Source organism: Pinus tabuliformis, chromosome 1_2 (genome assembly GCF_031772625.1).
Source record: "Pinus tabuliformis cultivar Carrire ecotype Pingquan chromosome 1_2, CPIR1, whole genome shotgun sequence".
NCBI lineage: Eukaryota > Viridiplantae > Streptophyta > Pinopsida > Pinales > Pinaceae > Pinus > Pinus tabuliformis.
Window position 1 is genome coordinate 200,898,042 of NC_142298.1, and position 144,179 is coordinate 201,042,220.

Sequence of the window (144,179 nt, forward strand, 5' to 3'; positions counted from 1 at the left end):
ACAAAGCAATCAGGTTGAACGTTAAGTACCTTCAAGTCTTCGGAGACTCTGAGATTGTCGTCAAACAGGTACATAACACCATACATTGCCTATCAGGTCATTTGAAACATTATCAATCTTTAGTACAAGATCTAACTGCACATTTCATAGCATTCAATATTTCGTCAATCCCAAGACTCCAAAATGCGAGCGCAGACCTGTTAGCTAACGTAGCCTCTAGACTTATTCCCTCCGAAGATTTTAGTCCAGATAGATTCTCAATAGAATTAATCTTTAGACCGTCCATCCCTGACAACATTACAAACTGGAGAGTATTCAATGACGATCCTGACATTGTAAATTTCCTCACTTTTGGAGGATCCTACTCCAATCAAATGATTGACGAAGACCATCATGATCGACAAATAAAACAAAATAGCACTGATAATGCTATACCTAAATCGGTGGTTAAGTTAGAAGACTTATATGATTTGAAAAGTCGGTTTAAAAGGTCTACCAATTCTAAGCTCTACAATTCAACTCTGAACTACGAATTAGTAAACCTAGGAACCGATGATAAACTACAAAACGTTAATCTAGGCCACGGCCTAGCTCCTGAAGAAAAATTAGCGTATATCCGTCTTTTGAGACAACACAAAAATGTTTTTGCCTGGAATTACGATGAGCTGAAGACATACGACACTTCTATCATTCAACATACTATCCCTATGATTGACAATGAAAAACCTGTCCAACAGAAACTCAGAAAAATCCACCCCAATTTAGAAAATCAAATAAAAACTGAGCTAAATAAGTTATTAAGAGCCAGAATAATTTTCCCCGTCAGACATTCCAAATGGGTCTCCAATATGGTACCCATTAGAAAGAAAAACGGAGATATTAGAATCTGTATCGATTTTCGGAATCTCAACAAAGCCTCTCAAAAAGACAATTTTCCCCTCCCACCTATGGAGCAGATATTACAGGCAGTAGCAGGCTCAGAATTAATGTCTTTTTTGGATGGATTTTCAGGATACAATCAAGTGCTGGTACATCCCGACGATCAGTTAAAAACCACATTCCGAACTAAATGAGGCACATACGCATATCGGAAGATGCCATTTGGTTTGATCAATGCCGGTGCTACATTTCAGAGAGCCATGGACATCGCATTCAAAGGTTTAGTCAATAAATCTGTAGTGATTTACCTGGATGATATAACAGTGTACTCCAAGAAGAGAAGCGACCATCTTAAAGACTTGAAACAAATCTTTCAATGATTTTTAAGGTATGGGATTTCACTTAACCCAAAGAAATCTTTTTTCGCATTAAGTGAAGGAAAACTTCTAGGATTCATAGTGTCAAAATCTGGTATCCACATTGAGCCTGACAGAATCAAAGAAACCTCTGAAATATCCATACCTCATAACAAAAAAGCCATGCAATCTTTCCTTGGTCAATCAATTTTGTGAAGAGATTTGTCCCAAATTTTTCACGTATTGTTTCTCCTTTGCAAAACATGATTAAAAAGAATTCAAATTTTAAATGGGGTCAAGATGAACATGAAGCATTCAACCTAATCAAACAAGCTATCATTAACGCTCCATATTTAGCAACCCTGATTTTTTCAGAATCTTTTATCTTATACACATTTGCCTCAAAGAAATCATATGCCACGAATCTAACTCAAGCAAATCAAGAGAAAGCGGAAGCTCCAATCGCATTTTTTAGCTCGAATTTACAAGGTGCTGAACTCATCTATTTAGACGTGGAGAAACAGGGATATGTTGTTTTCAAAGCGATCAAATATTTCAGACCTTTCTTACTTAAATCCCATACTAAGGTCATAGTACCGTTTCCAGCGGTAAGAAATCTTCTAATACAGAAGGATGTGGGTGAAAAAAGAGCAAATTGGATCACCGCTTTACAAGAATACGATCTTGAGATCAAACCAGCAAGCATTGTAAGAGGTCAAGGCTTCTGCAAAATGTTGGCTGGAGCATCGCAAATTCCTGAGAATTCATCTGAAGAGGTACATACGTATGAGGTAAGCCTAAACGATGCAGAATCATTATATGTTGACACCATTTATTATCTTAAGAACGGGTATGCTCCATCACACTTGGATCACACCAAGAAAAGAGCTATGAGATTGAAAGCTAAACAATACTAGCTCATAAATGATGTTCTGTTTAAAAGGAATTACGATTCTGTGTTTCTTAGGTGTCTTGAGAAAACTGAAGCCGAAAAGGTTTTGCAGGAACTCCACGATGGACCAGTGGGCGGACACTATGCTGGAGATGCTACTGCACATAAAATCTTACGTGCAGGATATTATTGGCGCACGCTATTCAAAGACTCACACAGTTACGTGAGGAAATGCCAAGTCTGCCAGACTGCTACAGGGAGACAAAAGAAACCGTCCATGCCACTACAGCCGGTAAACATCGAGCAACCATTCAGTTAGTGGGGCTTGGACATAATAGGTGAGATCGTTCCTCACTCTTCTAAGCAGCATAGATATATCCTCACAACAACAGATTATTTTACTAAATGGGTAGAAGCAGTTCCTCTCAAGACAGCTAATTCTGAAAACATTATTGAATTCATAGATCAATTTATAATCACTAGGTTTGGATTGCCAATGGCCTTAATGTTTGATAATGCCTCATACTTTTCTGGAAATACAATGACCGAGTTTGCACTTAAAAGAGGGTTCAAACTGAAATATTCGGCCAACTACTATCCGCAAGGTAATGGATTGGCTGAATCGACAAACAAAAACCATATCAGGATTATTAACAGAACAGTTGACTAGAGCCAAACGAATTGGCACAAAGTGTTGGTAAATTTTTTATGGGCAGATAGAATAACGAAGAAAGCTTCAATCGGCACTTCTCCCTTTAATTTAGTTTATGGGAAAGAAGTGGTTCTTCCAACTCACTTAGTCATCCCCTCTTTGTCTTTAGTACAACACATCGATGAGGTATCTACTTCCTCCATACAACTAAGACAAATGGAAATAATTAAATTAGAAGAACGACAAGAACAAGCTAAGAAAACCCATGCTCATCACCAAGCGCTGATAAAATCCTCTTTTGACTCAAGCATAATGACCAGAAAGAATTTTCAGATGGGAGATTTAGTTTTGAAATGGGATAAGGCTCATGAAGAAAAGGGCAAACATACAAAATTTCAGAAAATGTGGCTTGGTCCTTTTCAGATTGTAGAAGTCATAGGCCCATCAACGTTTGTGTTGCAGGATTTAGTAGGTAGAAAGGATTCTTTGCCTGTTAACGGACAGATCCTTAAAATATATTTTCCATAGAAGATCACTCTTCTATTTTGTAGGATAGTTTTAGTTTTTATTTGTTTTTCTCTTTCTTATAAATAAAACCAGTTGTAGATGGTTACTAAAGGGGTTCACGAAAAAGACACCAATTCTCTATCAGACTTTGAGCTTTTTCGCTTGTACAAGTAGCAAAATTTTTCGAAAAATCTGATCTTTATTATTGACTGGTAGAGTTAACTTTAGCCTAGAAATGATACTAGTTTCAACTTCAAAAAATTTGATGAAAGCAACCTTTGGTAAAAAATTGTTTTATATCAACACAATGAAAGGTATCAATAATAAAATAAATATTCTCTGTAAAACTGCTGTTTTCAAACTCTATTATTGTCGTCCAGAGCTTTCTTAAGGAAAAACAATGACTTCCTCCCTGCTAAAGGAAATCGCATCATTCAGAGGAACAATCCGAGAAAACACTATATCTCAAAGAATAAGAGGTCTCATCACGAGCCGGCTTATCATGATCACAGATATTATAACTTGCTGACGTTGCCAATACTGTCCACCAAAATAGGGCAACAACTCAAGATTTTTGCAATCAAAAGACAAGGGGTCTCATCACGAGCCAGCTTGTTCAACAAAGCTGTAAATCAAGTGAATGACTGTGTCATAATTTGGCCACCAAACCAAGACATTGTTCTTTAGAGAATAAAAAAGGGAAAAGTCTCAAAAGGGGTTTTTCTCTGAAAAGTTGTAAATAGCCTTAAGCAGGATAAAGGATCATTGTTGGGTAACGGGTAACCCTGTCGAGGCTATGGATGCTTGTGGGCAGCAGAGGCTCTACCTACGACAAATGAGCATACTTTAAAAGCCAGCACGCAGAGAAGACCTTATTTTATCTTTAAAATACCAAGTAATGTCTGGTGTGAATACAAGGACTAAGCCTGAGGAAACAAACAATTGGAATATGAAAAAGTTGAGACAAAATATCATTGATAGGATAAGGCGTAATGTACTCTACCTGTCCATAACAAAATTTATACGTATGAAATTTTTTCTGCTTCGGAAGTTAAAATTCAATAGAAAAGCAGAGATAACTGGTTCTTCACAGTGAATCGCCATTGTTGTGGCCACCAACAACCCCCCTCTTTGTTTGGTATTAGCGATAACACCAAGCAAATGGGGACCCTTAATAAAAATCCAAAAAAACATTTTATCAAATTTTTTTATTTTAACTCCCTAAAGCTGCATCGCATCGCGAGAAGAGAGTGAAACGTTTTCTTATGCGCATAATAAAGCTGCGAAGAAGTGATGTGAAATTCATCGCATCACATATATTGTGAAGCACTCTTAAATGAAAAACTTAAGGAATCTCCGACGGCCGATATGCGACGTCGCATATCGCAACATCGCATAAGCAGCACACAATGATTGGATGACTAAGCGCGATTTGCGATTCGCGATTTGCGATCTTGCGATCTGCGATATTGCGATCTGCGATGTTGCGATCTGTGATGTATGCGATCATCAATTCCTGCGATGACACATCTTGACGACGCGATCCTCGATAATGCGATGCGAGTCGCAGAAATCACCCATCGCAAAATTTCCTCGACATAGTATTCAAGGAAGGTTGTCTGTAGACCAAGATTGGGCGCGCGCCTTAAAAGAAATTAATGATTATACGCCAAAGTATCCAAGAAGGATTGTGTTGTGTTTTTCGAAGAGTCAGTTCATTATGGGTGTCATGATTATGCATTCATTAGAGCTTAAAGCTTTCATGTCAATCTTTTCATCATTACTCTTTTCCTTTGCGTAAACTGTAAGACAACAAATAACATAAAGCAATGTGCAGGAAACATCTAAGGAAAAGGGGAAAGCGTCAATGCTCGGAGAACGGAGAAGAGATGCCTTCACAAACGGATGCCGCATGCAACAGAACCACAGATTCCAGAGTATCACTCAACAGATACTGATGTCAATAGGCCATCCAAAACTCAGAATCAAAGGCGCACAAAAGCAGCATGTTTACAAAAGATCCTGAAGCTTAGACTGGGTAAAGCAAAAAAGAAAAAGGCTCTAAAAAGGGAAAACGCACCAGAAAAGCATGGAACAAAGAATGGAGGCAGTTTTCAATATAGAAAATTGTTCAGAGAGCAAAGTCCCTAACTTATTCACTCATTTGCAAGGTCGGAAACCGAAATAGCAAAAGCACAATCAGTTTGAGAGAAATTTGGGTTATTACCAAGTATACACACAGTGAATACACCAAGCCAGAGGAAGATTTTTGAAAATATCTTCTAGTTTGCCAGAAAGCGGTGCCAGTGCTTGTTATTTCTATTTTCGTGGCTCAAACGAAAGGAGAAGACGACCAGCCGACTCTTCCCAGGCGGATGTTGCATTGCTTACAACACTAAGGAGCAAATACAGAAACAGTTAGAAATTAGATTCAATTTTTAGAAATAAATTTGCTTTAGTAGAAGGGCGGTCATTTAAAACCGTGTCCTAAATTTATGTAATTAAGATTAATTAGTTAGCAGTATTTAGACCCTTCTCAGGCATTTGGAGAAGGGTCCAGAAATTTGTCAAAAAAACTTGTCCTCAGAACATGCACTTTTGCACCCTCGGAGGGGGTTTTTGATGAATGGATGGATCGAGATTTATCAATGTTTTCATTTGATGTCTGCTACTGATGTTGCACTTTTGTACTCTTAGTAGATGTTAGAACAAGTAGAGATAAATCGTTGTTGCTTGAAGCTTATGAGTGGAACCAGTCATAAATGGTACTTTTATCTCTTGACCATTTCTGCTTATATTCTTAAAGTGATATACAGTTTTCAGTTGTTTATATGTTAATGCATGAATGTGTGGGTGAATAACTTATTATGCGATATGCTGTTCACAACTGTTTTGCTTAGCTTTTTATACAGAGTGGTTTATCTTAATTTATTTCTATTCTTATGATAGCTGAATGATCTTTATTACCAGTTATTGTTCGAAATCTCTTTAGATCGCATAATAGAAGAAATACACCCCGGGTTAGCGTAGATTAGATGTGTTGTTTCTCATTAGATTACAATAGCATAGAGTTAGTTTAGAAGTTTGAATTTAAATTAGCTTTAAATAATCCTAGATCAGCATCATCCAACTCTACACACACACACACACCCCTTAGATTGAAAAACTGGTCCCATTATCCCCAGTCGGACCCGCTATACCAAACGGATAAGGAGTTGCCAACCAAGGTCCGGACCGAGTGGGTATCCCCCTTGCTGTCGACCCGATTTTCGGGGCTTCAACAGAAGGGCAGGATGAAGAATTTCCAGTAAATAAAGTGTCATATGTTCCACTTAGTCCCAATCTTATGGACTCTAAGAGAAGTAGTGACGAAGGGCAGGATGAAGAATTTCCATTAAATAGTGAGTCACATTTTCCACTTAGTCCTAATCCTAAGGACTATGAAAACAACAGTGACGAAGGGTAGGATGAAATATTTCCAGTAAATAGAGAGTCACATTTTCCTTAGTCCTAATCGTAAGGACCATGAGAGAAGTAGTGACAAAGGGAAAGATGAAGAATTTCTAGTAAATAGAGAGAAACATTTTCCACTTGGTCCTAATCCTAAGGACTCTGAGAGTAGCACTAACAAAGGGCAGGATGAAGAATTTCCAGTAAATAGAAAGTCAAATTTTCCACTTAGTCTTAATTCTAAGGACTATGAGGGTAACACTAACAAAGGGTAGGATGAAGATGATGAAGAATATCCTCCAAGTTAGTATTTCAAAAGCACAGATGATGGTAGTGAAGAATTTCCTGTAGGTGAGGATGGTAATGAATATTTTCCAAGCAATGATGGTGATGAATTCCTAACTATGTTTAGAATGATCATAGTGAGGATAATATTCCTCCTAATTATGATGAAAATGCTTATAAAGAGGATGATGAAATGATGGAGACGTTGTCAACAAATATTGTATCTAGGAGTAGGAGTAGACATTTTCGTATCAATCCAAGATATTCTAGTTATAAAAGGGGTAGGACAGAATATCTCATGAGAAGAAGTTCTATCAGTGATCTAATTCCACGTGAATGTTGTCAAAAGGATTTCTTGAAACACATGGATTTCAGGTTTTCATTGGAGAAAAGGAAGAGATGTTTTTCAATGAATAAAATCATGAAAAAATCATATTTTGTGGGGTGCATGCAATTTACATTGTCAGGTTATTTTCATCTGTCAAGAATCTAAGAAAAATTGGAAATATCTCCCACATTTTATTCAAAAGTACATCATGGACAAGATTTTGGTCCATTAGCAAATACTGTAATGTCACGGATGCAATACTTATTTTCAAGGCATGGAGAGTGTATGTCAAATAGAGACACAATACATATTCTAGATAATTTCTCAAGATGAGAAATATACAAGTTATACAAAGAATATGCAAAAGTTGTTGAAGGATATGGTTATTCTATTACATATCAATACTTTGTGAAGATATGGAGGAAATAATTCAACAAATTATGTATTTGCAAGAAGACAAGGATGGGGGTTTGCAGTACATGTGCTTCTCTTAAATAAAAAAGGGATAAATTTCAAGGTGCAGAAAGAGGTAAGAATTCATAAAATTATTTCTAAAATTTGTATAGCTATGAACTATGAAAATCAATTTATTAATAGAATTCTTTTATGTTATGTGTAGATTCCATTGTCAATTCACTTCAAGAGCATCACGATCAACAAACAAGTGAAAGGAAAAAGTTGTACAAGCATCAAAAGAAGTGTTATGATAATCCAAATAAATATTTATGTTTGATAATTGATGGTATGGACCTAGAGAAAACACTTCTACCACATTTTGTCCGCACGCCAAAAAATTTACAGGAGGAAAATTTTATCTAGTTTTACTTGGTTGATTTTAAAATCTTCAATGGGAAAATGTCGTCAATGCTTTACTTCATAGCTCCAAATATTCATAATGATGAAAATCTGACAATAACCATAATTCATGATGTGCTTTCTCATTAGTCTGGTAATCTTCATGAAGTTTTGTATCTGCAATTGGACAAAATTTATCATGAAAATAAAAATTAGATTGTTTTTGGATATATAAACATTCTTGTTGAATTGGGAAATTTTCATAAGGTAAAGGTTGGTTTCCTTCTTGTTGGGCACACTCATGACCATATTGATCATATTTTCAGTCATTTTTTAGTAACATTGAGGAGAAAAGATATTGAAAGTTTTCCATCATTAATTGAATGTATTAAGAAATCATACATTCGACAACCTATTTTTCATGTGTTGGAAGACACTATTGACATGCAAAGGTTTATTCTGGGATCGCATGGTGAGGAGAAATGCATTGAGAAACTTAATGAAATTACCTTCCAACATCAATTTCATTTCAAAAAATTTGATGGGAAAACACTTATATGGGGAAAGAAGTATTCAACTACTATAGAATGGGGGCAGTCATCAGGTTTGGTATTTTTGAAGTTCATTCCATATCATCCAATATTTATATAAAATATATTATTATTACAATCAATTGTTGAAATTCATAATGCACGAAGGAAGAAGAGAGATATAAATTATTTTGAATGCCTGGAAGAAATTAAAAAATATATTAGATATACATATGATTACTTTAATGTTGTTGGTTCAGTTTGGTAAGAGTCTTTTTTCAAGAATCAGAGTGATTTCATTTCAAGATCAACAAATGAAGATATAATTTTGAAGACTCCATTTATTTGGCCACAAATGTATCAAATAAATATGAGGAAAGAAACATTGATGAACAAAAACAATCTCAAGGTATTATTAATTCTTCACAGGTAGAGGAAAAAGAAATGTCTATTGGTTCCATAAGATCTTGTGCATAAGGTGAAGCCATGGAAGACCTTTATAGTGGAAGGCCTTTATAGGGGTTCAGTACAGGATATTAAGGAGGGTTGCATGATCACAGTGTTAGCAGGTGGTGTTGAAAATAACAACAAGATGCTAAAAATAGCATTGCTATAGATAGCATTTCAAGATATATTCCAATTTTAATTTGTCCTTGAATTAAAATTCGAATTTACTCTCACCAGCTATTTGAAAAATAATTAATTAATTGATCTTGAGTTAATTAGTTGGTTAAAATCAAACATGAAGTCTTTGTGAAGACATGCAACAATTATCCCTTTGATTGAGGAAGTTATCCCTTAATTAAGGAGATAAGGATGAGTTTTATTTGAGTTGTAATTAGTTAGCTCAGTTAAATATGTTAAGTCTAGTTAAATTAGTTCCAAACAGTTTGTGGAACTACTTGTGAGTTCAGTCAATTAATGCATGCATGCATGCAACTAGTGTTCTCCAGATAAATGAATATTATCTCATAAATAACTCATGCATGTCAGTTCAGACAAAGACCCAATTGAGATTAAAGGGAGGGACAGTGTACTATTAGTTGCTAGAATATTCCCATGTGAATATATCTTGCATGTAGAAGGAATTCATTCCTTGAGGATTGCGCAGTTACTACAGAGGCATGAGCAGTGTGTGAGGTGAGAATCACACAAGTGGCAATTGGAAGACCCAAGAGAAACCGCATAAGGAAATAGGAGGCTTGGAGGACTGAAGGAAGGCATATGTGTTGTCTATTCGGTCTATGAACAACAGTGAGGGATTGTACTGAGAGATGGATAGCTTGATAGCTAAAGCTTTGTGTAATCCTAAGATATTTCCACTTGTATGATAATACATATAGCGGGGTTTTTAGCTAAGGCTTTCCCCAGAGTATTCTTCTGTGTTTCATGTGTGATTGAATCTTCTTCTCTATTATATGTAATCTGTTTGATCTTGCTCAAAATCGATTAAGCTTCTGCAAGTTTGATTGTAGAAGTAGATTAAGTATTTTGCTTAGTACATTGTATAATGAATTTAATCTACAATGAGAATTTCTACATGGTATCAGAGTAAAGGTGATCAAAGTGGAGAACAATATACAAAGAAGGGAGAAGTTCAAAGTTTTGAAGTTCTTGATTGTAGGTACAAAATAAATTTCTTATCACGTCTCAAAGTTCACCAATGGAATTCAATGGATTGAGACTCGAGTATTCCCTGAATGGAAGCTTGAATAACATAGCATGGGAGGATCGCATGGAAGCGGTATTTGAGGACAATGGTTTGAAGGAATTCATTGATCAATAAATCCCCAAGCCAGTAGCAGCTAATGCCCAATAATTGGTGTAATGGAAGAAATGTGTGGCAAGAGTGAGGAGGATTCTTCTAGAGGGAGTTTGATACCATATTGTCTCGAGTATCCATGGGAAGGAGACTTCGTTTTCAATGTGGAAGACATTGAAGGATCTATATCAGAATAGCAACGACCAGAGGAAGCTGGTATTGAAGGACAAGCTTCAGAAAATCAAGTGTGAAAAGGGTGACACGATCTCTACATATCTGAACAAGCTCACCACCTGCAAAGATGAGCTTGGAAGTGTAGGAATCACGACAGCTGATGATGATATGGTGAGTCTTTCTCTCCTCGATCTTCCTAAGAGCTGGAATAACTACCAGGACTAAGTGAATGGAAGAGAAAAATTGCCAGATTGGGACGACTGTTGTCGGATCTAATGCAGGAAGAGATCAGGAGAAGCACCAGAGATGGTTCTTCATATAAGCATGATGATGAAGTAAATCTAGCCTTAGCAAGTAAGGCATGGAAAGGGAAAGGGAAGGCTTCCCATTCCAAATTGAGTTCTTCCCATGGTGGGAAGAATATTTACAAATCTAAAGTGTGATGCTTTAATTGTCATGAGTTGGGTCATTATGAAACTAATTGTCCATTGAATAAATCCAAGAAGGGATCCTCGAAAGGATCAGATGGTGAGGCACTGGCCTCACAGTTCGAATTGGATTTTACCCTCATTGCATGCATGGTTTCATTGATGGTGGGTTGTGTTTGGTACCTGGACAGTGGAGCCTCATTCCACATGACTGCGATAAGAGTTTATTCAGTACGTTGGAGGAGAAAGACCTCCAGATGCACATAGAGATGGACGATGATGGAAAGTACCATGTTTCAGGTGAAGGTATGGTTGTGCTTCAGAGGGAGCATGGAGCTCCTCTCACCTTGACTGATCTAAAGTATGTGCCTAGACTGAAGAAAAACTTGGTATCGGTCATGATGTTGGAAGACAACGGTTATGATGTAGTCTTCAGTAAAGGAAAGGCATTCCCGAGACACATAGCCACAGGTCAGACCAAGAGGATTGGGATTTGAGTGAAGAATTTCTACAAGCTGGAGGTAGGTGACTGTGTTGCATTAAGTTCCAAAGAAGAATTAGTGCAAAGCCAAGATATTGGCGAGTTATGGCATAGAAGGTTGGGCCACTTGCATCATGGGGCCTTGAAGATAATGCAGAAGATTTCTATCGTACTTTCCAAAGGTAAACTTGAGCAAGTGGATGCATGCAAAGGTTGTACCTTGGGTAAGTATGCAAAATCTTCCTTTCAGGATCAAGACAGTCGAGCTGAAGCAATCTTGGAGCGAGTTCATACAGATGTGTGTGGACCATTCTTGACAACCTCCACTACTAAAAAAAGGTACTATGTTATTTTCATTGATGATTTTTCTCATAGATGCTGGATCTATTTCATGCAGAAGAAGGATCAAACCTTCTCAAGGTTTTGTGAGTTTAAAGCTTGGTTGAGAAAGAATCAAGAAAGAAGATCAAGGCCTTGTGAAGTGAAAATGGTGGAGAGTATGTCTCTCAAGAGTTTAAGGACTTTTGTGTAGCAAAAGGAATTAAACGGGAGATGATGACACCTCATAACCCATAGCAGAATGGGGTGGCCGAGAGGAAGAACAAAACGATTGTGGGGGCAGCTCGGGCGATGCTACATGACCAAGGCCTACCACTTCATTTGTGGGCTGAGGCATGCAACACAGTGGTTTACTTGTACAATGGAAGCCCACATCACATACTTGGGATGAAGACACCAGAAGAAGCTTTCTCCGAGAAGAGACCAGATCTGGGTCACTTCAGGATCTTTGGCTCATCGGTTTATTGCCATGTGACCAAGGATGCCCGGAGGAATCTAGAGATGACATCAGAGTTGGGGATACTTGTGGGGTACACTGATACTCCCCAAAACTATTGGGTGTATTTGCCTACCAGTCAAAGGACAATGGTTCGCAGAGACCTTAAGTTTGATGAGTTGAAGGCCATGAGAGTTTCTCTTGAGAGGGAGCTCAAGATTCAGGCAAAGGAGGAACTTTTGGTTCCTAAGGAGGAGGAGCCTCAGACTGATGTGAGGTAGTTGCATGTAGAGGTTTTAGGAGTGGAGACATCAACTCATGCAGAGTCTTCCATAGATGGCGGAAGCGCACAAGAGAAAATGACAAATTGTTGTCGGATGTGAGAGAGAATGTGAGAGAACCATCTTCTCAGCACAAACAGAGGAGGTCACCTAAGCAGTAAACTGGTTACATGGCCCTTGTTGGGGAATGTGTAGAGACCGAACCATATTCCTTTGAGGAAGCAGTGCAGCAGCCAGTTTGGGTTGATGTTATGGTGGAGGAGTATGACTCCATAGTTTGGAATAGTGTTTGGGATGTGGTTCCAAGACCGGAGAACAAGTCAATTGTGAGTTCCCATTGGCTTTACAAGGTAAAGCATGCCACTGATGGTAGTGTGGAGAAACATAAGGCAAGGTTTGTTGCCTGTGGTTTCTCAAAGGTCGAGCGGATCAACTATGATGAGACCTTTTATCTTGTAGCAAGGTACTCATCTATCAGATCGATGTTGGCACTATCAGCACAGATGGGTTGGAAGATCCATCAGATGGATGTGAAGACTGCATTCCTCAATAGAAAGATTGAAGAAGAGGTGTACATAGAGCATCCGGAAGGATTTGAGACCTTCGATCGTGAGTCGCATGTGTGCCGACTTAAGAGAGCTTTGTACAGGCTGAAGCAAGCACCTCATGCTTGGTACACCAGGATCAACAACAACTTCACCGGGTTGGGCTTCACAAAGAGTGAAGCGGATGCGAACTTGTACCACATCATGGTGGAAGGTAAGCAGCTGATCATTTTTCTTTATGTTGATGATCTGATATTGACAGGTGATGATCAGTTGATCATGTCTTACAAGGAGGACCTTGCAAGAGAGTTTAAGATGAAAGACATGGGTCTCATGCACTACTTTCTAGGCATGGAAGTGTGGTACAAGGATGGGGAAGTGTTCGTGTCTCCCATGCAGACTCCTCTAGTAGGTAACTGGAGGAAGGAGGATGCTACTTTAGGTGAGGTAGTAGAGGCTAGTGTATATCAACATCTTGTGGGTTCATTGATGTATTTAGTGAACACACGACCATATTTATGCTTTGCAGTGAGCCAGCTGAGTCAAGCTATGGTTTAGCCTACCAAGCTGTTTTGGAAGGCAGCGAAGCATGTTTTGAGATACCTCAGAGGCACATCTCAATTTTGATTATGGTACAGATGGTCAAAGGGAGTGAAGCTACAGGGTTTCACAGATGCAGATCAGGCAAGGAGTCCATCAAATCAGAAGAACACATCAGGAGGAATTTTCAACCTTGGTTCAGCTGCAGTTTCTTGGTACAACAGGAAACAGAGGTCAATTGCACTTAGCTCAGTAGAGGTTGAATACACGGCTACAAGTCAGGCAGCATGTGAGGCCATTTGGATGCAGAAAATTCTAGTTGGTTTGTTTGATCAGAGGATGGATCTAACTATGATCTATTGTGATAATCATAGTTGTACTAAACTATCTGAGAATCTAGTATTTCATGACAGGTTCAAGCATATTGACATTCGGTATCATCATCTCAAAGACTATGTGGCGAGGAGGATCATGTTGTTGCAGTATATTTCGACTGAGGAGCAAGATGCTGACATTTTGACTAAGGTATTTTCAAAGTGTAAATTCGAGTTCCATAGAGACAGGATCAGGGTTACAGATAATGTCTTTCTTGTTGAGAGAGAGTGTTGAAAATAGCAACAAGAAATGCTAAAAATAGCATTGCTATAGATAGCATTTCAGGATATATTCCAATTTTAATTTGTCCTTGAATGAAAATTGAGAATTAAAATTCGAATTTAGTCTCACCACCTGTTTGAAAAATAATTAATTAATTCATCTTGAGTTAATTAGTTGGTGAAAATCAAACATGAAGTCTTTGTGAAGACATGCAATAGTTATCCCTTTGATTGAGGAAGTTATCCCTTAATTAATGAGAAAATGATGAGTTGTATTTGATTTGTAATTAATTAGCTCAGTTAACTGAGTTAATTCTAGTTAAATTAGTTCCAAACAGTTTGTGAAACTAATTGTGAGTTCAGTCATTTAATGCATGCATGCATGCAACTAGTGTTCTCCAGGTAACTTAATATTCTGTCATAAATAACTCATGCATGTCAGTTCAGACAAATACCCAGTTGAGATTAAAGGCAATGACATTGTACTATCAGTTGCTAGAATATTCCCATGTGAATATGTCCTGCATGCAGAAGGAATTCATTCCTTGAGAATTGCGCAGTTACTATAGAGGTCAGAGTAGTGTGTTAGGTGAGAATCACATAGGTGGTAGCTGGAGGACCGAGGAGAAACTGCACAAGGAAATAGGAGGCTTGGAGGACTGAAGGAAGGCATATGTGTTGTCTATTCAGTCTATGAGCAGCAGTGAGGGATTGTACTGAGAGCTGGATAGCTTGAGAGCTAAAGCTTTGTGTAATCCTGAGATATTTCCACTTTTATGATAATACAGATAGCAGGGTTTTTAGCTAAGGCTTTCCCCAGAGTATTCTTCTGTGTTTCATATGTAATTGAATCTTCTTATTTTTTATATGTGTTCTGTTTGATCTTGCTCAAAATCGATTAAGCTTCTGCAAGTTTGATTGTAGAAGTAGATTAAGTATTTTTCTTTAGTACATTGCATAATCAATTTAATCTACAGTGAGAATTTCTACAGATGGAGATCCACATGGTTATCAATTCTAGGTTTTCAGTGTTATAAAGGTCATTAAATAAAATTAAGATGTTGTAGGTATTGAAGTACATTGATATGCCACAAATACACACCCATTCAATTGTGTGTACAAGCCAAAGAAGTTAGTTGATTAAAAATTTGATAGAAAGAGAAAAAGAAAGGGTACAAATATTATTTGGTGCCGCACAAAGCTCTTAAAATTGGAGGAGGTTGACATACTTGTTTATGACTTCAATTTAAAAAAGAGAGGAATTCTTCTCTTCAAGAGGATAGAGATTTTGAAGAGGTTGCTATCAGAAGAAACTGTGTTGAGATGGGATTCTACTGAACCCAGTCGTAGATATAGAAGACTTTTGAAACGTGAAATGGTGGGCATGCATGTTGACTCAGATGGGGCACTAATTGATGAAAGAGAAGAATATGGGTCATCTTCATTTTCTTCCAATCATTCATCTAAAGATGTTGTAAATTATGATGGTGTGTAGAACATATTAGTGATTTTGAATAATTGTCTAAGACAACTTATGTAGATGATGTTTGCATGGTAACTTGAAATAAATATTTTAACTTTCATATGATCTTACATGAAGTTATGAGTCATTTCTATGTTTGTTGGATTATATGTTTTTATTGTGATGAATTCATTTGTTTAGATTATCCACAATGCAACAATAACTTGGGGAAATATTTTTTGTTTCATTCAATCTACAAGTATTGATATTTTGATTAATTTAATCATATATTTTGTTCTTAATGTCATGGTTTAAATATGTTTAAAACTTAAAGTTTTTCATTCCATGGTTGAAAATTTGTCAAAATTTTAAGTTTTTTTAGTTATGATATTTTATCTTTAATACTATGGTTATGTTGAAGCCCCAAAAATCAGGTCTACAACAAGGGGGATACCCGCCTGGTTCAGACCTTGGTTGGCAGCTCCTTTTCCGTTTGGTATAGCGGGTCTGACTGGGGATATGGGACCAGTTTCCCAATTTCAGTGTGTGTGTGAGAAAGATGAATATTTCTGTTTATAACAGTTTCTAAATGGAATACTTCTACTCTAATTCTAATCTAATAATAAGGAAAATATATTCTAATAAACAGAAATATGTAAATCTACGCTAACCCGGGGTGTGATATTTCTTCTATGCGATCTAAAATGATTTCAAACAACAACTGGTAATAAATATCATTCAGCTATTATGAGAAAAGAATTCAATAAAGATGAACCACTTCGTATAAAAAGTTAGACGAAACAGTTGTGAAAAACATATCGCATAATGAGCTATTCATACACTAAGCATAAATAAATAGCTATCACCGTACAAAAGTGCCAAATGATAACTCAAGCATTCATACATTAATATATAAATAACTGAACTGGAAATCACTCTAACACAAGGCAGAAATAGTTAAGAGATAGAAATACCATTTATAACTAGTCCTACTCATGAGCTTCAAGCGATAACGATTTATTTCTCCTTGATCAAATATCCACTAAGAGTACAAAAGTGCAACATCAATAGCAGATATCAAATGCAAACATCAATAAATCCTGTTCCATTCATTCATCAAAACCTCCTCAGAAACAAAAGTGCATGTTCCGGGGATAAGTTTTTGATAAATTTTAGGACCCTTCTCTAAATGCATAAGGGTTTAAATACTACTAACTAATTCTAAAAATAAATTATTACAAAAATATAGGATGTGGTTTAAATGTCCGTCCTCTTTTCAGGAAAATAAAACAAAATTAAAGCTAAAATTAAATCTAACCCTAAACTACTTCTATATTTGGTCCTTGAAATCGCATGCATGCAAAATCTGTTTGAGAAGAGTCGGCTGGCTGACTTCTGCTTTTAGCTGAGCTGAGAAAAAAGAATCAACAAGAGCTGGCACCAATTTTTGGCCGAATTAATGATACACTTAACAGTGATCCACTAGCTTTGTGGCTTTACCAAGTATGCCCAGTAATAATCCCAGTTCAACTTGGTTAACCCTTGGATTGCTTTTGCCTTTTCTTGAGCTCTATGTTTCCAATCTGCCTCTAGTTGTTGTGCGTTAGGTAAATATCCTGGAGTGGTCTCTGCAATCAAATTTGTCCTGTGCAAATTTTCATTTACACAATCAATAATACTGCTTGCTGTCGTGGCTGCTCCTTCTGCTGCTTGCTCTGCCTCCCTGATTTTCTCGTCCCATTTGCTAAAGAGTATTTCTTTATGGTTTTCATTGATCCTTGGTGCACCTGCTCTTTTTCCATCATCGTTTTCTTGCCAAGCCAAGTATTCAGTCACCCATTTATCAATTAGATCATAGTCACTTCGTAAATCTACCACTTGATTAGTGATCTTATCATTTATTTCATAGTAATAGTTCCACTGCGATATCTTTTGGCCCAATGCTTCTTGCTGCTGTAGTAATTGTTCATTCAAGGAAATGGACTCTGTGATAAATTCTGTGAGTTTAGGATTGTCCTTGTGCATCTCCTGTAGATCTTGTAACTGCTTTCCTTTCTCATCCAAACTTTTCTGATATCCTATCTGCATTTGCTGGAAGTCCTGCTGCAACCTCTCAAGCTGTTTCTGTGCTTCGTTGTTGGCATTAGCTTGTTGTAACTGTTGTTGCAATACTTGTATATGGTCTTCCCTTTCTTTTAGAAATTTCTGTACCTCAAATGCTTTATCAATAGTCGTAGAGGTGTATGCTCCTGCGACCTGAGATAGTTTGGTGAGATTCTTAGTAGGATTGCTAGTGGGATATTGCCACATGACATCTAATTGTTCTGCGTATTGAGGGAGCACGTTTTCCAATTTCCTTTTCTTCCTCTGTCTTTTTAGTACTACTTTGTGTTGTGGGCTATAAAACACATCAAGGGGAGGAATTTCTTCTATTTTGAGCATAAGCTCAGAGGATGGGGCAATAGGAATATGATCCATATCTGAGACATCGTTGACTGTTCTTGTGACTACTTCTTTTGTTACCTGTGCATTGGTCACAGGTGTTTTTATCGTTTGTCCTTCAAGATTGATCAAGTCATTGAAGGTTTCCCATTCTTTGTCTAGTTCGGTTGTGACTGGCGGTGGCGGAATGACGAGAGGCGGAGGATCTCTTTGCGGAGAGGCAAAAACCTATTGCTGTAGAAGTTCTGTTGACTGGGCAGTATCCTTTACTGACCCTTCGCTCTTATCCTGTTCACTTCCGGATCTTTTAGAATGTTCAGACATTTCTTAATCAGACTTGGATTTAGATTCATTAGTGCCTAAACTCCCGCTAAGATAACGCTTGAAGTTGGTTCCCTTGCGGGTTTTAGGCGTAGTTTCTCTAAAGGAATACTGGCTAACCTTCTTTCCCTGTATATTTTGAAAATTTGAAATTCTTCTGGAGAGAATTGCAATTGGGCTGCATGTAGAATTTCTTCAAGTGTGATTTTCTGTTGGAATATATCATCGAATAAATCCTTTTCTCCAGAGAACACCTTTATCTTGACTGTAGTGGTGAAATTCTGGGCAACCTCATTAGGGTCAAATGGTCTTCCTGAAAATTTGAATAACTGTAAACACATCATATTCTTTACTTCTATAAATGCGTGACCAACATCAAATAGCAAAAAGGCCCCATAGGCTACAGGAAACTATGGCCATATAGCTTTCTTTTTGTCTTTAAAATCTTTAGTTAGACCGCTTTCCCCACAGGTTTGATAGGCAATCTCTCGAGCTAACAGTTTATCAGGGACATACAAAGGTAGGACATGAGGGGAAGCAAAACTTCCAAATATCCTGACATAAGTAAACAATTCCTCCTTGAACCATCTTGCGACAGGGAGGATGTCTACCTATGCTTCAGGAGAGCATCTCGGAGCATCTTTATCATATAACATTTTGTACAAGGGCAGCATAATTCCATGACAAATCTGGTAGAAGTATGGAGTGAACTTAGAGTCCCATAATTCTTTGTGATAGACATGAATGGGTAGGGGGTCTTGAGTTGTCCACTTCCAACCCATAACAGGAAATTTAGAAACATAACATATCGCATCCATTACATATGCAGATAGGTAAAAAGGAGGATAAATTCTCTGAGCCGCAGCTCTTTTGGACCGGTAAGTGACAATGGCCGTGACTAGGTTATCAGACAAGATTTTGGCCCAATCTACAATAGTGGCATTTGTGGTGGCATCCAATAACGGTAGCCATTTAGATGAAAATTTGTTGATATATGGCATTCCAAATATTCTACAGAGCATGGCAACAACAAAGCAATATGTGGAGGTAAGAGAACCAGTACTGTACATACTGTGTTTATCTTTCTTCAGCGGTTCATCCCTCCTAGACCAGTCTTTGGTGGTTTCTCCTAGGTCCTGATTTTCCTTTAAAAATTTCTCCGTAAACTACTTATTATAAGTTGCCTGTGGCTCCGGTAGATGATACATGAGCTTTAAATCCTGCGCAGTGAATGAACCAATGAGTCCTTGACCCTATATTTTGAACTGCCTATTTCTAATTTCTGCGCTGTCTAGTATCCACTTGACCATGTCCGTGTATGGGAGGATTTTTGGCCTTGCTGCTATCTGGCGTAAGAATGAGAAAGCTAGCTCTGTAAGGGATGCTTCAGAAGAAACATTTGAGCTCATGGTAGAAACTACTTCCATTACTCTGGGTTTCTCCTCTTCGAGCAGATTATACATGCCTTCCCACGTAGCAATTCCCACGTCTCTGTATATAGGGGCGCCATTTCCTTTTCTTCTGAGCTTGGGGCTTTGCTTTTCTTTCCCATTTTATCCTATGTATTGCTTTGTATTGGCCTTTGTTCTCCGTTCCTGCAATTCACAAATGAAGCGAACATGAATGACAAGGAAGGGTGATGGGAAAGTTTTAAATGCCGCAGACATACCAAGTATACCACCTTACGTGAGATGATTCTTTGAACAACACACACCCATATTCCATTAATAACTGACAACTAACTCATTTATTAGCATTAAAGCGCATAACCAGGTGTTAGCTTATGGAAAATACTTTTCTTGAATAGCGTGCCCGAAAGATCTGCGATGGAGCGATTTTGCGATTTGCTTCGCAACATCGCAACATCGCAGAATCGCAAAATCGCAAAGTTGGCAACTCATGACATCGCATTATCGCTTTATCGCAAGATTGCAATATCGCTATATCGCCATATCGCAATATCGCAGATCATAGAAATGTTATGTATGGCAATCTTTGTTAACCTGTTTTCTGCGAAATGCGATTTTGCGATCGGCGTCATCGCATATCCGCAAATTGAAGTGTTTCAATGTGAGTTGTGCTGAATGCGATGCGATATCTATTTATTATCACATATCGCGATCTCGCAAATGTTGGAATTGTGCTTGTAAGGTGGCATACCGCTATCTTATGCGATGCGATATTTCCTAAGGAAAGATTTTCATTTTACCTTATCATAAAACTTAGCTTTTTTATATTTTCCAAGGGAGGTTTCCTAAGCTTATGATGGTAATTTTATTTGAAAAGGAAATTTAACCACTACATTGATTTCTTAGATTTTTAACTAAGGGTCCCCACTTATTTAGTATTAGGAATAACATTAAATAAGAAGGGGGGTTGTTGCTGGCCACAACAGGTTGAAAACAATTAGAGTTTTAGGGATTTTTAGTGTCATGATATTATCTCTTTAATGGCATCAATGAAAATTGTTGGAATTTTAAGGTGTTTCGGGTCCAATTATTTTATCTTTAACGTCATTACTAAAAAATGTTGAAATTGTACCCCAAAAATAAAAATGTTATTCTACCATCAACACTTTTCTTTTTTAGTGTGTTTTTTTTATTTTTTTCACAAACAAATTGGTTTTTACTGCCATTTTTAAAAAATGTTGAAAAGTAACCCTTAAAAAAAACAAAATCATTCCAGAATACACACTTTTCATTTTTTTCGCAATTTTTCATTTTTTTTGGGGGCTTTTTGGCTAGAGTTCTCGTTTTGAGTTTACAATTCCCATTTGAAAGTTTAAATTGTTAAATACTTGCATAAATGAGAGCTTGACACAATTGTAGCATGTTGGATGTAATGCAAATGCTCATCCAAAAGCTTAAAATGCTTATCACAATATCCATGAAGGAAATGCATCCTTTTACAATATGCCATGAATTTGACTCTCAAATTCCCATGCAAATTGACTTAACAACAAGACAAAATAGCACAACGTGTCAAAGAAATATTTTTTCATATAAGTGATTTATTCACAACATCACTTTTACAAAATAGCCAACTGTGGGGGTCATGCAACATTTGAAATACAAAAGAAATGCAACATTTAATTAGAAAAATAATCCGACCATTTCTTACCCAACAAGGCTCAGGAGTTTTCTCAGGAGTTTTCTCTCTGCATTTTGCTTTCTTTTGGAAATGCTTCAGAGATGGATATATCGTGCCTATCACTTTCATCTGACTTCTCTACCTCAGGTGATTTCTTGAACATTTTTTCCTTCTTTCGATGAAGATGTGGATCTAGCTTCCAACATTTCTTGATCCAATTCCCGCTTATATTGCAATGAGTGCAAACGTTTTCGTGAGCATTTCTTGGAAAAAATGTATTTAAACTTGCAGGAGGATTTTCCTTCCTGATCTCACTTTCAATCGACATATTCATCTTCTTGACTAATGATTTCCTTTTTTGGAACTTGGCTACACAATGGTTAGGTGCTTGACAAAAAGTGCAAGGAAAAACATTCGACAATAGAATTCAAATAATCATGTTGTTTATAGTCGTAGAAATCCTTCGAATAATCAGGAAATTTATACCTTTCATGATGACCCTTTTGATTATGAGCTTGGTGAGGAGAACTTGGAAAACAAGGAGAAATTGACTTGTTTCTTCTTTTGAAGAGTTCATCTCTCTTTGGAGATGTTTTCGATCCACACCATCATCATGACATGATTATCCTTCATCTTGCAAGAGTTCTTTCTTCACAAATTTCACACTTGAAGAATTCCTTGAATTTGCAATTTTGGAGCATTCTCCATCTTCTTCTTAGACATAGTCTAATCCTTCATGTTGAGGTTGTTCCCTCACCTCAACAGGATTAACAAATCCATGACCCTTACCTTTGTACCCCATTTTGGTCAACAATTTCATACCAATACCCTTGGTATGTTTCTCAAATGATGAAAAAGAAGAATTATCATTGTTAAGAGAATGAATTGAACAAAAAGTATATTTTACCTCCTTTTCTTCTTGAGACTCTTGGTCTTCTTCCTGGAGCTTAGCCATATCCTCCTTCTTATATTTTGTAGATGAAGTGATAGATGAAGATTCATGAAAACCACTCTTGTGATTTAACATATAAGCAATGTTCTTCATTTGACAAAGGGTACAAACATCAATTATTCCATGACCACAAACTTGTTGAGCCTTGGGGAAAGCTTTGGTAGATGAACATTCCCTAGTTTTCTCTTCAATGACATTCTGCAACATTAGGTGCAACTTCTTCTTTTCATCCTTTGTTGCCTCAAGAAATCTTCTTAGTTCCATGCTCTCCATTTAGAGAAAATAATTCATCTCTTCCAATTCTAAGAGTCTTTCATGCTGCAAAATTTCACCCATACTTGCAATATAGTGGGAACCTACTTTGATACCATGTAACCTGAAAATGAAACTTGATCATCCTCCGGCACTTTTCAAGTTTGATAAATATGGGTCTTTAAAAGTTAACTTAGTTCATAATTTGCTCAACCATGAATAGTTAAGTTTTCTATGAACTTATAGATGAAACAAAATCATGTGAAACACAACATGGTAAAAATGAACAACCATGTGATAATGGATTTCACCCCTCTTAGGCTACGTCTTCAGGCCTTACTACAATGGCTAGGCCAAATTGATCTCAGCGACAAAAAGAGTACACCATAAATCTTTGACTCGTAGAGTAAACCTTCTTCTAGAGTGGCACTTGTTTCTCCTTCAAAGAACTCTCACTCACAGGTTGAATCCCTTTAGCAAACAATGATGGTGTCAAAAGAAAAGTACTCTCTCACAATAGGTCCTTGTACTCATTCTAAGATAAAAAATCATAAAACCAATGACTTCATCATGAAGTGTTGAAATGGTATTTTCTCACAAAAAATATAAGAATGGATTAAAAATGGCTACTCTAATGGAGAAACATCTGCTACAGATGCACTTAGAATATTGGAAAACCCATGTCTAGGTTCTTTCCATGCTAAAAAAGGTTTCCAAATGACCTCAAAATAATCTTTATCTGCAACACTAAAGGAATTGACTATACAAAAAGTCCAACATATAGTGCTCAATTCACAAAATCGATATTTTCATTGAGTTTAGAACACCCAAAAACCCCTATGTAGGCTCTTCTTTGTTGGCATTATGAGACAAGTGTTCTCCTTGATGGCAAATCACACAGATGTCAAATCATAGTGCAGAAGGTCAGTAGCAAGGAATTGATGAGCAGAAGGTTAGCAGCAAGGAATTGATGAGAAGACTACAAGTATGAAGAGAAAATACATATACGCAGGTTCATTGTGACCAAGCCACGTATACACGCGGGTTATACGTTACAAAGGCGCGTATGCGTATACACGCACTTTCATGCAAGGAAAAGCACGTATATGTTGGAGAACTTACTTTTGGTCCGTGGTAGTTAGTCCTCGGTATTTGAACCTATGGTTTTGGACCATGGTGTCTTGTCAGAAGTGTTGATCCCAAGTATTGGGCCCATGGTATTGATTTATTATGGTTTTGGATCGTGGTATTGAGCAAGGCCTAAGACTATAAAAGGAGAAGAAGATCATTAGGCAAATGCATTGAAAAAGTCTTGAATATCTGAAGAAGTATGAGATCCAGTATGCAGGTTATGGGTTGATGATGCATTGCTTGATCTGAGCTAAGGAGGGATCTCACCGGTTGATGGAGAACAAGAACTAAGGAGAGATCAGGATCAAATGGTTTGAAATGAACTATCTTTATATGGTTGATTATGCTTATTCTAGATCTGCATACTGATGCATGTGATGTTCTATAAATGTTATGAGTATGACTGATGTCTGGTACAGCTGCAAAGTTATAAGAAAATATTTTTAGATCTATACGCGGGTTGGCCTCGGAAAAAGAGTGTATGTACGTGGGTTTGATTCATTGTAGTAGCGTATACATTTTGAAGTTTGATGTTCGATGTTGCAAATGGGTCTGATTGATTTTGCAGAGTTCTGTGTCTGCTCTGTGTTCTGGTGATTGTGTTTCAGTGTTTCAGAAATTGATGATGCTAGTAGTGATTGTTTTGAGCTTCAATGATAGTTATGGGTCCAGTATGAAAATTTGATGAAACGTGGCCTTCAGATTATAGTGTTGTGCTTCAGAAGTATCGAGTCTGAAAATGTATGAAACGTGGTACCTAGAGGAGAGAAGATTGTAGGCCGGTGCCTACATACTAGTATCTTAGCTAGTACAAGAGCAAAGGGGGTTGGAGATCCCTTCCAGGAGAGTCTGGAGAACGAGAGAAGATCGTAGCCTTCTGCAGGCTGTAGCCTGCGTGCTGGTAAAGGACTGCACCAGTGCATTGTAAAGGAAGTTTCTTAATAAAGGAAGATAGAAACAAATTGCAGCAGGTGGTTTTCACCCACATTGGGTTTCCACCTTATATCATGGTGTTCATGTGTGCTTCTTGTGTGTGATGATCTGTTCTATTTTACTGCACCTGCTTACTGTTCATATGGTTAATGAAGTTCTGATGCACTAACGCTTAACGGATTAACTGAATCATAAGTATTTTGGATATACGCTAGTTGCTTTAGACACAGTTGCGTATACACGCGGGTTCCCTTGAATGAAGTAGCGTATATGTATCTAAGTATGGAAATAAGAAGTTTTATTGATTTGATAATACTGATTCACCCCCCCCTCTCAGTATTATTTCCAACAATTGGTATCAGAGGAGGTCCTTTGGTAGAAGCTTGATCGCTTAAAGGAGATCCATGGAACAATGGGAAAGAAGCTTAAGAAGAAAGCACATAAGCAGAAGAAGACATCTCAGAAGAACTATGATAGTAGGAGAATCGATTGGGGATTAGGTGTAAGAAGCTCTTCAGATTCAGAATCAGAATCAGAAACATTTTAGAATGAAGATGAACTAGCAGGTATGAATTTGATATCCTCTGATGCTCTAGCTATCCATCCATTTGGAAAAGATGAAAGTGATAGTGAAACAACTGAATTTGCTCTTATGGGTGAACAAGAAAGATATCAAATAGAGGCAGAATTTAAAAGTCTGACAAACAAAATTAGAACTCAAGAAAAACTTTTGAACATAAAGGATGGTGCCTTCAAAGAAGCTGCTACTAGACTAAAGACTCAACGAGAGTTATTCAAGGACAAATATCAAAAGTTGCAGGATGAAGTAACATCTCTAAGAAATGAAGTCATTGAAAAGAACACAACAATCAAGGAGCTCAGAGATCGATCCAGTTATTATGAAAGTCTTGAAGCTATGACCCTCTTGCTAAAGGAAGAACTTGAAGAAACAAAGAAGCAGAATAAAGATCTACTCCAAGCTATTGAAAAATAGGAAAACAAACTTATCAACTTAAAATATCAGCTGGAATGTGCCTTCAGAATTCGTCAAATGCAGCAGGATGTGAATGAAGAACAAAAAAAAGAGATTCTCAAACTAAGGCAACAAATGGAAGAGGAAATAAATGCTGAATAAAACATGAAGAAACAATGTCTGGAAAAGGAAGAACAACTTCAAGATGAGGTAAATATCTTGAAAGGTAAATTAGAAGAAAAGGATAAACTATTACGATTTCAAGATAGTACTAAAGCCTTGGATGATATTCTTAGTGGTCAAAGGTCTCCTACTATCAATACTGGTCTTGGTTTTCATGAATCTGTTGAAGGTGAATCTAGTTCACAAGGTGAGGCAAGGAACTCTAAAGAGAAATCTCAAATGATCAACAAGGAGATAAGAGAGATGAGAGGTCGACAATCAAGGAAAGAGATTCTTTAAAGAAAATCTTTTACTCCTATCCATGGAAGTAATAGTCGGCCATTTACTCAGATGAATAATATTGAATGTTATTAATTTCATAATCTTGGACATGTTCCAGATAGATGTAGAAGAAGAATGGTTCAATTCATCACATAAAAAGATCATCACATTCCAGGTACTTTAATGGATATTGTTTTTCTTGCAATATGTTTGGTCACAAAGCTACTGATTGCTACGGGAGGAATATGAAACATGTGAGATGTTATCCATGTAAGAAGCTTGGACATATAGCAAAGGAATGCAAGAAAAAAGGACGGACATCACACCAAAAGGAGAAAACATCATCACACTTGAAGATATGGAAGAAGAAGGAAGTACAGTCAGAAAGATGTGGCACAGCACAATGTACTCAGATACAGCACAACACAGACATAATAGACTCAGAGGGAGCTGAAAGTATAAAACTTCAGTATCCTGAATCTCATACGCAAGTTCCATAAAGGGAAGTCATGTATATACGCGAGATAGACACTGCAAAGTCGCGTATATGTTAGTCTGAGGAAAAGCAGTGGGGACAGGCTCAGAAAAAGGATCTGATATGATTTAGTCCATTATTTGCTCTATTGGTTAATAGTTACAGTCTGCTGAGGATGTGTGGAAATGTTTTGATACTTGTAAGATGTCTAGAAGTGTTTTGATCCTAACTTGATGATGATGATGTCTTGATGCTTATTGCTGATATATGCATGATCAGATCTAACAGATGGCACAGGTTGAGGGGCAGCATATGCCTTTAATAATTCATTGTTGGCATTATGGTTAATAGTCCTTTGTGATGATGCTTATATGGCTAAATGATATATCTTGCTATGATGTGGTTATGAGTTTTCCATATGATTCTTGGGGTTACATAGTTGATGTTCAAATGATATTTGTGGATTGATGGTGCATATATATGGTGATCAGGATAAGGAGAAGTACAAATCTTGAATACAGAACTTCATTACTTGATGATGAGTCTCTCATATGCTGCTGTCATCATATGCATAAAGATCATGATGCAAGGTTCCTATAGCTCTTGGTGCTCATAGTTGATGATATAAAGAAGTTTTGACAAATGAGGTTGAGCTCAAGATACATAGTGCTGATACATGGATGACTACTCAAAGTTGCTTTGTTGGAGACATGATGATGAGTTCTTATCTATATGATACTTACATATGTTGATTGATGCAGATGTTCCCAAGTAATGATACTTGGATCATGTAGATCTTGATGTTGATGAAATGGATATGGTGGTTTCACACATGATATAATGTGAATGACTCTGAATTATGTTCAAAGGGATGAATTGATGTAGACATACCTTGTTATAGGTTGATGACTTATACTCTACAGGACATTTACAGTTCGTTGATCTGAAATTGGTTGTACGCGAGTTTCACAAGGAGTATTCGCGTATATACGCTAGTTTCTGTGGATAAAGTCACATATATGTTGGTTTGAATAAAATTAGTGGGCCAGACTCAGGGTGAGAAGAGTCTGATATGGGTCTGACAGAGACCATCTGGCACAGGTTTAGGGGGAGCAAATTAACTTCTAATAATGCATTGTTGGAATTACCTTAGAAGCTTTTGGTTCTAGTTCACAACTGTTGTTGGTTTCAGGTGGAACAAAGGCAGATGGAGAATAGAAGGAGATCATGGTTGTTGATTTGAAAAGTGTTTGACAGATGTTGCTGCTATCTGTTATTGGTGACTTTCATAAGTCTTGCTCTAGATATTTCGTCTCTATGTCATGTATCTCTTTTATGGTGTCAAGGTCATGTAACAGCCTATATTGGTTTCCCCACTATGCATGGGATGAAGATGTAATGTTCTTGTTTTATCTTGTGTAAACTTTTGATGTATCCCCACTTGGTTGGGTGGATGAGCCAATTTTTGTATATCCTCACTTGGTTGAGAGGTGGATGTATGTATGAGTCTTTGGTGATAGGAAGGTCATTTATGATAGAGTCATGAACATATTTTTGCAGATCTTGCCTATAGTCAGGGAGAGCATGAATAGCACACTTCAGCGGTGCAGAGACTCAGCATGTACTCAGGGGGAGCATGGACAGATTGGTACACCTTGGCATATACAAAGGGGGAGCTCATTCAAAAATTTCAGCATACACTCAGGGGAGTATGAATAGCGGAATGCTTATCTTCGAAAGAGAATATATTGGTTCACCCTTTGCCCTTGATGTCAAAGGGGGAGAGTTATTTGGTGTTGTTGCCATCAAGTCCAAAGGGGGAGATTGTTGGCATTATGATGCATGTGTTGTACTTGATGGCAACCCTCTCATAGAAGAACATCTCACTTAATGAATCATCAGAAGAGATATCAGATGTGACTGAATGCATGGGATGCAGGACTGCTCAAAGGAATCAGATGATAGTTCTAAGTGTGACAAGTTAGCTTTGCCATCAAGTCCAAAGGGGGAGATTGTTGGCATTATGAGACAAGTGTTGTCCTTGATGGAAAATCACACAGATGTCAAATCATAGTGCAGAAGGTCAACAACAAGGAATTGATGAGCAGAAGGTTAGCAGCAAGGAATTGATGAGCAGACTACAAGTATGAAGAGAAAATACATATACACAGGTTCATTGTGACCAAGCCGCGTATACACGCGGGTTATATGTTACAAAGGCGCATATGCGTATACACGCAGTTTCATGCAAGGAAAAGCGCGTATATGTTGGAGAACTTACTTTTGGTCCATGGTAGTTAGTCCTCGATATTTGAACCTATGGTTTTCGACCATGGTGTCTCGTCAGAAGTGTTGATCCCAAGTATTGGGCCCATGGTATTGATTTATTATGGTTTTGGACCATGGTATTGAGAAAGGCCTAAGACTATAAAAGGAGAAGAAGATCATTAGGCAAATGCATTGAAAAAGTCTTGAATATCTGAAGAAGTATGAGATCCAGTATGCAGGTTATGGTTTGATGATGCATTGCTTGATCTGAGCTAAGGAGGGATCTCACCGGTTGATGGAGAACAAGAACTAAGGAGAGATCGGGATCAAATGGTTTGAAATGAACTATCTTTATATGGTTGATTATGCTTATTCTAGATCTGCATACTGATGGATGTGATGTTCTATAAATGTTATGAGTGTGACTGATGTCTGGTACAGCTGCAAAGTTATAAGAAAATATTTTTAGATCTGTACGCGGGTTGGCCTTGGAAAAAGAGCATATGTACACAGGTTTGATTCATCATAGTAGCGTATACATTTTGAATTTTCATGTTTGATGTTGCAGTTGGGTCTAATTGATTTTGAGAGTTTTGTGTCTGCTCTGTGTTCTGGTGACTGTGTTTCAGTGTTTCAGAAATTGATGATGCTAGTAGTGATTGTTTTGAGCTTCAATGATAGTTATGGGTCTAGTATGAAAATTTGATGAAACGTGGCCTTCAGATTATTGTGTTGTGCTTCAGAAGTATCCAATCTGAAAATGTATGAAACGTGGTACTTGGAGGAGAGAAGATTGTAGGCAGGCACCTACGTACTAGTATCTTAGCTAGCACAAGAGCAAAGGGGGTTGGAGCTCCCTTCCAGCAGAGTCTGGAGAACGAGAGAAGGTCGTAGCCTTCTGCAGGTTGTAGCCTGCATGCTGGTAAAGGATTGCACCAGTGCATTGTAAAAGAAGTTTCTTAATAAAGGAAGACAGAAACGAATTGCAGCAGGTGGTTTTCACCCACATTAGGTTTCCACCTTATATCATGGTGTTCATGTGTGCTTCTTGTGTGTGATTATCTATTCTGTTTTACTGCACCTTCTTACTGTTCATATGGTTAATGAAGTTCTGATGCACTAACACAATGGATTAACTGAATCATAAGTATTTTGGATATACGCTAGTTGCTTTAGACACAGTTGCGTATACACGCGGGTTCCCTTGAATGAAGTAGCGTATATGTATCTAAGTATGGAAATAAAAAGTTTTATTGATTTGATAATACTGATTCACCCCCTGTCTCAGTATTATTTCCAACATTCTTAAGCTTAAAAAGGCTAAAGAATGACCAAGTTAGGCCTCTTTCTCCATTTCCATACTATTTGTCCTGTAAAATAATAATATTGGCTAATTAAGCAACGAATTCTACCTTTTCTCTAACCGTCGAGTGATAATTCCAGTTAGGACCAGAAGAATTCTCGCCAAAATGGTGCAATTTGTTACCTCATTTAAATGCACCAATAGGCCTTAGCACCGAATTTTTAGCCCCTATGGGTAGTCATATGTACACATATGGTCGTGTCTTAGTGCCTCACACTAGCCCTTCTGCCTTTGGCTTTGTCACTGGTCATGTGGCTGCATGGGAAACGGCTAGGGATTAATGCCCAGCCTTCCTGCCTGCTCTATCACTATTTGTTAAGTGCCAGTCGTGGGTATTAATGTGACTTGGGGGCTAGGCTAACCACCTACCCCCTCCGCCTATGCCTCTGTAGTGGTCATGCATGTTCTCTATATGGCTCGAGGCCAAGGCTAACCCCCTACCTCACCACACTCATCACACCCTCGGTCATTTCAATACATGAAACCTAGCATTGGGGCCAAGTTCCCCACCCCCTTCCCCCAGCATGCCAATCACTATAATTCAAATCTAAATGAGGCTCTAAACAGGTTAAGAACCATTGGTGTGGAATGACAATAAATTGTGGTATTTTTATATGGGAGGTATAAGTCTTGAACCCAATCGAGGCCCTTCAACCCTGTTGCAAAATTTTTGGCCAATAATATAGGGCCATGTGGTGCCCTCTCATTGGGCTACATGGTGCCTCCTAATTGGGCCACCCAACAACCAATCAACCATTCAAAACACGATCCCTCATATAGTACGATCATGCCACATGGATGTATGTGACTAGCCCACTTTTCTTTCAAACCTTCGCAATTAGTTGATAACATCATCATATGGCCTGCCCAGTTAGCATCCCAATCATCCCTGCAAGTTTACTTTTTAGTTGTTTTCTGAAAACTTTAGAACGTGATAAATTTCACATACAATATTGTATTGAGGTGATTCAAGTGGCGTTGGAATCAAAATGGTAAACACTATGATTTAACACTGGTTTCAGGCAATTCTAAGAAATTTTATTTTTGAGAAAATTTTAACCCCTTGAATCATTCTAGATCAGGCTAACAGGTTAGTCTATTACAGAGACATAAATGACTAATACTTATTATTTATTTCATAGTTTCAACCTCGTCTTTCCTTTTTACACATAAATTTCTCATATTGCATTTGTTTATGTCTATTTTTTTCTTTGAGCTAGAACTTGCAAAATTTCATTATGCATTGGACAATTTTAAAATTCAAGGGACTTGGTTGTTGTCTAGATCCTTGTTCACTATGGGCTTGGTAATTTGTTTGGCCTAGCATTTCAAATTCCATTTTCTAGCTCAACCACATCCAAATCCTTTCCTAATAGTTTTTCTCCTACCAAAGGAGGTTGATTGTGTTAATGTATAATGAGGCATAAAAAATGCCTACAATTATTCTTGCTTGTGAAATACGAGTTTAAAAGTTTTGAGGTTTTAACCTTCAATTTCAAGAGTTTGTGTGCTTTGAAAGAAAAAAAGGTTATACCTCATTCTCATTTAAGCTTTGATTCTTAAAGAGGTCTAGTATTTTCTCCTTTGTATGCATGTTATTGTGATAATGGTTGAGAACTTTCGACATTTCTAAATCACATTTCTTGATTAATTTTATTTATCTAAGAAGCTTCGATCTTTTAGTGGATCTGCAATAACTTTTATGCAGAAAATGAAGGAATTCAAACAATAGAATCTCGAAATTGAAAAAAGGCCATAAAAAATATTTAGTTTATGAAAACATGGATAATTTTCCAACTAGTTCCAATTGATAAGCATAAGGCAAAATATTCATCCTTGATGCACATCCTTAAGAATATTAAGTAATTATTATTACTAAATTTATTGATTAAGGCCTTTATAACTTGAGGAGCGTCCTAAAACAACTAAGGGATAAGGATACATTGCTTCTTGTCCTTCTTCTTAAGATAATTTAAAAATAAAAGTTATATTACAAAAGATGTAAGGATAGTATATAAAACATGATTTTAGAGAAAAGTAGCCATGTCATTATTGTCCAGAATCTAGAGTACTTGAAATGGAGAGTTTGAAAAAGATGATAAAACCAAGACCAAGACCTGCTAGCCAAAAGGGGAGCAAGGATCAGATTTTTCAGAGTCTACCACCGAACTAGAACATCCATATGATCTCAACCTTGGGGGTGGTAATTATGTCCTTCTTGATCTCCTTATTACATGCTAGATATTTGGTTCATATAGGCTTTGTTTTATCTTCCCCAACCACTGTCATGTCTCGAAGATACCTCAAAGTTGGAACTCACTCCAAAATCCCCTATAAAGGGATCAATCTCTTCAACCGCTACTTGCCAAATTTCTAGGGACCAAAATATTTTGTTGTGTCTATTTTCTTTTGTTTTTGTATCAAAATATTAGAATCTCAATCCTACAGCAATGAAAATCCATGGCTCTTTTCTTATAAAAAGAATTTTAAGAACCTGGCTATCTGTAATGGCACACTTATGTGACTTGGAAGAAAGGATCTCTTTCAAGCATGACTCCCTTAGCTTGCAACATCACTCCCTTGGGTAGCCATCAATTCTTGAAAAAATTGGCAAACCTTTAATAGACATCCCCTAGTGCTCAGACACTCACATATTTAAAAGGGACATTAGAAGGTCAAGGGAATATACACCTAAGAAAAAATATATTAGGTGCCTTATAATGAACTCAAATCCAAATTGAAGCTAAGCAATATATATAAAATTACCCATGTATGATTGAAGAGCTAATCCCTAATTCTATGTCATCAAAACTTCGTAGAAATCCCACTCTTAATTGGCGAAATATTGAATGTAGAACCATTCCAAGAACCCTTAGAGATGTAATCCTATTAATACTAATGGTTGAAGACCTCATAAAAAATTTAATCTGGACTTAATCAACTTGGAGGCTTAAGTCCAAGCTCGCAACCTACCAAGACGTACTTGCAATGATTTGGAAGGTTGGTTAGAAGTTTCTCAGCATTTTGGTTTCATTTTTGCATGAAAAAATAATTGTTTAAGCTCTCAAGGAGGGGTTTCCAAAAATATTTCATTTATGTTTGAATTCCATAACATCAAGTATGTCTAATCTGCATATTATATTGATTTGTTGTAACAAAAACTGCAAGGGTAAATTTTGTCGAGAGATGATCAAGTTTACTCTTATCATGGTTATGTGCAAGATGAGCCTCTCATTAGTTCTAGTGGACTATTGTCCAATTGTAGGTTGGTTGAAAGCCAAGGGATACAATAGGCACCATAGAGATATTCTCACAATCTAATCCATCTGGAGGTAAGCATAATAGAAGTAAATGCCATAAACATTCACATGTTTTCTTTGAAAAAGTCAGGATTGCTTCTATCCAAATCAAAGCTATAGATGGACTTGGTATTGATGTTAATTAAGAACTCTGGATGGACTTGGTCTTGACGTTAATTAAGCAATCATAATATGCTCAATGGATTTTCACTAGATGTATTTGGAGCAAAGAAATATGAAATGTTAATATTCTAAACCCCAAAAGAGACATCCATCTTCAAGACAAATAATTGATCAGATAAAATCCTATAGGCTTTTGGAACCTTGGAAAATAAGGTTGTTGTGAGAAAGGATATGACAATTAATGAAAATTCAAACCTAAATAAAGTTTATGATGGTTGGTTTAACACTGGAAAATCAATGGATTTGCAAGGAGTGGGATAGGAACTCATTATATAATAATGTGCACATAGAAAAGAAGGGAAAAAAATGACAATATCACATCAAGGGATGATGATGAGGTTTTTGGTTTAGATGTTCAAGTAGGGAGGAAAAGGATTGAAGACATGAAAAAATAGTTCCCAAATAACAATAATGGAAAAGAAGGTGAAAGGCTAGATAGTGAAGGTGAGAAAAATATATTCAACAATGTTTGAATTGCTATGTGATGACTTTATTAATGTTCAAATGGTGTCAAATTTGAAGTTGATAAAGAAGAAGAGTGTATTAAACCACTCATGGTTCCTATGATGAAGTTAGGCTTCTATAGTGAAGTTGGATGTATCCAAATCAATGCCAACAATTGCAAAGTAGTATGATTGGTGAATGAATGTGAATGGAGCACACACTAAACCACATGTAACAACATTTTTAGATGTGAATGTTACTCTTAACATGTTATTGTAGACTCCTAAAACCTAGTTTGAGAGTTTTGAAATATCACATAGATGTGAAAAAGGACAAATATTCAAAAAGGAAATCAACTTCTTCATCTATGGTATATGGGTTGAAATATTCAACCAACCTCAACCCTCATCCCACTCGTGAGTCACTAGTCAAACAAAAACTTGGTGGCACAACTTGTTCAAAATCATCCTTGCCATATATTGTTCACTTCTAGTTGCAAAATGAACATGACTCTCAAAAGTATAGTTATTAAAATTTCTAGACTAGCATCGACTTGAAGGAGATGTTAGTTATGTCTGGAACTTGTTAGTTCACCTACCTTTGAGGTCAGATTGGTTAGTTTTGTTCTAAATTGGGCCAAAAATATCAAGGCCTGACTATGCACCTTCATTCCCAAAACAATAAAAAGGTCAAGCACAAAAAGAGGAAGAGGGTACCCCCCTTCCCAAACTCTAACTGTAACACCCTCCTCCCACATCTACCCAAGTAACCAGCCAACCAAGGTAAACATGTGACGAGAAGTCACTATGATATGATTTCACTCCCTATGTGTCAGTTAAGGTAGCGGAAACGACAGAAACACACCATACATACTTTCCACATCAACAACAGAACTCCCAGGAGTCATCCTAACCACTCAGGTAACCAGTCCCTAGGCCCCGCTGATTTTTTAGACCATTAAACTCCTGGACGCTCCCTTGATATGACAATCATGCATCTAGGAGTCTCTAGAAGCTCCCACAACATGGGTATGCATGCATCTAGGGTCTTTTCTACCCAGTGTTGTGCCTGCATCTCTAGGATTTGAGACATTTTTTTAGGCCTAGAGCCCAGGTCACTGTCCAAAACTCAATGACACTTTCAGAACTAAAAGATAACAATAGAACAAGGATGTAATTGCAATTACTTGAACAAGAACTTAACTCAACCCCTACTAGACATGACAAGCAATTCGTTGAACATTTCACAAATATGTAATCTACAAGTTTAAACAAGAGATCTGAGCATAGGGGTCTCATACTCATCTAAGAATCTCTAAGAAGCATTGGTGTCTCATCACATTAGCTGCAATATCATCCATTATGCCATAGATACATTTTCAATTCATTTACAAGTAAAAACATGATGATATCCATACATAGCCACTATGATAATGCAAGTTCATAACCAACATAATAGCATCATAAATACCAAGGAAACATAACCATATAATCCACATATAAACTAGTATAATACTCATGAATTAACAAAGATAAATAACCTCATATTAATGATGTAAAGGCCAACCAGGTTCCTAATCGTAGACATGGTTGAGCCAAATCTTTCTTCAGCAAGTCACCCCCATGCCATATTCCAACCATGAATGTGGTATCTCAAAAAACACATCAATAAAAACCATCCAGGGCTTCCAGAGGCCAAACCACCTCAAAACATCAAACAATGATTCCACCTCATTGTTGGACATCACAAAACCATCATCATATTGGTATCTACCCAAGCCTTTCAAGGCTCCAAAGTGTTTATTTCAACCATTGCTTCCAGGACTAGTAACTCAATCCACATTTGTCGTCGGGCTTCTAGAGTGTTTTTCCAACCAAGGATTCCAGGACTAGTAACTCAACCCACCAAGTGCTTCCAAAGTGTTTTTCCAACCAAGGCTTCTAGGAGTAGTAACCCAACCCAATTTGTTATAGGGATTCTAGAGCATTTGTCCAACCAAGGCTTCCAAGAACTAGTAACTCATCCCAAGGTAAAGGAAACATGAGAACCAACAAAAAAAAGAAGAAATGAACCCACAACACCATGGCTATCCAGGAAATGGCAAGGCTAGTCAAATACATTATCAAGCCACGAAATCGTCCATGAAAATGATATATCATGACCAATAAACCACATGCATATGCCATGCATGCCAAAATTAGTGAGGAAACATAATTGCAACTTCATACCTGCAAGAAAAACTCATTGTAGCTATTGATCCTAATGTCCTCTTATGCTTTCCTGTTCTTCATTTGCATTCTAGCTCCAAAACTCAAAGTATGCCACACTCCTCCAAGAGGGCTCCAAGAAAACTCTAAGTGTCCAAGAGTATGAGAGAGAGAGAATATAAGAGACCTCCACCAAAACCAGTCAAGCAAAGCTTTCCAATTGATCCACAGAAGCCTTTTTTATCAATGAGGCCTCTATTTTCTTCAATTTCCATTATTTTCATTCAATTTCCTCCTCACATGCAACTTGTGACCTTTCACCACCCTTTTCTCCTAATCTCCATATTTTCATAAAGAAATGTTCCAAAATCCCATTTTTCCTTTCCAGAGCCTTTGTCATTGCCTTTTCTAAGTTCCTTAGCCATAATAAACCAAAGTGACACCCCACTAGGATGTTTCTGCCTACCATTTAGATTAGAATAAGTGTCTAATCAACTATGGTTATTATTTTTCCTTTATTAACTTTTATTACATGCATTTTTAACCAAGGTTGTTACAGAACCCTCTCCCTTGAGGGAACACCATCCTCAGTGTTCAATGACACCTATAACCAGCAAGACCATTGAAAACAAAACATACTACCAGTGGAGCTTTATAACATATCTTGTTGCAGTATTTACAATGACCATCTGCTAAAACATGACAAACATACTATTTACTGGAGCTTTACAAAATAGATCATTACGGTATTTACAATAATAACCACATATATACACATACACATTTTCTTCACCAGAAAATAATCATATTTTTTATGGACCTTTATAGATCCAACTCGATATAGTATTTCCAATAATATACACATATGCACATTTTCCCAACCAATAAATAAAATGATATGATGCATGCATCTGCAACAAGGGAATCCAGAGGCTCGCACCTCCACCCTCAAGGTAATACCAAGATTCATCTCCTTCCCAGGAATTCCAAAATCCACTGCAAGTTCAAATCTGCATCCAATTTCCAACGCTATAATCCTATGCCACTTTTCCTCTCAGTGAACAGTTACCAGGTCATTATTCTAGGGCACACTCCCAATGTGCATTTGATTCCATTAGGTAATGCTAAGAGCCAAAAAAATCCATTCTCGACCTTCCCTTCTTTGCTACATAGTCCCTCAGGAAATCCAATCACCCCCTTCTGTGAAAACACACACCTTTCAAGTTCCTTTGGTACCTGCATCCCAGGAAATCCATCCCTTGGTAAGGTTTCCTCACATCAGAAGGTCCAAAAACCAAGTCATATCTGCCTCAAACCATCATACTAGTCATATCATGCACATGGAAATCAATGGAAATTATTGGGTACTAGTGTCCACAATGGCCCTACTCCTGAATGCTTTACCAGTATACTACTTCATGTTTCAATTACTTTCACTGACGCTGCTAAATCATTCAGTTGATTTCAATCATCCAACCGTGAATTTCCATGCTTCCTATACCAAGCACATAATTTCCATTAGATTCAAAATAAATTGAAATAACTTCAAATCATATGTCATTGGTGGCCCTTCAACAAGGTAAAATTGCAATTTTGTTTGCTTCTTGTCACAACAAGTCAAACTAGCATCTTTGACCAAATCATCATGTATAAACACATCACATCAAGTTAGCTCAAAACACAACCATCATAAACCAAAATCATAAATCACATGTAACCATCATAAACTAGAATCATAGATCACATGTAATCATCATAGACTAGAATCATAAATCACATGCATAATAAAACTAAAATAAAATATCGATGCTTATCCTTCGTCGATCCTTACTTTTACCTTTGTTCTTTTTGTACATACACTAGATCAGTTGCCACACCTAGAAAACACCGAGTGCCTTTTTCCTTTCTTCAATCACATACACATACACAATGTACATCACAACACATACATCCACACACAATGTATGACAACACGCAATGCATACACCTACACCTGATATACAACACAACACATACATCTATACCTGATGTACAATGTGACACAATACATGTACCTACACCTGGCATACAACACAACATAATACATCTATACCCAATGTACAACACCACATAATACATGTACCTACACTTGGAATACAACACAAGAAAATACATCTTTACCCAGTGTACAACACCACACAATGCATGTACCTAGACCTAGCATACAACACAACACCATATAGGTACTACATAGAGTACATCATAATGCGTACACATGTCACAAACTACACAATGCACATACATAGTACCGCATGCCAACAACACAACATGTACGACATGAACACAATACCACATGTACACCAATACCATATGTACAACATGTACACAGTACCACCTATACAAAGAACCACCTGCACAATGGGTGCACAACATCACATGTACACGACACCACCTGCACAATGTGTACACAACACCACATGTACATCTTACCACATGAACAACAGGTACATAATACTAGAAGTACACAACATCACATGCACATGTACATGACACCACATGTACACAACACCATATGCATGACATGTACACAACACCACCTGCACACAACACCACATGTACAACATGTACATCGCACCACATGTTCATAACACCATTTGTACAATCATGAACACAACACCATATGTACATAGCACCACATTTACAACATGCAAAAAACACCATATGTACATAGCATTGCATTTACAACATATACATAACACCCTATATACATAGCACTGCATATCCAACATGTACACAACACCATATGCACACAACACCACATATCCATCATGTGTTCAGTACAATATGTACACATCACTGCATATCTAGCATGCACATAGTACCATCTATATCCAACACCACATATGCAATGTACACACAACACCATACATACAACATGCACATAACATTACATGTACACAATACTACATATATTACATGCGCACATCACTATAGGTACAATCACTGAATATACAACATGCACAACATATACACAATAGTAGTACTACACATCCAAAACCACATTGTCTCTACTAGGAAATATTGCTTCTAGTGTCTCTCTGCCATCCATGCTTATCCTAACATGTCACAGATTTCACTTCTTTCATTCAGTTGATGTATCCCTCAGAGTTACCTGTCATAACATAAAAATGGGCATAATATAAGCATACAATATAATTTCATATCCACGTGATATTGACCTTGTATATTTGTCAGGACTACTCTCCCCACTTAATTTCCCATAAGACCAGGAACCTCGTCATGCCACTCACCTACATAAGCAATCATTCCTCCACAATATTGATCCCTAAAAACCTCGTCAAACAGTGACATAGATACATGGATACATATATACATATACATAAACATTAACATAAAACAATCATGATCATGTCAGACAATAACATACATACACACATATATACATATATAAACATCAGCATATTCATGATCATAGCATAATTACCAGATAGCATAAGGTGAAGGCTAAGAGAACTCCATTTATCTGTGGACACCATGCAAAACATTGAGAACAATTGTTCCCAACCTAGCCAAGGCATCCGATCCCTGAAATCCATTTACTTCGCCTTTCCTGTTACCTTTATCATGATTGTACTGCCACTGTCCATTGACACCAATGGACCCAACCAATCCAACTGATTGTCTTATTCTTACCTTTAACTTCCCTTACTCATGCATTGAGCTTCATTCAGGCCTTACATTACCTTCTAGGTTTCATTCATCTCTCCCAGAGCTCCATTAATTTTCCTCTCTCCCAACTAATTCCCAAGACACTAAAGACATAAAAGGAAAGAAAAAACACAAACAAGAAGAAAACCATGAAAACCAATATCAATACGACATACTAGACATAAATGAAAACCAAGCCCAAACAAATCACAAAGAATCGAAATGACAAGACTCTCAACATACACCATGAATCAATCCCCATGGTTCCCAGTGCTTCCAAAGGAAAGCTCAACCTGAGGCTTCTTCAGAATTTCATGGCAATCTCTTTTCCATGCAATCCCTTGCATAATATTTCCATAAACACATAATTGTCAGTGTGTAAATATAACACTACACTAGTTACCTTACCTTGTTGTGTCAAGCACGTTGCTTGCAACTGAACACATCCATGCTATCTCTCAAGGAACTCCAATCCTTTGATGAATCTAGCCATAACTAGAACCAACTTTTATACCTGTCAAATACATATTTATGAATATAACACATATCCTCATAATTTCAAACAAATTCAAGGTTAAGAATACTTCTTGTATGTAAAGCACTCATTCATTTGGAATTGTGGTTTCCAAGCATAGCCAAAGGAATTTTCACCCAATTCCTTTCTTTTACCTTTTCCTTGTTGTAATTGGGCCTTACTATGCACTGTTACATCACCCAACTGTTAGTCATATAAACAAATAAACTATTACCTTTTCAAGCTAATACCAAGCATGTTTCCTTGCAACTGCTCACACATGTTAGTCTCATGTTCCAAAGATCAAGACATCATGCATATTGATTTGAAATCAACCTTTACTAAGTCTAGAAACCATGTCACTCAACAATCAACTCAAATTCATCAGTCATAGTACATAATGCTACAACTATCACCTACTTACACTCAAGTACTTATCAACTGTGTCAACACATATCTCTAAGTAAAACCATCTTAAAACAATATCATTTCTTGATGCAATCTTATAGACACATACTCATATCTTTTGATTAATCAAACATTCAACAATAGATAGACAACATAATAGACACTGACACTCAAACACCAAATAGACGACATAATCAAACATTCAAGCACAAATTAGACAACATAAGCAAGCTCATACCTTAATATATCTTAGGGGAGGCTATCTTTTCTGCACAATCAATCTAATTAGCATGATATAACTTCACAACACATCATCTCAAACACAAATAAGATCATGATATCCATAATAGTCACTAAATAACATGTTCACGTCATAAAATTAAACAATTATGATTCATACATAATAATCACATATGCAGAATCTGTCTAGATTAGTATGACATAATATCACAACATATTAACTCATATTTGAATGTTATAACCCTAACCATTTGTATAGACCAATCCAAATTAGTATGATACATATAACATCAAGATCTTAATGTAATAACTCTAATCATCAAGTTACTAGCATATAAAAACAACAAATTATATATCATGCTCATCAACAACATATAACATAATCATCAGGTTAACTATCATAAAACAACAAGAAGTTAACCTATAACATTGTTAGGTCCCTATACTACTAGTGTAACCCCTTATTGTTATTATTACAACCCTTTATTATATTGTTGTGCCAATGTAGTCCCCATATTGTTATTATTGAGCCCCATAGAAGCCCACTATTATTATTATTGTTCCCTTACATTATTATTGTTATGTTGGCTCGGATTATATTATGACCCCTTAGACTCATATATATAGAAAGGAGGTCTTGTCATTTGTATCATCCAATAATTGTTAATTTGTGTAATGTAAAGGAGGTTTCCCCCTCGAAGAGGCTAAATTCTAAGGCATTGATCTATCTTTTCTATCTTTTTGTGAGTTGGTTTCATAACATTTGGTATCAGAGCTTTGGATTCTAGGGTTTTGTTGCTCCAAATAGGTCAATCATGGAATTTTCGCTATAACATTTTTTTATGAAGTTTCTGAAGCTAAACAAAAAACCATTTGAGAAGAAATCATTCTGAACCTCGGTTCTAAATTTCAAACCTTGTCTTGCTATACTTTTGGAGATATGATCTGAGGAAGTTAGGGTTGTTACAAGCTCCAGAATTCCATATCACTCAGGCCATCGTGGCATTTTCGCTATAACGTTTTCACTACGAAGTTTCAAAAGAAAAAGAATCCATTTGAGAAGAAATCATTCTGAATCTTGGGTATGAATTTCAAATCTTGTTTCACTATATTGTCAGAGATATTGTCTGAGTAAATTAGGGTTTTTGCAGACTCCCGAATTACATTCCAAATAGGTGACCTTGGAAAAATCATCATAAATTTCTCTACGAGCATCAAATTGAAATTTCGTAAGGAATTACATAAAGATGACAGACTGTAGTTTTCTATGTATTGGTTTCAGGTCCTAAGGCTGAAACAGTGACACGTGGTAGTTCGTACAAGTTCTCTCTACTAAACCAGTCTATAATCCGTTCATCGTGGGAGATTTGAAATAACTCTTCCTTGCAAAATCCAATCTTGATCAGACTTGCAGGGCTTGAAATAGGACTCAGAGGGCTACTACAGGACACAATTTCAAAACTTGGAGATCTAAAAGTATATAGTTATAGTCATTTCAAGATCAAGCTCCTAAAATCAAGAAAAGGCGATATGTGGAAGTTTGATGGCAAGGATCCATTAAATTGGATACTACAGATGGAGCAATATTTTGATCTACATGAGGTGAAAGTGTTACAAAAGGTACGTATTGCATCTTTATATTTAGAACTAGATCAATTTTTATGGTATAAAGGGCTTTGTTCTCGTAAACCACTTGTTACGTGGTCAATTTTCATAGAGGAAGTGATAGCACATTATGAGGATACAAAGAGAAACACCTTCTTTAGCCAATTGATAAATATAAAAAAAAAGTGTTCAATGGAAAAGCACATTGAGGACTTTCAAAAATTGAATATAAGGGAAAATGATATTCTAGAGAAGCAGAGGATTGATGTCTCCATAGGGACTTTAAATGATAGCATTCAACATTAGGTTCGTCTTTAGGAACCTGATTCATTGGAGAGGGCATTCAAGTTGGCAAGAAAAGCGGAAAGCAAAATTATGGAAACAAGGAAGTCTACCCCTCACAACTATAAATATGGAAGTGTTTTTTCTCCTAGCCTTCCACAACCTACAAGGTTGACACCACAACAATTGGAAGAAAAAAGAGCAAAAGGGATTTGTTACAATTGTGATAACAAATACATTAAGGGTCATAAGTGTGCTGAGAATAAATTATTTTACATTGATTGTGAAGAAGAGTAAGAAAAGGATCAAGAAACATCAAAAGAAGAGGATATACACTAGGAACCAACCCCAAAGAAAGAAGAACTGAATCCGACCATATCTTGTAAAGCATTGGCAAGAATTACCACTCCTCAAACTCTCAAGATAGAAGGACATATCAAGAAGAAAAGGTTCAAGAAGTGAAAGATCACATCGAGAAAGAAGAAATGAATCTGACCATATATTGTAATGCATTGGCCGGAATTATCACTCCTCAAAAAATCAAGATAGAAGGAAATATCAAGAAGAAAAATGTTCAAGAAGTGAAAGATCACATCGAGCATCAAGAAATGAATCCGACCATATCTTGTAATTCATTGGAAGAAATTTCCACTCCTTAAACTCTCAAGATAGAAGAACATATCAAGAAGAAAAATATTCAAGCAGTGAAATATCACATCGAGCATCAACAACAAGTTCTCCAACTTTTAAAGGATAACGCCACTTTGGTGCAAAATCAAATGAAACAATAGGCATATCAACAACGCAGTGAAATAAGTTTTGATGTAGGTGATTGGGTATTTTTACGGCTACATCTTAAGCAAGCTATTTATGAGAAGGAAATGTTGGCAATACTACATGAACTTAAGAAATGGAGACCTTACCTAATGGGAAGACACTTCAAGGGAAGCAAAATGTTGTTGCAGATGCACTCTCAAGAAAGGATGAGGATGTGGAAGCATTGTTTTGTGATATTTCTATTATCCAACCAGATTGGATAAAAAAAGCAAGGGGTGAATGGAAGAAAGAAGAATAAGTGTGGCCTCTCATTCAAAAGTTGCAGAAGATCCCAGTTCAAACAATATTGCCATAACTTGACGAGGAAGGAAAAATCGTATTGGAGCCTGGAGCAATCAAAGAAACAAGAACCCAACAACTACGAAATCAATCAATTTCAGAGTATCTCATCAAGTGGAAGAAATTACCCGTTGAAGATTCCACACGGGAGGACAAGAATTTTATACAGAAGCATCAAGAACTACTCAAGCATTGAGGACAACATTTTTTGAAGGAGAGGGGCATGTTAGGTCCCTATACTACTAGTGTAACCCCTTATTATTATTAGTACAACCCCCTTATTATATTGGTGTTCCCATGTAGTCCCCATATTATTATTAGTGTGCCCCATAGAAGCCCACTATTATTATTATTTTGTCCTTACATTATTATTTTTATGTCGGCTCTGATTATAGTATGACCCCTTAGACTCCTATATATAGAAAGGAGGTCTTTTCATTTGTATCATCCAAGAATTGTTCATTTGTGTAATGTAAAGGAGGTTTCCACCTCGAAGAAGCTAAATTCTAAGGTGTTGATCTATCTTTTTGTGAGTTGGTTTCATAACAAACATACTCATCAACAACGTATAACATAATCACCAAGTTATCTAACATAAAACAACAATAATAATGCATACAACCACATGTTACTATCATTCATGATTATCCGACACATGTGCATATGACTACTCTAATCAACTAGCATCTGTCATGTATGTAACCATATCATCAATAGAAAGAAATGCATACGCATATCCATAATTCATATAACAATCCTTAACCTACATAATTGCATGCCCAACATACAAAATTGTATGATGGCATGCTCTTGCCTCGAGGTCCAGTGAGCAACTTCACTTTGATGGTCTGTATCTCCTGCTCTATCTTAGTCAACACATTAGAATCATAACATAACAACTACATCATGATGACATAACTACTTCCAATGACCTCACAATGCATATATAACCTATTATGCATGCATAACCATAACCATAACAATGCATGCACAACAATCTATATACATTGACATGCATAACAAATGCATATACATCCATACACTCATGACGACACATTCCAAAACATCACCATCAACCTTCACATAGCGACATCAATACAACCATGACCGACACCATGAAAATGCAACAATTACATGGAATATAAGCATAAGGAACACATATGCAACCAACATGAATGCATGACCAACACACCACCCATCTAGTCTAAGGGGTGAACTTGGCTCTACCACACTGTAACACCCTCCTCCCACATCTACCCAAGTAACCAACCGACCAAGGTAAACATGTGACAAGAAGTTAGTGTGATATGATTTGACTCCCTATGTGTCAGTTAAGGAAGTGGAACCAACGAAAATACACCATACTGACCTTCCACATCAACAACATAACTCCCAGGAGCCATCCCAACCACTTGGGTAACCAACCCCTGGGTTACACTACGTTTTTAGACCTTTAAACCCCTGTATTCTCCCTTGATATGGACAATCATGCATCCAAGAGGCTCCATACACTCCCACAGCATGGGTATGCATGCATCTAGGGGCTTTTCTTTCCAGTGTTGTGTCTACATCTTGAGGATTTGAGCCACTTTTCCAGGCCCAAATCTCAGGTCACTTCCCAAAACTCAATGACACTTTTAGAAATGAAAAAAAACAAAATTATAAGGATTAAATTGCAATTACTTGAACAAGAACTTACCTGGAGCCCCACTATCCATGACAAGAATTTCGTCAAACATGTCACAAATATGTAATCTATAGGTTTAAACAATATATTTTGGCATAGGGGTTTCATACTCATCTGTGAATTGCTAAGAAGTATTGATGCCTCATCACGTTAGCTATAGTTTCATCCATTAGACCATAGATACATTGTTCATCCATTTACAAGTAAAAACGTGATGATAGCCATACATAGCCACTATCATAATGTATGTTCATAACCATCATAATAGCAACGGAAATACCAAGGAAACACCATCCATATAATCCACATATAAACTAGTATAATGCACATGAATTAACAAAGAGAAATAACATCATATTAATGATGTAGATGCAAACTAGGTTTGGGACTTCCATGAACCACCCGACTGTAGACATGGCTGAGCCAAATCTCTCTTCATCCATTCACCCTCGTGCCATATTCAAATCATGAATTTGTGATATCATAAAACACATCAATAAAAACCATCCAAGGCTTCCAGAGGCCAAACCACCTTAACCCATCAAACAATGATTCTGCCTCATAGTCGAAAATCACAAAATGATCATCAGATCTATCTCTACCCAAGCCTTCCAGAGCTCCAGAGTGTTTGTTCAAAGGAAGGCTTCCAGGACTAGTATCTTAGCCCAAAAATGTTGTCAAGCTTCCAGAGTGTTTGTCCAACTAGGACTTCTAGGTTTAGTAACTCAACCCACCAAGGGCTTCGAGATTGTTTTTCCATCCAAGGCTTCCAAAACTAGTAACCCAAACCAAGTTGTTGTAGATATTCTATAGCGTTTGTCCAACCAGGGATTCCATGAACTAGTAACTCATCCCAAGCTAAAGGAAACATGAGAATCAACTGGAAAAACAAATAAATGAACCCACAACTCCATGTCTATCTAGGAAATAGAAAAGGCTAGGAAAATCCATTGTCAATTTAGGCAATCCTCCATTCCAATGACAGATCATGACCAATAAACCACTTGCATATTCCATGCATGCCAAAAAAAGTGAGGAAACATACATGAAACTCGGTACCTATAAGAAAAACCATTATGTTCGTTGATCCTGATGTCCTCTTGCGCTTTCATGCTCTTCCTTTTCCTTCTTGCTCCAAAACTCCAAGAATGTCATGCTCCTCCAAGAGTGCTCCAAGAAAACTCTAAGTGTCCAAGAGTATGAAAGAGAGAGAACAGAAGAGAGCTCTACCAAAACTTGTCAACCAAAGCTTTCCAATTGATCCTCAAAATCCTTTTTATCAATGAGGCCTCTATTTTCTTCAATTTCCATTGTTTTCCTTCAATTTCCTCCTCACATGCATCATGTGACCTTTCACCTCCCTTTTCTCCTAATTTCCAAAATTTCTTAAAGAAATGTGCCAAAATGCCATTTTATCTTTCCAAAGCCTTTGCGGTTTCCTTTGCCAATTTCCTTACGCATAATAAACTGAAGTGACACCCCACTAGGATGTTTTTTCCCACCATTCATCTTGGAATAAGTGTCCCATCAACTATGGTTATTATTTTTCCCTTTTTGACTTTTATTAGATGGATTTTTAACTAGGGTTGTTACACTAACTTATGAATATATATATCTATGTCCTACCCTCTATCAAACCCTCATGTAAGCAATTCTAAATGGCATTCAAAAAATTTCAATCACAATCCCTGAATCTCGCTGCAACTGCAATAATTTTCATGAAAATTTTAGAATTGCTTTTGGCCAATATGGGGAATAGTTGCATATCTACAAAGCCCTAATAATTCCAACAACAAAAAATACATGTTTTCTCCATAAAATCATTGTTTGAGAAGGACCGTAAATGGTAGCCACTTATTAATGTAGATAAATCAATAACTTTGTAGTCTTGGATACCTCCTATATGTAAGAACCACTTATAAATTTAATCTAATAAGTAAATATTTCCTTTCATAACCATGCAAGACGTATGAATTCAAAAGCTAAGTATGTTCAGCTTTAGGGGAAAACTTGAGTTGATCTCATTACAATTAACAATACAGACTACAAGAAATAAAACATTCCACAGAATTCCTAGATGGTCATAATTAGCCATGTTAATCTGAAATGAAACCTCCCTAATAAATTTGCCACTTTTATCTTTGGCGAGCTTGCAATTATAAGAGCATCACAAGAAAGGGGATCTACATAGAACCAAAACATCTCTAAGCAATGTTAATATTAGAGTAAGACATTGCCCTCACATCAATCTACAGACTTGCACTCCAAACCTAGCTCTTATATTAACAAAATCTTTTGATCAGTGTGGTGTTTCATAAACCATTGTTGTCTTACAATTGTTACCAATGCTAGATTATTACACTCATATTCACACCATTTTTTTTGTATTTTGCTTACCCTAGAGAAGATTTGTATTGGTCAATACTAAAAATCCATTTAGAGCTGACCTCATTTCATAAATTATGATCTTTCTGCAAATTTAAGTTCCCATGAGCCAAAATGATTTTGAGGATATGTTGCATGATAAAGGAAGCATGAAATGTGTTATATGTTGTTGATTTGTAAATGTGTTGATATGGTAGTATTATCAGATTAACATCAACATACATCGAGCTTATGGAGAGAATTCAATGGAAATTTGTCTCCTGTAAGGATCATGGCATGGGGTCTGGATTTCAAAAGATGAGTAAAATCGTGAGGACATGCAACACAATAAGCAACTAGTGTGGATCTTCCTTGCTTGTAAATTTGGGAGCCTCAGTAAGCATGAACCTATGTTTGATCATTGAGATTTGCAAGGATTCCAATAAGGTTTTCACAAAGGAAATTGTTAATTTGTTTTAGTTTTATGGGATGCCACTCAGAAACAAACCATGTAATATTTTGTAAGATATCGAAACATTGATTTGAAACTGAAAATGCAATAAAAACAATAATATCTTCTAGGTCGACTACAAAAGGTAGTTTCAAATAATGATCAGGAAAGTATTCTAAATGGATATTCCATAAGCCCCTTTTTTGAGAAAGGAAAAACATCCTTTAAATCTTAATTATATCATAGTATGCACTAATAGTTTACAAGTTTTCACTAAATAATATATAACTGAGGCTCACATTAACCTAGCAATCATGTGGGCATAAGTTTTTACCCTAATATTAAAAAAAATGGTCTACAATAATTCAATCGATGACATTGCAAGTGATGTGCATTTACTATCTTCTAGTGTTTGTGAAAATTAGTTCCCTATACCATCACCACTAGTGCCAAAAAACCCCAAAATAAACATTAATGGCAAAAAAACATCATTATTTTCAATAAATGTGAGGGTCAAAGCAGAAAGTTGAAGATACTTACTTAGAAGAAGAACTGGAGCATGCATGGCTATAATTTATGGCCTCTAATGCTCCGTCAAGGGAAAACTGTAGACTAGAAAAAAAATGCCAAACATAAAAATGCTTCCGACAATGAGCTGGGAATAATGATAATTTTAAGGGTAGTTTGGCTTCATCTGGGTATTAGAAGCCAAAATGATAATTCATGAAGTTCTTCAATGAAACACGATTTGATCCAGAGACATTAATACCCTTGCAGCACCCAAAGAAAGAAAAACAAGAAACCTTGGAGGATATAAAATGAGTAATGAAATTGGTCTCTTTTGTGTCACTTTATTTATGGAATGCTTCTTTTTGTTTTGGAATTTTACATTAATATTTTCATAGGGTTTATGCCCTCTTACGTTTTCCATTCTTATTGACCACATTTCCATAGGTTTCTCTTGCCATTTTTATAGATTTTAGACTAATGTATCTCCATAGTATTTTTTAAATTTAATGGTTTACATGCTTATATTTGTAAGGTAATGAGTCAGAATCTCTCAAAGTGTAATTCTAAAGGTGTGAAATAATGAATATTTTATGTTATTTTGGTTAACAATATGTTAATATTATGTGTAATTTAAACAATCTCAAATAAATAAATCATTAAACATAATCATTTTCGCTTAGTTATCATTGAGATTATCTAAGAATTATACATATTTTCAAATCACTCATTCATTCTTCCACAAGAATTAAAATTTGATGGATGTGACCTTGCAAGTTGTCTTTATTTTTCATATTGTCTATATTATAACTCTAACTTGAAGTATATTATTTGATTCATTAGTTGGAGCTTAGACAAGTGGACATTGTCTACACAATTCTTTTGGAGTATTTATCTTTTAGTTGACGGATGTATGTTTCACCCAAAATATATCTGATCCTCAAAAATTATAGAATGAATGAATCATGGAGACATATCTAAAATAAATTAATTTTTATTCTCGCAGATAAAATTAATGAACATTTTTCTACCTCCACAGAAAATCTATGCAAGCATATATATACTGGCGATCCTTTTTAATCTTCCACATTTATCTCAAACACCCATATTATGAGTAAGACATAAATTAACCTACCATATTAACATTAGATTGGCCCACTATCTGACCAACTACAACACAACCAACTAGTATACAAAATAACCACATAGTGTATGATTTTTTAAACAAATAATTTTATTGTTAAGAATATAAAAAACTTGCTACACTAGCAACTGTAAAGAGGAAAAATTCCTATAAGCCAATCATTTAAAAAAATAAAGAATAATGGAAAAAAATTATATATGCAAAAAAATATTGGAGAGCCTTTAATGGGACCAAATATGAACAACAAGACAAAGATAGTGTTATATGTATTTTGTGTTCTTTTGAGAATCACATTATCAAGATGAAGGTTTGCCTAGGAATTATCACTCTAAGATTCCTACTCAAATGTAATTCAAAGAAGAATGTCAATACAGTGTAACCATTTGGTGACTCACTATGGGGTATAAAATGGATGAATGGCATAAAAATATTGCTACACCTAGCAATGGTAAACAAGAAATTTGGCTATAACAAGCCAATCATTTAAAAAAAAGAGAAAGAATAGTAAAAAAAAAGTTATATATGCAAGGAACAAGTTTGAATATCGTTTAATGGAGCCAAATAAGAACCATGAGACAAAGTTAGTGCTAGATGTATTTTGAATCCTTTTTATAATCACATTGTCAAGATGAAGGCCTAGGAATTATGGCTCTAAAGTTACTTCTCAAATGTGCTTTAAAAAAATGTCAAAATCGTTGTAAGCCTTTAGTGACTATATCTTAAATATAAAATGGATGAGTGACACAAATAAACTACTAAAAATATCTCTAAAGTCTTTGGTGATCCATTAAGAGTACTTGCAAATTCATTTTAGACGATTTCCTTCACATGGTTTTAGAGAACAAAGTGTGATAACATATGCTTTATAAAATGATCAGGGTTCCTTTAGCTACCAGAATCATACAAGATATTTTACTTATGTGATTTTGTTAAAATTGCATTTAAAATACCATAGAAGAACATATGTGCATGCTTAAACAAGAGGAAACATGACAACAATCAGCAAGTCAAAACACAAGATATTTGATAATAGAGTTCATCCAGTGTGGACTGCGTCTCTGGGCCCGATGTCAAGATGGTTTTGGCTACTTTGTATAATGCTAGAAATGATGATGATGTACATGGACAACACTTTGTCTTATCAAGGTCATATTCCCTCAAACAAGAGTGGCTTTTCTCTCCACGAGACGTTTCGCTTACAGGAATTCTCACTCAAGAAGGCTTCCTCTCAGCATGACAAACTAAAATGATCTCACACAATGTGGCAATGAGCATCCCTTCAACATAGTTACATAGGGGTCCCCACAACAATATATAGCATGACAAGCTCAATACATCTCACATAATGTGGCAAAATCGATCCCACAACATAGCAAAAAACAGGGATCTCAAAACATAATACATCATCTCAGCAATTATGAAGGAAAACATGACATGATTAATTCATGTACCTATACCTCTAAAGTTTACTGAAAAATGGAAGGCTCGGCTACAAAAACTAACTGCATGACTGAATTTCTATCATCGAGAGGTGTAAAATCAACTATCCATTTGTCAAATTTTGACACCGTCAAAATTTGGGCCTATAGGAATATTTTAGATTCCTTGTGATTCTCCAAAGATTTTGTTCTCTGGGATGAATGGTTATCTGCAACTCAAATCACAAATCTAATCTTGCGATCATGATCCTTGCGAGATTCTAAGAATTTTGAGTATAAAGTTGGCTGCATTCTAACTCTAGCGAATTTTAGCGTCCAAGGAATCCGGAAGATTCCCTCAAGATTCTTCAAAGATTATACTCAATTGGGAATCTACAAATATACTACTCAGATGTTGATTCTGATTTCACGATCGTGTTCCTTGCGAAATTCCAGTTAAAATGACTGTAAACTTCATATCATTGTGACAAAATGAAAATTTACCTCCCCATGGAATCTTTCATGCATCAAGGAATATTTTGTCTCAAAATCCGTGCCATCATTCTACCTCTTGGAACTACGTCAAGGTTCACACAATCACGGTTCCAAAATTTCATGGTTCCTCACTGCTCCTCCACTAGTGTACTACCTGTTTTGTGCTTCGTTCCTCTATCAGTTCTCCCCAACACATCTGCAAAGGCAAGCTCAAATACCCATGTTTGGGTAGACTTTACCACCTAGAATTGTTATGGTGAAATGGTAAAAGGGGAAATTGGTTGGAGATAGGTTGGGGGATCAAATTCCTACCTTCTCAAAATAGGTGCATTGTTCTTTTATTGCACTATTTGATTGGCATGCAGTCTTCACTTAATGGTGAACGATTATGGTTCATCGCTTGCTTGGGGGCTGGCCACGTGGGTTGGGCAGGTTCGACCCCCACTAGTCCCATATCTTGTCATCGGTTGTGGTCCCATGGCTCATGGGGTGAGATTCTCGATCAACCAAACCCCGTCCCATTTATATACATTGTCGTCATTTGTTTTGGATACCAAGTCCAAGGGTGGCGGGGGTGACAACCCACCCCCCACCAAGATTTCCATTTGTATAGTTATATGGTTAAGATTAGGGGTGGTGGGGTTGGTGGCCCACCACCCTTTTAATATATATTTTTAACTTTATCATAACCACTTAGAATATTTCTTGAACCATAGGAGTTATTGGACAAATTAATGATACCATGAATTTCCTCAGAGTTTGACCAGATTCTGGTGCCAGATGTCAACTAATTTGTTGCCTCTTTAGTCTACCACTTGTCCAAGTCAACCCTAAACTTTGACTGACTCTATCTCCTCCATATGAACTCAGATTTGAGTGTCGTTCACATCATTGGAATCAGGGTGATGAGCGCTTCGATCTGATGCTGAGTTTGTTGAGATTTTTCCACTTTGAATTTTGACCATTTCTTAGCCCTCTTGGACTTTTGCATTTGTCTGGATCCACCTAGATCAATCCTCCCCACTGAGGATATTTTGGTAGTCCAAAAACATGAAAATAATCTGCAAATTCTTTGTACCTTGTTTGCACTACAAGTGTCCTAACTGGTCACCCTTCCTTATCCTTCACCTTTGTCCTTCAGAGCCATAAGTGATGAGCTGACACCTGCACCCTCTACAAACCTGTAGTACAATTCTACAAGTTACATGCTTAATTTACTTGACCAAATAATGACCCAAGTATCCCATACTTTCCATGATTTTATAACACATACTCTGTGGTCAAGTTTACATCAAAATGGAAATAATACTCGAGCTATGAAAACAAGGCCAAAATATCATTGTTCATTCAACAAGTGATGGAAAAACCTCATCACTTTTACAATATAAACTACAACAAATGATTTACAAAAATACGGCCATGACAAGCTAACACATCTAGAAAAAACCATCTCTCACTTATCAAAGTGAATGGGTCATCTCCCTATGGGAGATTCACTTGTCGATCAATTCTTTCAACTGGTTTCTACACAAACACTTTGTCCTTAAGGTGCTTCTCTGGATGGAGCCTCCAACATGTGGCTCTTTGATGACCACATCTTTTGAAATGATTATAATGAGTTTTCTTCTTCCAAATCTGCCTAACATTCTTCTTTCCTTGCTATGGAGAATTCCTTTCACGCCTCATCCTCTTCCATGCTGCCATTCTCTTCTAGCACTCAGCAATCACATGGTTATGTAAACCACAAAAAGTACATGTTTTTTGATTCCATGATTTATGTTCATCATTAACAACATGCTTGTAATCAAAATTAACATTAGAATACTGAGACTTTTTATACCTTTCCTAGTTGTCTCTAGTGTAATTATGGCAATGAGAGCTTGCCTCATCTCTTTCCCCACAATGGGCACTGCCATGGGATGATGGTGATGTGTTCCCATCATTCTCTTTCCTCGACGGTTTCAACAATGTCTCGGAAGCATCTGACACTTTTGAACATTCTCCTTTGGTGTATACCAAGCTTGCGAATCAAGGTCTTTGCACAACCTCGAATGGTTGAATCATGCCTTGGCCATTAACACCAAGTCCTCCTCCTTTGTACCCCATCTTGGTAAGGAGTCTCATGCCATTTCCTGTAATCAGTATCTTCACATTTCCAATATAAATAACATCATGTGAAGATGAATCTAAAGAAAAATCACAATTGTTTACCTCAACTGTTGATTCAAAAACAAGTGGTGAGGGCTTCTCCATGCCTTCGCTACACTTCAACTCCTCCAACACATCTGTCGTGGCTTGTAGTTGATGTTGCAATCTCTGCTTCTCCTATTACTCTTCTTGTAAAAGCCTCCATAATTCAGCATCCTTTTCTTGAAGGTTTCGATCATTTCACTTCAATTCTTCCAAGGTTGCCTCTACGGCTTGCAACTGAAGCTGGAATCAATATTTATCCTCTTTCTCTTCTCGTCGAACCATCTTCAATTCAATGTAATCTGCTTGAAGACTCTGGTTACTATCCTCATTCGAATGATGAGAAGATGATGACATCTAGGAATGTACATTGGAAGGTGTGGATGGAGCATCATTCTCTACTTTCTTTCTCCTGTCTCTCATAAGATTCATACAACATGTCCACCATTTTGGACATCTTTAGCATGGCCTCGCACATTTCTTTGTCATCCTCCACTTTTCCACATTCAATCATTGTTCACATTCGCAATCCACATAAGCGAGAAGACCGCTCTAATACCAAACTTGATCTAGGTTCCTTCAGCTACCAGAATCATCCAAGATATTTTACTTCTATGATGTTGTTAGAATTGCATTTAAAAGAGCATATAAGAACATATGTGCATGCTTAAATGAGAGGAAACATGACAGCAATCAACAAGTCAAAACACGAGACGTTTGACAATGGAGTTCATTTAGGGTGGACTACATCTCTAGGCCTGGTGTCAAGATGGTGTTGGTAGCTTCATATAATGCTAGAAATGATGATGATGTACATGGAAAATGCTTTGTCATAGGAAGGTCATATGCCCTCAAACAAGAGTGGCTTGTCTCTCCACCAGATTTTCCCCTTACAAGAATTCTCACTCAAGAAGGCTTCCTCTCAGCATGACAAACTAAAATGATCTCACATAATGTGGCAATGAGCATTCCTTCAACATAGTTACATAGGGATCTCCACAATAATAAATAGCATGACAAGTTAAATACAGCTCACATAATGTGGAAAAATCGATCCCACAACATAACATCAAACATGGATCTCAAAACATAATACATCATCTTAGTAATTATGAAGGAAAACATGACATGACTGATTCATGTAATTACACCTATGTAGTTGACTAAAAAATGGAAGGCTAAGCTGCAAAATTGACAACACCACTGAATTTATGTCGTTGAGAGGTGTAAAATTGACTATCCATTTGTCGAATTCCAACACTGTCAAAATCTGTATCTGTAGGAATCTTTTAGATTCCCTGTCATTCTCCAAAGATTTTGTTCTATGTGTTGACTAGAGATTTGCAACTCAGATCAAAAATCTAATCTCTCCATCATGATCCTTGCGAGATTCTGAGACTTTTGAGTATAAATTTGGTTTCATTTTGACTCTGGCGAATTTCAACCTCTAAGGAATCTAGAAGATTCCCTCAGATTCTTCAAAGATTTTGCTATGCTAGGAATTTACAAATTTTTTGTTCGGATGGTGATTCTGATTTCACCATCGTGTTCCCTGTTAAATTCTAGTTAAAATGATTGTAAACTTCATATCATTCTGACAAAATGAAAATTTACCTCCCCATGGAACCTTTCACGCATCAAGGAATATTTTGTCTTGAAATCAGTGCCATCATTCTGCCTCCTAGAACTGCATCAAGGTTCCACACAATCACGGTTCCAAAATTTCGTGGTTCTACACTGTTCCTCCATTAGTGTATTGCTCGTTTCATGCCTCTCCTCCATCGGTTCTGCCCGGGTGCATCTGCGAAGGTGAGCTCAAATACCCATGTTCAGGCGGACTTTACCACATAGAATGGTTGTGGCGCAGTGGTAAAAGGGGAAATTGGTTGGAGAGAGGTCGTGGGAGCAAATCCTGACCTTCTCAAAATAGGTGCGTTGTTCTTTTATTGCATTGTTCGGTTGGCACGTGGCCTTCACTTAATGGTGAATGGTTATGGTTCTTATTTTGGGGACCACCTGCTTGGAGGGCGGCCATGTGGGTCATGAGGGTTCAACCCCCTCTGGTCCCATATCTTGTCATCGATAGTGGTTTTGTATAGTTATATTGTTAATATTTGGGGTGGCAGGTTTGGTGGCCCATCACCCTTTTAATATATATTTCTAACTTTGTCATAACCACTTAGGATATTTCTCGAACCATAGGAGTTATTGGAAAAATTAATGATACCATGAATTTTCCAGAGTTTGACTGGATTCTAGTACTGGATGTTGACTTCTGCCTCTTTAGTCTACCACTTGTCCAAGTCAACCCTGAACTTTGACTAACTCTATCTCCTCCATACGAGCTAAGATTTGAGTGCCGTTCACGCCATTGAAATAAGGGAGACGAGCACTTCTATATGATGTTGAGTTTGTTGAGATTTTTCCACTTTGAATTTTGACCATTTCTGAGCCCTCTTGAACTTCTGCATGTGTCTAGAGCCACCTGGATCATGAAAGGAGGCCCAATGATTAAATGAGGAAAAAATTGTGATGGAAGAAAATAAGGATGGAATGAAATTTATCTTTAAATTCAATGTTTTCTAGGAAGTTTCAGGGAGTGGCAGGGAAACACAAGGGAGAAATAGGTCAAAATGCATGGAAATGTAAAAATAAGAGTTTGTGATAGAAAGTTTCAGTTAGTTTTAGGTGTTCTAAGGAGGGAGTGGCAATGTATGCTAGGTAGTGATAAAGCATGCTAGAGGCTAGGGTGGCATGCTAAGATGTGCTAGTTGTTAGGGTGTGCCAACATGTGCCAAGGAGTGCTAGGGAGTGATAAGGAAACACAAAGGAGCACTAGGTCAAAATGCATTGAAATGAATGAATAAGAGTGTGTGACAAGGAGTGTCAGCAAGTTATAGTTGTGCTAAGGAGGGAGTGAATAGGTATGCAAGGAAGTTTCGATGAATTCTAGAGTGTCAGGGTGACATGCCAAGATGTGTTAAGTGCTAAGGTGTGCTAATGCGTGTTAGGGTGTTAGGGAGTGCTAGTGAAATACAAGGGAGAACTAGGTCAAAATGTATGGAAATGAACAATAAGTGTGTGACAAGGAGTGTCAGCGAGTTCCAAGTGTGCTAAGGAGGGAGTGACAAGGTTATATTCTAGGAAGTGTCAAGACATGTTAAAGTTCCAGGGCGTGTCAGGTAGTGCTAGGGTGTGCTAGGGAGTACCAAATCATACCAAGGAATGTAAGGGATTCTAACACATGCCACATAATTCCAAGGGATTTTAAGAGGTGCTAGGTGTTATGGCATATCAAGATGTAAACTATGTTGCTTAGTTGTTTTACGGTCACGGTTGGACGTGAGCCTTGTCTTGGTCACTTGTTAAGTGGGATGAGTTGAGATAGGACATTAGTAGCCTAATATGAGTTATAGGAAATTCTTAAGTGAACAAGGCATAGTCTAGTTGTAGTAACCATAACTTGGTCAAGTTGTTGTAGTCGAGGCAGGACTTGGTTGGGTTCCCAAGTCACAAAAAGAGTAAGGGTAGTTGTGATGGCATGATAACTAGGGAGTGTCAGGTTGTGCCAAGGAATGAAAAGGTGTGCTAACACAATCTAAAAAATGTTAATGCATGTCAAGTATTGTTAGGGAGTGCAAGGGAATCACAAGGGAGAATGAGGTCAAAATGAATGGAAATGGAAGAATAAGAGTGTGTGTCAAAGAGTGTTAGCAAATTCCAAGTGTGCTAAGTACAAAGTGTGTTAGAAGAAGTTCAAAAAAGGATTTAAAGGACGCAAGTCTATGATTGCAATAAGGGGTTGGACAAAGAAGTTTCAAACAAAGGGAGACCTTGTACTATGCACAACATTATTTTTCTAATGGATTGGTTGGCTTCCCAAGTCATAAAAAAATTAAGGCTATCTATGAGGGTGTGACAGTGAGCGAGTTCCAAGGTGTGCCAAAGAATGCGTGGAAGTTCTAAAACATGATAAATAGTTCCAAGGTTACATGTTAGGCATGCCAAGACATGTTAAGTTCTAAGGCATACCAATATATGCTAGGTGCTAGGGTGTGCCAATGGATGCCAAGGAAATTTAAGGAGTGCCATGGAAAAACAAAGGAGAAATAGCTTCAAATGCATGGAAATGAATGAATAAGCATGTGTGACAGGGAGTGTCAACGAGTTCTAGGTGTACTAAGGAGGGAGTGACAAGGCATGCTTGGTAGTGCCAAGGAATGTTAGAGTGTCAGGGTGGCATGCCAATATGTGTCATGTGTCATAGTGTGTCAATGTGTTCCATGGAGTGTTAGGGAGTGCTAAGGAAACACAAGATAGAACTAGGTCAAAATGCATGAAACCGAATGAATAAGAGTGTTTTATAGGGAGTGTCAGCGAGTTCCAAGTGTGCTAAGGAGGGGGTGACAAGGTTATATGCTAGGTAGTGTCAAGGCATGCTAGACTTCCAAGGCCTGTAAGGGAGTGTTAGGGTATGCTAGGGAGTGCCAAAGCATGCCAAGGAATGAAGGGGATGCTAACATGTGCCACATAGTGCCAATGGATTCTAAGACATGTTAGGTTTCGTGGCATGTCAATATGTAAACTATGTTACTTAGTTGTTTTATGGAAACACTTGGACGTGAGCCTTATCTTCACAACTTGTTAAGTGGGATGAGTTGAGATTGGACATGAGTATCCTGAGATGAGTTATAATCATTTCTTAGGTGAACAAGACATAATCTAGTTGTAGTAATCATAAATTGGTCAAGTTGTTGTAGTCGAAGTAGGACTTTGTTGGGTTCCCAAGTCGCAAAAAAAGTAAGGGTAGTTGTGGGGGCATGATAGATAGGAAGGGCCATACCATGTCAAGGAATGAAAAGGTGTACTGACACATGTCAGATAATGTCAATGCATTCCAAGGAGTGTTAGGGAGTGTAAGGGCATCACAAGAGAGAACTAGGTCAAATTGCATAGAAATGCATGAATAAGAGTGTGTGGTAGGGAGTGTCAGTGAATACTAGGTGTCCCAAGAATGAAGTGTGTTAGGAGATGTTTAAAATAATACTTGTAGGAGGTAATCATATGGTTGTGATAAGGGTTTGGGTATAGCAGTTTCAGAGAAAGGGAGACTTTGGTCTGGGCATAACATTGTTTTGTTAATGACTTCGTTAGGTTCCCAAGTCGCAAAAAAAATAAAGCTATCTATGAGGGCATGACAACTAGGGAGTTCCAAGGTGTGCCATGGCATGCTAGGAAGTTATAACACATGCTATAAAATTCCAAGTCATGTTAGGCATTCCAAGACATGCCAAGTGCTAAAGCATACCAAGATGTGTCAAGTGTTAGGGTGTGGTATCAATGCATTCTAGGGAATGTTAGGGAGTGCCAGGGAAACACAAGGGAGTACTAGTTTCAAATGCATGGAAATGAATGAATAAGAGTGTATGATAGGGCATGTGGTCAAGTTCCAAGTGCAATAGTGAGGGAGTGACAAGGTATGCTAGGTAGTGCCAATAGATTCTAGAGTGCTAGGGAAGCATGCCAAAATGTGAAAAGTGCCAAGGTGTGCTGATGCATGTCAAGGAGTGTCAGTGAGTGCGAGGGAAACACAAGAGAGAACAAGGTCAAAATGCATGGAAATAAGTGAATAAGATTGTGTGACAAGGAGTGTCAGTGAGTTTTAGGTGTGCTAAGGAGGGAGTGGCAAGGTATGATAGGTAATGTCAAGGCATGTTAGAGTGAGAGAGAAACATTCCAAGATGTACCAAGTTCCAAGGTGTGCCAACACATTCTAGGATGTTTCAGGGAATGTCAAGGAAAAAAAAGGGAGCACTAGGTCAAAATGCATAGAAATGAACGAATACGAGTTTGTAACAGGAATTGCTTGTGAGTTATGGGTGTGTTAAGGAGGGAATGACAATGTGTGCTAGGAAGTGTTAAGGCATGCTAGAGGCTTGGGAGGCATGCCAATATGTCTTAGGTTCTAGAGTGTGCCAACGCGTTCCATGGAGTGTTATGGGAGTGCTAGTGAAACACAAGGGAGCACTAGGTAAAAATGCATGGAAATGAATGAATAAGAGTGTGTGATAGGGATTTACAGCAAGTTCTAGGTGTGCTAAGTATGGAGTGATGAGGTATGCTAGTAAGTGCCAAGGAATGCTAGAGTGTCAAGGCGACATGCCAAGATGTGCCAAGTTCCAAGGTGTTCCAATGCATGCTAGGGAGTGTTAGGGAATGTCAGGGAAACACAAGGGATCACTATGTCAAAATTCATGGAAATGAATGAGTTATAAGTGTGTGTGACATGAAGTTTCGACAAGTTCCAAGTGTACTAAGGAGGGAATGACAAGGTTGTATGCTAGGTAGTGCCAAGGCATGCTAAACTACCAGGGTGTGTAAAGAAATTCTAGGGTGTGCTAAGGAGAGCCAAATAATGCCAAGGAATGTAAGGGATGTTAACACATTCCACATAGTTCCAAGTCATTTTAATATGTTTCAGTTGCTATGGCATGTTAAGATGTAAACTATGTTTCTTAGTTGTTTTATGGCCATGGTTGGACATCAGCCTTGTCTTGGTAACTTGTTAATTGGGATGAAATGATATTGGACATGAGTATCCTAAGATGAGTTATAGGTATTTCTTAGGTGAAAAATGCATAGTCTAGTTGTGGTTTTGTAACTTGGTCAAGTTGTTGTAGTTGAGGCAGTATTTAGTTGGGTTCCCAAGTCGCAAAAAAAAGTTAGGGTAGTTTTCATGAGGGCATGATAGCTAGGGAGTGTCAGGAAATGCTAAAGAATGAAAGGAATTCTCACACATGCTGGATAATGCCAATTCATGTTGAGGAGTGTTAGGGAATGCTAGGGTATCAAAATGGAGAACTAGGTAAAACTTCATGTAAATAAATGAATAAGAATGTGTGTCAGGGAGTGTCATTGGTTCCAAGTGTGGCAAGGATAAAGTGTGTTAGGAGAAGTTCATAATATGATTTGCAGGATGTAACCCTATGATTATGATAAGGGACTGGAAAAAGTAGTTTCAGACAAAGGGAGACTTTGTGTTGGGCACAACACTTTTTTGTCTTTGGCTATTATTTTTATACAAGATGTGGCACACTTTGGCCGCATGCTCATGTTTTTAACTATTTTGGGTTCTTGCATATTGCAGATTGTTGTGTATAATGTTTGGGGCACTTGGATTGTGTCTGCTTATATATTGTGTGCATTATGCATATTTTGGTTCTTGCAAACTCTCATTTAATGCTCTAATGTTTATATGAATTGGGCATAAATGTGAAATTTTTCATAAGTGTATGTTGTGTTTCTTAGTTGTTTTATGGCCATGGCTAGATGTGCTCCTTGTGATCCTGGTAACGTCTTAAATGGGACAAGTTAAGCTTGGTCATGAGTATCCTAATATGATTTATAGGTAGTTCTTAGGTGAACAAGGCATAGTCTACTTGTAGTAGGTGTAATTGGTCAAGTTGTTGCAACTGAAGCATGCCAATGTCACATGAACTGCAGTAACCAAGTACTTGATTGGATTCCCAAGTAAAAAAAAATGTAAGGCTATCTATGAGGGAATGAGTGCCAAGGCATGCTAAGGAATGCTAGGGCATGTTAACATGTGTCATATAGTGCTAAGGCATGTCAAACATGTTAAAATGTGCCAAATGCTAATGCGTGCCAAGATGTGTAAGGGTGTGCCAGGAGTGTCAAGGCAACAAAAGGGAGAAACAAGTTAAAATATAAGGAAATGAACACATAAGAGGGTTAATAATTCATCAATTTACCTTTTCCAAGAGGGGCATGCTAATCACACGAACAATAAGTGCCAATACGTGCCAACTGTCATGTGTTAGTGCATTCTAAGTGCCAAATATTCCTTTATTACTTCTCTCCTACTTTCAAATAATTGATCTCAAATAAATTTAATCTTAAACAATTCCATCATATGCCAAAGCATACCAAGGCATCTCAATGTATTCCAGACATGTTAATACTTGCCAAGTGCCAATATGCATTAGGGAGTATTCTTACACATGTTATGGAGTGGCAGGGCATGTAGAAGCCCACTAAGGTGTGCAAAGAGTGCCAATGCATTCCAAGGAGTGTTAGGGAAACACAAGGAATAAATAGGTCAAAATGCATGCGAATAAATGAATATAAGGGTGTACCGGGGAGTGTAAGCACCAATGTTTGGAGGTGACCTTGAATGGATTCCTTGATGTTGAATAAATAAAGGAATAAGGTGCCATGGAGGAAGCACGTGCACTAAATAGGGAAAAATAGGATTTGAATCAAAATGCAATAATTAAGAAGTGGTGGATGAATAGAACGAATGGGATTCATCATAATACTATGGTAATGAATAAGAGTATTAGTGAGGATGGAAACATAGAGGCATGAGTAAAATAATTCAAAAGGTTTCAAAGGTGTCGAGAGAATACCAAATATTTGTTCAAAGAAGGGGATTTAATAATTGGAAATATCCCAGAGAGAATAACAAGTGGGGAGAATATGTCTAGCATGGAAGAGAAAAGAGAAGTGATGGTATAAGGAGGAGAGCATGTTTAGTTAAATGGATTATGATTGTCCAAATGGGAGCCTCAGTTTGTAAAGTGTTGACTAGACTATGGAGAGAGATATCATCACAAAGGAAGAAGAGGAACAGACACCTGGTAATGTGCTCAATTTTTTTGAGCTAGAGGAAGGTCAAGTAGTAGACATGCTACCACCTAAGAAAAGTAGATCCAATCCAAACCAACCCCCCTATGAATTTTAAAAGTCTATAGGTAGTTGTTAAATTGTAGCAAGGAAAGGATCATTTGACGTATACCTTAGCCAAATTAGGAAATTGGAATTTCCACTCAACAAGATTGCTTGAGTTGCAGTTAGCGGGACTCACATGGCCATGTCACTTAGTTAATTCATTCAATTCAAGTTGGTGGGAAAGAAGTAAAGTTGTGCATGAGTTGATTGCTAAGATCTATAAATCTAGTGGAGTTATAGTTAGTGAAACTCAATTATTTGAGATCTAGTGTAGAATAGATTCAGTATGAGTTCAATTGAGTAGTTGTAACTATTGTTAACTCATTGATCTCTCAATTAACTATTCAATTTACTAAAAATATCCCTGGTCATGCATGAAATTCAAATTTCCTAGTGAAGTGGAGGAAAAAGACATAATTGTATTTATTATTCTATACTATAGAGTGTACAGCGTTTGCATTGAACAGGTGAGCCATTTCTCTTGATATTTGTGCAAGGAAATAGGAGCTTACCTATTATTTAGGAGCAAGAATTGTGCAAGGAAATGGGAGGAAGAAGGAGGCTTATTTTTCCTAAGTATTCAACATAGCAGACTCAGGAGATGGAGATAAATTTTGTAGTGCAGGTTGAACTTCAAGCATTGAAGTTGTCATTCTAATAAATAATTTTTTTCTCATTTGATATAATACAAATAGAGTAGGGGTTTTTCCCAATTGGTTTCCCAAGTAAAAATATTGTGTTCATTGTGATTGAATGATTGTATGTGTTTCTATTATCAGTTTTCCATCAAAAAAAATTAGTAGAAGAAATTTGTGTCTATTGATTTCAATGTGATTTTATTAGTAGCTAAAAATTTCGAGTTATTTCTACATGGTATCAAATTTGTTGAAAACTAAATAGAAACTAGGATCCTAATCATCCCTCAAAGAAATTTCAAATAACAAAGTTTGAAGTGTAGGAATTTGAGTGCAGGAATTTGAATTCTACAAGGGCAGAAACAACATCTTAGAATTGATTGAGGCTTGAGTATGCATTGGAGGGAAATTTGAATTTCATTTCTTAGAAACACATGATGCAAGTTGTGTTGGATGACAATGGATTTTTTGAGTACACATAAATGGATATTCCAAAACCAACACATCAAATGCACAGTAGCTGGCTCAATGGAAGAAATACACAACAAAAGCTAGGAGGATTATCCTGGGGGGAGTCAAATACCATGTGGCTTTGAATTCGCATGGAAAGGATACTACTTATGTAATGTGGAAAAGCCTCACATATTTATTCTAAGGCAGCACTGATGCCAAGAAATTGGTATTAAAAGATAAGATCAAGAACATTCAAATGCAAAAAAATGAAACCATTGTTCAATACCTATCCATATTCACTCAAGTCAAAGATGAACTTGGAGGATTAGGAGAGATTGTTCCATCATCTAATATTGTGAACTTAGCACTCCTTGGTCTTCTAAAGTCATGGAATAGCTATCAAGATTTATTTAGTGTAAGATACAAGCTCCCAAATTGGGAGAGACTTTGGTCTAAGTTGGAGTAGGAGGAGATTATAAGAAACACTAGAGATGATGTCTCATCCATATCTAGTAAGGAAGAAGATTGTGCTCTAGTTGGAAAAGGAAATAATTCCAAAGGAAAGAAGGCCCAAGGTGAGGCAGAATCCATCCAAAACCATGGAAAGAAGAAAGACCTTAGTAAAATTAAATGCTTTCACTACCATGAGTATGGACACTATGCATCCAAGTTTACACATAATAAATCTAGTAAGGAACCTGCAATAGAAGTAGGAGGTGATTCTCTCACATCAAAATTAGAGTTGAATTTCACCCGCATTTATTTGATTCCAAGCACAGGAAGAGGGAATGAGTAGTACCTAGACTATGGTGATTCATATCACATGACAGGAAATAAGGAGTTCTATAGCAACCTAGAGGAGAATGACCTATATTTACCTATAGATCTTGGAGATGATGGGAGATATAGTACCAAATAAATTGGCATTGTCACCTTTCAGAGGGATTCAGGCTCCCATCTTTGCCTAGAGAATGTAATGTATGTTCCTGGCTTGAAGAAAAATATAGTTTCTACAATTGTACTTGAAGACAGAGGATATGATGTGGTGTTTAGTAGAGGGAAGGAATATCTGAAGCATGTTTCTACTGGAAAAGTAAAACAAATTGGTGTTCGAGTTAAAAATATATACAAGCTAGAGGTAGATTTCGCCATGCATGCAACTATACCTCCAGAAGTGAGGTGGGGTGATGTAGATCCTTAGTACCAATGTTACGAAGATTTGGGAAGCGTCCATACGGGAGAAGTAGCAGTTGTAGTATGCTCTTCCCATGGATCATTACCCTCACTATAGGGGCCCACAATATTTAGTAGTAGAAGGATAGTGGAAATTGACGCAGTTGGACCTTGAGTGGCAGTTGCAGAGCCTAGTAGCAATCAGAGACTCAAGAGATGGTTGCATATCAAAGACACAATTGATTCAGTATTTTGGATGCTCTCAATTGCAATTGTTGCAATAGAAACAACAATAGTGAGAGGGATTTATAGTTTTGTTAAAGTAAATTCCTCAGGAGGAGTAGGATTGGGGTTGTACAGAACCATTTTCCTGCTAAGAGGGAGTGTTAAATTGTATCAAGAAAAGGCTTCATTTGACTTGGGCATTAGTCAAATGAGGAAATTTGAAATTCCACATCAACAAAATGACTTGAGTTATAGTTAGCAGGAGTGACATGGCCAAGTCACTTAGTCAAGTTAGTCAATTCGAGTTTGTGGGAAAGAAGTAGAGTTGTGCATGAGTTGATTTCTAATATATAGCCACCTAGTGGAGTTATAGTTAGTGAAACTCAATTATATGATCTCTAGTCTAGAATAGAGTTAGTATTCAATTGAGTAGTTGTAACTATTGTTAACTCATTGATCTTTCAGTTATAGCCATATTCATGCATGTAATTCGAATTGCTTAGTGGAGTGGAGGAAAAAGGAATAATTGTATTTAGTATTGTATACTAGCGAGTGTAAAAAATTTTCATTGAGCAAGTGACCCATTTCTCTTGGCATTTGCACAAGGAAATAGGAAATTCCCTATTCTTTAGGAGCAGAAATTGCGTAAGAAAATAGGAGGAAGCAAGAGGCCTATTTTGCGTAAGTATTAGGCAAAGTAGACTCATAAGGTGGAGATCAGTATTGCAACACAGGTTGATCTTAAAGAATTGAAGTTGTCATTGTGATAGATCATTTTTTTCTCATCCGATATAATAAAAACAAAGGAAGATTTTTTCCCAGTTGGGTTCCCCAGTAAAAAGATTGTGCTCATTGTGATTGAATAATTGCATGTGTTTCTATTTTCAATTTTCCTTCCATATAATTTTGTAGAAAAAAATTGTGTTTATTGATTTCAGTGTGATTTCACTAACAACTACAAATTTTGAGTTATTTCTACAGTAATCCCAACTTTTTCTTCTACTTTTGACTTGAAAGCACCTTTTCTTAGTAGTTTGGGGTATAGTAGTAGTGGAAAAAATAAATAAAGGTAGGAATACAAGTAGACTAAGTGGAATATGTTATGTTTGAATTTAGTTGAAGTTGGGGAGTAGGCTTAATTATTCAAACAGGTCCATAAGTTTTTATCTTGGTGAAAAATCCAAGCAACAATATGGTTATAATAATTCCAAGACCCTTTTAAAGGGTGATGGTGATGAAAAACCACATTGGTTCTTATGTGGACTCATCCGCAAGGTGAAAGGGATTGTAGTGCTAGATTCTAATAGCACAAATTTCATGTTTTCGCCTGAAGTGTACACCCAAGGTGCAACACTCAAAGTAGGGGTTGTCACTCTGATCCCTACTCACTCTGTTTAATCTGTCTCCTAAAGGAAGCTAAGGGGGTAGTCCCTAAAGTTGAAATGGATAAGGAACTTGTTGAGGAGAAACAAGTTTAGGAGATACAAATGAATATATTAGAAACTTGATTAGGAATAAATGGCAAGTTATATTATTGAGCACAAAAAATGGATTAAATTAGATCTTTAAAATATGTCACCGAGAGACCAATTCCCTGAATTCCAAAATTAAATTAAACACTTCCACAACAACGATTAATGTATCAAGTTACCACATAAACAAATTTTGCAAAGATGAGTTAGCATCAATAGAAAACAAAGAGATGAGAAGTGAATTAAGAGAACAAATGTAAAGAAAGTAAACTATAGCAATGCGAAACTTGAAATTATGAGTTAAGCTCACAATATCAACTTCCAATGATCAAGATGAAATGCAAAGATCTATCTAATATGATATGCATGATCTTGGTCAATTTTAGTTAAGATGCCTAGTCTAGGTGAAGCCTTCTCCTCAATTGTTTTGAAGCTAATCACAAACAAAGTTGTAGAGAGAAGTGTTGGGGAAGGAGGCTACGGTCTCATTAATGATACCTCCCCAGAACCTCTAACCATCCAAGTGCCTCCATTCCTACAAGGTATTTACCACAAGAGAACTGCAAGGTCACCTATGTTAACCATGAATGAGTGTCTAACTTCTCATATTGGATGAAGAAGGTGGCCCTAAGTTTCTATCAGCCAAGATTAGGCTTGGAGGTAAATTTTAACAATGCAATTCTACCTCTAGGATGAGAAAGTCGTATGGAAAAATTAAAATTTCTTCAATGATAACTCTATTATGAAAATTGCTCGAATAAGATAAATATAGAATCACGTGTAACCAAAATCAAGATATTTCAAGTACCACTTATCAAATCCAAGGTCACAAGATGCCTTTTATAGTTAGAGAGACACTTCAAAAAATTACTCAATGAAGCTATGATAGCAATGCTTCTTGATTACTTATATGTGCTTATTAGGATTATTCCTTTTACTTATTAAATTTGGCAATTAGAGCAAGGGGAATCTTGAGATTACAAGAGCATAATTATAAGCCAATCTAGATAAGATTGCTAACAATGATATTGGAAAATGAAATGCAACAAGAACTTCAAAAGCTACTATCCTCTAATCATGCAATTCAAGACTATAAGAGAGAACCAAATAAAAAGAATTAGAATCCTAACTAGCAAAAATAAGATATCCCTGACAAAATCACAAGAGAAAATCCAAAACAATAGCCAATACCAATCTATTATTTCTTCGGTTATCAAATGCCAATAGTGCACAAAAATATCAACTTCAGAGATGGAATAATTTCATCGGACCTCATTGAAAACACTGTCAACAAAAGATCATATGTTGTAGCTCGAGATCATTGTATATTAGTCCTCAACTGAAAAATAATAAAATGATATCATCCACCAAAAAAGCAAGGAAAAAGAGCTCAAATACTTATTGTGATTCTTATGATCATTATGTGATAAATTTAGTGTTCTTTTAGGCTTATTATTGTGATTTTGAGTGAGATTAAGGTATGCAATGTATTGGTTCAAATCTGATATGTTTATAATAGTCTACAAGTGTCACTTTTGGGAGAGGATTGAAACTTAGAGCCTTGCATCCTTCCCGTTGGTGGTTGATACACCAGTGCAAACACTCAGGTCTAAATGTCTAAACCACCAAAAGATATGAAAACCCTTCAAGGATATATGTTTTGCCTGCATCAAAAATGTGTTAGCCTTAGACTCAGATTCAATAAGGAACAAACTTCAAAATAGCTTGCGTCTACGGCTAAAGAAACCTCTAACCTTTTGGCTAGGTCATATGGGCCAAAATAAGGCTTTCCATCAAGATTTCGGGGCTTCAAACCCCTGTGACTACCCTAGATTAGTCTTTCTCAGCCTGCAATTTTTTTTTAGTAAGCCTACAATACAAACAAAAAATCAGATTGGTGCAAAAACAATGATTGTAACCACAAACTTTTTACATGTTTTTTTTTAATGGTAAATCCTTGTTAAAACCCTTATTTATAGTGGAATAAACTTTTTCCAAACAAAAATTTAGCCTTTCAAACCCTTCGGCCCTCAAGGAAAAAAATTGTTTGGCTAAAAATTTATCCAAAACCCTGCAATTTTTTTCTACAAAAAATTTATATATGAAACTTTCTTAACTTTTCAAAATTTTGCAAGTGAAAGTGGTTTCAAACCCTTGGTGATCCCTACAAAATAAAGAGTTAGTAGCTAAAAATTGAAATAAGCTAGATCTATATCAAAAAGGCCTAAATAAGCTTGTGGCTGCCAAAAAAAGGTGAGTGTTGAATGAGGTTCAATAATGGTAGATATAGGACTTAAGAGGTTATATCTGGCTTCAAAACCCTTGTGGCCCTCTTCTACAAGCTAGACGATTTCCTCCAAGGTGAAAATGTTTCCAAATTCTAGCCATTAGTCTAGGTGAGGGCTAAAGCTTTCTAGAATTTGACCTTTCTCTTTGATCTTGAAGAGTAGCACCTGCCAAATGACCAAGAGCCCTATATGTCCCTCTAGAGTTATAAGAAAATCAAATAAAGAAGCAAAACCACATACAACTATATACAAAAATGAAAATATGAATAAGGGTTAGAAAATAATATACATATTATTTACAATATTCACAAATTAACTTTTATCTCTAATTAGTAGATCTAACATTATTGCACAATTAAATTTGAAAAATAAATGAGTGGGATAATATTTTATATTGGTGTTTTGGCCAAGATCTCTGCAATAAAATCGTTAGATAAGCCTTGGAAATTTTAACACAATGGACTCTTGAGTTTCCTGTCTTGGGAGTTGGCTAGTCCAACCATAGACTTCCCCTAACACCCAAGATTTGAATGCATTGTAGTCTCTACAAGCTTAATATCATGTTATTAGTTTCAAAAGGGGCTAGATACATGTTAAAACCCTCAAAATCTAGAGATACCTGCTAAATCAATCAAGTTAGAATGCTTTTCTAAACCCATTACCTAATACAAGATACATGTGTAAATAGATAATCCAATTTTTGGCTAATGAAACAATAACTTATGAAATTTAATTCAATATATTATTAAGCACATGATCTAGAAGACATCACCACAAGAAGAAGAAGAAGAACACCATCACAAATAAACCCAACTAAAGGTCCTTATCAGTCGAGCCCCTACCGGTGATGGCGGCCTTAACAGTCGAGCCTGCTTATGCATCCTTGCTTCGGGCTTACAAGACTCGATAGCCTCTAGCAGATCTTAACTCAGGGCTCGCTCTATATTTTATGAGTAGTACATGTTATAATGAGGATGAAAATAGCTTCATTGTATAGAAAATAGAGAAATCTAGATCCCCCTCTATGTGGAAAATGGATAGGTCCAAGGAAGTGCACAAAATTGACTTCATCCCAAAGAGTAATGGCACGTCGATGCTTGATTCATGCCATAATTAAAACCTATCCCTTGATATGGAAGAAGAAATTCGAATTTGATGGTAAAGCCTTTTCTGCCTGGTCCAAAAATTATTATTTTGAACCTTTTTCCTCAAAAAAATGCCTTTTGACTTAACCACCTTGGTCCATAAGTTCAATTTTTCTTAAATTTTTTACTTTTCCCTTTATGGAAGACATTAGAAAATTAATTTCTTTTGAACCCATTGTTAGTCCCCTAAATTGTACCCTTTTTGACCATCTTTCTGTCCTAAAACCATAACCATTTACCCCTGTTTTACCTATCATTTACGCCCTCATCTTGCACTAGTGCAAGAACGATGACACATTTCACATTTACTTTATATTTTACATTTTTAATTCAAACTTAGCATTTATTAATTATTATTACATGATTTCTCACTTGTAATTACTTTTGTAACTCATCGATATCTCCTATGTTACTTAATAGTTAATGCTTACCTTGACCGCTGATTTTAGTGCAGAATGGATCTCACACCAGTGCCAGCACCGCGATTATCAAATCTCGCACCAGTGCCCGCGACACGAATCTTGGTAGCAAATCCAAACCCCCTTGATTGCTGCCTATTTTTGCACCGCCTTAGCCATGATCGCCAAACACATTTGAAGGCAGTCGAGTCCTAGCTATGACAGAAAGGCAATCTAGAGTATCTGAGGTCGGCTTTGGGAGAAACGAATAGCTGAAGATAGCCATGGCCTGTTTTGTTAAAACGCCTAATTTTTAAGGCCGCAATCTTATTTTGTAAACAATTATGCAATCTATTGTAACGAAATTCTACAAACAACATGTAACGAGATGAATTATCCTCTTGGCCTTCAGCTGAGGATCTAAATAAGAAGAAATGTAGATAGGACAAGTTAGAAAAAGGAATGATTAAGTGTATAGAACAGAGATAGAACCAAGAAGGCGGTAACAGGCCTATCTTTTGTTATCGCCCAATCTGGGCTAGATTGTAATCATGTATGTATTTGCTTTATGACTTAATAATAAGAGAGAGAGTTCTGCCTTACTATTCTACATTGTATCTTTCATGTTTTGAATCCTGATATATTGAGCAAATGCTGAGCAATGTTTTTAATTAAAAGGGAAACGCGCTGGTTGGCTAGGGCCCAGCTAACCCAGCACATTCTCCCTCTTTTTTGTTCCTTTTAATTTATGTTTTAAAAGGTCAAGTGTGATTTACTTTACAGCCTTTAAATTCATGTTTGAGTGACAGCAGATCTGCCACATGAAGTAATTAAATTTCCTTTTCTTGCATCTGATTTCAACTGGTTTTCCCCACCTAGTCTGAGCAGGAGAAATTACCTGCACCAGTGCACGTTGGTGTGCTATTCACTTTCTGCAAATCTGTTTGATTTAGTTTTCTGCCTAGTTTAACGCATAAGGACATTCTTGCACCAATGCAAGATTGTGTGATGCAGTAATTATTTTTAAGTCATTTGTAATAGCTTTCTTACCTTCACTGATATTTCATAATAGGATAGATTACAAGGATTGTTTCTTTCTTTCTGCAATTTGATAAACTTAGAAACAATCACCCTTTTATGCAATTTGGCTTTCTAACACTTGCAGTAGTTAAGCATTGATTTCAAGGATTAAAAGTTAAAGTGTAAGAAGCTCTGGTCTGGCACAAGAACTATTTTCCTGTTGCTTGGACTAAGTTCTCTGGACTTGAGAAAGTTTGGCCCTTACACAAAAGAAAAAGAAATTTCAGTACAGACATCATTTTACACCCTCCGCATAAATCTCTATTCCTGCACTAGTGCAAGAAGCCTGCACTAGTGCAAGATAAATTCTTGCGAGAAGGAAATATTTATACAAGCAGGTTTGAAGGGCCCATCTATTGAATACTACTAAAGTGTCTTTGCTGAAATAAACACACACTCAATAGTTAGTCAATAATTAGCTAGAGTGATTTCTCTTTTCTTCTAAATCTCTTTTGCAAATGCATTTTCTTTTGTTCCAGTATTAGATTATTTATGGTGATTCAAGTTGAATTTTCCTTTGTAGTTTGATTCTGCAACCTTTCCTTTAAAGAAAGTATGGATTGATATTGGATACATTCATACCATCTCTGGCATTGCTTGTGCTTCGTCTCTAAGTTTATGGATCCCTCGGGTTGACAATTTAAGTGTTGAGGAGTTTACTTAAGTGTAATTCCTGCACCCAAACTTTTGATGCCATTTCCGGGGAGGTGATTTGATTTGGTAAGAATTTTTTGATTGTACAATAGAGGTAATTTTCTCTTTCAGCATTGTTTGGGAAATATTTCTCTTTTGAAGGAATTTTACTGGTGTTAATTGATTTCTGGCAGCATCTTTTTATTATAAATTACTTTTTGTTTTTCTTTCTTTGAAATGCATTCCTGGGAAAGGTAGGGGTTCAAAGCCCACTAAGGACTAAAAGAATTTTGAAAAAAATTCTCATATTGGGTCTCCTTTTGTGAGCAGGAAGCCCAATCAAACCCATCACGCAGGAACACTCCACCTGGATTCTAGTGACAACAACTTAGGTGTGGTTCAACCTGTCGAGTGTAAGAAAGAGACAATGGCAAATCACGAAATCTATGTGGAAGGGTCTGGTGGAAACCAGGATCAGGTAAGAAAAGAACAATCCACTTTTGTGTTTCCAATTGTGGATCCTGATACTGTGGCACAAATGAAGAATATTACACCATCTGCTCTCCCCCATTTTCATGGTAAAGTTCATAAAGACCCTGACTCTTTTCTATTCGAGTTTGATATTTTGTGTAGAAGTTATGATTATTCAATTGATGCTCAGAAGTGAAGATTATTTCTTGCTACCCTCAAGGACTCAGCCTTGCGCTGGTTCATGGGGCTAAGAGGAAACTCTATAACCTCTTGGGAATAGATGAAGAGAGTATTTCTGTCTAAATATCAGGAATATTTCAAAATTCGAGACATGCAGGATGAAATTTTTACAATCATACAAGATGATGATGAAACTCTTGAAGATTACTTAGAAATATTTCTATATATTTTGCAAAGGTAGAAACTTAAGCTTGATTCCAGCACTATTAGAACCTTGTTCTTAAGAGGACTTATTGATAATGCTAGAAATAATCTAAATCTACTAGGACAAGGTGATATCTCGCAACAGACTTTTGATCAAGTTTGTGAACTATGCAGAAATTTTCAAGAAATCAGTATAGATCTGGTAGAGGAGCTCGAAACAGGAATAGAAAAACTGAATCTACCAATGCTATGATTATTGGACTAGAAAATAAAATGGAAAACATGAAAATCAACATAATGAATGTTGTTTCTAAATAGTTAGACTCTTTAAAATTCCAGCAGAAACTTATAAAAGAACAAGAGTCATTATGTATTTTCTATCCTGAGTGTAGAGATAAACTTCCTCCTAAAGAATGTCCTCTTAATCTAAAAGAAACTAATAAGTGTGCTATTTGTGAAGAAGACCATGCCACAAAAAAATGCCCCTCTATATCAGGACTTAAAGCTATATTTACAGGGGGAGTAGCCTGAAGCTGAATACTTGAATGTTATGGGAGCAAGAAGAAGTTGGCCTCAGGTAGGTACAAGTATGGCTCCTGAATTTTCTCCACACTATTTTGATTATAATTCACATGCATATTCTTATCCTAACACTAATCAACAGTGGCAGTATGGAAATCAATATCAGCATGGGCAACCTTCTCAACCATGGTATCTAGGTTGGAGAGGGCCAACTCATTCCCCATATTCCTACCAGCCACCTATGCAGTCATATCCTCATACACAAAATTCAATGCCGCAACTTCCGAGTCATTCTAATCCACCATTGCCTTTACCTCCACCCTTCGACCTCCTCAATTTCCTGCTCAACCTATGCCTAATCCTAACAATAATAAAGTAATGCAAATGATTTATGTAACAAACCCACCTTTATCATTTGAGTACCAGTCTATTCCAGTTGAGGTTCATGATATTTAGTTGAGATCGGGAAGGACTGTAACATCAGAAAATTAGAAGCGACCCGCAGTGATTGTTAAAGAGAAAGGAGAAGAGGAAACTCCTAACCATTCTCTGAAAGCAGTCACCAAACAACCCTTACCTTCTGGACCCTTGCCACCTTCTTCCAACCAGCCTCCCTTCCCAGAGAGGCTAGTTATGGAAAAAAGTGAGCCTATTTCTGAGACTAGCTTGGCATCAGAGCTTCAGAATCTTTTTATTGAGATACCTTTGCTTCAAGCCATCAAATATATCCCTATTTGTACTAAGATTATTAAGGAACTCTGTCTCAAGAAACCCAAGAGGAAGAAATTGGAACCCCAAACCATTCAATTTGTTGGCAGGGCCGTAGAGTTGATGACAGGATGTGTATCTATGGAAAAATATATTGATCCTGGAAACCCTATTGTCTTAGTTCAAATTGGTAATGTCCTTGTCTCTAATGTCCTTATAGATCTGGGGGCAACCATTAATGTCATGACCAAGCAAACCATGGATCAACTTCGGTTATCCCATCTTCGTCCTACTCCCACTGTGCTTGAATTAGCAGATAGATCTAAAATTAAGCTAGAAGGAGTATTGGATGATGTGATCATCTCATTAGACTCTTGGGAATATCTTGATGACTTCATTGTGCTTCAGCCAAAGAACCCAATAGGAGGACATCCCTTGATCTTAGGTCGACCATGGCTTGATACCACCGATGCATATATTGGATGTCGTTCTGGTGATATGTATATTTCACATGGAGACTCTAGGAAGAAAGTTGCCCTATATCCCCCTGTCAGATCCATTCATGACCTTCGAGATACTTTGTGGTTGGATCAAAGTAGTAATGACAAGGCTCAGTCCATCTCCCTTATCCATCATTATACTGGGTCCTCGCAAGAAGATGAGATTCAAGACTTCCTGAATAATCTAGACACTATGCCTAATTTTGAGCCCTTGAGCTAAATTTTCAGCCTAGATTTTCAAGAAGATCATGATCCTCATTCTTGTTATAGACATTTTTGTGCCTTACAGCTCTAAGCATGAAATGTCCATAAACCAAGGGATCCTAAGTCCCTAAAAGTGTTGTTCCTACCCCTAGAGGAACAAGTTCAACCAATTAATGCTTCTCCCAGAAGTTCTCCACCAGAAACTGCTCAGAATCAGTCAAATCAGGATCATTTCAACTGCTCCACTAGTTAGCTACGTTGCATAGCACCCCACTACACTAGCTAGGTGCGTTGCAATGCACCTAAATGCACTACCAGGGTGCGATGAGCGGGAAATGACAAATGGCAGTGTCATTCCGCGAGGTGGACAGGCAATGGAAGCTTCCAGAATCTTCCCCAGTGACACTTGCCACACTGAGTTCGACCAAGGATGAGTAAGAGGCTCTCAGTATCCAAGTGGAAGCAAGAACTGACAGAGAGAGGCCACTAGTCAAATCATAAGCTGACTCATCCTCTTTGCATAGATCTATATATTGATCCCTCATCCCAGAGATCCAGAGAGGCCGGAATTTTGTACTTTGCAGAGAATTGCTGTTGGTTTTGAGATAGAGATCAGTGCATTGGGTGATTTATGCTTTGTTGGAGGTGAAGAGGGGATTCCTTTGCTGGGGGGTTGATGTTGGATTAGGAATCATCGGTTGTAACTCCTCTTGGACCTTCTTGTTATATCAATAAAACTATTTGAGTTTCTCCTACATGCTTGTGTATCAATGATGTTTTGTTATATTTGCATGTTTAGCTTAAATCTGATCCTAAGCTATTTATGAATGTAAATCCATGTCTTTGTGTAGTTTTCCTCTTCTGTGATCTTGCAGGAACTTGGTGAAGCTGGGCAAGTAAGGGAGCAGGTAGCTGGAAGCTGTCAAAAAGGAGAGAGATTGGATCAAAGGACTAGCGCGAGACACAGGTTGGTTCATCCTATTCCTCTTCGTTTACAGTTCATAAAGAAGAATACGAAAGTAGTTTTCCTTGTTTGTTTCTAAGGTACTGTCACACCTTAGTGGGATAGGGGCGTTCTGAGTAAACACTTTTCCCGTTAACAAAATGGCGACTCCGCTGGGGATCGTGTCTAGTTAGTTTGTTTGTGTTTCTCTTGTTGTTTGTTTCATAAACACAGAAGTGGCAATCGAACTGCATTTGCCATTATCAAATGCAAAGTAGACACCTGCTCCTTCAATCCATTCACTGGATTTGTTTATGATTTGAACAGCTGATTCACAAATGATCTGATTACCCTTTGTGATTGCTCTTAGACCTCCTTTAAATCCACCCTCTGATTGTGCATTACTGATTGCTTTTACTCAGCCAAAATCCATAGATTAAACTGCAAACCGTGACCCAGAACCCGGATAGAAGTCTCGTTTCTGCCCCAGCGCAGGCACTGTGAAGAGACTCTACATTTCAACGCAGTTCCCGAGAGGGCTACCTGCACTGCAATTCAGTTTCTCTGTGTAACAGGTACACTGATCAGCCTAGCCCTGTGCAGCTGAGGTTCTTTGCTTCATTTTTTTCAGTTTTGTCTCTGATTTTGCAGCCTGTGATCAGTGTGTGTCTGTTTAAAAACCCCTTTTCTTTGCCTTAATTCCGCCTCCTTTGTACAAAAAGACTGTAGATGTTCTTTGTGTGTTTGTTACATCATTTACAATTTTCCATTGAAAAAGTAGAATACTCATACTGTCGTCCTTGGATTTAGATCTGTCGTAAGTGTCGATTTTGATCTTAGGAGAAAGTTTGTTTGCTGTTGACAGTTGATTATGCTTTTACTTTTGCCTTTGGTTTGAATTTGTCACTTTCTAGTTTCGAAACGAGTGTTTATTTCAAAATCATAAAGTGTCGTAATCTTCTCTACCTTTTGATTTCGAAAAGAAGCTTGTTTGTGTTTTTCACTCGAAAACAAATTCAGATTTGTACATCAACTTTCTTTTTAGGCATCAATATTAAGAAAGTGAAAACAAATACATGCATATGTGCATTTGCATATTGATAGTCTGTTTGGCTTGATTTAGGGAAAGTGCATTTACAGTGTGCTCTTTGCTCTTTGAGAAAAGGTTGTGTCTTTCTTTTCCCCTTGTAGCTAGGATTTTCATTGCTGAAAAGAGATAAAATCTTGCTTATCATCTTTAGATTGCATTTTAGGAATTACATCTACATCTCATGGTGATCCAAAAAGGCAAACTTCTAAGAAAGATCAACTTAAAATAAATTGAATGAATCTAACAACGCATTGGAACTTAACGCACAACATTTAGAGGTCTAGGCTAGAGACGTATTCCGGCGTCGTAAAGCCTGGTAACTGTTGTCCTCACTGATGGTTGGGTGATTCCTCCACTTTGAGACGATAAGTGCCAGTACGGACTTGTGCTCCCACGTACCGTCGAGTATATATTGGGGGACCCCTATAGGCTTGAAACCTTTTATCCATAGGAAGCCGTGTCGACCGCCCTACTGATCGCAATGCACCGAACACAGCATTCGGGAAGATTGACTGTCGTACCGTAAAAAGTATTCTGCAGTTTTGCGATTGGTTTGGTACTCCCTCTACCTAGATCTCCAGAGCAGTCCCTTTCATTCCTTTTCAGACTCCTTAATGGAAAAGGTCCATCTAAGCACTTTTCACTTCAGGCTCATTAAAAATCGAAGGAGACTAGAGTCATCTTTTGTTTTTTCTCGACTCTTTAAAATTGAAAAAACAAGTTGTGTCCAAGCGTCTTAAAATTTATTTTAAAGGGAATATTCATACCCTTTTCCTACGTTGATCTTAGGTTGAGAAAATGGAGTCTACCAACCAAGGAATTCCCCTTGGTGGAAATCCTAGTCCCTTCTCCTCTTGGGGAGATGTTGGTGCACCCCATATGGCCACATTGTCGCTTCCAGGACTGACAATTGGCTTGCCAGTCTGGCTCTTCTCAACCAATGTCGTTCAGAACACCACTATTCCCGAACAATCGAATCAGCAACCAGACGAGTCCAGAGTTGCCCGCCAACCTTCTACTTCCTCTAATTCTTCCTCTCCCCCTTCCTCTTCGCTTGATGGGGCTGGCAAAGCCAAAAGTCAAGTTCCTAAGGAGAAGAAGGAGAAGAAGAAGAAGGAGCCAAAGGCGAATGGGGGAAAACGAGTGTCGTCTAACGAAAATCCACACACTGCACCGACCAAGCCTAAATCGCCATGTGTCATTTGCAAAGGAGACCACTTTCACAGAGGTTGTCCTTGCATCCCTCGGATACTAAGGGACTGGTCTCCTCGTTTGCACAATCCGGTGTCATCAACCTCTGATGATCATGTTGAAAGCACACTGTCAACTAGCGAAAGTGAAGCCCCAGGACAAAAAGGGAAAGCTAGATTTCCCTGTAAACTGTGCAAAGGCAATCATGCCGTACACCGTTGTCCCTTCTTAGATGAAGCGAAAAGAGTTTTGGATGATCGTCCAGTTTCACCGTTACGACTCCCTCCTAGATATAAAAAACTCTTGCCGAGTCCGTCGCTAGTTGAGAATCCAGCTGGCCTGCTCAAGTGGTCGGCTGAAGCGCCTATCATCGAAGATAGACCATCTGAATCCATACCAGACGAAATTCAAAGGGTCAAGATGGCAGTTGACCCGGTCTTGCCTTCAGAGGTTTTATCTTCGGATGATACAGTCACTGAGGAGAACAAGGATGACACCGTCCAAATTCTCTTCATCAACACAGACTCCAACGAACATGGGGGCAATCTACCCATTCCCTTACCGCAGGAGGGAAGTTCGTCAGAGCCATACCCGGCTGTCTACTCGGTCCCACCTCCAAGCAAGCTAGTTGTCTCCTTTGACTGGAATCAACTAGGCAGACCCTGTTTACCAGCAAGCATACCATTCTGGATTATCGTTCAAATATATAGAATGGTCATGGTTGGTACCATCATAGATGAGGGGGCTTCTGTAAGTATCCTTTCCTCTACTGCTTGGAAAGCGCTTGGTTCGCCACCTCTTTTTCTTGAGATGAGAAATCTGACAGGCTTTGATAAAGGAACCAGTCGACCTTTAGGGATCCTTCCCGATGTGCCCATAACATTGAGAAGGAAGACGGTTCAAATGAACGTAATGGTTGTTCAAGGACCCTTGGATTATAACCTACTCCTTGGACGAGACTTTATTTATTGCATGGGAGCCATCATCTCCTCACTCTTTAGAGTAATGTGTTTTCCGCACGAAGGAAGAGTGGTCAAGCTCGTGGACCAGCTCTCATTTCCCGGATCATGCATAGCAAATAGTCATATACCATCCCTAAATGGTCTCTTCACGCAAGAAATATCTCAATCTCCAGTCTGCCCTCCCGATGAGTGCGAGTAATTCGGAGGGATATGATTGAAACCCAGGGGACATGCATCCTGGTTTGCTTCGGCAGGAAAACTTCGGGTATAGGGTAGGTTTCCGCGGGAGAATATGACTAGTCTGTACCCCATCCGTCGGTGGAAAAGGGGTTATTCTAGAACAAGATTCTTTTGTCAAAGTTATGTGAGTTGATAGAACTGAGTCAATCACCCTTGTTTATCTCGGTAGACACCGCCGAAGAAGTGTTTTGTTTGCACCGTGAATAGAACAATCTTTGGGTAACCTGTAAGAGGTAGGCCTTTCCTGATAGAACAAATGTTTTGTCTGCAAATTGAGGGGTAACCTTGAAACCATATTTTATACCTGCGGGCATGCAAACCTTTTGGAGTGCAAGCGAGGGGCGGCTATTTATTTTTTAAATTTTTAGGACCTCTAACCCTTTAAACTCGTAGGATTAGTCGTCACCTAACTTGCATAAAGAAAGGATGTGGGGCAAAAATCTAAAAATTGCCATTTTTATATGAGACATTCTTATCATATGACTGGATTAATCAAGCAGTTTTAGCACATAGTTCAAGCTCGTTAAAAAATAAACATAAGACATGAGAAAGTTTTTCCACCCGCGTTTAAGCTCATTAAAAAATGAACTATTCCCCGGTAAATAACCACCGTGAATGAAGATTTCAGCCATTAAAGCCTTGGTCGTGTTTGCACCGTCACCTCCACTTTTCCATTGGTCGATCATTCACCTCCATTTGATTGTTTACCCATTTTGAGGAACAACTGCGAAGAGTGATTTCACTAGCCATCCTTGTGACACTGCCGTGATTGGAAAATTCCAACCCTTACCTGGAATCAGCTGCTACCCATCTTATCACTCATTCCTCAAAAGACGAGTCTTCTTTAAGCTCTTTTCAACTGACTCGTAAAATATGAAAATATTGTCGAGTTTTGGCCTTCCAGCTCATTAAAGCGACCGGAAGTGCTATCCCTCCTCTAGATTTTAATATTTTTAGACCTGAGGGATTATTGCACAAAAAGATCGAGCGCTTGTGTTGTTCGGCTCGTTAAAACTATCGAAAATTCATCCCTTCTGTATTGTTTTATACTTTTTTGGACTTAAGGGATTAGATGACGAAAAAAGAATTTTGGAGTTACATTTACGTAACTTTTCAGACTCTCTAAAAATGAAAAGGACCGGGTTATCTTTGTCGTTAAACTCGTTAAAAAGATTAATAGCGACAAACTTGTCTTTTGACGAGAACGAGTTTCACTATCGCTAGGCTCGTTAAAACATAGCGATGGGTTTGCCCGAAGGGCAAATTATAGAACAAGCATATGTTATCCTCCTCAAGCTTGACAAAAATAAAGAGGTACTGGTCAGCAATGACTGGGGAAAAATTGGGAAGAAACTCAAAGAATCTTTATTGGTAGCAAGTCGCTCTTGAACATGACACTTCCACTCCGTGCCTGAGTTGGGTTGGGTTGTTTCATTCACCGGTCACATCACCATGGTCACGCCATACCATCCACATTTGGGGTAAATGCTACCAATCCATCACATAAGTGTCGCCAACATGTTCAAGAGAAGTCATCCAGAGAAGTCACCCGTGTCCCATCCACTACCATACATTATACTTCATTCCTTCATGACCGCCATCCTGAACCATATATCATCATATTGTTTTCACCTCCATCAAAATCATTTGCTCCGTTCCGTGTCATTGATGTGGTATTCATCAAGGCCCTCCTTTGACGGATCGCTTCTTGTCGACATCAGCTCATTATCCAAGAAGTTGATCTAGGAACACCCCATTCAGTACTTTGAAGCTTGCATGCCTCAATGGCAAGTTTCTCACTTCCGGCGACAGGTATACATCAATGACCTTCGACCGAAAGATTTTGCGTGGTGTTCGACGCCAAGTCCTTTATTCACACCACGTGAATTGTACTGCAGTACCTTGAGGGTCATCATCATTATCGGTGATTCCTCTCGCGCTTGTTAACAGTTTACATCATCGACTGGTAATCAAGCGATGTCTTTCCATGTTCGACTTCAAAACATTTCTCACATGGATCGACTTGTACTTCGAGTGAAGATCGGACGAGATTGAAGACCCCGGATCTAGTTTCATCCATCCGGGCTGCGATATATATTCAGGCAAAATAAAAACATTGACATGTACAGCATTGCAGCACAGATAATCATCCTACCAAAAGGATGATGACTTCATCAGAATCATCAGTCTACCATCAGACGATTGTCTGTCCTGTGTACATAAAAATGAATTTATAAAGCTGAGCATGGGAATGCCTGCCTCAGCTAGATCATGAAAACAATATGAAGATAATGTATTGTATTGTATCTTATTACAGGTCTCCTCCTAGCATTGAAAGAACTTCGGATCCTCCTAATAAAGCATTTCACCCGATAAATGGCCTCATACTTTAGGGGGCAACTGTTATACACATTTTTGTGCCTTATAGCTCTAAGCATGAAATGTCCATAAACCAAGGGATCCTAAGTCCCTAAAATTGTTGTTCCTACCCCTAGAGGAACAAGGTCAACCAATTACAGCTTCTCCCAGAAGTTCTCCACCAGAAACTGCTCAGAATCAGTCAAATCAGGATCATTTCAGCTGCTCCACTATCTAGCTACATTGCATAGCACCCCAGTACACTAGCTAGGTGCGTTGCAACGCACCTAAATGCACTACCAGGGTGCGCTGAGCGGGAAATGACAAATGGCAGTGTCATTCCGCGAGGTGGACAGACAATGGAAGCTTCCAGAATCTTCCCCAATGACACTTGCCACAGTGAGTTCGACCAAGGATGAGTAAGAGGCTCTCAGTCTCCAAGTGGAAGCAAGAACTGACAGAGAGAGGCCACTAGTCAAATCATAAGTTGACTCATCCTCTTTGCATACATCTATATATGGATCCCTCATCCCAGAGATCCAGAGAGGCCAGAATTTTGTACTTTGCAGAGAATTGTTGTTGGTTTTGAGATAGAGATCAGTGCATTGGGTGATTTATGCTTTGTTGGAGGTGAAGAGGGGATTCCTTTGCTGGGGGGTTGATGTTGGATCAGGAATCATCGGTTGTAACTCCTCCTGGACCTTCTTGTTATATCAATAAAACTATTTGAGTTTCTCCTACATGCTTGTGTATCAATGATGTTTTGTTATATTTGCATGTTTAGCTTAAATCTGATCCTAAGCTATTTATGAATGCAAATTCATGTCTTTGTGTAGCTTTCCTCTTCTGTGATCTTGCAGGAACTTGGTGAAGCTGGGAAAGTAAGGGAGAAGGTAACTGGAAGCTGTCAAAAAGGAGAGAGATTGGATCAAAGGACTAGCGCGAGACACAGGTTGGTTCATCCTATTCCTCTTTGTTTTACAGTTCATAAAGAAGAATACAAAAGTAGTTTTCCTTATTTGTTTCTAAGGTACTGTCACACCTTAGTGGGATAGGGGCGTTCTGAGTAGACAATTTTCCCGTTAACAATTCTTCTACACCACTACATTTGACCACACCCTTGAGTACCCCCGAGCCTGATACTACTCTTGTTTAGATTAGCCCGAGTAAATCCTTATATATTAGTTCAGATTTGGACTCATATCAATGAGAGCAGCTTGTGAATTTGTTGCGAAACCATCTTAGTGCCTTTGCATGGGGTTATGAAGATATGAATGGTATCCCTCCTAAAACTTGCACACATCATATCTATATTTAGGAAGGAGCCCGACCTATCTGACAACCCCAAAGGCGAATGAATCTAGCTCTAAAAGACATCATGAAAGAAGAAGTACATAAGCTCTTGGATGCTGGTTTCATCTATCCTATTTCTGACAGTTAGTGGGTCTCTCCATTAGTAGTAGTACCTAAGAAAGATGGAAGATGGCGTATTTGTATCGATTATCGAGAATTAAAAAAGCCACTCTCAAATATTATTTCCCTCTCCCATTCATCAACCAAGTGCTTGATACCCTTGCAGGAAAGGAATACTTTTCCTTTTTGGATGGCTTCAATGGTTATAACTAGATACAGATTGCATCGGAAGATCAAGATAAAACTACCTTTACGTGTCCATGGGGTACATTTTCTTATAAAGTGCTCCCCTTTGGATTATGTAATGCCCCAACTACCTTTCGAAGGGTAGTCTTGGCTATTTTTGATGATCTAGAATTTGTAGAAATTTATATGAATGGCTTTTCTGTGTTTGGTAATTCTTTTCAGGAAGCTCTTGAAAACTTGGAAAAATTACTTCTTCGTTGTGAGGAAGCTCATCTTTCTTTAAGCGACAAGAAATATAGATTGAATTGCAAAGCAGGAGTGGTACTTGGTCATTTGATTTCTAGTAAAGGTATCCAGGTCGATCCAACAAAGATTGAAATCATTTTGCATCTTCCTATGCCTAAAACTCAAAGGGAAGCAAGAGGTTTTCTAGGACATGTTGGTTACTATAGGAGATTCATTGAAAAATTTTCTAAGATAGTTGCTCCTCTTTTTAAAATTCTAGCTAAGGATAGTGAGTTTTTGAGAGATTGAATTAGGATATTCCACAGTATTCATCTTTTATTTTTCGATGTTTCGAGTGTAGACCAAGACTCGTCATCAGGACTAATTTACAGAGAAGTGAAAAGAGTGTTATAAATATGGAGTCTTGGTCTAGACTCAAAACGTCGACAAATAAAAGATGAATACTGTGGAATGAATTCAATCTCTCAAAAACCATACCACAGAAATCTTGTAACACTGTACGGAGGGGAAACATGGAAAGAGATACGTAATCTTGAAAAAACAAGGGTTAAAATACAGAGAAAGGAATCAGATCTCCATATTTATAACACTCTTTTCACTTCTCTGTAAGTCAGTCTTGATGATGAGTCTTGGTCTAGACTCGAAACGTCGACAAATAAAAGATGAATACTGTGGAATATCCGAATTCAGCCTCTCAAAAACCATACCACAAAAATCTTGTAACCCTGTATGGAGGGGAAACATGGAAAGAGATACGTAATCTCGAAAAAAAAAGGGTTAAAATACAGAGAAAGGAATCAGATCTCCATATTTATAACACTCTTTTCACTTCTCTGTAAATCAGTCCTGATGATGAGTCTTGGTCTAGACTCGAAACATTGACAAATAAAAGATGAAAATTGTGGAATATCTTAATTCAATCTCTCAAAAACCATACCACAGAAATCTTGTAACCGTGTACGGAGGGGAAACATGGAAAGAGATACGTAATCTCAAAAAAACAAGGGTTAAAATACAGAGAAAGGAATCAGATCTCCATATTTATAAGACTCTTTTCACTTCTCTATAAATCAGTCCTGATGATGAGTCTTGGTCTAGACTCAAAATGTTGACAAATAAAAGATGAATACTGTGGAATATCCAAATTCAGTCTCTCAAAAACCATACCATAGAAATCTTCAAACCATTATCGATAGTGAGTTTTCTTGGATGACAGCTTGCCAATAGTCTTTTAAAACATTGAAGGAAATGTTAGTACAAGCACCAATTCTGAGAGGTCCGAAATGGTCTTTGCCTTTTCATATTTCCTCTGATGCTTCAGATCTAGCTATTGGCGCAGCTTTAGGACAAGAGGAAAATAAGCAATCCTATGTTATTTATTATATTAGTAAGAATTTGTCTTCTGCTGAATTGAATTATACAGTTACAGAGAAAGAGTTTTTAGCTGTGATTTTTGAAATTAATAAGTTCAGACACTATATTACACGATATGAAGTATTTGTACATAGTGATCATTACACAATTAAGTATTTGATGAATAAACCACTAACTAGTGGTAGAGTGACTAGGTGGTTACTTTTGTTGCAAGAGTTTAATATTACTATTGTAGATAGACCAGGAAAATCTAATGTTGTAGCAGACTTTCTTTCTAGATTAGATAATCCTGGTGAAACTACTCCTGTTAATGATTACTTTCCAGATGAACAACTTTTTGCTATGTCGACAGATTCTTCGTGGTTTGCCGCCATTGCTAATTATTTGGTTACTGGAAAAACACCACCCCACTTGTCTGCTCGTGAAAAGCTGAATATTATTCAAAAAAGTGTTGCATATTCTTGGATTCAAGGAGATCTCTTTTACACAAGCCCAGATTTGATTATCCATAGGTGTGTAAGAGAGGAAGAAGTGTTTGACATATTGAAATCTACTGACGATGAACCATGTGGAGGCCACTTCACTGATAAGCGAACTGCATATAAGGTGTTACGCACTGGTTACTATTGGTCGTCCTTGTTTAAGGATGCAAGACAGTATGTCAAGCATTGGGACAGTTGTCAGTGAATGGGTCAGCCTAATCAAACCAATTAAATGCCCTTATGTCCTCAGGTTATGATTGAGCCATTTGAAAAATGGGCTATTGATTTTATAGGACCAATAAATCCAACATCATTAAGTAAAAATCATATCTTGGTTTGTAAAAATTTTGTTACAAAATGGGTAGAAGCTAAAGCTGTTTCTTTTTCTACAAAAAAGTTGTTGCTGATTTTCTTTTTACTGAAATCTTTACTAGATTTGGTGTGCCTAGAGAAATCATTTTTGACAATGGTCCACAATTTATTTCTAATCTGGTACAGGGTGTGATGGAGCAATATAAGATCTGGCATAGGAAGTCCACGCCGTATCACCCGCAAGCAAATGGCCAGGTGGAATCTATAAACAAAGTGATCGAGTACATTCTTACAAATATAGTCAACATGCATCGGAAAGACTAGGCTGAAAGATTACCAGAAGCTCTATGGGCATACAGAACCACTTGTAGAAATAGCACGAGGCATACACCATATGAGCTGGTATATGGTAAACAAGTTCTGTTACCAATTGAATTCCAGATCAAAACTTATAGGACTGCAGTTCAGTTAGGACTAGATCTCTCTGAGGCACAGCAACAACGTCTTCTCCAATTGAATGAGTTGGATGAGTTTTGAAGGGATGTTTTTCAATAGAATATACTGATTCAGCAACAACGTAAAAGATGGCGTGACAAGTTCATTCAGAAAAAGCAGTTCCAACCAGGTGATTTGGTACTCCTTTATGATTCTAGATTTCAAATTTTTAAAGGGAAGTTCAATACACGTTGGATGGGACCTTATGAAGTGATCTGAGTATTTGAGAATGGAGCAGTAGAAGTTAAAAATATTGATGGACAAAATTCAGTATTCTTGGTAAACGGACACCAGTTAAAGAAGTATTTTCAGCCACTTACCAAGAAAGATTTTACACAACAAGTCCAACAAAAATTTGGGATAGTAGTGGAGAATGGTAATACCAACCTCTTGAAAACATGAGTCCTTTTCTTCTCAAGAATAAAAAAAAAATTATATAAAAAGAAAAATATATATATAAAAAAAACGTAAATAAAAATTATTTTCGTGTAATTATGAAAATCAGTTTGCTGACATGATTGCAGAAGGGTCAACCTGAAAACCAGCTTGCTGGCAGGAAGATCAAAAATTTCTAATAAAAAGAAAATGTTGCTTGATATTTAGATATGTTAAGCTACCACCAAGTAGAAGCAGGTTTAGCAGAACCAACCTTTATACAGTTGGGGTAATTAGCATGGATATTTTTATTCAAGTAACGCCCAATTTTCGCTGCAGTTATTTTTCTTCCACCAGTGCAGGCAGACTTTCCATAAAAAATTTTGCCTTTCTTCATACTCCACTTAAGTAATACCCCCTCAGTTTTCTTCTTTGATCCCAGAATATTGACCTTCCCATATTCTTCAAAAGTTTACCCTACCCACTTCGACGAAATCCCACTTTATTCCTGAATTTTTTTCCCCTATCCCATTTCTATGTTATCCCTCTTGGCACTTTCTTGGAATCCCTGTAACATAATTCCTTCCCATTCTAAAAATTCCCTTTTTTCCCACTTCTTTATTCCCTCAAGAATTTATTTCAGGATCTTGCATATGGAGAGCAAAAGGTGTGCTCTGAAACATTAGACAAGGCGAATTTTTTTTTTAGCATAAAGTTAAAGAAATCATGTGAAAATCTAGCCTATATTTTAATTCTCTTTTTTAATATTATTCTTGCACTAGTGCAAGAATGTTGTCCTATGTAATGAGATGAGTAGACAAAAAAAAAAAAAAGTACCAGCAGAACGATATGATTTAAAGTGGTGCAAGACCAGTACAAGCATGCACTTCGTAAGCAGCATAGTACGAGTTATCAGATGACATGAGGAAGTGGTCATGATGAAACATGAGATGAAGTCTTTTTCATTTCATCAATAAGTATTAATGCTATTATGTTAACTAGGAGGAAATTAATTAAAAGTACAAAGTTTTTATTAAGTAGAAATCATGATTTTTTTAATGAATGCTAAGGATTTTTTAATTATGAATAAATGTGAAGATGTGGTAACTGTTGCTTGCATGAAAACTACCCCACAACGCCATGATCCTAAACGTCATTAGTTCATAATTACCCCACTCCTCTATTCACTCTAAACATCCCATCACTGTAATTATATCATACTTAACCATTAAGATCACCGTCGTGCATACCAATTAGACCTGACCATAAATGATGAGATTCTACGGTGGGAGAACTGGTGATTCGATCGATAAAAGGTTAGTTTTTATTTAAGGTGGCCGATTTCTCTGGCATCACATGAAATTCTCAGAGCCCGACTGTTTAGCCGCTAGTAGCAATGCCGCCTGTCCGAAATGAACCCCTGTCCCTTAACAAGATTGAACAGTCTGTCGAATACCGCAATCGTGTTGCACTGTTGCAAGAGTCGGGTTTCCTACAGTTCTTGAAAAAATTCGACAGGTATAACAGAGAAGTCACCCAATGGTTTGCAAAGAGTTTTAAAAATGGTCGAGTCAATGTGGGGCCACTTAAATTCAAGGTGACGGAGGAGTTTGTAGCAGCTCCAACAGGTCTAGAGAACATGGGAGAATAGTGGTTCAAAAACCAGAAGTTGGAAAGGAAACGCTGGTGACATTTCGTTGTGGACAAAAATATAGACATGGATTGGAAACTCGGAGTCCTGCGTAAAGCCTTCTTATGTCAATGGCAAGACCTTTTGTTTATCTTGCAGAAGTTCATGACCTATGACGGGAGATACACCCGTACTTTGGTGTATCATTTGAGAATGCTTCAACACTTTGAAGTAGGCCGACACATTCGCTGGACGATGAACTTCCCCTACTTCTTACTCAAGAATCTGGAGAAAATGGCTAAAAGTGTATAGGATGGAAGGGAGGAATAGGTCGATGCAAGGCTATACCATCACAAGCTGATCAAATATCGGTCCTGAAGCAGCTGGAGAAGAAAGGCATGTCATGGGAAGAGCTGTTTAAACAGCTGAACGAAGGGTCAACCAAGGGGAAGAAGACAAAGACTCCTACCAGTACGAGCAAGAGCCCAAGCAAGAGCAAGAAAGAAAGTCCTTCTCGCACTAATGCGAAAAGGAAAAAACAGAAAAATTGACAGGCAAGGCCTCATCCTTCGCGAAAGAAAAAAGTTCATGCACCCGCAGAAGAAACTCCTTCCACACAGGCACATGCCTCTAAGTATGATAATCTGTCGGTCCTTGCAGATGTGGTCAAGATTGCAGAGGTTGGAGATGATACTCTGCTAGCTAAATTTATAAAAAGGCCTTACAAAAAGAGCAAAGTCACCAAAGTAGGTGGAGAACCACAACCCCCACAGGGTGCGGAACCCCATCCTGCACCAGTGCAAGAAGAAGTGCCAGTGGGAGAGGAAGAACCAGAAATAAAAGAAAAAGCAGAAGAAGAGGAGGTAGAAGAAGAAGAGGAGGTAGAAGGAGAAGAGCCAGAAAACGAAGAAATAGAAGAAGAAGAAGTAGAGGAAGAGGAACCCAAAGGAGAGAAGGCGGAACCTGAAAAAGAAGAAACAAAACCCACAGAAGAAGAAGAACCAGAAGAGGAATCGAAGGGAGAAAAGGAAAAAGTAAAATCAAATAAAGAGGAATTGGACGAAGAAGACTTGGAGAAAGAGGGACCACAGGAAGGGGAATTCCCTGATATGACCATGCCTGACATAGAGGTCCTTGAGTAAGTTATAGTCCCTGCTGAAACAGAGGGAGAAAAAAAGTTGGTAACCCCTGCCAATCGGGTAGCCGAATTGGAGCTTCAAATGTGAAACTTGGAGCAATTTATGGCCGAGGCACAGGAGGAGAAAAAACGAAGCAGAGGAGAATTAATGGCAGAGCTCAAGAAAAAGAAAAAAAGTGAATTCAGGACCTGGGAGTATCGGGCTAGATGTTGTTTTAAGCGGTTGAAGAAGGTAGAAAAGAAGTTAAGGCACATCAAGAAGAAGGCTGAAACAGTGCATCCAGAGGATAATGCACCAAAGCAGGATTGAGTTGGAGTGCTCAAAATTTTGAGTTTTTTGCAGAGGTAAAGAAGTTGTGTGAGGACACACAACCGCTTAGGGATGGGATGATGTTAGTTCCCTAAATTGTAACCTTTTTAACCATCTTTCTGTCCTAAAACCATAACCATTTACCCCTATTTTACCTATCATTCACGCCCTCATCTTGCACTAGTGTAAGAAAGATGAGACATTTCACATTTACTTTATATTTTACATTTTTAATTCAAACTTAGCATTTATTAATTGTTATTACGTGATTTCTCATTTGTAATTACTTTTGTAACTCATCGATATCTCCTATGTTACCTAATAGTTAATCCTTACCTTGATCGCTGATTTTAGTGAAGAACGGATTTCGCACCAATGCCAGCACCACGATTATCATATCTCGCACCAATGCCCACGACGCAAATCTTGGTAGCAAATCCGAACCCCCTTGATTGCTACCTATTTTTGCACCGCCTTAGCCATGACCACCGAACACATCTGAAGGTAGTCGAGTCCCAGCTATGACAGCAAGGCAATCTAGAGTAGCTGAGGTCAGATTTGGGAGAAACAGATAGCTAAAGATAGCCATGGCCTGTTTTGTTAAAACGCCTAATTTTGAAGGCCGCAAGCTTATTTTGTAAACAATTATGCAATCTGTTGTAACGAAATTATGCAAACAGCATGTAACGAGATGAATGATCCTCTTGGCCTTCGGCCGAGGATCTATATAAGAAGCAATGTAGATAGGACAAGTTAGAAAAAGGAATGATTAAGTAAGTGTATAGAATAGAGATAGAACTAGGAAGGTGGTAACAGGCCTGTCTTTTGTTATTGCCCAATCTGGGCTGGATTGTAATCATGTATGTATTTGCTTTATGACTTAATAAGAAGAGAGAGAGCTCCACCTTACTATTCTACATTGTATCTTTCATGTTTTGAATGCTGATATATTGAGCAAGTGCTGAGCAACGTTTTTAATTAAAAGGGAAACGCACTGGTTGGCTAGGGCCCAACCAACCCAACACGTTCTCCCTCTTTTCTATTCCTTTTAATTTATGTTTTAAACTGTCAAGTGTGATTTACTTTATAGCCTTTAAATTCCTGTTTGAGTGAGAGTAGATCTGCCACATGAAGTAATTAAATTTCCTTTTCTTGCATCTGATTTCAACTGGTTTTCCCTGCATGGTCTAAGCAGGAGAAATTACCTACACGAGTGCACGTTGGTGTGCTATTCACTTTCTGCAAGTCTGTTTGACTTAGTTTTCTTCCTAGTTTAAAGCAAAAGGACAATTCCTGCATGAGTGAAAGATTGTGTGATGCAATAATTCTTTTTATGTTATTTCTAATAGCTTTCTTGCTTTCACTGATATTTCATAACATGATAGATTACAAGGATTGTTTCTTTCTTTCTGCAATTTGATAAACTTAGAAACAGACACCCTTTTATGCAATTTGGATTTCTAACACTTGCAGTAGTTAAGAATTGATTTCAAGGATTAAAAGTTAAAGTGTAAGAAGCTCTGGTCTAGCACAAGAACTAGTTTCTTGTTGCTTGGACTGAGTTCTCTGGACTTGAGAAAGTCTAGACCTTACATGAAAGAAAAAGCACTTTTAGTACAGACATCATTTTACACCCTCGGCATAAATCTCTGTTCCTGCACTAGTGCAAGATAGATTCTTGCGAGAAGGAAATCTTTATATAAGCAGGTTTGAAGGGCCCATCTATTGAAGACTGCTAAAGTGTCTTTGCTGAAAGAAACACACACTCAGTAGTTAGTCAATAATCAGCTAGAGTGATTTCCCTTTTCTTCTAAATCTCTTTTGCAAATGCATTTTCTTTTGTTCCAGTCTTAGATTATTTCTGGCGATTCAAGTTGACTTTTCCTCTATAGTTTGATTCTGCAACCTTTCCTTTAAAGAAAGTAGGGATTGATATTGGAGACATTCATACCATCTCTGGCATTGCCTGTGCTTCGTCTCTAAGTTTACGGATCCCCTGGGTTGACAATTTAAGTGTTGAGGAGTTTACTTAAGTGTAATTCGTGCACCCAACACCCATGATTTTTTGAGGGATTTTTCTCCTTGGAAATGTGTCCTTCAAATTTAATCTTCCTCGCAAATGTCCATCTTCTCCAAAAATTCGTTTTTCCACTTGGAGAGAAATTTTATTTTCTCTCATTTTTATTTTTTGACCATTTTCTGGCTAAATTTTGCCATTTTTTTCCAGAAAATAAATTAAAATGATTCTACATGGGATTATAGATATTTTCACCCTCAAATCGGGTCCTAAAAATTATTTTGGAAATGGTATCTAATTATGAGTAACCATTCACCAAAAATATTCCTAGACAACACTTTTTTACATCAAGATATTATGATAAACAACCCTTTTAGAAGGGGAGTTTTAAAGTTGACACATGACCTCTAGACTCAACCAAATTTTGCAACACAAGACATATGACGTAGTAAAATAACATAGAATTGATAACAGTATGACTCACCTAAGACCTTACCATCGAGCCCCACTCTAGCTTTTGGGGATGCTTGGGAGAAAACCTTTGCTGATTATTTGGGTTCAAAAACACAAATAATGGGCGGAGGGTAAAAAATCCCTAGAACAAAACTCATTTCTAAGGATCAAAAGCTTACCTAGATGTTTTTACAGGGCTTCATAGTCCTACTAGATTGAAGGCCCACAGGGATGCAGAATTTGGATTACAATGATAATCTGGAAGTTGTATGATGAAGATGATCTTGAAATTTTTTATCCATTGATATGTACTCTTCTTCCTGGAGTAGTTGACATAGGTGTGGTTAACAACTCCTAACCACATTATGGGGGAAGCTTCTCTAATGGTGCATGAAGTTAATATACATTTGTCCCTATGGTGTAGCCAAGGCCTTGGATGGATTAAAGGTGGGATTTATAGCTAAGTTCTAGAGGCTAAACATTAAACAACAAAATTTGACTAAGCTAAAGGAGATTAAGAAAATGGTTGGAGAAATTTATAAGGAGTACGATGAAAATTTACCAAACTCAATCAACACACTTTCCTATGTTATCCATGAAACTCAACACAAAGAATGATCCATTCAAAGTTTATTTCTCTTTAATAGTGTACCATTAATGCAATATTCATGGGTGACATAGAGGGATGCCTATTCTTGGGCCATTGAGATAGAATCTTGTAGGGTGAACATCCATTTTACTAAAATTTGTCATGCTTGGTAGGATATAATAACTATAATAATACTCCTTGGATTTAAATTTCTTTGTCTCAACCTCAATCTTCTCTTCCTCATCATCCTTGTCACGGTCAGAAAGGCTTTCCTAGGATCTCCTAGAGGATATTTAACAGATTAAGAAAATCTTTCAAAAATATTGATAAAGACTCTCTACCAAGATTTAGTGATAAGTACCTCTTCCCATTATTCATCGTTGTCAATATCATAGTCTAACAAAGAGTCCTAGTGGGGGTTAGGGGTCATGGGTTAAGGGTCATATGTTAATAGGATAATGGGTTAGGGCTTAGGGAGTTCATGGATTTTAGGTTAGGGGTTAGTGGCTTAAGGTTTAATGATTCAAGGGGTTAATGGATTATGAGTTATGAGTATACGCATTATTGGATTATGGCTTGGGAGTTAAGGGGATAAGGAATTTAGTGATTATGTGTTAAAAGCTTATGGGCTGTGATAATGGGTCCCCTTATCCCCTTATCAACATTGTTTGGGGTTTCGCTACCAATTTCTCTCGTTTTGTTCCCTATAGGCCCCTTTGCCCATCTAACATCAGGTCCTAAACCTCCTTCTCATTCTATAATGCTACGATTATAGATCTTACTAAACCATGTTTGGACCTCCCCTTTCCACATCTAATACACAACAAGATACCCCTCCCACCTTTTCTTCATACCATTTAACTTCTCCTATGTTATGAACCCCCAAATTTGGTCCTAATGCCCCTACAACTACACCCTTTGGCCCCCTTGGCTGAGGGCTTAAATGCATTAGGGTTTATGGGTTGTGATAAGGGAGCCCATAATACCCTTATCACAACTTTTGGGGGTTTTCCAATCAACTTCAATTGCATGATACAAAAGATAAATTGAGAGAAAAAGAGAAGGAACTTGGAACATTGAAAGAATTTTTGAAGAATTAATGGAATGAAAAGCTAGCATGGAGGCGAGGAAATAAAATGGTGGATTTAATCCAAATCCATCCAATAATGTAAGAATTACATGTGTAGACTATTTAAGTTTTATATATGTTTGACAAAAACGTTGAGTTTGACTTATGTTTTCTCCTCTTAATGTATCTTCTAACGCCACATATGTTGAGAGTATTAGTGTAATATTTTTAGAAGCAAGGAACTCATAAAAAACGAGGTCGTATTCTCACCAGATGAAAAAGGGAGATCCAATTGTAAGACGACCTTGGTCAACTTTGTATTGAAGGCACAAAAGAGGGTGTCAAAAGGATAGCTTGAAAATTGCACCATTCATGTATTAAGGATTTCTTATGTCAATGTCGAATAGAATTGGATAAAACTAAGGGAATTTGAATGTTGTTTTGAGCATGTTGTGGAGTGAACCTTTAAGAAATATTATAGACTTATATGGGAATGTTACCCATACTTTTGGTAAGAGAATGGACCAGTGTTAAAGGATTATGACAGTTAAAGGGACATCCTTATATCCTATTTTTTCTTTTGGGTGGACATGAATTAAATTTGGGTTGTGCATGGAGATGAACCTTTATTCCTACAAACTTAGGTACATTTGTGGACTTTAGAAGACCATATTGTTTCCCTTTGAAAGAAAATATGTGGAGGACATTTGGGGGAAATCTGACTGTCTATAAAATGTAGATCAGATTTGGAGAACTTGTGTCTCTTTTTCTTAAACCCCAGTAGTTCTTGGAGGTTGTATTTAAAGGGGTTAGTATACAAAAACCTAATATGACTAAGAATATTAGTGTTGGAGCACCTATTGTTTGGGGAAAGGCTTAGGGGTTTTAGGAGTTAAGGGGTTTAGGGGTTTAGGAGTCAAGGGTTAAAGGTAAAGGGTAAAGGGTTATGGATTAGGGGGTTTAGGGCCATGGGGTCGAGGCCTAGGGGGGTTAAGGGTTCAAGGTTAATGGCGTGTTGGTTAAGGGCTTCAGGGTTTATGGGATTTAGGTGTCAGCGGGTTAAGGAGTTTAGTGGTTAGTGGTTAAGGATTAATGGTTCGGGTTTAAGAGTATAAGGGGTTATGGATTAGGAGGTTCAAGGATTCTAAGTTAGGGCTTAGGGTTTATGGATCAATGGGTTAATGGGTTATGAGTTATGAGTGTAGGGGTTAAGGGATTATGGATTTGGGTTTAAGGGGATAGGGAATTTAGTGCTTATGGATTAAGGTCTTATGGTTGTGATAATGGGGCCCCGAACCCCCTTATCACAACCATTAGGGGGTCCCCTATCAATTACTCTCATTGTCTTCCCTCTTTTCCCCCTTTCCCATATGTCATGAGGTCCTAAGGCCCCTTATCATTCTATAATGCTATGATTACAGATCTCATTAGGCCATGCTTAGACCTCTCACTTCTACCCATTCATCCTACCCTTAAGTCCCCTTGACCTATTCAACACACAAAAATATCTTCTCCCCCAAAATTCATGAGAATTGAACAATTAGAGGTGGTCATTTAACAACAGCCTCTAAAAATTTAATTCTAATGATTTTTTTTTAGCGGGTGGGGGGGGGGGGGGGGGTGGGGTTTGTCCAAAAATGCCTCGAAAAGTTACATTGTCATGACTTTTAAGGTTGGTAAGGTATTTTGAGTTAGGAGTTATGGGTTAAGGGGCTAGTACCTTAGGGTTTAATAGATCAAGAGGTTAATGGGTTTTGAGTTGCGAGTGTAGTGATTATGGGATTATGACTTGGGGGTTAAGGCAATGGGGAATTTAGTGGTTACGGGTTAGGATATTGTGGGTTGTGATAATGGAGCCCATAATCCACTTATCAAAAATATTGGGGGTTCCCCTATGAATTTCTCTAGTTGTGTTCCATCTAGGCCCCTAATCCCCTATGACATGAAGTCCTAAGGCCCCTTTTAATTCTCTAATGCTAGGATTATAGATCTCAATAAACCATGTTAGAACCTCTCACTTCTACCCATCCATGCTACCCTTATGTACCCTTACCTTGTTAAATACACCAAAAGTCCCCCTTCCCCCAAAATTCATGAGAATTGAACATTTGGAGGCAGATATTTAACAACCAACCCTAAAAGTTTAATTCTGTTGACTTTTTTTTGTGGGGGTGGTGGGGGGGGGGGAATCAAAAACTCCCTCCAAAAGTTACATTGTTGTAACTTTTAAGGGGGTTTATAAAACAAGCCTCTTTGAATGTCACAAAAATTAAACTGTTGGAGGTGGTTTTGGACACCCCTCCTCCAAAAAAAAAAATGTCATGAGAATTGAACTTTTAAAGGCGGTTGTTAAATGACCATCTCCAAATGTGAAATTCTCATGATTGTCTTTTTTTTGTGGGGGGGGGGGGGGGGGGGGGGGGAGGGGGGTGTGGGAGCTTTCAAAAACCACATGCAAAGTTAAATTCTTATGAATTTTAGGGGGGTTGTCAAAAAACCACCATGAAAAAATAATTTTGGAGCAGTCATTTAAGCCCCTCCCCGCCCCCCACACACAAAATTCATGAGAAAACACTTTTAGCGGTGGTTGTTAAAACCCCTGCCACAAAAAAAAAAATTCAACTTTCTTGAATTTTGCAGGGGGATTTAAAAACCGCCATGAAAAATATATTCAAGGGAAGTCATTTAAACACTCCCCCAACCCCCCCCTCCAAAGTTCAATTTTCATGACTTTTTTTTTTTGGGGGGGGGGGGGTGTTCAAAAAAATGGCATGAAATATATATTTAGGGGAAATAACTTAAAGGGGAAGGGGGTTTCAAAAACTGCCCCTAAATCTCTAAAAACACTTTTAGATGCGGTTTTGGCAAGACCTTTGCAAGCCAAACCACCCCTAACGGCCTTTTTGTAGTAATGTAGGTGCCAATATGTACCAAGTTCCAAGTGTTAGTACATTCTAAGTGCCAATTATTCCTCTATTACTTCTCTCCTACTTTCTATTAATTGATCTCAAATAAATTTAATCTTAAACCATGTCAAACCATGCCAACACATGTCAAAGCATACCAATGCGTCTTAATGCATGCCAAGCATGTTGAGACTTACCAATTGCCAATGTGTGTCAAGTTGTGTTATGCATGCTATGCAGTGGCATGAGGCCATGTCAAAGAGTGCTTAGGTGTGTCATAGAGTGCTAATGCATACCAATAAGTGTTAGGGGGTACTAGGGCAACGCAAGGGAGCACCAGGTAAAAATGCATGGAAATGAATGAATATAAGGGTGTGCCAGGGAGTGTCAATGAGTGCTAGGCATGCCAAGGGTGCAGTGAAAAGGTATGCTAAGTTGTGATAAGGCATGTTATGGAATTCCAGGGCACGTCAATAAGTGTCAGAGTGTGCTAGAAAGTTATAGGTTGTGCTAACATGTGCCAAATAGTGCCAAGGCATGCCAAGACATGTCATGTGCTAAGGCATGTTAGGATTGCAAGGTGCCAAGGTGTTCCAACACGTGTCAAGGAGTGTCAAGGAAACAAAAGGGAGAACCAATCTAAAATACAAGGAAATGAACACATAAGATGGTTAACAAGTTAGGACTTTATATTTTTCAAAACGGACATGCTAGGCACACTAACAATAGGTTCCAATACATTCCAAGTGCTAGTGTATGTCAATGCATGCCAAGGTGTATCAAGGCATGCTAGGGACTATAAGGCATGAAAAAACATGCTAGGGGAGTTCTATGATGTGCTAGGGCATGCCAACATGTGCTTGGGCGTCCTAGTCATGGCAAGTTGTTCTAGGTACAATTATGTTCCAAGACATGTGAGGTGCCAAGGAATGTTAGTGTGTGCAAAAGAATTCCAAGGTGTTCGAGGAGTGTTAAATATCTCTCATTAATAAAATTGACCGAGCTTGATTATGTATTAAATAATATGGTTCCTACACACACTAGTGGAACTTCATCTAAAGGGAATTTTCTAGATAATAAACCTAACAGAGATGAATCATGTGTTGACTCATAGGAAAATTATATTCTCATTACTTGAGGAAAATGATACACACTAATTAATTCTTAACAAATTCATTGAATCTAACCACTATGGCCTTGGACAATATTGAAAAATACTCCATAACAATGGTCTTAAATCACTACTTTTTGACAAAAAATATAGCAATAGTCACATAGCATCATAAAATAATCATTGGAACGATCAATGATGATGAACATTTTTTTATTGTCACCAAAAGTAACCAAAAAGAGCATTGGTGAGGGCCATTAAAAGATTGTCACTAGCAGTGTCAACAAAGAGAGAATTAGTGATGGGCCTTTAACAACCCTCACCAAAAGTGTCATTGAAACTGGCTTTGGTAACAAAACTTAAAGGACCATCACTATATGCACTTACAACACGTTTTTAAGGACCGTCACCATATCCAAAATTGGTGATAAAACTTAAAGGTTTGTCATAGGCATGACCCTCACTAAAGACATTTTTTGTTGTAGTGTGCACTCATCACCTAGTAAAGGGCTAATGTCTCTAGAACTTGCACTGAGAAGGAGGAAAACATGAAGAATACACTTGAAAAATGTAAATTACCTTGAAAAAGAGACATGAAAAAGTGAAGAAAACATGAAATAAACACTTATTAAAGTGAAAGCAAGTCAAAATGACAACTGCAAATGTGAAAGCAACACTTGTGGAAGTGAAAGTGTGTAAAAGATGACAGTTGAGAAAACTCATCAAAATAGAAGTACAAATTCAACCAAGGTGAGGGAGACTATCAACAAAAGTGCACACTAACTGTTGACATGAGCTAAACATCACACAATAACTATCTTGATGGATGATGTTATGCTTGTTTAAGCTTACATAAATAAAGTGCTCTCATGAGTGAGCAAGTGGTAGAACCTGAGAATAAGACTTAAACATATCACAAAACATCAATCAAACATGAAGGGAGTACGAAACATCAAATTGTAAGATCCTTAGTAGGCTCAAAAATTCAAGTGTAGGAAAATTTTGGAGGGTGTTGATCACAGCGTTAATAGGGAGTTGCAGCATTATGTAGGGAAATAGTTTGCATCCTAATTAAAGAATGGCCAATTAGACCTCACTCGCAGAATCAATGTATACCATTATGGGAAATTGAAGTCTCGGTTTTGGCATGCTCACTAAATCCGTATTATTGATTAATGTAAATATTTTACCTTTTGAATGTAGGAATATTCTAGGAAAGGAGACATGTTATATTAGTCTATAGATGGGGAGAATTAAACTATTGAACCATCGGCATAAGTCCCCTGCACACAAGAATATGTTGAATGAATCTTGAATGGAATGCAATGAGCATTAAAATGAAGTGTTTAAGTTTTAAACATTTTTCTAGGAAACAAATTAATCAATTAATTAGTGTTTTTGGCTTATTAATGGATGTGAGGAAGAAGTGTTGTGTGAGAAAATGAGTGTGCGAAGAAAGGAACTGAAACTTTCTTCTGCAATTTCATGTATCTATGCATACATTTCCACAGACTACATATTAATTAATTAATTAATGAGTGGCTTTAGATTATTAAAGTTTGGGGCATGAAAATTTTGGGTTACATGTATATCAAGTATGAAACAAGGGTCGAGGATTAATTGTCCCCACTATTATGTCAATATTCACTTGTTTTATTTGAGCTTCCTAAATACTAAGTGCATTTTTTATTTCACATTTGTCAATTAAGTGGTTATATTAAATGAATTTTGTTTTTAATGTGTATGAGGATGAAGTGTTGTGTGGGAGAATAGGTGTCTAGAGCAAGGAGCAGAAACTTTCTTTGGCAATGTTGTGTGTCTCTGTATCCATTCCCACAAACTCCATATTAATGAATTAATTAGCGGTTTTGGCGTAAACAGGGTATCATCTGAATACTTAATAGCATTTAAAATTTATTCACATTTACTCTTAAACATTATGTAATGTTCATTGGTTCATCAGGCTTTGTAGCTAGTATCCAGTCTAGAAGATTGAAATGATGTGAAAAGGAGGTATATGTGCATGTGAAACTTTATTTTTCCACATCCTCACCTTCGCACGGGCTCTCCCTCCATGCACTTCTTTTTCATGCTATAAAACTTCAACTTTCATGATATTTGATACACATATTTTTTATATTCCACAACAAGGTTTTGAAGAAATTCCACATAAGCTTAATCAACTTCCTATGCTCTGCACCTATTCCCCTTCCATCCACTTTTTCTACACAATGAAAATTGTCAATTTTCATGTTATTTGATAAGGATATTCTCATTCCGAAACAATATTTTAACAAAATGTCACATAAACACAATCAACTTCCCACGTCTTGGATTAACGCATATTAAAAAATTATCTAAGGCTTAATGTTATAATTAGTAAAATAAATTTAGCAAATACTTTATCTTCGTACATAGTCACATGCCTTGATTCTTCTACTGCACAAGTAATAAGTTCCTCTAATTATATAATTATAATGAATTACAGCTCTATGTTTATGTTGCATGTATGTAACTTTTAATATGCATTAATTTTTCCCAATATATAGAATTTGTTTATCTTAGGTTTTCATTTAAATGCAACAATATTGCATTGTCAAAAGTAGCCAGAAATTTTTTTACTAGCCTCTCTCTTACCATATTTATTGGTCAACAGAAAATTAGCAAAAAAGCATTACAAATTGTGAAAATTTGCCTCACTGCCCAAAAATGAAAAGAAACATAGATCAGTACACAACCAGGAACCATTAACTATGAGGGGTAGTTATAGAACAAGATTCTTTGGTCCTGAACCAGGTGGAAGAGGAGGCTAAAACATACAGTGTACATGTTTCTCCATGTGAGCCAATATATCCTCAAAGTAATCTAGTTTTTGATGTAGATGCCCCTGACTGCTTTGCAGATTTGCCAATTTGTCCTGTATCTTCCACTGGTTGTGTTGGAGATCGTTCATGAATGAGATTATCATATTATGGTCATCATTTCTGTCTCTTATGAGTTTTCTAGAAGCATCTTAAGATATCCAAGTTGATTTCCAAAGTTTTGTTGATCAGATGCAAGATCATTAAATCACTTCTATTTATAACGCTAGGATCTATAACTCCACCTTAACCAATGATCTCTAGCTAATGTTGTCTTGAATTACCTTTTTCACCAACTTTGTGACTTACTCTACCTCATTGACGTGGCATCTTGTATTTCACCAAAAACCAAAAATGTCTTGAATACAAGAACACTATGGATAGGATAAACAAACAAATCATTTTATGTTAAAAGAACACCAACCCAACTAAGAAAAACAACCCACCTAGTCTTTATTGCAATGAAACAAAAGAAACTATCTAAATGAATAGCCACGCACTACAAAATAAAATTTACAGAACCCCCAAGAAGCCAGTCAGAAGAATCATACACAACCATAATGTCAGTGTCCTAGAACTACCTACTCAAACTAGACCTTCAAAATCCAAACCTAAACAAAAATACGCAAATTATTGTACCACTCATAATAAAAGAGAATAGTCAAATGACCCAATTAAGAAAAAATTAAATAAAACAACAATGATCAAATGAAACAGTAACATAGAAATGGTCCATCTTATCTCGTTATCGAGCTGGAATCTAGAAGAGGGCTACTGTGCATTTCTTAAGATTCCCTCCGACAAACCACATAATAGCATATTATCATACTTTCCAAATAGATAATGTTTAGTTCCCATAGGTAAAATGTATCTATATACCTCTTTTTAATTTGTTGGCTATACCCTATGTCAATGTAGATTGCCAATGATTTAGTTGTTACCCTACTCTGGGTGTAAAAACTTATTTTCACTATCTTTCTGTAAACCAAAAAAATTTCAATAATTTAATGAATGTTTGAAATAACATAACTAAACTTGTTTTTATCAATTCTCTACTTTCAAGACCGAATATGCATGATAAATCTACATGCTCCGCCAATTGCATTTATTTCAATAATTATCGAAACAATTGAAGCGACAAAAGTACAATTAATTCATAATTATTATATTTCTATAATAATTGCAAATTTCAATATGACATAAATGTAAATAGAAAAATTAGTACATGGTAACTAGATTACATATAATCAGAACAAAGCTCGTCATTAATGAAATGTGGACAAATTAAAATTAATTCTTTATTACATTCAATATTTTTTCCAAGATATCCTAGAGTTGTTTTCACCCCGTTATCTAATTTCTTACCTTTAATGGATACTATATTTTAGTATTGAATAAACTACAATCAGAATCAGTTGCCTCTATTTGTATTGCATCACAGAAGTCTCTCATCTTCTTCATCATCCATGTTCACAACAAGACAACAACTGAGAAGATAAGATAGAGTATTATAAATGATTTTGTCGTTAAGACTACATCTATAAACTATGAGTTTACCATAGATGCAATTGAAATTGTTGCTTCATTCCTTACTATGTATTGAACTTTGGCCTTTTATGTCGTAAATATTATGGGTTTACCCAGTGATGTATATTATTCCATGTTTCTTCTACAACGCTGGAACATGAATACATAAATGTCGTATTCAATTTCCCTTGTCGACTCTAAATAAGGGTCCATATTTCATTATCTTGTGTTCCCTCATTCATTATAACCCAAACAACCTTTAAACGAGAGTAACCTATTACAATTTCTTCTTACTTTAAGCAAGGTAATAATGTGACAACTCTATAACATGAATAAACAAGAACCACAAGGAAAATTCAATAGGATTTTATTTGCATAAGCTCTAAATATGCAATTATTTTACCATTACTCCGCTACAAACTCTCGTGATTTTGATAGTACTTTCCACTAAGATATGAAAACATATTTTTTAATCAGAGGATTAAGATTTAATAAATTTTTAGTAGTTGTTTCCTTGTTCTAGGTGTAAAAACTTATTTCCCCCTCTTTCCGTAAACCAAAAAACATTTCCCTAATTTTAAATATTTCCCTAATTTAACGAATGTTTTCAATAATAGAACTAAACTTGTTTAATCAGTGTTATACTTCCAAGACAAAATATGCACAATAAATCTACATGGTCCACCAGTTGTGTTTCTTTCATTAGTTATTGAAACAATTGCAATGGAAAAATCACAATTAATTCATAATTATTATATTTATATAATCATTGCAAATTTAAATATTTATATAAATATAGATAAAAAAAATTAGTTGACAGTAACCAAATTACTAGTAATCACAACTGTTATCTCAAAATCAGACCCTGATAGGCTGCTGGTCAGGTTGACTCTAAGTAACTATTTCAAACCAACTTTTGGCTAAGGCTTAGCCTCCTCAACCTGAGAGGGCTCTCTCAAAGGTTAATGATTTTGATAAAGATTAAGATGGCTAACTCTTATAGAACAAATGTGACAAATATGAATGCTGGAAACACATTAAACAACTATCCATTGGGCTTATGGAGTCAACAACACATTAATATAACAGTGAACTCAACCTTACATAGAAGTCAGGGCACTCAGCATTTAGACATTTAGAACATAACTCATATGGGACCATAGTTTATAAATGATACAGGAAATCAGAGCACATTCAGTGAATTCTAAGTGATTATACATCTATAACACTGTAAAAATTATGGAAAGGACAAGATCACACATTCTGAACATAAGAAATCCCTCATGAATCCTGAGAAGTAAAGTCAAAATTATATTACTGAAAATGAGTCTTTACATAAGCCAAATACAAGCTGTATCATAAAATTTTCCAACCCTGATTACATTGCTATTTCAGCTATATATAGAGCTCTTATTCTAATTGATCAAGATTCCTCCTCAAGCATGAGGGGAAGTCGAAGTCTACTTCTAATGAAACCTATTAACCCTTTAACTAACTAATAAATACAACTGACTACTAATTGACAGCTTTAGAAACCTAAAACAATTAGGATTCTAATTCTACATCATGCTGAACATAGCATTTATTACAATCAAGATTTATTCCGTGACAAGTGGTCTCTTTTAGTTTGGCTGTGATAGGTGTCTGTAGCTGCTTGCTGGCCTTTAATGTCGTATCCTTTTACCTCTGCTGAGAAACAGGAAACTGCCCCGGTACCATGCTTTTGGTTTCCTTAAAATATTCGAATCCAGAGAAGCATGTCCTTTATCCTTTAATTACCCAAATTGGAGCATACTGCCACGTCCTTGATGTGCTGTAAGCCTTTCCAAAAGATTTGCTGCTTTGTCAATCATAATTGATCAACTCAATTGTAACATGCAGCTACAGCAGTTTCGTAGCGCGCTACGAAACTGTTGTGTAATTTCAAAAACACAGTCTTCCTTTCATAGCTAAATGATCGCCACTGTTCATGGTTTAAGCACCTTACTCCCTTGATCATTTTACATGCAAATTGTATAGGCATCTTCTCTTCAGGTGCAAGGGGATGTGATAATATAGTTCCCTCTGGGAGCTCCACAAAGAAATAGCACATTCCTTCATGTAATACTTTCTTCAATGACATTCTGACATCAATATCATTCTCTCCAGGTCTAATCACATCAAACTCAAATCCTAACTTCTTCCCTGCCTTTTAAAATTCACTTCACACAGCTGGTGCAGAATGTTCATTCCATGGCATGTGTTTATCATTACTTTCATTCTCATAGTAACAACTTTGTTCTCTCTCAATCTCCCCCACAAAATCATCATCATATAGCAGATGACTGCGCCTCTTTCCCTTAGAAGGACTGTTAATTCTAATGCAAGACACCCATTTCTCAGACCGTTGTCCAAGCATATGATCCGATCCATTATCAATTTATAGGCCTGAAGTCCAAACTCTGCTTGAACTATAATCATGGAAAGATCTCTTCTTTCGGTAACTTGGAGATTCTGCCTCTGGATATTTTTCATAGGTAGATACAAATCTTCTTTGTTCTTTCCCTTGATCAGTATTCATCTTCATTTCTGGGATCCAATAATCAAAGATGTATGGTCTTTTTTTTCATCCTTGCAAACTCTTTCATAACCATTCATGCCAGTCCAGTTTCTTGAAGAGTTAGACAAATTCAAACCAAAGCCAATATATTCTGCAAGGGGCATTTTCCTATTCATCTGAATGCAATGACTAAAGGCTTTTAACTGACAATCATCCTTGGCATGAGACCATTCACTCTCAAACTGGAAACCTTTCTTCTATTATACACCTGTGTGCTTTCCTTCTTATGATTGGCACTTTTTTCAAAAGCCACAGGATTAGTGGTGTTAATGATGAACTTGGAATAGTACTAATTTTTACACGGGCACCGTGTTTGGTTTTTTGGATATTGATATTAAGACATTATCAACCTTCTCAATTCCATATTGGAAAATATGGTTATCTTTTGAGCTTGACAATCCATTCCATTTAACATGTTGAAACATGTCTACCTTTTGTCCACTGTCTTCTTTTCCATTTAATGACTGCAAATTGGACTCCAAAGAAAACATCTGGTCATAAACTAGTATTTTATCTGAAAATTCTCTTGCAACATTGAGCTTTTCCATTGAATCATTTGGAGAAACGTATTGAAATGCTCCATCAATCCGCTTTAAATATCTGTCATTTCCCATTGGAGTGTGACAATCAGATGGTGACAGAAGTTGCTGACTTGATAAAGAATCTTTCAGTGTGCCATCTTTCACTTTGCAGACTCTTTTCGGGCTTTGTATCTCTCACAGCGCTGCCAACGGAAAGGCCTACAGCGTTTTTTTTTGGATTGACCTCCATGTTTAGCAACATCATAGCTCGAAGACTGCAATGCTTCTATAGAAATGTTTTCTAAATTTGAACAGTTTTGCATGACATGTTCTTCTCCTTCACATCCTGGGTGGAAAACTGGGTCATATGTCAAGTCAGACTCTAAACTAGGCAAAAAATAACGCTGAGATTTATTACTTAAATGGCTACAGCTTCTGGGCAGATTAACTGATCCCCTTCCTAAATGTTCTTTTAACGGTCTATAAGATGCATTCATCTCTGCAATTACATGTCCGATATGTTGGTAACAGCCTCTTGAGAATAATACGCATGCATAACAAGGATGTGAGTATTAACAAAATCCTTTGAATACCTACCACACACAATGCAACTTAGAGAACCAGACTTCCCCTGCTTCTGGTATTTTTTCCTCCGTTCTGAATTTTCATTGAGCAATCTAGAAAACCGAAGATATGCTCTGTTGGGAAAACAAGCCTGTGAGATATCCTTAATGCATTCGCATTGTTGCTGAAGATCAGAATTAAAGCATGAATTCATGGCCATTGGGTCTTCTCTTGAGCATGAGTCTCGAATTCTCAGTAGATATCCATCAACAGAAATAGGCAGAAGGGCACCCCAGTCAACAATGGCTTCAACGCGCTCCGGGCCACCGCATTGAGGCCCTTTCCCAGGCGGTCCAATCCAGGTATTATTAACATTAATAATATTATGGCCTCTGCTGCTGCAGTGTACCCATGATGATACCCATAATGGCCACATTTAGACTGCAATTCTCTTGAACCATCATCACGGAGCTCCCATTTGTATAACTGAATCTTTTGATTGATGCCAGCAAGCAACTTTCCATTAAATGCATTCAGATAGTAAACAGAACCCTTTGTCTCCTTCTCAGCAACAACTGCAACATGTGCCAGTACCACGACACCTAACGATCTAAAACACAGCGGATTCTGATAAGTATGACAGCTGGGTGAGATTTGCTATGGATCAGCACAAAATCACTTAGACCGGGTTTCTGCGCTACGAAATCACCAGAAACATATTGCGCTGCGAAAACACTTAAAACTGACTTATGCGCTACGAAATTACCTAAAGGGCTTTGTAGCACATAATAACCTTTGAACAAAGTTGACACATGGAAATTGTGTAAATTATGAGACCAGTAGTGAATGAGGATGCATAGTGGACTCCTTAGACTCAGACTCTAAGGCAAACAAAAACTCAAAACTAGACTAGGATTGAATTTTTTTTTATTTTATTTTTTTTACCATCAAACTAATGTGAGCGGTTTTGAAATTAGAATTCTTAAGTGATAACAACAACAAAGGCCATAATTCATGAAATTTGGAAAAATTATAATTAATGGTTTATTACACTCAATGTGATTCTTTCTAAGTAACCGGTGCTTTAGATAGAAATATACCCACATGACTTCTAAGGCAGTGTTCCTTAAGAGATCATCATGGTAACATCGCTTTGGAAACCTCTCTTCATATGTACATAACCTAACTAAACATTAAGATACGAAAAGATATATTTTAATCATAAGATTAAGGATTAACTAAGTTTTTAATATATTCTAATATATGTTGCGGGAAGTTGATGTGTGCATAGGGGGTAACATGTCTGGAGATGTAGAAATAAGGGAACAAAGGTTTTGTCACACATATCCTTCTTCCACACTTCCTTCTAGTCTGCTACAATGGATACTAATTGTGAAGCCATGTAGAACTTCTTTATGTGTTTGTGACTAGTAAATACTACTAAGCACTCAATTGATGTCCTAATTACATGTCGATTCGTTGAATAAATGTTGAAAATACTATTTTATAATATCGATGGATATGATCTTCTTGATTTGTTAATAAGTTGTAATCATTACACAATGTCTCAGAGTATGTAAATGTTATTAAGCATTGGAACGATGTCCTAATTATGCGTCAATTCATTGAATAAATGCTTACATTTACTGGGAAGGGAGCCTTTGTAAATATCGAACAGATTTACATTTATCGGAAATGAAGCTTCTGTTAATTATAAAATTAAGTCTTAATTAATTTCTTTTATACCCACCAATCCGTACCATAGGGGTTTAATTGAATCTATGTAGCATTTCACCAAAACGTTTATGATAAACAAGGCAATAATAGATAATGGTTGTGGAACCTATTGCATCTTCTTGACTTCTTTGCAAGAAATAAATGCTACTACGCACTTGAACAATGTGTTGATTACATGTCGATTCACCAAATGAATGGAAACAATATTATTTTATAATATCGATAGATATGATCTTCTTGATATGTTTACAGCGAGTAATCATTACACAATGTGTCATAGTAAATGCTATTAAGCACTCGAGCGATGTAATATTCTATCATTGTAATTTAATAACTACAATAATCTAGTTCTTCATGCGGAGTGTGGAGCTATAGTGGAAGCTTCCATTATGCTTTCTCCACATCTCCACACTCAATAATTATTTAAACAAAAACAAATATGACCATTAAAAATTAGGAAATCAATTCATACAAGTAAAATTACATGGAAAATAACATAATATATGGACAATTCATTGATTCCATAATGCCATAACATCATTTTATTCATGATTTCATTGTTTCTTCCTTGTGTCTCATAGGAAATTTGTTACACGAACAAACAGGAACCAAGAAACAAGAACCACTAGTAAAATTCAATAGGTTTTTTTTCACATCAGCTCTAAATATATGATGATTTTACCATTACTCTGCTACAAATGCTTATGATTCCAATAGTACTTCCTGTTAAGGTCTTAAAAGATATATGTTAGTCATAGGATTAAGCATTAACTAATTTTTTTAATATCCTCTAATCCACACTGCGAGGGGTTGATATGTGCATAGGGGTAAAGTATAAGGAGCTGTAGAAATGAGGGAACATAGGTTTTGATGGGACCAACCTACAGTTCCACACTATAATGTTTAAAAATACTACAACAACGCACTAATAAATAATTAAATGATTAAGAAATGATTTGGGACTTAACAGTTGTGATTAGGGGTTAATCATGGGATGGTTCTGGATTGCGTTGGATGGCATTTATGTCAGACTTTAATTCTGCTATGTTGGCAATACTTGCCTCAGTTACTGTTTCCCGCTCTTTGGTTTATGCCAAAACCCTGCCTTCTATGTCATTTCTTCATTTTTGTTCTTGCAACTTTGTTGCGCTAAGGGTTTGGTCTAGAAGTGAGGGTTCGTGTTGCAAATGTATGGACGTGAGCCACAGGTTCTGCGTGTGCTAGCTATGGGTTATGCTGCTTGTTGGTGTGGCACCTTCGTTTGTTTTGGTGAATTCGCTACTCAGTTCCTTGGGCATAGTGTGATGGTTCTGCTTGTCTGTGTAAGAGAATGGCTACTGTCTTTGTCTGTTAGGTTGCTAAACTTGTCTCTGCTCCATTATTCTCATTTTATTGAGGTTCTTTTGGTTGCCAAATGTGATTAATGGGTTGTCTGTGTCGCATGCTACAGGTCACAGTCATGGTGGCCTCCTCTACTCACAGTCCTCTTCAGGTATGCTATCTCTCCATGATTTGTTTTCCCTCTTTGTCTTACTCCAATTCTAACGAAGACTGCTCCTTGGTCTCAAGTTGTCATCGTGGATTGTGGCTCAATGGGTTTGCATTCTTCCTGCGCGACTAAATCTCCAGGAAAACAATTTGTTCACTGTACATTCAGTTCCTTACTCTTCGTTTGTTTCTCATCTTTTACTCTGCTGACATTTGGTTGACAATATTGCCCTGTTTTGCTTGCGCAGGTTGGGGGTTCGTTCTTTGGCATGGTTGATGAAAGCGCTACGGCTTTGTCTCGGTAGGCTCTGCTACTATTATCAATTTGTTTTTTAATAGTTGGTCTCTGTCAGTTTTCTCGTCAGAGTCCCAATTCTTGTCGACTTGATCTTCTCTGTTGTCGCTATGCGAACAGGGTTAGTCTTGTACAAACCCTCATTTGTATTCTAGAAATTTTGTAATTGTAAACCACTTTTCTTTTTTAGAGGGTGGCCGACCCAAACCCTCGCCCTTAGGGTTCTACTGGTTCGTATTGTTCTGCCACCGTTCGAATGGGTATCCCTGGACTGTTATATGTATACAAATATATTTTTTATTGGAAACGAAAAGAATTTATAGTGAATTTGGTTGTACTTTGCTACCTCTGTCCTGGGATTGTTGCTCAGCGTTTATATTCTTGTTCTTGGTCAAACTGTTCGAAATGTTCTTGGTTTTCATTCGTGAACACTGTATGTTGATTTCTAGCCTTCGTACTGGAAATACTCATCCAATTTCTCTGTCTGCATTTTGTTCTTTAAGAAAGAAAATAAATGAAAAGTATAGGAATGCACAGTATTTGCTAAGTTTAGCTTACTCAATGATTAAGGGAAAAGTAAATGAATACTATAATGAACTGTTATAGATGGACTCGAATGTTTTGAATGAAAGAAATTATTCTTTGTATTGTAGTTCTGTTCTCATGTACTGAACCCCTCCATGATTGTTTACATTGATTTTTATATTGTGCTGGAACAGTTACTCAAACTGTTCTCGGTTACCATACTGTTACCCTTTGTAGTTACATAGTTGATAATCTTGTTGGGTTTTCTTGTGTTGTAGGAGTTACAAAAGTATTATAGGAGTTACCATATTACACTTTTTGTTTATGGGAGACACTTGTAAAACGGACTAAGAAAATGACAAAACAATGCAACTGTTGTGACACTACCCTAACTGTATTGTTTCTAACGTTTCTTAAATAATTAATAATAATAAAAAAACTAATTCCTAGACATTGTTTTATTCATCAAACGTAAATGAAATTAAAAGTTTTTGAACCTATCCTTCTTGGTTGAGACCAACACCCAGTCATGATGCCCTTAGCTGGATGCTCCTGCATCAGGCTCCCAGGGTAAGAAAAATTCATGACTCCGGTCCATGAGCTTCTCGATTGAATAACCTGCCTGCTCTATCTGTCTAGCGTTAAGCCACGAACTGTCCTCAATAGGACAGTTCTTCCACTTGACCAGATATTACAGATACTCTTTTCGTCGAGTTCGCTTGGCCACCTGAGTATCGAGGATCCTCTCGATCTCGAGGGGCTGAGCATAAGGCATTTGTCTCATCCAAGTATCACTTCCCTCCTGTGTGTCCCGTGTAGGCCATGCGGTATTGTCTTCCTCTGGATCAACAGTGTATGGAAACAGGTCTGCTACATTAAAGATGGGCGAGATGCCTATTCCTGGTGGCAGCTATAATTCATAAGCGTTTGCTGAAAATTTCCGAAGAACTTTGTAGGGGCCTATCTTTTTGTACTTTAGCTTGTTATATGCACCTCTAGGAAAACGCTCCTTGCGCAAATGCGCGAGGACTTCATCCCCTACATTAAACTGTACCTCTCTCCGTTTCAAATCTGCTCACTGCTTATATTTTTTACTGTTGTCCTGCAACTTTATTTTCACCTACTCGTGCAAATCATTCATCGCTTTAGTAAAATCCTACCCATCAGCACTCTGTCTTTCCTGCTGTCCTAGATCTTGTAATTCGTGTACTCTGCAAGAATGCATACCATATAAGATCTGAAAAGGATTGTAACCCGTGCTGCGATTAGGCGAGTCATTGTAAGTGAACTTCGCATGGGCAAGTACTCGATCCCACATTCGCGAATTTTCACCGATCAAACTTCGTAGCAGGTTTCCCAGACTTTTGTTTACCACCTCTGTTTGCCCGTCAGTCTGTGGGTGATAAGTAGAGCTAAAACTCAACTGCATGTCCATATTCTTCCACAGGGTGTGCCAAAAGTGCCTTGTAAACTTCACATCCCTGTCAGAGAGAATGGACTTAGGTAGACCATGCAGCCTGATGATCTCTGTAAAGAACAAGCGGGCCATTCGAGTGGCATCACTAGTTTTTTTGCAAGGGATGAAATGCACCATCTTCGAAAACTAGTCAACTATTACCATCACCAAATCATAACCCCATTGTGTCCTTAGTAGACCCAAGATGAAGTCCAAGATGACTGAGTCCCACGGTCTACTTGGAATGGGCAATGGCTTGTAGAGTCTCGTATTTTGACTGTGTCCTTTTGCCAACTGACACACTTTACACCTGGTCACAAATATCTGCACATCCCTTCGCATTTTTGGCCAATAATAAAAATGGTTGAGCTGCTCTAATGTTTTTCCTATGCCGAAATGTCTGGCTAGACCTCCACTTGGCTTCTCTCGAATGATATTCTCTCTCATTGAGCAATCGGGTATGCATAATTGTCCTCCTCTAAACAATAGCTCCTCCTGCAAATTATAGTCCAACCACGGACTATTGTTTCTTACCAAAGGATTCTGACATGCTTCATAAGCCTCCTTGAAATCCGTGTAAGTATGATACAAGTCTTTCAAATGCTCAAAGCCCAGCACTTGTATCGTACTCTCCTGTAAGAGTAAGGCTCTTCTGCTCAACGCATCCGCCACCTTGTTGGCCTGCCCGCTGATGTGTTTCAACACAAAGGTGAAACTCTGCAAATATTCAACCCACTTAGCATGCTTGTGATTCATCTTGTGCTATTGCATCACATATTGCAATGCAGAATTATCCAAGAATAAAATAAACTCGTTCCCCAGTAGATAGTGTCTCCAATGCTTCAATGCTTGGACGACAACATAGAATTTGTTGGGTGTGGAGCCTGATTATCTTCTATATTCAAAGGTATCACCACATTGGACCCCAGTTCAAAATGGGGTGGCAACACCACCGGTAAAATATTCACTGCAGGGGGTGTCCAAGGGGGGGCGGTTGTGACCTTTGGGGAGCCCCCCCTGGCGGGGGGTTTCGGGGGCAATGCCCTCGAAGCTAAAAACAGATGTAAAATTGCCTTGTAAAAGTATAGTAACTTCTAGTCAATCTAGGCCATTCATTAGGCAGATGATTTGACGGTAGAACTTATGTTTAGATTAGGGTTTTTTTCCCTAGAAGGCAACCCCTCTCTTTGTATGAGGGCATTGTATTGAGTCTATGTAATATATGTGTATTCTCCAAGCGAGAAGCAGAGAGGTGAGACTGTGAGAGTAAAAAGAGGATATTACAGTGGATCTGCTGTAGGTTGTGTCTCTTCATTTTGATGGATAATAGAAAGGAAGGATTGGTTGTTCAGGGTGGACGTAGCCCAAACTGGGTGAACCACGTATATCTGTGTCTCTCTTGTTTTATGAATTTTTTGTGTTTATATCTCTACAATATTTTATGTGTTCCATTTCTCCGTAATATGTAATTTTCTAACAACTGGTATTAGAGCCGAAGGTTTATTTGGCTGATAAAATCGTAGGAAAGAAGGGTTCCTCATTCGAGTGGGTGCAATGGCGGAAGATGGTAAGTTTAGGGTCGAGAAACTTAACGGCCAAAACTTCTTGCTGTGGAAGATGCAGATGGAAGATTATTTGTATCAGAAATATCTGTACCTACCATTGGGCAGAAAAACAAAGATGCTGATGGGAATGATAGATGAAGAATGGAACCTTCTCGATAGAAAGGCACTTGGAATAGTACGGTTGTGCCTAGCAGCGTCAGTTGCCTTCAACATTTTGAAGGAAACAATGACAGAGGGTTTGATTAAGGCGTTAGAGAAACTATATGAAAAACCCTCAGCCTCAAACAAGGTATTTCTTATGAAACGGTTATTTAATATGAAGATGTCGGAAGGTGGATCTGTTGCAGACCATTTAAATGATTTTAATACATTTACAAGTCAGTTGTGTTCTGTAGGGGTAAACTTTGATGATGAAGTTAGAGCTCTGTTATTCTTGTGCTCATTACCAAAAAGTTAGAATGGTTTAGTAATGGCCATTAGTAACTCTATTTCTAGATCTAGTACTTTAAAGTTTGATGATGTTGTCGGTGCTATACTTAGCGAGGAAATGCGACGAAAAAGGTTCGGTGAGACATCGGGTAATGCTTTGAGTGCAGAGTCTAGGGGAAGAAAAATGGAAAGAGGAAAGAGCTCAGGATATCGCAGTAAATCAAGGAAAGGCAGATCCAAGTCTAGATCGAGGATAGTGTGCTGGAAATGCAAAAAGAAAGGACACTTAAAGAAATACTGTAGATCTCGGAAGGGAAAAGAAGGAGATGCACAACAAGAAAACAATCATGAAGCAAATGTGACAGGTGAGGTGTTACAAGATGCTTTGATTCTTTCATTTGAAAATATTACTGATTCCTGGGTGGTAGATTCAGGGGCCTCATTCCATGCCACACCTGATAAGAAATACTTTCATGACTATGTTCAAGCAGATTTTGGACAAGTTCGTTTACGTGATGATAAACCCTGTAAAATTGTTGGAATGGGTAAGGTTCTTGTAAAACAACAGAATGGAAACCAATGGCTACTAAAGGAGGTAAGGCATGTTCCAGATCTAAAGAAAAATCTGATTTCAATAGGGTAGTTAGGCGGTGAAGGTTGTGTGACAACTTTCACAGATAAAGCTTGGAAGGTTACGAAAGGAGCCTTGGTAATAGAAAAAGGCGAAAAGGTTGGTACATTGTATTTATGCAATGGTATTTCTAACTATGTTAATGCTTTAACTTCCAAAGGAGCAGATGCAGCATTATGGAATCATAGGCTCAGACACATGAGTGAAAAGGGAATGAAGATTCTTCACTCAAGGAATTTGTTGCTGAGTTTGAAGAATGTTGATTTGGACTTCTCTGACAATTGCATTTATGGAAAACAGAATAAAGTCAAATTTCTTAGAGATGGGAAAGAAAAGAAGAGCGAAAAATTAGAGCTTGTGCATACAGATGTATGGGGACCTGCTCAGGTATCATCTCTCGGTGGCTCTCATTATTATGTTACTTTTATTGATGATGCAACTAGAAAAACTTGGATTTATTGTATTAACAATAAATCTTGTATTTGATACTTTCAAGAAATGGAAAGCTTTGGTTGCGATTGAGACAGGAAAGAAATTAAAAGTGTCTCTGATCAGATAATGGAGGTGAATATTGCAGCAAATAGTTTGATAGGTATTGTTCAGAGCATGGAATTCACAGAGAGAAGATAGTTCCAAGAACACCACAAGAAAATGGTGTGTTAGAAAGGATGAACAAAACAATCATGGAGCATGCAAGGTGCATGAGATTGCATGCAGGATTGCCTTTACAATTTTGGGCAGATGCTGTAGATACTGATGTTTATCTAATAAACAGAGGGCCTTCAAGTTCCTTGGATGGTGGTGTTCCAAAGGAAGCATGGACAGGTAAAAAGGTAAACTACTATTTTTTAAATCCTTTTGGTTGTGATGCCTTTGTCCATATTGATAAAGAAAATAGAACAAAGCTTGAGGCAAAGTCAAAGAAATGTACCTTTATTGGATATGGTGCTAATTGTTTTGGTTATCACTTATATGATTACGAAAATCACAAAATCATTAGGAGTGAAGATGTAATATTCAATGAAAAGGTCTTGTATAAGAATCAGTTGCAGGAAAAGAAACAGGAAAAAGAAAATAAGGAATACGCAGTTCTTGATGAAATCACTGAAAAAGTAAAGGTGCCTAAAAATAATAATAATCAACAACCACAACAACAAAAACCACCACAACAACAACAGGCACCCCAAACACCTGAAAGTGGTGTTAGAAGATCTACCAGGATAAGTAGACCCCCTGAACGATACTCTCCTTCATTATATTATTATTGTTGACTGATTCTAGTGAACCCGAATGTTATGAAGAAGCAATGCAGGTTGAAAGTAGGAAGAAGTGGGAGGTAGCCATGGAAGAAGAGATGGACTCCTTAATGCATAACCAGACTTGGGACTTATTTAGGTTGCCTGTAAGAAAAACTACATTGAAGAATAAATGGGTTTACAAGCTGAAGGAAGAAGATGGAGGAAAACAGAGGTACAAAGCTAGACTTGTGGTGAAGGGGTTTGCACAGAAGAAAGGTATTGATTTTGATGAAATATTTTCTCCTGTTGTTAAACGACTTCAATTAGAAATATTTTAAGTCTAGTAGTAGTTGAAGATTTGCATCTTGAGCAGTTAGATGTAAAGACAACCTTTCTCCATGGGGATTTGGAGGAAGATATATATATGCATTAGCCACAAGGACATGAAGTGAAAGGGAAGGGGAAACCAGTGTGCAGGTTGAAGAAGAGCTTGTATGGCTTCAAACTGGCTCCAAGGCAGTGGTATCTAAAATTTTACAAGTTTATGTCTGAACAAGGTTATACTAGATGTTACTCTGATAATTGTGTTTATCTGAAAAAGAAAAATGATGGCAGCTATATTATATTGTTATTGTATGTATATGACATGCTTGTTGCAGGGTCTAACACGCAGGAAATAAATGTGCTCAAAAGAAAATTGGCAAATTCCTTTGCAATGAAGGATTTGGGAGCTGTAAAACAAATCCTTGGTATGAGAATAACTAGAGACAGGGAAAAAACGTAAATTAACATTGTCTCAGAATGAGTACATACAAAAGGTGTTGAGAAGCTTTAATATGCACAATGAAAAACCAGTTAGTACACCTGTTGCTAGCCATTTCAAATTTAGTAAGGAAATGTTCCCAAAGACCCAAGAAGACATGGATTATATGTCTAAAGTTCCATATGCATCAGCAGTTGGAAACTTAATGTATGGAATGGTCTGCACAAGGCCTGATATTGCACATGCAGTGGGAGTTGTAAGTAGGTACATGAACAATCCAGGAAAGGAACATTGGATGGCAGTGAAATGGATTCTCAGATATTTTAAAGGTACCACAAATCAAGCATTATGCTTTGGTGGTTCAAACATTTCTCTACAGGGATATGTTGATGCAGCTATGGCAGGTGATAGAGATAACAGGAGGAGCACTACAAGATATGTATCTACTGTTGGTGGAACAGCTGTCAGTTGGGTTTCAAAAATCCAAAGTATTGTTGGACTTTCAACAACAGAAGCAGAGTATGTTGCTGCTACAGAGGCTAGTAAAGAAATGATTTGGTTACAAAGGTTTATGGGTGAATTGGGTAAGAAGCAAGATATGGGCACGTTATACAGTGATAGCCAAAGTGCCATTCATCTTGCAAAGAACTAAGCATTTCATTCCAAGACTAAACACATACAGCTCAAGTACCATTTCATACGATCAGTGTTGGAAGATGGAGAGTTGAAGCTGGAAAAGATACACACTAGCTAGAATCCTGCAGATATGCTAACAAAAGTTGTAACCAGGGAGAAACTGAGAATATGCTCAGTTTCAATTGGTCTTCAAGGATGATGATGAAGATGAGAAACAGCTAGGTCCAAAGAGGAGCCATTGTCCAGCAAATGAAGCAACGGAGGAGTTAATATAATTAGTCTCCAAGTGGGAGCTTGTTGGGTGTGGAGCCTGATTATCTTCTGTATTCAAAGGTATTGCCACATTGGACCCTAATTCGAAATGGGGCAGCAACGTCGCAAGTAAAATATTCGCTGCAAGGGGGGTCTAGGGGGGGTGGCTGCAACCTTTGGGAGCCCCCCCCCCCCCGGCAGGGGGTTTTGGGGGCGGCGCCCCCGAAGCTAAAAACAGATGTAAAATTGCCTTGTAAAAGTATAGTAATTTCTAGTCAATCTGGGCCATTCATTAGGCAGATGATCTGACGATAGAACTTATGCTTAGTTTATGGTTTTTTTCCCTAGAAGGCAACCCCTCTCTTTGTATGAGGGCATTGTATTGAGTCTGTGTAATATATGTGTATTCTCCGAGCGAGAAGCAGAGAGGTGAGACTGTGAGAGTAAAGAGAGGATATTATAGCGGATCTGTTGTAGGTTGTGTCTCTTCATTTTGTTGGATAATAGAAAGGAAGGATTGGTTGTTCAGGGTGGACGTAGCCCAAACTGGGTGAACCACGTATATCTGTGTCTCTCTTGTTTTATGCGTTTTCTGTGTTTATATCTCTGCAATATTTTATGTGTTCCATTGCTCCGTAACATATAATTTTCTAACAAAATTCCTTGTTGTAGGATGAATACTTCTGCCTGCTTTCATTCAACTTCTCGCTGAAAAACGCAACAGGTTTGTCTTCTTGGCTAAGTACAGCTCCAATGGCTATATTGCTTGCATCACAGCGAACCTCTAAAATCTTTTTAAAATTTGAAAATCTCATGATCGGTCTCTCTGTGATCTTCTTCTTCAGTAGCTGAAAACTCCTTTCTACTGCCTCTGTCCAACGAAAAGGCTGACTTGCCTTCTTTATAGTGTCCAACATAGGTGCGCAGATTTCACTGAAATTTCTTATAAATTTTCGGTAAAAACTTGCCAGCCCATGAAAACTATGTACCTCAAATAGACTTTTCGGGGATGGCCAGTTGACAATTGCTGCAATCTTCTCTGGGTCCATCTTCAACTCGTTTTCTGCAATCACGAAACCCAGATAAACCAATTCTTTTTGCAGAAAAGTACATTTTTTTCATATTTATCAGTAGCTTATTTTGCTGCAATTTTTCCAGCACATTGCGAACATGTCGAAAGTGTTCCTCCCTCGTCTTGCTGAAAATTAATATATCATCCAGGTACACTATTACAAAATTCCAAATGAATTCTTTCAGCATTTCGTTCATCAATCACATAAAGGTACAGGGTACATTGCTCAGTCCGAATGGCATTACCAGCCACTCATACAGTCCTTCATTAGTTTTGAAGGCTATCTTCCACTCATCCCCTTCTCGAATTCGAATCTGATGATACCCACTCTTTAAATCAATCTTTGAAAAATATACTGCCCCTCTCAGGCAGTCTATCATGTCATCCATCTGTGGCAGTGGAAATCTGTACTGGATGGTAATCTTTTTGATGGCCCTTGAATCTGTGCACATTCGCCATTCTCCTCCTTTCTTGGGAGCGAGAACTGTTGGAACTGCGCAAGGGTTCAAACTCTCCCTTATCTACCCTTTATCTAGCAATTCCCGCACTTGGTTTCTGATCTCCTCATTGTCTTTAGGGCTCATCCGATACATTTCCTTATTCGGTATACTTGGTCCGAGTATAAAGTCAATATGATGACTTATACTTCTCTTGGGAGGCAATTTATCTGGTAAGTCATCCACTACTATATCATTGAATTCCTGCAGCATCTGTTGAATTTCCGCAGGCAAATTCGACACCTCTATGTGTAGTAGCACTGTCTTTGCTCTTCTTACAACAGCATAGCTTACTTCACTGTCTTCAATATGCTTCAAAAACTATTTTCCGCCCATTAGTAACACTCTTGTCCCGCTTGTTTCCGCTGCTCTTCTTCCTTGATGGGCACAAACGTGTGCTTGATCCCATCTTTGACAAGCTTATAACAATTTGTCTTCCCGTCATGTACTACCTTCCTGTCATACTACCATGGCCTGCCTAGCAGTATATGACATACATCCATTGGCATTACATCACAAATGACCTTATCCTTATATCTGCCGATATGGAACTCCACTTCACATTGCTCATCCACCAACAGCTGATAGCCTTTTTGTAGCCATGATACCTTGTGAGGAGTGGGGTGCTTCAACCGCTTCAACCCCAACTTCTCCACTATATCTGTGGCAACCATATTATCTGTGCTCCCACTATCGATAATCAACTTACATCATTTACCGTGTGACTTACAAACTATCCAGAACAAGGCTTTCCTTTGAGTTTGTTTAGCTGTCTCTTTGGTTGGTTTCAGCAACACCTTGTTCAAAACTAAGGCTTCCCCTGTTTCCGGCACATTTTCTGCTTCTTGGGGAGGTGCCTCTGCTTCCTCTGGCTTTCCGACATATGCACCCCTCTATCCAGCTTGTTCCGCCTCAGAACACTCAAAAGATCTGTGCCTCCACTTGTGGCACTTGTAACATTGATAATTAGCTCCTCTACCTTGGCCATTTCCTCTTCCTCGCTGATAAGGCCTACCACCCCTCGTGTTGTCACCTTTTTCTATTGTCCCAGAAGTTTTAGAACTGCTACCTTCTTCACTATTGTTGGCAGTTTTCCCTTTGCCATAAGACTATCCTCTTCCTCTGTCAGTTCCCCATCCTCTCCTAGCATTTTGTTTTTTGATCTTCTCCTCTACTTTCATAGCACTTTGATATGCTTCTTCTATGTTTTTTGGGGAAAGAATGTTGATTTCATCTAATATTTCTAACCTTAAATCATCTACATACCTTGTTTTTTTCTCTGGGGAGTCCTCCGTATAACCAGCTCTTAAATTTACCGGTAGAATTCTTCAGTGTACTCTCTTACTGTCATCCCTTTCTTCTTCAAATTCTGCACTTGCCGGTGTAGTGCAATCTGGTAATCCTTGGGCATAAATCTGCCTTTCAACTTGGCCATCATCCTTGACCATTTCTTTATTGAAAAATTGTTCATCCTCCTTCTCTCTGTTTGGACATTGTCCCACCACAGGGTTGTGTGTCCCTCTAACTTTGTTGCAGCAAACTTAACTTTCCGATCTTCACTGACCTCTTCACACTCGAAATATTTATCCAGTTCGCTGATCTAGTCCAACAGAACCTCTGTGTACAAGCTGCCATCATAATTTGGCATTTCTGGTTTAGGTTTGCTACTTGCCAATAGGACTGACCTCAACAGTCTCATTTTCGGCCCTTCTTCATCCGATCCATCTGTTGTCACTACAGCTTCTTCATCGCTATCATCTCCTACCTCTGGATCCCTTCTCCTTCCTGCTTCAACTGCCTCCAAACGGGCAGTAAGGATCCTGATTTCCTCTCGCAATCCTTCATCTGCTACTCTCTGAGAACCTCTTCCACGTCCTCATCTTCCAACTTCCATCTCTCAGAAAAACTCTAAAGTCTGCTCTGATACCACTATGATGAGACCAGCACGTAGTTCCATGCTATAATGTTTAACAATACTACAACAATGCACTAATCAATAATTAAATGATTAAGAAATGATTTGGGACTTAACAGTTGTGATTAGGGGTTAATCATAGGATGGTTCTGGATTGCGTTGGATGGCATTTATGTCAGACTTTAATTCTGCTGTGTTGGCGGTACTTGCCTCGGTTACCGTTTCCCGCTCTTTGGTTTACGCCAAAACCCTGCCTTCTATGTCATTTCTTCATTTTTGTTCTTGCAACATTACTGCGATGAGGGTTTGGTCTGGAACTGAGGGTTCGTGCTACAAATGTATGGAGGTGAGCCACAGGCTCTGCGTGCACCAGCTATGGGTTATGTTGCTTGTTGCTGTGGCACCTTCTTTTGTTCTCGTGGCATTGCTGCTCGGTTCCTTGGGCACAGTGTGATGGTTCTGCTCATCTATGTAAGAGAATGGCTACTGTCTTTGTCTGTTCGGTTGCTAAACTTGTCTCTGCTCCACTGTTCTCATTTTATTGAGGTTCTTCTGGTTGTTGAATGTGATTAATGGGTTGTCAGTGTCACATGCTACAGGTCACAGTCACGGTGGCCTCCTCTACTCGCAATTCTCTTCAGGTATGTTGTCTCTCCATGATTCGTTTCCCCTCTTTGTCTTACTCTGGTTCTAACGAAGGCTACTCCTCGGTCTCAAGTTGTCACTGTGGATTATGGCTCAGTGGGTTTGCATTCTTCCCGCGTGACTAAATCTCCAGGTAAACAATTTTTTCACTATACATTCAGTTCCTTACTCTTCGTTTGCTTCTTGCCTTTTACTCTACTGACATTTGGTTGACAATATTGCCCTGTTTTGCTTGGGTAGGTTGGGGGTTTGTTCTTTGGCGTGGTTGATGAAAGTGCTACAACTTTGTCCCGGTAGGCTCTTCTACTGTTATCAATTTGTTTTTTAATATTTGGTCTCTGTCAGTTTGCTGGGCAGAGTCCCAGTTCTCATCGACTTGAGCTTCTCTGTTGTCGCTATGCGACCAGGGTTAGTCTTGTACAAACCCTCGTTTATATTCTGGCAATTTTGTAATTGTAAACCACTTTTCTTTTTAGAGGGTGGCCGACCCAAACCCTCGCCCTTAGGGTTCTACTGGTTCATATTATTCGCCACCGTTCGAATGGGTATCCCTGGACTGTTATATGTATACAAATATCTTTTTTTATTGGAAATGAAAAGAATTTATAGTGAATCTAGTTGTACTTTGTTACCTCTATCCTGGGATTGTTGCTCAGCATTTATATTCTTGTTATTGGTTGAACTGTTCGAAATGTTCTTGGTTTTCGTTCGTGAACTCTGTATGTTGATTTCCAACCTTCGTACTGGAAATACTCGTCCAATTTCTCTGTCTACATTTTGTTCTTTAAGAAAGAAAATAAATGAAAAGTATAGGAATGCAAAGTATTTGCTTAGTTTAGCTTACTCATTGATTAAGGGAAAAGTAAATGAATACTACAATGAATTGTTACAATGGACTCAAATGTTTTGGATGAAAGAAATTATTCTTTGTCTTGTAGTTTTGTTCTCATGTGCTAAACCCCTCCATGATCAAATTACATTGATTATTATATTGTGCTGGAAGAGTTACTCAAACTCTTCTCGGTTACCATACGGCTACCCTTTGTAGTTACATAGTTGATAATCTTGTTGGGTTTTCTTGTATTGTAGGAGTTACAAAAGTAATGTAGGAGTTACAATATTACACTTTTTGTTTATGGACAGACACCCGTAAAATGGACTAAGAAAATGACAAAACAATGCAACTGTTGTGACACTACCCTAACTGTATTGTTTCTAATGTTTCTTAACTAATTAATAATAAAACAAACTAATTCCTCGACACTATTTTATTCATCAAACGTAAATGAAATTAAAATTTTCTGAACCTGTCCTTCTTGGTTGAGACCAACACCCGGTCATGATGCCTTTAGCTGGATGCTCCTGCATCAAGCTCCTGGGGTAAGAAAAATTCATGACTCTGGTCCATGAGCTTCTCGACTGAATAACCCACCTGCTCTATCTGTCTAGTGTTAAACCATGAACTTTCCTCAATAGGATGGTTCTTCCACTTGACCAAATATTGCAGATACTCTTTCCACCGAGTTCTCTTGGCCACCTGAGTATCGAGGATCCTCTCGATCTCGAGGGGCTGAGCATAAGGCATTTGTCTCATCGAAGTATCACTTCCCTCCTGTGTGTCCCATGTAGGCTGTGCGGTACTGTCTTTCTCTGGCTCAACAGTGTATGGAAATAGGTCTGCTACATTAAAGATGGGTGAGATGCCTATTCCTAGTGGCAGCTCTAATTCATAATCGTTTGCTGAAAATTTCCAGAGAACTTTGCAGGGGCCTATCTTTTTGTACTTTAGCTTGTTATATGCACCTCTAGGAAAATGCTCCTTGCGCACATGCGCGAGGACTTCATCCCCTACATTAAACTGTACCTCTCTCTGTTTCAAATCTGCTTGCTGCTTATATTTTTGACTATTGTCCTGGAATTTTATTTTCATGTGATCGTGTAAATCATTCATCACTTTATCGAAATCCTCCCCATCAGCACTCTGTCTTTCCTGCTGTCCTAGATCTTGTAATTTGTGTACTCCGCGATGATGCATACCATATAAGATTTGAAAAGGACTGTAACCCGTGTTGTGATTGGGTGAGTCATTGTAAGCGAACTCTGTCTAGGCAAGTACTCGATCCCACATTCACGAATTTTCACAAATCAAAATTCGTAGCAGGTTTCCCAGACTTCTATTTACCACCTCTGTTTTCCCGTCGGTCAACGGGTGATAAGCAGAGCTAAAACTTAACTGTGTGTCCATCTTCTTCCACAGTGTGTGCCAAAATTGCCCTGTAAACTTCATGTCCCTGTCAGAGAGAATGGCCTTAGGTAGACCATGTAGCTTGACGATCTCTGTAAAGAACAAGTGTGCCACGTCAGTGGCTTCGCTAGTTTTTCTGCAAGGGATGAAATGCACCATCTTTGAAAACCAGTCCACTACTGCCATCACTGAATCATAACCCTATTGTGTCCTTGGTAGGCCCAAGATGAAGTCCAAGCTGACTGAATCCCACGGTCTACTCAGAATGAGCAATGGCATGTAGAGTCATGTATTTTGATTGTGTCCTTTTGCTAACTGACACACTTTACACCTGGTCACAAATCTCTGCACATCCCTTCGCATTTTTTACCAATAACAAAAATGTCTGAGCTGCTCTAATGTTTTTCCTATGCCGAAATGTACGGCTAGACCTCCACTGTGCTTCTCTCGAATGATATTCTCTCTCATTGAGCAATTGGGTATGCATAACTTTCCTCCTCTAAACAAATCCTCCTCCTGCAAATTATAGTCCAACCACGGACTATTGTTTCTTACCAAAGGATTCTGACACGCTTCATAAGCCTCCTTGAAATCCATGTCAGCCTGATACAAGTCTTTCATATGCTCAAAGCCCAAAACTTGTAACGTACTCTCCTGTAAGAGCAAGGCTCTTCTGCTCAACGCATCCACCACCTTGTTGGCTTGCCCACTAATGTGTTTCAACACAAAGGTGAAACTCTACAAATATTCAACCCACTTAGCATGCTTGTGATTCAACTTGTGCTGTTGCACCACATATTGCAGTGCAGAATTATCCAAGAATAAAACAAACTCATTCCCCGGCAGATAGTGTCTCCAATGCTTTAGTGCTTGGACGACAGCATATAATTTCTTGTCGTAGGATGAATAATTCTACATGCTTTCATTCAACTTCTCGCTGAAAAATGCAACAGGTTTTTCTTCTTGGCTAAGTACAGCTCCAATGGCCATACCGCTTGCATCACACTGAACTTGTAAAAGCTTTTTAAAATTTGGCAATCTCAGGATCATTCTCTCTGTGATCTTCTTCTTCAGTAGCTAAAAACTCCTTTCTGCTGCCTCGATCCAACGAAAAGGCTGACTTGCCTTCTTTTTAGTGTCCAACATAGGTGCACAGATTTCACTGAAATTTCTTATAAATTTTCGTTAAAAACTTGCCAGCACATGAAAAATACGTACCTCAAATAGAATTTTTGGGGATGGCTAGTTGACAATTGTTGCAATCTTCTCTGGGTCCATCTTCAACTCGTTTTCTACAATCATAAAACCCAGATAAACCAATTCTTTTTGCAGAAAAGTACATTTCTTTTCAGATTTATCAGCATCTTATTCTGCTGCAATTTTTCCAGCACTTTGCGAACATGTCGAAAGTGTTCCTCCCTCGTCTTGGTAAAAATTAATATATCATCCAGGCACACTATTAAAAACTTCCCAATTAATTCTTTCAGCATTTCGTTCATCAATCACATAAAGGTACTGGATGCATTGCTCAGTCCGAATGGCATTACCAGCCACTCATACAGTCCTTCATTAGTTTTGAAGGCTGTCTTCCACTCATCCCCTTCTCAGATTCGAATCTGATGATACCCACTCTTTAAATCAATCTTTGAAAAATATGTTGCCCCGCTCAAGCAGTCCATCATGTCGTCCATCTGTGGCAGTGGAAATCTGTACCATATGGTAATCTTGTTGATGGCCCTCGAATCTATGCACATTCACCATTCTCCACCTTTCTTGGGAGCTAGAATTGTTGGAATTGCGCAGGGGCTCAAACTCTCCCTTATCAACCCTTTATCTAGCAATTCCTGCACTTATTTTCTAATCTCCTCATTGCCTTTAGGGCTCATCCAATACACTGCCTTATTCGGTAGACTTGCTCTGAGTATAAAGTCAATATGATGACTTATACTTCTCTTCGGAGGCAATTTATCTGGTAAGTCATCCACTACTATATCGGTGAATTCCTGCAGCATCTGCTAAATTTCCAAAGGCAAATATGACACCTCTATGTGTAGTAGCACCGTCTTCGCTCTTCTTACAACAACATAGCTTACTTCACTGTCTTCGATCTGCTTGAAAAACTGTTTTCTGCCCATTAGTAACACTCTCATCCCGCTTGTTTCCACTGCTCTTCTTCCTTGATGGGCATAAGCGTGTGCTTGATCCCATCTTTGACAAACTTATAACAGTTTGCCTTCACGTCATGTATTACCTTCCTATCATACTTCCATGGCCTGCCTAACAGTATATGACATACATCCATCGGCATTATACCACAAATGACCTTATCCTTATATCCGCCAATATGGTGCTCCACTTCACATTGCTCATCCACCAATAGTTGATAGCCTTTTTGCAGCCATGATACCTTGTAAGGAGTGGGGTGCTTCAACCGCTTCAACCCCAACTTCTCCACCATCTTTGTGGCAACCAGATTATCTATGCTCCCACTATCGATAATCAGCTTACAGTATTTACCGTGTGACTTACAAACTGCCCAGAATAAGGCTTTCCTTTGAGTTTGTTTATCTGTCTCTTTGGCTGGTTTCAACAACACCTTTTTCAAAACTAAGGCTTCCCCTGTTTCTAGCACATTTTCTGCTTCTTGGGGAGGTGCCTCTACTTCCTCTGGTTGTGCGACATACACACACCTATGTCCAACTTGTTCCGCCTCAGGACACTCAAAAGATTTGTGCCCCCACCTGTGGCACCTATAACATTGATAATTAGCTCCTCTACCTCAGCCATTTCCCCTTCCTCGCTGATAAGGCCTGCCACCTCTCGTGTTCTCACCTTTTTTTGCTGTCCCAGAAGTTTTGGAACTACTGCCTTATTCACTATTGCTAGCAGTTCACCCTCTGCCATAAGACTATCCTCTTCCTCTGCCAGTTCCCCATCCTCTCCTAGAATTTAGTTTTCTGGTGATCTTCTCCTTTGCTTTCATAGCACTTTGATATGCTTCTTCTATGTTTTTTGGGGAAAGAATGCTAATTTCATCTAATATTTCTAACCTTAAACCATTTACATACCTTGTTGTTTTCTCCGGGGTGTCCTCTATATAACCAGCTCTTAAATTTACCCGGTAGAATTCTTCAGTGTACTCTCTTACTGTCATCCATTTCTACTTCAAATTCTGCACTTGCTGATGCAGTGCAATCTGGTAATCCTTGGGCAGAAATCTGCCTTTCAACTTGGCCACCATCCTTGACCATTTCTTTATTGGCAACTTGTTCATCCTCCTTCTCTCTATTTGGACATTGTCCCACCACAGGGTTGTGTGTCCCTTCAGCTTTGTTGTAGCGAACTTAACTTTCTGATCTTCACTAACCTCTTCACACTTGAAATATTTATCCAGTTCGTTGATCCAGTCCAGCAGAACCTCTGTGGACAAGCTGTCGTCATAATTTTGGATTTCTGGTTTAGGTTTGCTACTTGCCAATAGGACCGACCTCAACAGTCTCATTTCCAGCCCTTCTTCATCCGATCCATCTGTTGTCACTACAGCTTCTTCATCGCTATCATCCCCTACCTCTAGATCCCTTCTCCTTCCTGCCTCCAAACAGGCAGTAAGGATCCTGATTTCCTCTTGCAATCCTTCATCTGCTGCTCTCCGAGAACCTCTTCCACGTCCTCGTCTTCCAACTTCCATCTCTCAGAAAAACTCTAAATTCTGCTCTGATACCACTATGATGGGACCAGCCTGTAGTTCCATGCTATAATTTTTAACAATACTACATCAATGCACTAATCAACAATTAAATGATTAATAAAGGATTTGGGACTTAACAGTTATGATTAGGTTTTAATCATAGGATGGTTCTGGATTGTGTTGGATGGCATTTATGTTGGATTTTAATTCCACTATGTTGGCGGTACTTGCCTCGGTTACCATTTCCCGCTCTTTGGTTTACGCCAAAACCTTGCCTTCTATGTCATTTCTTCATTTTTGTTCTTGCAACTTTGTTGCGTTGAGGGTTTAGTCTAGAATTGAGGGTTCATGCTACAAATGTATGGAGGTTGGCCACAAGCTCTGCGTGTGCTAGCTATGGGTTATGCTGCTTGTTGGTGTGGCACCTTCTTTTTTTCTGGTGGCTTCGCTGCTCGGTTCCTTGGGCATAGTGTGATGGTTTTGCTCGTCTCTGTAAGAGAATGGCTATTGTCTTTGTCGGTTCGATTGCTAAACTTGTCTCTGCTCCACTGTTCTCATTTTAATGAGATTCTTCTGGTTGTTGAATGTGATTAACGGGTTGTCCATGTCACATGCTAGAGGTCACTGTTGCAGTGGCCTCCTCTGTTCGCAGTTCTCTTCAGATATGCTATCTCTCCATGATTCATTTTCCCTCTTTGTCTTAATCTAGTTCTAATGAAGACTTCTCCTCGGTCTCAGGTTGTCACCGTGGATTGTGGCTTAGTGGGTTTGCATTCTTCCCGCACAACTAAATCTCCAGTTAAACAATTTGTTCACTGTACATTCAGATCCTTACTCTTCGTTTGCTTCTCGCCTTTTACTCTACTGACATTTGGTTGAAAATATTGCCTTGTTTTGCTTACACAGGTTGGGGGTTCGTTCTTTGGCGTGGCTGATGAAAACGCTACGACTTTGTCCCGTTAGGTTCTGCTACTGTTATCAATTTGTTTTTTAATAGTTGGTCTCTGTCAGTTTGTTGGGTAGAGTCCTAGTTCTTGTCAACTTGAGCTTCTCTGTTGTTGCTATGCGACCAGGGTTAGTCTTGTACAAACCCTCATTTGTATTCTGCCAATTTTGTAATTGTAAACCACTTCTTTTTTTAGAGGGTGGCCGACCCAAACCCTCGCCCTTAGGGTTCTACTGGTTTGTATTATTCTGCTGTTGTTTGAATGGGTATCCATGGACTGTTATATGTATACAAATATCTTTTTTTATTGGAAATGAAAAGAATTTATAGTGAATCTGGTTGTACTTCGTTACATCTGTCCTGGGATTGATGCTCAACGTTTATATTCTTGTTCTTAGTCAAACTGTTCGAAATGTGCTTGGTTTTCGTTCGTGAACTCTGTATATTGATTGCCAACCTTCGTACTAGAAATACTCATCCAATTTCTCTGTCTATGTTTTTTTCTTTAAGAAAGAAAATAAATGAAAAGTATAGGAATGCACAGTATATTCTTAGTTTAGCTTACTCAATGATTAAGGGAAAAGTAAATGAATACTACAATGAATTGTTACAGACGGACTCGAATGTTTCGAATGAAATAAATTATTCTCTGTATTGTAGTTCTGTTCTCATGTGATGAACCCCTCCATGATTGTATTACATTGATTTTTATTTTGTGCTGGAACAGTTACTCAAACTGTTCTCGATTACCATACAGTTACCCTTTGTAGTTACATAGTTGATAATCTTGTTGGGTTTTCTTGTATTGTAGGAGTTACAAAAGTACTGTAGGAGTTACAATATTACACTTTTTGTTTATGGACAGACACCTATAAGATGGACTAAGAAAATGACAAAACAATGCAACTGTTGTGACACTACCCTAATTGTATTGTTTCTAATGTTTCTTAACTAATTAATAATAAAACAAGATAATTCCTAGACACTGTTTTATTCATCAAACGTAAATGAAATTAAATTTTTTTGAACCTATCCTTCTTGGTTGAGACCAACACCTGGTCATGATGCCTTTAGTTGGATGCTCTTGCATCAGGTTTTGTCACACATAAGTGTCTTCCACACATCCTTCCAATCTACTAGAATGGATACTGGTTTTGGAGCCATGTGTACCTTCTTTATTTGTTTATGACCAGTAAATACTATTAAGCACTCAAACCATGTCTTGATTACTCGTCGATTCACTAAACAAATGTCGAAAAGACTATTTTATAATATCCATGGATATGATATTCTCGATTTGTTAACAAGTAGTAATCATGTGACACAATATGTTAAGAGTAAATGTTATTAAGCATTGGAACGGTGTCCTAATCGCACATCAATTCACCAAACAAATGTTTACATTTACTAGCAAGGGAGATTTTGTTAATCGTAGGACTAAGCCTTAATTATTATTTTAATATGCTATTAGGCACTTAAATTATTTCTTGATTACGTGTCGATTAACTGTTTAATGACAGTAAAAGTTTTGTTAATCGTAAAATCAAGTTGTAATTAAGTTTTTTAATATATCTTCACCAAAGCATTGTTGCCATGTGAGGCAATCTATGGAGGGGGTTAACATCATTTCAATTCGTCAATAAATGTTGAAAATACTATTTTTATGGTATCGATAGATATGATTTTCTTGATATGTTTACAATCAGTAATCATTACACAATGTGTTAGAGTAAATACGGTTAAGAAGTCGAGAGATGGCCTGACTACGCATTGATTTTTTGAATAGATGTTAATAGTATGATTAAGCCTTAATTAATTTTTTAATGTTGAGTGCGGAGTCATTTTCACCACAGTCAATATTCGTCGTTATAGGTTCCCGCACCTTTGCAAACATTTATGTCTCGACACAACTTTTCCATAGATAGGTACCCTACACACTTGTCCTTTCTCACAAGTTCTGATTCTAAATTGTTTCAACATTTTGCACGCTACCTTTTGTCATTACAAAGATTTCATGATATAATATTTAGTTAAAGTACAATTAATGCTTTGATTGAAATGGTTAGCACTAATTTTTTTTATGGAAAGAAAAATGTTTACTTCACTCAGTAATCCTTAATTTTACCAGTATATGGTGAGTTGTTTAGTCCCTATAATAGTGACATGTGTTAATCGAATAAACACCCATGTTACTTCTTCACTTAAATGACATAAAGTTTATTGTCTTACGGATTTTGTTATGCCATGCACTCTGGTAGCTCTAAATGATACACAATGAATTCACACCGAAAGCAAATAACTAAGTCTCATGTGCCTAGTGTGTTGTACTTCCATCTGTAACTTATTTTAGAAATATGTCATTACATGAACTGTGGAAGTGTGGAGGAAGCTTTCTTTGTGCTTCCTATTCACTTTGCACAATGAAATATTCCTCTACACCTCCACATGAAATTGATATATTAATTTTGTGCCACTTAAATTTCCAGGTATGCACTGCTTCATGTATAATATTGTTGAGTGTTTCCCTCATCTCCACTTAATCTAACTACTTAATTTTCTATATCTTTAATAGTTAGAGACAATTGTTATAACATCAAGGTGTGGAGGTCCATAATAGCTTTCATTGTAAACATTGCGGAGTTGCAGCTTGTAGAAACAGTTGCAGAAATGAAATGTTCTCAAATAATGAAAAAAACTAAGTCTCATTGCCTAATGTCATGTACTTCCATATGTCACTTATTTTGGTGATATGTCATTGCACGGATTGTGGAAGTGCAGAGGAATATTTCATTGTGCTTCCTTCACACTCTGCACAACAAAAGCTTTCTCCACACATCAATACTATGTACAATGAAAGTTTCCTTTGCACCTCCACATGAAATTGATATATTAATTTTGTGTCACTTAAATTTCTGGGTATGTACATGTTTCATATATAATATTGTTGAGTATTTTCCTCGTCTCCATTTAATCTAGCTACTTAATTTCTATATCTTTCTCCGCACTCCACACAGTGAAAGCTTCCTTTGCACCTCTACATGAAATTCATATATTAAGCTTGTGCCACTTAAATTTTCAGGTATGCACTTTCTTCATATATAATATTTTTGAGTGTTTCCTTCATCTCCATTTAATCTAGCTACTTAATTTTCTATATATTTAGCGATTTAGGACAATTGTTATAACATCAGGGTGCGAAGGTCTAGAAAATATTTCATTGTAAACAGTGTGGATGTGTGGCTTGCATAAATGATTACAGAAATAGAACATTCTCAAATAATGACAAAAACTAATTCTCAGGTGCCTAATGTGTTGTAATTCCATCTGTCACTTATTTTGGCGGAATGCGGAAGTACGAAGGAATCTTTCATTGTGTTTCTTTTGCACTCTACACACAAAAAGCTTCCTTTGCACATTGTCACTCCATACAATCAAATATTTCTCTACACCTCCGCATGAAATTGATATATTAATTTTGTACCACTTGAATTTCTTGGTATTCACTTGCTTCATATATAATAATATTGAGTGTTTGTCTCGTCTCCATTTAATCTAGCTATTTAATTTTATATATCTTTAACCGTTTGGGACAACTGCTATAACATCAAGGCACAAAAATCTGGAAAATATTTCATTGTAAACAGTGTGGAGTTGTAGCTTGCAAAAATGATTGCCAAAATGAAGCATTCTCAAATAACAACAAAACATGAACCCTACACAAAGAGATATGGACAATGGTATTATACAAATATTAGCCTTGTTACAAAATATAAATTCAAAACATTTAATACATTATAGTAGTTCTTAAAATATCAATCCTAAAATATTTTATGTGATATTTATTAAAAAAAAAAGCCTCTATACAATAAAAAATATCATTTTATAATAGAGTAGTCTTTAAGTGCAACTTTTTGGAAAGTTTTCGAGATTATTTTTTGATCTAATTTGTCTAAAATCTAGCAAATATTCATTGAAATCACAAGTTTGACAGGTGAACTCTTAACAGTAGAAGTACCTCGGGGTATTTGAGGGTGTTGAATCCATATATGCAATTAAAAAACTAACTTAAACAACACAAATCAAGATTTGTCCACAAGCTTTTTGTCAAATTTCGAGCAAAAATATACCGGAAACTCCAAAAGGTCACACTTAAAGACTACTCTTATAATTCATTGATGGGCGTATATATTTCAACTTCGGGTGGATGGGGACTTACGAAATTTCGTTTTTTTTTATCAAGGGCCAGGATTGATCATTCTCCAAATATTCTTCGTCTAATAACTTAATCAATGGTTACGATGAGAGGGAGTGAAAATAGGCATTGAAACATGGTGGTGGAGGTTGGTTGATGCTTCTCAGAAATAGTAACGTGGTAGTTGAGGTAATGGAAAAGGAAAGGGTGTGTGGTGGTTCTTGCTACCTCAAACATGGTTCTAACAGGATATTGAATTGGTCTGAGCATGATGGTCTTGAAAACATGATGTCTATGGTTTTGTTGGGCTTAGCTAGGATATGTTTCTCTGCATTTTTTCTCAATTGTTGGGGTTTTTTGGTCACACGTTGGCTCGGGGTGATGTGTGTTGCTCTTGCTTTCATTTTAGCACGTGAACTTGGGGTGGTCTATGTCATACTAAGTAAGATAACGTAGCCTATATGTTTTTTATATGTTTTGATATTGAATTTGTTGTGAATCCTTTTGTAACAATAAACATTGAACAATGAATTATTCGTTTCCTTCTTGATTGAAATAATCTTTTGTCATTCCTTAGAAATCAGATTTTGTAATCCCTTTAGGTGTTCCTTAATCTGTCAAACATGATTCTTTCATGCGGTACATTTAGCTTTTTTTTTCATCTTATGTCTTGAAAAAAAATGTTGGGTCCCTATAATACTAGTGATTACCCCATTACTATTGTAGTTATACCCCTTATTTATATTGTTGTGCCCCTATTACCCCCATATTGTTATTTCTGTGCCCCATAGAATCCCTCTATTGTTATTTTTGTGGCTTTATATTATTATTGTTAGGTCGGCTGGATTATATTGTGACTCCTTAGACTCCTATATATAGAAAGTAGGTTTTATCATTTGTATCATCCAAGAATTGTTCATTTATGTAATGTAAAGGAGGTTGCCCCCTCGAAGAAGCTGAATTCTAAGGCGTGGATCTATCTTTTCTATCTTTTCTTGAGCTGGTTTCATAACATTTGGTATCAGAGCTTTGGATTCTAGGGTTTCGCTGCTCCAAATAGGTCATCGTGGCATTTTCGCTATAACTTTTTTCTGTGACGTTTCAGAAGTCGCAAAAAAAACCCATTTGAGAAGAATTAGCATTGAACCTTGGGTCCAAATTTCAGAGCTTTTCGTGCGATATTTTCGGAGATATGATCTGAGGAAGTTGGTCTTTTTGCAGACTCCTGAATTACATTCAAAACAGGTGACCTGGGGAAAATCGTCATAACTTTCTCTCTGAGGATCGGATTGAAATTTCATAAAAGGTTACAGAAAGAGGATGGACTGTAGTTTCTTGTATGCATGTTTCAGATCCAAAGGTCGAAACAGTGACTCGTGGCACATCGTACAAGTTCGCTCTACTGAACTAGTCTATAAGCAAGTCACTGTGGGAGATTTCACATAACTCTTCCTTGGAGAATCCAATTTGGGTCAGACTTGTGGCATTGGAAAGAGGACACAGAGGGCTACTACAGATCACAAATTCAAAAGTAGATGATTTGAAAGTACAGAGATACATCAGAGGCAACATCGAGCTCCTACAAAGTGAAAAACGGTGTGTAGATTTTCTTAAATTTTTGCTTAAGCTTGGTTTGAAAATTTACTTTGAAGTAATTCAAAGGGCATAGTAAAGCATTATTATCGGTAACTGATGCCCCGAGGAAATAAAATTCAAACACCTAGTAAGGAACCTGAAAGCTCTAGCATGACTCATGAAGAAGAGGAAGAAATGCAACATGATATATCAAAATTACAAGACCAAGTGCAACAACTGTCCCTTGCACAAAAAGGAAAAGAATCTAATATGGATGGTTTAAAGAAAGATTTAGAAGCTAAGATGGATGGTTTAAAGAAAGGTGTAGAAGCTAAGATGAAATATTTAAAGAAAGGCGTAGAAGCTAAGATGATTGACGTGGAAGCTAAGATGGATGATTTGAAGATAGATTTGAAGACAGACATGGACGAATTGAAGATAAATATGAATAAGTTGCTACAAGAAATAGTCCCTAAGGGTGAAAGGGTACTAAAGGAAACTCATGATGAGAAAAAAAGAAATGTTAATCATGATTCCATAGACTCTAATGTTGGATCAAAGACTCACCATGTTCCAAAAATCGATATGAGGAAGTTTGATGGCAAGGATCCCGCCACATGGATATTACAGATGGAGCAATTCTTCGATCTCAATAATGTGCAAAACACACAAAAGGTACGTATGGCAACTTTATATTTGGAACCAAATCAGTTTGTATGGTATCAATGGCTTTGTTCTCGTAAACAGTTTATCACTTGGGCAATTTTTACGGAAGAATTGATAGCACATTATGAGGATACAAAAAGCAACACTTTTTTTAGCCAATTGATAAGTCTCAAACAGAAGGGTTCAATAATGGAGCACATTGAGGAGTTCCAAAAATTGAACATAAGGGTAAAAGATATTCCAGAGGAGCATAGGATTGATGTGTTCATAGGGTCTTTAAAGGATAATATCCAACATGATGTGCACCTTTGGGAACCTGATTCATTAGAGAAGGCATTCAGGTTAGCAAGAAAAATGGAAAGCAAAATTATGGCAACCAGGAAGCATACCATTCACAACTATAAAGACGGAAGTGTTGTTGCCCATAGTCTTCCACAACCTACAAGGTTGAAACCACAACAATTGGAAGAAAAAAGAGCAAAAGGGCTTTGTTACAATTGTGATAGCAAATACACAAAAGGTCATAAGTGTGCTGAGAAGAAATTATTCTACATAGATTGTGAAGAGGAAGAAGAAAAGGAGCAAGAAAGGTCAAAAGAAGAGGATATATTTCTGGAACAAAGCCTAGATGAAGAACAAATAAATCCGACCATATCTTGTAATGCATTGGCGGGAATTACCACTCCTCAAACCATCAAGATAGAAGGACAAATCAAGAAGAAAAAGGTAATAGTGTTGATTGATTCAGGAAGCACCCACAATTTTATTCATTGTAGGGTAGCAAAAGAATTGAATTGCTTCCTATATCCAGCACCAAAGTGTCAAGTGATGATTGCAAATGGAGGAACAATAAATTATTCTGGAAAGTGCCATCATATCAAGCTATCCATGGGAGAATATGTATTGACTAGCCCAATGCTTTCCATTCCAATGGGAGGTGCTGATGTTGTACTAGGAGTCCAATGGCTACAATCCTTGGGTACAATAGCTTTTAATTTTCAAGAACTTTTCATGAAATTTTTTGTGGAAGGAAAGGAAGTTGAATTAAGGGGTATTGCAGGGAAACTAGGAAAGATAATCAGCTCTAATGGCATGAAAAAGCTTCTAAAAAAGGAGCAAAGAGGTGTAATTGCACAATTATGTTCGCTAGATGTTTCCACATTGGAATCATATATTTCTCTAGATCTCCAAAAAGTCTTGGACAATCATTCCAGGGTATTTGAGACTCCCAAAGGTCTCCCACCTATGTGTGATCATGATCATGCTATTCATCTGATTCCAGGAAGTGTTCCTCCAAACATCAGGCCGTACAGATATCCATATGTCCAAAAAAGTGAAATTGAACGTATGGTTGCAGAAATGCTAGAGGCTGGTATAATTCATCCAAGTCAAAGTTCTTTCTCAGCTCCATTAGTATTGGTGCACAAGAAGGATGGATCATGGCGCATGTGTCCAAATTATAGGGAGCTCAACAAGATCACTATTAAAGATAAGTTCCCCATTCCTGTCATTGATGAATTACTGGATGAATTGCATGGATCAATTTACTTCACCAAGTTGGTCATTATGAATTTTTGGTCATGCCTTTTGGCCTTACCAATGCACCTTCAACATTTCAAGGTTTGATGAATTCAATTTTCAAACCATTCCTTAGAAAATTTGTGTTGGTTTTTTTTGATGATATACTAATCTACATCAAGTCTTGGAAGGATCATGTTGAACATGTTGACAAGGTGCTACAACTATTGGAGGAGAAACAATTATATGCAAAAAGATCCAAATGTTTCTTTGGAGTCCAGGAGGTGGAATATTTGGGTCATATTGTATCTCATGAAGGAGTTAAGGTAGACCCTAGCAAAATTAAAGCCATTAAGGAATGGAAAATCCCCACATCCATAAAGCATCTGGGAGGATTTCTTGGGTTGACAGGGTATTATCGCAAGTTCGTTAAGAATTATGGGAGAATAGCAGCACCTCTAACAACATTATTGAAGAAAGATTCATTTTCATGGACTCCGGAAGCAATAAAGGCCTTTAAACATCTTAAAGAGGCAATGTGCCAAGCACCGGTCTTAGCTACACCGGACTTCACAAAAACCTTTATTGTGGAATGTGATGCTTCAGGAAATGGAATTGGTGTTGTTCTAATGCAAGATGAAAGACCCATTGCTTTTGAAAGTCGTCCAATCAAAGGAAAGTTTTTAAGCAAAGCTATTTATGAGAAGGAAATGTTGGCAATACTCCATGCACTTAAGAAATGGCGACCCTACCTAATTGGAAGACACTTCAAGGTAAAAACGGATCATGATAGCCTTAAATACTTTTTAGAACAAAGATTATCCTCTGAAGAGCAACAAAAGTGGGTCACAAAGATGTTGGTTATGACTTTGAAATCATCTACAAAAAAGGGAAGCAAAATGTAGTGGAAGATGCACTCTCAAGAAAGGATGAGGATATGGAAGCATTGTTGTGTGCCATTTCTATTATCCAACCAGATTGGATAAACGAAGCAAAGGAGGAATGGAAGAATGACGAAGAAGTGTGGGCACTTATTCGAAAGCTACAACAAGATTCCAGTACTTCTGATACATTTAGCTGGCAAAATGATTCGTTATGGTACAAAGATTGCTTATACCTCTGTAAGAATTCCCAGCTAAAACAAAAGATTCTTATGGAATTGCACACTTCTCCCTTAGGAGGGCACTCAGGATTTTTAAAAACTTACCACAGGGTTAAGAAGGAATTTTTTTGGGATGGCCTTAAATCAGATATTCAAAAGTTTGTGGCGGAATGTTTGGTTTGCCAACAAAATAAAGTTGAAACAATTAAGACACCGGGTCTATTACAACCTTTATCCATTCCAAGCCAACGTTGGGAGGAGGTTTCAATGGATTTTATCACAGGTTTACCCAAGTCTGAGGGAAAGAGTGTCATCATGGTGGTAGTTGACAGACTTACCAAGTATGCACACTTTTGTGCATTATCACATCCATTTAAAGCCAGTACAGTTTCTACTCCATTTATGGAAACAGTTCAAAAGCTACATGGAAACCCAAAGATTATTGTAAGTGACAGAGATCCCATTTTCACTGGAAATTTTTGGACAGAATTATTTTCTTGTCTTGGTACTCAGTTAGCTCATAGCTCATCTTATCATCCTCAATCTGATGGGCAAACTGAGATAGTAAACAAATGTTTGGAAGGATATCTTCGTTGCTTTGTATCTGATAAACAGACACAATGGGTCAAATGGTTGCCTCTGGCTGAATGGTGGTATAACTCTTCCTTCCATACATCAACAAAAATGACCCCATTTATGGCACTTTATGGGTACCAACCACCATCAATCACATCATATTTAAGAGAAAATTCTAAGGTTCAGGCAGTGGAACATCACATCGAACATCAATAACAAGTCCTCCAAATCTTAAAGGATAACCTCGTGTTGGCACAAAATAGAATGAAACAACAGGCAGATCAACATCGCAGTGAAAGAAGTTTTGATGTAGGTGATTGGGTATTCCTACGGCTACAACCATATAAGAAAATGTCCCTAAAGCAAGCTAAGAAGGATAATAAAATATCACCAAAGTATTATGGTCCGTACAAGGTGTTGGAAAATATTGGTACTATGGCATACAATTTGGAGCTTCATGCAGCTTCTTGATTGCACCCAGTTTTCCATGTTTCATGTTTAAAGAAGGTTATAGGTGACAAGCTCCCAGTTCAAACAATATTGCCAGAACTTGACAAGGAAGGAAAAATTATATTGGAACCGGAAGCAGTCACAGAAACAAGAACTCGACAGCTACGAAATCGATCAATTTCAGAGTATCTTATCAAGTGGAAGAACTTATCCCCTGAAGATTCCACATGGGAGGATGAGAATTTTATGCAGAAGTATCCAGAACTGCTCAAACGTTGAGGACAACACTTTTTTGAAGGAGAGGGGCATGTTGGGTCCCTATAATACTAGTGATTACCCCATTACTATTGTATTTATACCCCTTATTTATATTGTTGTGCCCCTATTACCCCCATATTGTTATTTCTGTGCCCCATAGAATCCCTCTATTGTTATTTTTGTGGCTTTATATTATTATTGTTAGGTCGGCTGGATTATATTGTGACTCCTTAGACTCCTATATATAGAAAGGAGGTTTTATCATTTGTATCATCCAAGAATTTTTCATTTATGTAATGTAAATGAGGTTTCCCCCTCGAAGAGGCTGAATTCTAAGGCGTGGATCTATCTTTTCTATCTTTTCTTGAGCTGGTTTCAGAACAAAAACCAAAAACAAAAAACCTTTGTTAAACGAGAAAGGAATTCATTAACTCAATTCTTTAGCAAATTGCATGTTTACCTTGTATTATAAGTGTAAGAATGAAATTGAATTTATTTATTTGTAATCACAAAGACGTTTTAGAGAAGCAGTGTAAAGACGGCACAGAGAATACCTTGGGACCAACAACAATATATTTGCATGATACGTATTAATTTTTCATAAAATTGAGCAGAAGTTTGAACTATTTTTATTCAAAAATGGAGGTGAGGTCAGATGATCAGAGGTTAGGGCGCATTTAATTGAAATATAATCCATTACAATTTGTGACTTATTTAAAACACAAACAAAAGAGTAAAAGAAAATGATGCTTGTCAAAGAAATTTATAGAAATAATATTTTATTCCTAGTCGAAGTTGAAGATAGTCAGGTAGTCGAAAGTCGAGATGATATAACTTGGAAATTTGTTGCATGGGTGGGCCCGACTCCGACTAACAATGTAGTCAGGGTAAGATGGTTGTTAGGAGTCATACGGTTGGGTGTCAACAAAGTTAGAAGTCGTAAGGTCGGGTGTTAAAAATGAATTTTTTTGGAGGAGAGAGAAAGAATGAAAAGATTGCATAGGTCAGGAATAGAGCTCCGTTGAAAGCCTGTCACCTAATGAATGCATAAAAATAAAAATAAAAATAAGAACTATATGATTGTGACATAATGAAAACCTTTTCAAATAATGTAAAAGAAATTTTAACCTTGCAATGCAATGGGAACGGCTAGAAATCAACAAAAACGGTTTAGGCTTGAAGAGGCATCTATAGTTTTTACCTGTAACATTTCTAGAAGACATAAATGGGGCCTTGAGGTTAGGAACAAAGCTATGGTGAAACCCTAACATCTCCAACTAATGTGTAAAATACAAACAAATGAAAAACTCACAGCATAATGCAAACCACTTTTAATGAACAATGACGCATAAATTACGTTGGTATTTAGGTGTTATACTTCACCTAGTGGAGGATTTCCCTGGAAAATGATCATGGTTACAGAAATAATGCTACAAGACAATCGTAATTTAGTGTCAAGTAAACTGAATCTGAAATAATTGTAAGACAAGAATGAAATTTAGAGTTTGGTAGAGGTTGTCTTGCCTTTGGTATTATCAGACAGAGACTGGAGCCATGAACATGGTTGTAGCAACATCATTGTTAATATGGTTGTGGAGCATAGGGGAAGAACCAAATCGTGTGGCAGGTTAGAAACCCAACTCTGCTCCAAGAGAAAAAGAGTTCACAATGAATTATTCAACAATCCTGCAAGGCAACTGTAATTTACTAGCGAGCTTATTGAATCTAAAATAAATGTAAGACAAGAATGAAAGTTAAAGTTAGCCAAAGGGTTTGCTTGCCTTTGCTATTGTTAGAGATAGACTATAGACATGAAAACGATTCCAACAACATCATTGTTAATCTGTTTGTGGAGCAGAGGGGAAGAACAAAACCCTACTGCTAGTCGCAAACCCATTTGGGCCTTGGGAGGAAAAGACTTGACAATGAATTAGTCTAAGTCGGTTACCCTAGCAGTAAAAAGGAAGAGACTGAGGTGAGGATTTAGGATATTTTCGAATGTAAGGCCATGATGAACTGAACAAAATAAAAAAAATTATGTGAATTCGAGAATCGCGAGAAGTAAAAAAAAAATAATGGAAATTTGATTCAACTTGCTATTTAACATCTGACATTTGTCATCTAACATTTGCATTTGTCATAATAATGTTATCTTTGAAAAAATTGTTTTTTTGTCGGAAATCTTATTTTACAAGCAAGAGTAGTTGAAATAGTGTTATTTAATAAAAAAATGGTTTGTTTTTTCAACAATGCGTTATTTTTTAAATGATATTAATTTTGCAATGTTAATTTTTTTAAATTAGGTTAATTTTTTTAAATAATGTACTTTTTGTTTAATAATGTTAAATTTTTTAAATAATGTTATTTTTTAGATAAACTTTTTTTTAAATAATGTTTTTTTCTTTAAGTGTTCACGAAGCATATTTTTGGCATGTTTAATAAGACAAGTATTGTGTAGAGTTATCTTCTAGGATCATTGCATCCATAATTGTTTGAATCGACATTTCGAACCATCCACTGTGGCTCATCATCAAGATAGATCAATAAGTGTATAAGACAAGTATTTTTAAAGATTTTGTCCTTTGAAATGTAACATACAATATTTACTTTGCTTTAAGGAAATTTGTTGATTTTGTCATGGATCCGAGTGTTTGAAAATTTCTTCCATTTGGGATTGTAGCATGCTTATGCTTCATTGGCTTCCTTTATCAGTGCTGATAAAATTTCAGTTGATTTGTAAAGAATGGATTGTTCTATTGGAAATCCTGATTTTTCTTGCCACTTGCAAGTAATGTGCCAACAAAGAATTTGTATTTATTTAATTTTGAGTTCATATCAAGCATAACTGTGTTTTTGGATATTACCTTAATGATAAAGGACACATATCTCCGTTGATTTTTCCTTTTCTTCATTCTGGATACAAAATTCAATGTATAGTTGGATCAATGATTGTGTTTAGTGCGCCTAGAATTTCTTTGCATTCTAAGAATTATTTCATAGTAAACCCTTTTACAAAGACCTTTAGAAATCTTGGAGGTCTTAGTGTTGGAGAGTGGGGATTCTTCTCTTTGTTGGAGAAATTTAGTCCACGGAAATATGATTGGGTTATGCTGAAACATGTGTGCAAAAATATGGAATCACATTTTTTTATCTACACCAGTGTAGAAATGGTTTGGAGAAGGACGAAACCTCCTTTTGCTGGTGTAGCGCCCCCAAAGGATTTTCTCATTCATAAAGGAAAAATTTTCTAGCTTTATTTAGACAAAGAATATGATGATTACCCTTCATATGGTTACATTATCTATTGGTTGGATCTTATGAGAAACAAGTGGGATTTTTCATTTGTTCCTATCACTGACATATGATGTATGTCATTAGGATTGTATGGGAACCAACTGCTTTGTTTTGTAAACAATGGTTGTACATTTGTTTGGTCACTTGAAGAGATAGACAATTTTGAATTTAGAAAAGCTTTGAATGGACGTAGCTTAGAATATTTTGAAGATGACTAGGATTTCAGATGGATATTGCTTGATATTATGTCAATGGATATAAATAGTAAATTCCCAGGATACCTACCTTTTCATGTAGTTGAAGGGAAAGTGCTTATGTTGGGTTGCATGGAAGTGCAATTAAAGCTATATGATTTACATACTAGATTATGCATAATAGCAATTTTCGATGGTGTCTCCCTCTTAGAAAGATATGGGTTCCATGTGCAATTGGTTGAAGGTTTCAATGATGTTATTGAAAATGGAAATGTTTTCTCACTTTTTCCAAATACAGATTCTATTGTTGATATACCACTACTACCTGTGGATATCATAATTTAGCCTTTGAGGCTTCAAGATGTTTTTTTGCTAGACATTGTTGTAGATGTCATGTTTGTTAAATCTTTCCAGACATATTTTGAAGATTATTGTAATACAAATTTGGACTGTTTACTGAGATTACTTGCGTTGATATGTTATTTTGGAGATTGAATAATGCACTTTTGTGTCAACTTTTATTATCTATCTATGGATTGTATAGAGTCTTTTGTTATTGGTTATATGAAATCACACAATTGATGGTTATTTATGTATTGTGGTATTTGAAATATTGTTTATTTATATATATCTTTGTGATTTGAAAGGAAAATTGTTAGGATTTTAATTTATTTAGTATTGAAATTTAGTTGATGTATAAATTTAGTGAACATTAAGATTTGAACTTGTTCAATATGTAAGATGAGATGTAGGATTGAAAATGGAAATTACAAAAGAACAAAAAAAATTTGTAGATATGTTAAGTGATGGAAAAAGAAAGTGTACTTTGAAAATATCTCGGTCTCCTATTTCACGTGAAAGAGCGAATAAATATCACCCACAATGGTATCAGCGGAACAAGGATGTGATAAATTCCCGTAGAAGAGTCATGTATCAACAAAAGAAAATAAATTCAAAAAATCATCAGCATGATAAAGTCATTAATCGTATGTATGGGAACATGAGTAGTGTTATGGGAAGAACATTTGTTTCAAATGTTTGTTTCCATAGATGTTGAAGAAGTTCAAATTTTTCCACCACACCAATTTTTTCTAATAATAGTCTTCTTTGAGAACATTGTGTTTACAAAAAGAGTGTTCATACATGCAAGAACCAAGGTTCCTCTACAAACAATGCAAGAAATGGAATATGGAAGATGGGCACAATGATGCCAATGAACAATTTATAACATCTGGTTTATTTGGTCATAGCAATATGCTTGCTTACAAGTTTGAGAATTTGAAATATTTTGCTAGCAATGTGGAGTGGGGCATTCCTTGTAGCAACTATATAATGAATATCTTCAACCCACCAGGATATGTGCGCACTCAGTCTCTTAGAACAAAATAAGTGCTTCAAGTATTTTTTCTTTACATAGGATTTAGACATCTCAAGGGAATATATTAATTGTTGTATATTTTTTTATGTAGAACAATGTTCAAATGAATATTTGTCTAGATATATCTGAAGAAATGCAGGCTTTATTCATTTCTCAAGTTGAATCTTGACCATTTAACTTCCAAACTTCAATAAATCAAAAGAATGGTGATCTCTTTAACCGCAACTACGAAAAATTGGGTGTTTTGTGGAAAGAACATTCCATTGAAATGTTTGTTTCCCTTGAGGTTGTGCATCTTCTAATTTTTCATGTTTTGCAAACATTG